Source organism: Littorina saxatilis, linkage group LG4, assembly GCF_037325665.1.
Source record: "Littorina saxatilis isolate snail1 linkage group LG4, US_GU_Lsax_2.0, whole genome shotgun sequence".
Classification (NCBI taxonomy): domain Eukaryota; kingdom Metazoa; phylum Mollusca; class Gastropoda; order Littorinimorpha; family Littorinidae; genus Littorina; species Littorina saxatilis.
The window spans coordinates 13,005,894-13,150,072 of NC_090248.1; the positions used below are offsets into that span (position 1 = coordinate 13,005,894).

The 144,179-nt window shown below is 42.1% G+C and overlaps 5 protein-coding genes across 12 annotated transcripts in view; 3 read left to right on the plus strand and 2 right to left on the minus strand.

Annotated features, from left to right (window-relative positions):
• Window positions 1-2,285: 2,285 nt before the first annotated feature.
• LOC138963989 (uncharacterized) lies at window positions 2,286-13,535 on the minus strand. The gene is made up of 9 exons (XM_070335851.1): window positions 13,379-13,535; window positions 12,661-12,868; window positions 12,231-12,363; window positions 9,543-11,080; window positions 9,045-9,151; window positions 8,468-8,567; window positions 7,976-8,015; window positions 5,301-5,435; window positions 2,286-5,144 (listed from the first exon to the last, which is right to left on the minus strand). Exons 4-9 carry the CDS (start codon window positions 11,039-11,041, stop codon window positions 2,559-2,561), a joined length of 4,467 nt encoding a protein of 1,488 aa, XP_070191952.1. The 5' UTR covers window positions 11,042-11,080; window positions 12,231-12,363; window positions 12,661-12,868; window positions 13,379-13,535; the 3' UTR covers window positions 2,286-2,558.
• A 2,207-nt stretch (window positions 13,536-15,742) lies between these two features.
• LOC138963994 (ATP-binding cassette sub-family D member 1-like) lies at window positions 15,743-35,979 on the plus strand. The gene is made up of 10 exons (XM_070335867.1): window positions 15,743-16,775; window positions 19,188-19,368; window positions 23,245-23,369; window positions 25,482-25,632; window positions 26,640-26,734; window positions 27,148-27,293; window positions 27,964-28,109; window positions 28,656-28,740; window positions 32,408-32,533; window positions 33,945-35,979. Exons 1-10 carry the CDS (start codon window positions 15,834-15,836, stop codon window positions 34,183-34,185), a joined length of 2,238 nt encoding a protein of 745 aa, XP_070191968.1. The 5' UTR covers window positions 15,743-15,833; the 3' UTR covers window positions 34,186-35,979.
• A 16,560-nt stretch (window positions 35,980-52,539) lies between these two features.
• LOC138963995 (neuroepithelial cell-transforming gene 1 protein-like) lies at window positions 52,540-84,669 on the minus strand. Its single transcript, XM_070335869.1, has 15 exons — window positions 84,297-84,669; window positions 83,886-83,967; window positions 82,247-82,345; window positions 68,252-68,326; window positions 67,679-67,867; window positions 67,202-67,264; window positions 66,592-66,688; window positions 65,603-65,679; window positions 64,360-64,516; window positions 63,661-63,719; window positions 63,258-63,299; window positions 62,659-62,760; window positions 62,255-62,323; window positions 60,198-60,369; window positions 52,540-59,895 (listed from the first exon to the last, which is right to left on the minus strand). Exons 1-15 carry the CDS (start codon window positions 84,482-84,484, stop codon window positions 59,735-59,737), a joined length of 1,632 nt encoding a protein of 543 aa, XP_070191970.1. The 5' UTR covers window positions 84,485-84,669; the 3' UTR covers window positions 52,540-59,734.
• Window positions 84,670-97,176: 12,507 nt separating this feature from the next.
• Window positions 97,177-123,345, plus strand: LOC138963992 (uncharacterized). Of its 2 annotated transcripts, XM_070335857.1 has the most exons (10): window positions 97,177-97,489; window positions 105,359-105,413; window positions 107,721-107,897; window positions 108,913-109,064; window positions 111,460-111,589; window positions 113,922-114,070; window positions 114,239-114,295; window positions 115,464-115,596; window positions 115,933-116,049; window positions 116,781-123,345. In XM_070335857.1, the coding sequence occupies exons 1-10, from the start codon at window positions 97,310-97,312 to the stop codon at window positions 118,922-118,924; spliced, it is 3,294 nt and encodes a 1,097-aa protein (XP_070191958.1). In that variant the 5' UTR covers window positions 97,177-97,309; the 3' UTR covers window positions 118,925-123,345. The 2 variants fall into 2 exon arrangements, with proteins under 2 accessions (XP_070191958.1, XP_070191960.1); XM_070335859.1 differs by lacking the exon at window positions 114,239-114,295.
• Window positions 123,346-126,960: 3,615 nt separating this feature from the next.
• LOC138963993 (uncharacterized) overlaps window positions 126,961-144,179 on the plus strand; it is a 47,664-nt gene continuing 30,445 nt past the window's right edge. For 5 of the 7 annotated variants that reach the window (XM_070335861.1, XM_070335862.1, XM_070335863.1 and 2 more), the window contains exons 1-9: window positions 126,961-127,786; window positions 128,092-128,158; window positions 128,685-128,861; window positions 130,043-130,191; window positions 131,758-131,890; window positions 132,683-132,822; window positions 135,013-135,072; window positions 135,629-135,749; window positions 136,705-136,818. In XM_070335861.1, coding sequence (XP_070191962.1) covers window positions 127,604-127,786; window positions 128,092-128,158; window positions 128,685-128,861; window positions 130,043-130,191; window positions 131,758-131,890; window positions 132,683-132,822; window positions 135,013-135,072; window positions 135,629-135,749; window positions 136,705-136,818 — 1,144 coding nt within the window. In that variant the 5' untranslated portion in view covers window positions 126,961-127,603. Of the gene's footprint in view, window positions 127,787-128,091; window positions 128,159-128,684; window positions 128,862-130,042; window positions 130,192-131,757; window positions 131,891-132,682; window positions 132,823-135,012; window positions 135,073-135,628; window positions 135,750-136,704; window positions 136,819-139,100 lie in introns of all 7 variants that reach the window. The other 2 variants (XM_070335860.1, XM_070335865.1) reach the window with 2 other exon arrangements.

A 144,179-nucleotide genomic window follows, 5' to 3' on the forward strand; every position in this document is an offset into this window, starting at 1 on the left:
ACACACACACACACACACACACACACACACACACACAGAGTAAGCATAGGTGAAACTGTGCAAGAAAGCGAGACCCTGGATCTGCCAAGTAGTCTCGGCCCGCTCACAATAACAATGACCGAGACTTTCAGTAATTCCTTTGCGTGACGTCTAACCCTCTTACGTCATAATGTGACGTCTTCAAATAGTTTCTATCACACACGTCGAACACTTTTGACCGAGACTGACGTAATCCATAGACTCGGAAATGTTAAAGTTTCTATCACACACACACACACGCACGCACAGACAGACAAAGTTTATCATCGCATAGGCTACACTTACGTGAGCCAACAAGTCGCGTGAAGCGATATAAATACATTTAGTCAAGCTGTCGGCATTAAAGTAACAGAAAACACAATAAACAGTCATCGCCGAGACTATATTTAAGATAGTCTCGACTAACCACACCCAAAAACAGACGGGTCACGCTCCTCTCCGGGTAGTGTGCAAACGCAGTACAAGTTTTACTTAACCTATTTTCTGTCATTCTGATCACATTTTTAGAGGAAACATTACATATGTTTCATATTTTTGAATTCAGAAGAAATTGAGGAATACGATGCAATCATTTTTAAATCTTAAATTTTAAAATTCGATTTTAATGACAACTTTAATGACCAAACTAATTAATTCGTTTTTAAGCCTCCAAGCTGAAATGCAATACCATAGTCTGGGCTTTGTCGAAGATTACTTCACCAAAATTTCAACCAATTTGGTTCAAAAATGAGGGCGTGACAGTGCTGCCTCAACTTTCACAAAAAGCCGGATATGACGTCATCAAGGACATTAATCGAAAAAAATGGAGAAAAAAGTCTGAGGATATTATACCCACGAACTCTCATGTTAAATTTCATGAAGATTGGTCCAGTAGTTTTCTCTGAATCGCTCTACACACACACACACACACACATCATACACACAAGTGACATACACCACCACCCTCGTCTCGATTCCCCCCGTCTTGACTAAATGTAAAAAAGAATGATGTAATAATGGAACGTTCACGCCCCGATTTTTCACCTTTTAGTAGTTACTTGCATTCTCAGTGTTTTGGTTGATTGTCCGTCCTTCTGTCCGTCCGCCCGTCCGCCTCAGCATTATAACTTCAGAAATATTCCACCTTTTCTACTAAAGTGCGGTATGGTGATACGTCATCACACGATGAAATTTCTTGCAAGAAGCGGGAAGCTCACATAACAATGCTTTCGATTGGTGTCCATCGTCCGCGATGTCTTACCATCTCCGCAGTCTGCGGATGAATGCTTTTACAGAGATGTTCTTGTGTGTAAGATTATTGTCATGATGAACTCCTCCCACCACCGGCCTGTGTGTGTGTGTTGTGTGTGTGTGTGTTGTGTATGTGTGGGTGTTGCTGTGTATGTTTATGGGTGTGTGTTTGTTGGTGTGTGTGTGTGTGTGTGTGTGTGTGTATGTATGTGTGTGTGTGTGTGTGTACGTCAGTGTGTCTGTGGGTGGGTCGATATTCGAGTGTCATGTACATGCGCGCAAGCGCGTGCATCTGAGTCTGCTACCATATGCATGCCAAACTAGAAGTTACTGCATCAGCTGTCAAATATATATGGCAGTGGCTAAAACAAAAAAGTCAGTCAGTGTTTAGTTGTCTAGTCTACAAAACAAACTATCCTTCGTCGCCTGCACTAATTTTTTTGTATTTCATGTATGTATTACACGTGTCACCAAATGCCTGCCGCTCTTTGTTATTTCACTCTGGTTAGCTTGTGTAGATATGAATGTCTGTCAGCCAGACGAATTATTTTGGTTTTCGGGTACTGTCAGGTGTAACAGATGTGAACTGGAGCTGGAAAACGGGCAGCAAGCAAATGATGGGATGGTGTTTGGGGGTTGGAATGGGGTTGTATTTTTTCAGGGGAGGGGGGGGGGGGGGCGTTTACGAGGTTGTCGGTGGGCCTAGGGAGCGGGCGGGGAATGTGTGGTCGAAAGTACATGTACATGTCAACAGCGAGAAAGCAAAACCTGCTTTCAATAGGTCTTGTCTGCCACCACACATGTGTTTTTGCAACAGTCTCCCTCTCTCTCTCTCTCTCTTACAAAAATAACTACTTCACACACAAACCACTGATGCCCGTACTGACAACGGCACACACACACACACACACTCACACATCCCCCGACACCCAAACGTATGCAGACAAAATGCTCAAACAGTAAACAGTCGTTCAAGCGTCGTATATTTACCGCTGAATGAGTTCAAACACAAGGCAGCCGATTAACGAATATAACTTTATTTCATCAAGATTAATACATTCAACACCGCATACCTTGTGAAATATTATAAACTGAACAAGAATTAGAAACAAATTACAACACTATAATGTTTACTATTCAATATATCCAGACATAACGTACAGCGTGTGTCATTCTGTGTGTGTGTGTGTGTGTGTGTGTATGTGTGTCCGCCTCATTCCGTGTGTGTTTACGGTTGGAGCGGGAGGGGGAGAGGGAGCGAGAGATGGTGAAAAAAGACGTTCAGATTCCTACACTGTGGCGTTTTCCTTAGCTTTTGTAGACACCTTTTCGCCAACAGCACCGCAGTCCGAGGAACTGTAGCCTGAAGGTGGAGTGAGGAAGTCCTCCACCTCCGTATCAGAACTTTGCCCATCATGATTCTCATGCAGCCGAGCTTTCACATGGGTCACTGCGCCTTTCCTCTTGACATTTCTACACGCGTCGTCTTCAAATTGTTGAGGATGCTGGTCTTTGGCACATTTTCCATCACTTTCTCTGTGGCGATTTTTGTCTGCTGTCTGTGCACGCGTTACTCGAAGTGGCTGTTCTTCGGCGGGCTTGTCTTCGTCACCTTCGAATACTTTGGCACATTTTGCATCATTTTCTGCGTGGATATTTGTGTCTGCCGTCAGAGCACGAGTTACTTGAGGTGGCTGTTCTTTAACGGGCTTGTCTTCGTCACCTTCGAAAGCATTTCCAACGTCTTGCTTGTGGCTCTGTGGCGATTGTTTTGCAGTACTTTGCTTCCCGTCTTGGGCCTCAATCGATGGGTCCTGATTAATATGCAGTGGCCGTTTAAGGTCTTCCAGAGTGCTTGCGTTTGTACCAAACTCTTGACGACAGTGTTGTAGCGTTTGTTCCGTGACCGGCTGCTTGTTAAGTGTGTCCGCTTTATCAACATCTACATCACAGCTCTGTGACTGGTGCTCTGAGATAGAGTGAAAGTCACAGTGTTGAGCCTGATGACGACCACTGGTAACATCGACCTCCGTTTTTACATTGGTGTTACACTCTAAAGCCGGAGCCTTCCCTGTGACCTGGTCTGGTTCAGCTGATTTCCTTTCCCAACATACCCTGGGCATGGGATCTTCAGCGTCCGTATTCGCGCGATGATATGCAGGTATAACACCTAAGGTTGTTTGCTCATACTCCAGCGATGGCAAGACTGGTTTTCTATCAGCTCCTGGGACACGGCAAGAGACGCTGTCTTTCACTGCCAGTAGTGGCTTTTCGGCTTCTGACGGATGTATAGGCGGCTTTGTGGCTTTGGTTTCTGGTGTTGGTTGCGTTTTTGTGTCATTATTGTCATTCGGTGTACTGTGACAGGTGGTGCGACTCAGGACCTCTTCCAGCGTTTCGAAGGGTTTGAGAGGGGTCTGGCTTTGAAAGCGTGACATCCATGCTTGCAGGTGGACCTTTACACTGGCCAACACAGCCGTGTCGCTTTGCGATTTCAACAGCTTAGTGTCGCGAACAAGCGGTGGGGATTCTGAAACCGCCTTCTCTTTTGTGGATATGTCACAGCCCGTGTTAAATGGTTGTGATGGAGAAAAAGTTGACGTTACCCTATCGCGCTGAATCGGTGCCGATTTGTGCTTTGTTGGGTCGATTCGTTTTGACGACACCCGCCTTGACGTTGTCAACTCGTTCTGCTTGGAAGTGGAAGTATCTGGTGTTGCTCCGTCTTGCTGGTGCGATAAAAGGCTCGTCGTTGTTTCAAGTTCTGTGCACGAGGGTGAACTTGACATCACATTGCGTAGCGGAGAGACCTTTTTTGAAATACCCTTTCCTGTCGCAGACAAGTTTGAGCCGACCATTTCTTCCATGGACAACTCCAGTTTTGGTGTTTTGACCTTTGGGGATACCTCTACGCCTTGCTGAGACGACAACAGCTCTGCTGTCACCCCATGCTGCAATGATAAGAACTTTGCCCAAGCCATGGCTGGCTGCTGGTGCGAGGTTGGACTTGATGCTGGCGTGTGCGGTTGTGAAGACCGTGGTGTTTCCCACTGAACCGCTTTATCTACCATCTCCTTTCTGTCCATCCAGTACATGGGTACATGCACATGTACAAGGCTCAAGTCCGTTTGAATCGACACTGACGCTGATTTCGGCTCTAACTCATGCACTGATTTCGGCTCTGCCTCACAGTCTCTTGATCTTTCTATCGATACTTTATTTTCTTTATAACTCTCTAGCTTGTTTTCTGCTACAGAAGCCGACTTCAAGTCCGGCTCATCTACAGCGTTGTTCTTTACTAGCTCGGCTTGCATGAGACTTTTGGATTTGTGTTGTGGTGCTTGCCATGGGAACCTATCATGGTGAACGGCGCTACCGTCCTCGCCTTTCCCTTCCAGAGTCCCCACCTTTGTCTGCAAGGCCTGTCGAGAAACAGCGTCGTCACCTTTGCGAAGAATACCGCCCTCCTCCTTGTCTGGTGTGGGTTTCTGCAACCACGCAGTCCTGTTTTGTGCCATGACGACTCTATGCACGAGGTCCTGAAGAACATCTCGAACGCTGCCGTCAGTGTCTTCTTCGACATCAGGAGAGTCTGGCAAGAGAACATCATCAACGTAGCCTTGGCGTCCTTCGATGTGTTCTTCGTCTTCGGCTTGGATGCCGGGAGAGTCTTCCGAGGTCATTGCATCCACTTTATACATGTGGCTATGCTGTGCTGAACTGGATTGAGGTTTGCTTCGTAGGCCGTTTGCAGTTGGAGAACGACCGTGGCTGTGTGACTCTTTATCAAAGGGTTGCTCGTGTGGCATGTCGGCATTGATGCGGTCCAGTCGTCCAGCGGTATCTGACATCCTCGAGGCCCTGTCTTGGTGGTCCTGGTGAAAGAATTGAACTGAATTTTAAGATATTTTGCTCCTTGTACCACAACTACAAACTCCCAATTGATCAAAATGAAACAATTCTGCTCAAATAAGCAACACTCGTACGTACCACACACACGCTACAGAGAACTTTATTGTATGAGTTCTCACCGTCTCAGGTGGACAAATAGTACGCAGGGTCGCAGAGCTTGGCCGAGGCAAGGTCCTATCACCGTTTCCGCTATCCATGTCCTGTGACCAAGTGCTTCTTACTTCTGCGTCCGTTTGGGATTCCAGTTGTTCCAGCTAATTCACAAACGCAAAAAAGGGCACTCTTACATCGGGATTAAGAGCTAATTTTCGACGACTGTAACAGCTATACTATTATAAACAGTAAAATCCTAACGACAATACCGAAAGCCAATAGCGTTTGCTTTTCATGTCCGTTTATTTTAACTCGTTCATGCTACCATCATCTTTTTTCCTAGACATGCTGCTTGTTACATTTAGTCAAGTTTTGACTAAATGTTTTAACGTTGACCGGGAATAGAGATGAGGGTCTGGTGTATGTATGTATGTGTGTGTGTATTTTGTTTGTTTGTTTGCTTAACGCCCAGTCCACCACGAAGGGTGATATCAGGGCGGTGCTGCTTTGACATTTAACGTGCGCCACACACAAGACAGAAGTCGCAGCGCAGGCTTCATGTCTCACCCAGTCACATTATTCTGACACCAGACCAACCAGTCCTAGCACTAACCCCATAATGCCAGACGCCAGGCGGAGCAGCAACTAGATTGCCAATCTTAGGTATGACCCGGCCGGGGTTCGAACACACGACCTCCCGCTCACTGGGCGGACGCCTTACGTGTGTGTGTATGTGTACAGCGATTCAGAGAAAAGTACTGGACTGACCTTCATGAAATTTCACATGACAGTTTCTGGGTATAATATCCCCACCCGTTTTTACATTTAGTCAAGTTTTGACTAAATGTTTTAACGTAGAGGGGGGAATCGAGACGAGGGTCGTGGTGTATGTGTGTGTGTCCGTGTGTGTGTGTAGAGCGATTCAGAGAAAACTACTGGACCGATCTTGATGAAACTTGACATGAGAGATGGTATCTCCAGACGTTTTTTTCATTTTTTTTTTATAAATGTCTTTGATGACGTCATATCCGGCTTTTTGTGAAAGTTGAGGCAGCACTGTCACGCTCGATTTTTTTTTTTAACCAAATTGGTTGAAATTTTGGTCAAGTAATCTTCGACGAAGCCCGGACTTTGGTATTGCATTCAGCTTGCAGGCTTAAAATTTAATTAATGAGTTTGCTCATTAAAGTTGTCATTAAAATCGATTTTTCGCAAACAGATTTAAAATTGATTGCATCGAATTCTTCATCACATGCTAAATCTAAAAATATATACATATGTTATGTTTACTCTTAAAATGTGATCACAATTAACCAAAATAGATTAGTTAGTCTTACGATTAAAATTAAGAAATCGATCCAAAAATGATTTCATCTTATTCTTTATCATTTCCTGATTCCAAAAACATATAGATATGATAGGTTGTATTCAAATCAAGCTCAGAAAGTTAACAAGAATACAGAAAAGCGCGCTTTCCTGCTTAGCACAATACGCTACCGCGCTATTCTGGCGTGTCAATTTCACTGCGTTTTGCACGTGGGAGGTGAGCGATTTCCTTCTCGTGGGGATTGACGAAGCTGTACTGTCTTGGTGAAAAAATACAGTGCGTTCATTATCATTCCGTGAGTTCGACAGCTTGACTAAATGTAGTAATTTCGCCTTACGCGACTTGTTTTTCATTTTTTCGATAAATACCTTTGATGACTTCATATCCGGACTTTTGTGAAAGTTGAGGCGGCACTGTCACGCTCTCACTTTTCAACCAAATTCGTCGACATTTTAGTCAAGTAATTTTCTACAAAACCCGGACTTTGGTATTACATTTCGGCTTGGAGACTTAAAGATTAATTAATGAGTTTGCTCATTAAAGTTGTCATTAAAATCGATTTTTTGTTAACAGATTTAAAATTGATTGCATCGTATTTATTCATCAAATTATCAATCTAAAAATATATACACATGTCATGTTTACCGGTACTCTTAAAATGAGATCACAATTAACGAAAATAGGTTAATTAGTAATACGATTAAAATTTAAGAAATCAATCTGATTTCATCTTATTTATTATCATTTCCTGATTCCAAAAACATAAAGGTACGATATGTTGTATTCAAAACAAGCTCAGAAAGTTAACAAGAATACAGAAAAGCGCGCTTTCCTGCTTAGCGCAATACGCTACCGGGCTATTCTGGCTAGTGAATTTCACTGCGTCTTGGGCGTGAAAAATTAGCCATTTCCTTCTCGCGGGGAGTGATGAAACTGTATTGTCTTGGTGTAAAAATGCAGTGCGTTCACCGGTTTCATTCCGTGAGTTCGACAGCTTGACTAAATGTAGTAGTTTCGCCTTTCGCGACTTGTTTGGTATACAGTGAATCAAAACATGAATGACTTGAACATTTTAAAATAAATGCAGTGTGGATGAATGAGTTTTCTTTTATTAGCCGTTCAGTGACCTGCCATACTGCACTGAAGCAGTGGCCGAAGTGAAATACAGTCGAATCTGCCATTGCGACCACCTCTCAAAAGCAACCACCTGCCAACAACGACCACTCCAAAGAATCCCAGACGAGCTTTTTTCCCGGAAGAATTCACCTTTCCATAGAGATCACCTGTCGTAGACGATCACTTTTTTCGATCCTTTGGGTGGTCGCTATAGACAGGTTCGACTATATAAACTAATATACTGCAGACATATCTCACCTCTTGAAGAACCTCTTCTACCTGACTCTGTTTCTTCGGCCTAGAACACAAAGCAAGATTGATGAAAATCAGAGGTTAGAAAATGAAATCAGGGTGGAAATTAAAGAGATAAATGAATGATGCAGCGACAAATTGCATACCGGCAACGACTGTAAACATAATATACCGCCGTCGCGCGCGCGTCATGTTTGTGTTTGTGTGTGTGTGTGTGTGTGTTGCAGCAGACTTTAGTATAACGTGTTTTCTCAAGTGAACTGAATGATCAAACTCGGAATTCCCTCATTTCCGAAAAGCCCTGAGTTCTGCTGGTTAGCAGACTACTTCCGAGTCAGCTGTTGCGCTGCTTCATGGCCTGTATAGTTATTCGTAACATGACTCAAACCTTTAAGCTGCTGTTTAATTGTATTTTCTGTTATTGTTGTTGTTGTTGTTGTTGTTGTTGCTGTTAATTGTGCGGTGCATTGTCAGCGGTGTAAGAAGTGGGTTGCTTACCAGAGTTGCGGTGTCGGTGGTTTGGGTGATTGTTGTCTGGCTAGACTGCTGTTCAGTGTGCAAAGCCCGATGCACGGGATCGTGGAAACCGCCGGCAGCTCTGAGACAGAGAAACAAAACGACGGGTACTAACGCTGGTAGTATCCAATTAAACGTTCTGTCCATCAATCCATTCATCCTTTAAAGCGCTCTGGCCTTGACTTTATTTCAAGAATGATCACATACCATTGTGCTCTCTCTCTCTCTCTCTCTCTGGCGAGGGCTGGATGAGAAAAGATCTTTAGTTTATCTACTCCATTACCCTCGAAAAATAAAGTTGGTTCGTTGGTTGGTTCGTTGGTTCGTTCTCTCTCTCTCTCTCTCTCTCTCTCTCTCTCTCTCTCTCTCTCTCTCTCTCTCTCTCTCTCTCTCTCTCACACGCTCGCTCTCTCTCTCTCACTCTCTCTCTCTCTCTCTCTCTCTCTCTCTCTCTCTCTCTCTCTCTCTCTCTCTCTCTCTCTCTCTCTCTCTCTCTCTCTCTTCTCTCTCTCTACCCCGAGTTGTGTTTTCAATGAAAAGATGGATTGATTATATCTACCTCTATCCTGCTTCTTGAAATGGAAGTTCCTGCTGGGACTTTGTGAACGGTTGCGCTCGGGTGCAATGTCCTGGTGTATCCAGTCACTCCTCGAATTCCCGCAGTTTCTGCCCAACAGGACAAGACTATAATCGGAAGTACACAGTTTGATAGGCCTAACAAATTATGTTGCAGTCGTTATACTGAAATCATCTGGAGACTGAATGAAATTGTGTGTTAAGGCCTATATGTTTATCTTGTAAATTGCTGATCAAGATGTGTTCAACACTCGAAATGTAGATCCAAAGACCCAAAACTCATAAAAGAAGTCACCGATTTTGTAAACACCGCCTCTAGAAGCTTTATTTGATCATTGTGTGCGTACGCACTCATATTCATAACATACATGTGCACATAACAATTACAGAGAGACAGAAGGACGAGCAGAAGAAGAGGTATACAGACAGATAAACAGACTACCCAACCAGTGTGTTCAAGTATATTCAAGGTTAGACTTACTCAGCTTGGTGAGAGAGAACAGGCCGTGCTGCGTTGAAAGGCTGAAGTAGGGACAACCCTCTCATTTCGCACAACGGTAAAGACTTCTTCTCTCCTTCGTTCGTCTTCACCCTCTGGGAACCCACACACTTCGCCTCCGAGTCCGAACAACTCCTAGGCTTGTGTGAACAGGGAGAGGAGATCTTCCTGTCCAGAACTTTGGACGCTGAGAAGCTTTGTACAGAGGCAGCCTTGTTACTGTAGAGGTCTCTCGTCCACAGACTCGGAGATGGGGTTTGAGGGACGTGAAAGTGAAAGCTTGACACTGAAGTTGTTGATGCCCCGTGTTGCACGTCTTCGCTGTCCAGAAAACTTTCCCACTTAGAAGTGCTTGGTCTTTGGAAGCCAGCAGAAAATCTTGACAGGGTCATTGGTGGTTCATCTTCCTCAGCCGTGTCTCTGCAGTTAGAAGACGCTGGGCTTGGTTGAAAATCCTCTGGCAACCACAAGTGTTTGAGGCCTGGATGCACTTCTCCGTGTGCCTTGAAATTCGACAGGTTGTGCTTGTGCATTGAAGGGGAGGGTCGGACAGCAACGAGAGAGTATGAAACAGACGGTCTTGTTCTGGCTGGCTGGCTGCTTTCTGAGGCTGTCTGAAAATCTTCGGCGACTAGCATGTGTTTTACTCCTCGTGACTCGCTGCTGCCGTAAAGGTGAGTGAGAGATGGAGCTGTTAATGGCGTATGTCTCTTCCGCAATGAACGTTCTGTAAAAGCATCAAAGTCAGATTCACGTATGTGTGACGAAGCATCCTTTTGCTGGTAGCTGCCAGATACAGCTAGAGAAAGTCCGGAGGAGGCACGTCTTTTTCGAGACCAAGTGCATGGCTCCTTCGGATATTCTTCTCCTGTCCACAAACTCATCTGAGAGGTCTGTGATCCCGAAAAGTTCTCCACGCTTCGTATGCTCAGTGGCTTTTGGGGTGATGGGGATACCAGTTTCCTAGTGCTGAGTCTGTTCGATTGTTCCTCCTCCTCCTCATCTCGTATCCAAATATTCTTTGGGCGTCGTTGAGCCACGGGCAGGCTTTCTGAGCGTTGCGGCTGAGCACGTGCAAACAGTGTATCAAACTCAGAATGTGCACCCCTGCTTCTTTGTTGCAGGCTGGGCGTGTGTGCGGGACGTGTGAACGATGTGACACATTCAGAATGTGAATGAGCAGCGTGTTGCTGTAGTCCACGTTGCTTTTCCAGTGATTCGTGATGAGTTTTGTGCTTTCCTTTGCTAACCGTGGCGTCCCTGAGCTGAGAATGCCGAAATTCACCCGGTGACTGAGGCTTCCGGAGTCTGCTTTCGGTTTCCTGGATGCAAGGAGAACCTCTCCAATCTTGCAACCATAAGTCCCGCTTTGCCTCCAAACCTGAATGTTGGTTTGCTGCAGTAGGTGTGTTCAGCGGCCGTCCTTGGGATGAGAATACTGACCACTGTGGATGTTCCTGTTCATCTCGTCGCGTGTCCATTCCCTTTAGTGAGATAGTAGAGGGCGATGGTTGAGATGACTGCACAATAGAAAGGCATCTATAGTCATGATTCCAGTGCCGTCTGTCTGGTTTGTTAGCTGGCAGGCCGTATCTTTCCCACAGTATGGCAGAATGTATTCTGAAGATGCGTATGCTACGCGGTTAGCGTTTAGCTTGCCCACTTTAAAGAGAAAATGGAAGCACCAGCTCCTGGATGAGAAAGCTAGCTCCTCAAGCCAAAGATGAGAAAGCCATTGCTTTCAGTGTCAGTGTGTGTCCTCAACAAAGAAAGAAGAAATAAAAACAAGAAGGGCAAAGCCCATACGACTCACATGCTTGACCTTGACCTTTACATGACCTTAACTAAACCTAGCAATGACATCATACACTAAGAACTGCTTTACACATTTTCTACCAAAATACCCAAGGTCAAGGTCATCCAAGGTCATACAACACAAAGCTGTTAATTCAAGACATAGGAAGTACAATGGTGCTTATTGGCTCTTTCTACCATGAGATATGGTCACTTTTAGTGGTTCACTACCTTATTTTGGTCACATTTCATAAGGGTCAAAGTGACCTTGACCTTGATCATATGTGACCAAATGTGTCTCATAATGAAAGCATAACATGTGCCCCACATAATTTTTAAGTTTGAAACAGTTATCTTCCATAGTTCAGGGTCAAGGTCACTTCAAAATATGTATACAATCCAACTTTAAAGGACCCTTGCGACCTTGACCTTGAAGCAAGGTCAACCAAACTGGTGTCCAAAGATAGGGCTTACATTGCCCTGTATAGCATACATAGCTAAGGTTGCCATTCTCGATAACTTCAGAAAAAAATGCGAAAATGTGAAAAATGGTCGTTTTTAAGACAACAATTACGGCCCCTGTGACCTTGAACTTGAAGTGAGGTCAAGTTGCCGCACATGTTTTTTGAGATCTTGTAACCATACACCATCAGGCCACATCAGGTGTTGATAGACTTAATAGTGTCCAAGAAATATCCAACGTTAAAGTTTTCCGGACGGACGCCGGGACGGACGGACGGACGACTCGGGTGAGTACATAGACTCACTTTTGCTTCGCATGTGAGTCAACAAGAACAGAAAGACACTAACAAAATCCTGCAGCTAAAACGGAACCTTCACTGTGTAGGACAAAAGTTTCACATTTGTACAGTTTACCGAAAGATAGCCGTGGTCGAGCCTTCTCGAGCTCGCTGTACCGCTGTGACGTATGAATGAAGTGATGTTATCGTCAGTACCTCGCTTTTCTCGGCCGGTGGTTGTAGACTTCGATGACCTAGCCTTTGAAACACTGCACACACACCCACACACACACACCGGCACGAATTATATGAAAAAAATGACAATAAACAAAGGACTGGGTTGGGGTTGGGGTTGGGTTGGGATGTGGTGAAATATTTATCACAAAATCTAAGTCAGCAGTACATTTTCTCTGCTAACTTCACTTTCAGTTTATACAATTGTGTTCTTGGGAAAGGGTGAAGTTCGTGCTGTACAATTTAATGCTCGTCGTTGAAATACGAAGCTTTTTCCACAGTACAAAAACAGTGTGAATCTGGTATGTTTTAGCACGTACACATACACGCACCTAATCTCACTCGGTGTCTGTGATTCTATCAGGTGAAGTCTGGAAGGATGGTGGTCTGGAGAGAAGGGTAGTTCCACCCGTTCTGGTATTCTGGGTGGACATGTTCCTAGCCCGGCTCCTCGCACACCTGTGTCCAATCTACCTGCACCCAGCCGTCTGTGGTCAAGGTCTACGTGTCGTACGTTCGCTGCTTTTGGATTTCCTACTGCTGCACATGCAAAAGGCATTACACAATGGGGTATTCAATGAATACTATTAACGTTCACTGTTTTGTTGATTAGATGAACTCATCAGTTGAATGATTAGACTTCACAAACGGAGAGATAGACACAAAGACATACAGGCAGGCCGGCGAGCGCGCGCGCACACCGCACACACACACACACACACACACATGCACGCACATTGAGTGGGATAAATGGATTATCTGTCTTCTCAAGTTGTGTTTGAAGCAGTACTTGGTTTGTTTGGTTTGTGTATGTGTGCATGTGTTTTTTGTCTTGCTGTTGCTGTCGTTTTGTTTAGTTTTGTTTGTTTATTCGGCAACCATGTTTCAGACTATTTTGTCAAATGCCCAGTGCAATGTCATGCGGCACTGCAGATGTGCTCCAGACACCTAAGTCCCTCGTCGAGTCAATAAACTCAAAGGGCATTTTTATGCTATTTACTGCACAGTGAACTTGAAAAAAATAAAGAAAAAGTTGGGTCACTAGGTCACCTTTCAAACTGGCGTTGCATACGGTTTGCAGCGCGACAAGGTCTTGGCTTAATTTGTTCTTCCGTTTGGAATGGCACAGCGATGAGTTTTGAAGCTGAGCGCACTTCAGATCAAGCTTCTTCCTTTCAAAAAATTCCTGGAACACACACACACACACACACACACACGCGTGAACACATCGAGTAGACATCCAAAATTAAAGTCGCGTTGAGTGATATCAAAACATTTAGTCGGTCTGAAACTAAAAGATAGACACTCATGTGAAAATGTAAGATTAGTCATCAGCGAAACCACTGTAAGTATTGGCTAGCCGGCGAAACCCGAAGACGGGCCTGGCGCGCTGGTCTCAGCGAAGCACACGAACATAATTTGCATTAACCGATTTTCGTTAACAATTTAGATGATATTTTTTAGAATTTTAATTAATAACATACTCATAAAATGAGCTAACCACAATGCCGCTAATGTGCGGCCTCAACTTTAAAATCAAAACTTGACTAAATGTAAACAAGTCGCGTAAGGCGAAAATACAACATTTAGTCAAGTAGCTGTCGAACTCACAGAATGAAACTGAACGCAATGCCATTTTTCAGCAAGACCGTATACTCGTAGCATCGTCAGTCCACCGCTCATGGCAAAGGCAGTGAAATTGACAAGAAGAGCGGGGTAGTAGTTGCGCTAAGAAGGATAGCACGCTTTTCTGTACCTCTCTTTGTTTTAACTTTCTGAGCGTGTTTTTAATCTAAACATATCATATCTATATGTTTTTGGAATCAAGAACTGACAAGGAATAAGATGAAAGTGTTTTTAAATTGATTTGGACAATTTAATTTTGATAATAATTTTTATATATTTAATTTTCAGAGCTTGTTTTTAATCCAAATATAACATATTTATATGTTTTGGGAATCAGAAAACGATGGAGAATAAGATGAACGTAAATTTGGATCGTTTTATACATTTTTATTTTCTTTTACAATTTTCCGATTTTTAATGACCAAAGTCATTAATTAATTTTTAAGCCACCAAGCTGAAATGCAATACCGAAGTCCGGGCTTTGTCGAAGATTACTTGACCAAAATTTCAACCAATTTGGTTGAAAAATGAGGGCGTGACAGTGCCGCCTCAACTTTCACGAAAAGCCGGATATGACGTCATCAAAGACATTTATCAAAAAAATGAAAAAAACGTTCGGGGATTTCATACCCAGGAACTCTCATGTCAAATTTCATAAAGATCGGTCCAGTAGTTTAGTCTGAATCGCTCTACACACACACACACACACACACACACACACACACACACACACACACACACACACACACACACACACACACACACAGACAGACACACACACGCACATACACCACGACCCTCGTCTCGATTCCCCCCTCTACGTTAAAACATTTAGTCAAAACTTGACTAAATGTAAAAAATGAAGCCGGATATAACGTCATCAAAATGCATTTATCAAAAAATGAGAAACTGAAAAAAAGTCTGGGGGTATTATCTGGAAGAACTCACATGCACAGTTTCAGAAACATCTGTCGGGTACTTATCTTAGAAGTCGCTGCACACACACACACACTGACACACACTCAGTTTGCACAGAAAGCCACTACACCTCAGTCGAGACAGGTCACACACAAAGCCACCTCGACTGACTGAGAAAGGTGGCGTTGGTGTGCAAAATGACACACCCTGACCTCGTCTCGATTCCCAGTCTAACTGAAAACATTTAGTCACAAGTTGATTGACGAAAATGTAAAAAGTCAGTTTCCTTAGCTTTTACTATGAGATTGAGAGTTCTTTGATTCTCGACATAGTTTCATACTCGAAATCACTGATTGAAACAACGCACAACTCAGTGAAAGTTAATTTATGGTTAAACTTTCATGTTATTATTTGTTAATTCGTCCAGTTCAAAGACCATTATATAGCTATGTCAATTCACTCGTGAATTTTTCGTCTTGTGTATGATTAAACGTTTAATAACGAACCTTTCTTGTTTTTTGATTCTCACTAAAATGCTTCATTTTTAGTATTGAAAACCCGGATCATTCACAAACTTCTAAACGTATTTTATGCAATAAGATGAAACTAACCTTTTGCCGTCGTCTATTTCCTTGGAATTTTACTCTGCTTCTTGCACCACCAACCCAGTTCATAATCGGTTTATAAGTGTTGCTTTCTCCATGCGTTGAACAATCTGGATTTTAGCAGCAGACGATAATTTTGCTTCAAGCTTTCGTACTTGCTCGGAAACCATCGGCTGTTTCCGCCCGTGAGCCACAAGATTTCATTGGGCGATTTTGATCCTTGACCCGACCAAAGTCTATTGTCGAGTTCACATGGTCGAAATGTATTATGGCGGTGGACGATGCAATGCGGAGATGAGACGTAAATCGTTCTTTTGACAACAGGAGGGAATAGGTTTGGGATTGAGTGGTCAATCATGTCGAAACTTCTAGATATGGCCGCCAAGGCCAAGATAAACCGTCAAAAAGTGGCGGCCGGAGCCGCAATTTGCCTTTTAGCAGCCTATGGCGTCCGTCGTTACTGCCCGAACGTTGCAAGTGTTTTGATGAAAAAGAAGACAGAAGACGGGGCAAGGTTACAACAAAATAGTGAACCAACCAAAAAGACAACGACAAAAGCAGATGAGGGGAGTGCTAGTCAAAAATCCTCGCCTAACGTGAACAAAGTTTTCTACAGACAGCTTCGACGTTTGATAAAAATCATCATCCCAGGAGTATGGACCAAAGAGTTTGGTGCTCTCACATTTCATACAGCTACACTGGTCGCAAGGACGTTTTTATCAGTGTATGTGGCCAAGCTGGACGGAAGTATTGTGAAAACGATTGTTCAGCGTGATATGACCAAGTTTTCGATACAGCTGGCGAAATGGCTATTAATTGCAGTGCCAGCTACCTTCATCAACAGCCTCATCCGATTCTTAGAAAGTCAACTAGCCCTCATCTTTAGAACACGCCTAGTCAAACATGCCTACAATATGTACTTCGACAAGCAGACTTACTACAGAGTCAGCAACCTGGACAGTCGCTTGGCCAACGCTGACCAGTGCCTCACAGAGGACATCGCCATGTTCACGCAGCAGTTAGCACACCTGTATTCCCATCTGACTAAACCCTTACTTGATGTTTCCTTGATCGCCTTCACGCTCTATAGTCTTGCTAGCAGTCGTGGCGCCAGCTCTAGAGTCCCTTCTGTGTTAGCCGCAGTCGTGATCTCCATCACTGCCAGCACGCTAAGAGCAGTCTCGCCCAGGTTTGGCAAACTTGTCTCCGAAGAAGCCAGACGCAAGGGTGACCTGAGGTTCATGCACTCCAGGATAATCGCGAACGCTGAAGAAATTGCATTTTATGGTGGACACAAGGTTAGTGCACAGTGTGTAATTCAAAACCTGTGCCTGAAGCCTGTCCTTATATTTATAACTGGGCAAAGTCGACTACACAAAGTATACTTCGTGAAGTTGGCCGCATGACGCTTTCGCACTGAGTTTTCTGTAAAAGACTTTGTGAAGTCGACTTCGGGCTTAATTAAGGACCACCTTAAACTAAAAATCAAGGGGCAAAGTCATAGTTGTGTCATACGATCATGCCCTTATGGCTTTTTTTATGCATAATATTAATTAAGTAGATGTGCAACGCCAAGGCACTGCATACCCCAGCGAAAGACAAACCTCTCTCTCTCTCTCTCTCTCTCTCTCTCTCTCTCTCTCTCTCTCTCTCTCTCTCTCTCTCTCTCTCTCTCTCTCTCTCTCTCTCTCAAACACACACACACACGAACACACACACACACACACACACACACACACACACACACCCAAGTTACACACGTACACACGTAGTACACACATACACACTCACTCACACGCACGCACTCACTCACTCTCTCACACACACTTCACTGTACACACAAAACACACCCCCATACGCACATATAGACAGACGGACATACACACCTTTACAAACAAACACATAAACACACACATACACTTACGCACACGCACAAACACAAACCAACCCACCCACTCTCTCTCTCTCTCTCTCTCTCTCTTTCTCTCTCTCTTTATCTCTTATACAAACAGACACAAACACACACACACACACACACACACACACACACACACACACACACACACACACATGTACATACGCATGCATGTACGCTCGCACACACCCACAGACACACACACACATACACACACACACACACACACACACACACACACATTGACTCACACAAATCTCATACACACAATACACACACTCATACGCACATACACGGTTGGCCTAGTGGTAAGGCGTCCGCCCCGTGATCGGGTGGTCGTGGGTTAGAACCCAGGCCGGGTCATACCTAAGACTTTAAAATTGGCAATCTAGTGGGTGCTCCGCCTGGCGTCTGGCATTATGGGGTTAGTGCTAGGACTGGTTGGTCCGGTGTCAGAATAATGTGACTGGGAGAGACATGAAGCCTGTGCTGCGACTTCTGCCTTTTGTGTGGCGCACGCTATATCTCAAAGCAGCACCGCCCTGATAATTATGGAAACAAACAAACAAATACGCACATAGACAGACGGACACACACACACACCTTTAGAAACAAACGCATATACACACTCATACACACACAAACATACACACAAACTCATGCTCACACACACACACACACTCTCTCTCTCTCAAACACACACACACACACACACACACACACACACACACACACACACACACACACACACTCACTCACACGCACTCACTCACTCTCTAACAAAAAACTTCATACACACAAAACACACACCCATACGCACATATGGACAGACGGACATGCACACCTTTACAAACAAACACACATACACGCACACACATACACTTATGCCCACACACACACTTACACACACACGAGTACAGACTCATGCACGCGTGCGCACGCACACACACACACACACACACCCACACACACACACACACAGACACACACACACACACACACACACACCCACACACACACACAAATACACCCACACCACACACATACGAGTACAGATTCATGCACGCGTGCGCGCGCGCACACACACACACACACACACACACACACACACACACACACACACACAGTAACACTAACAAATGTGCACAAAATGAACACAAACACACACACTGCGCGAGAGAGAAAGACTACAGGGAGGCATGACGTCATGATGCATTAATTGACGTCAAAGACTTTCGACCGTGACATATTCTTCTTACGCGAGCTTTATCCATAGACTTGGAAACTACGGAATTTCTACCCGTCCAAAGCGGCCTGGGGTGGCGTTTGCTGAAAAAATGGGGGCGCCTATTTTACCCACCGTATTTTTGTTAGTATGGTCCCAATTTTTGGTGAACTTCCATCTCCAACTGTAGCACGTAGCCGGGCACAACGAATCCTTCTTTATCATGTATTATTCGGTGTGCACATTTCTCAAATCGATTACAGTATAGCGTTCACGGGATACCTCCAGCTTCGCTGGGATAATATTAATAATGATATAATATATGTACAATAGATTTGAATAACACAGGTTTAAATGCAGCTATATGTTTTAAGGTCACCTAGCATGATATGACTGAAAACTATTCTTGTGAAACTGACACATGTTATTGCTTTGTTTGTTGCATTTTCGGGTTAGTTTGAACTTTAAAAATATTAAGTCCTGCAGGCAAGTTGCTTTGTCTATGTTGGGCAGCAACAATTACCAGGACAGTGGGCACACCATCTTTAAACTTATACCTGCTTGTTTCAGATAGAGAAATCACACCTTGCGAGAAGCTTCAAGAGTCTGACAGAGCAATCCAACTTGATCTACCTGAAGCGCCTGTGGTACATCATGCTGGAGCAGTTCCTGATGAAGTACGTCTGGAGCTGTAGCGGTCTCATCATGGTCGCTGTCCCCATCCTCACAGCCACAGGAGTGCGCTATGATGGTCAGTGTGTAACTCTTTTAGATCTTCTTCTGCGTTCGTGGGCTGGAACTCGCACGTACACTCGTGTTTTTTGCACGAGTGGAATTTTACGTGTATGACCGTTTTTTACCCCGCCATTTAGGCAGCCATACGCCGTTTTCGGAGGAAATTCTTTTAGATGATTGTTAAGTTCACAATCTCCAGTGCTAGCTACTGTAGTGCCTCGGCCTTCCATGTCCAGATGGAAGGTCTGTGGTTTGAATCCTGCTGGCATTCCGTGGTTGGTGAAGGATGGATTTGGATTTTCTGACTCCCCGGGTCAACATATACAGGGGTGTTGCTAGACATTTTCATGTTGGGACATTTGGCCGAAACTGTCAGAAAGCTTTAGGACATCTTGGACAATTTTCGGCTATTATTTTGGCTCATGAGTTGTTCTTCAGTACTGGTGACAGAAAGGGGGAAAAGTGGTCAAAATTCAAATCTCTAGTTTTGTTTTTGAAATATTGCTTTTCATAAAGCAGAAATACTGTAGTATCTGTTGTACATAAGAAAAAATCACTGGTTCACATGGTTCCTACATAATCTAACTTTTAAAGCTGGTTCTTGTGTGTCTGTGTGTATGTTTGTATGATGACGATAGGACCCGAAACGGCTGCACGGACTGAGACAGGAATTGCAGAGAATGTTCTTTAATTAATGTTCTTTTTTTAAGGTACTTTTGGAATAGCAAATTTGAAAGGATTCTTCAAAAAACGGCGGAAAACATTATATACCCTGTGAGCTATCGAGGATCCTCCCCGTCTGGGCTGTCGAAACATGGTCTTGTTAAAAGACGTTTTCAAATGCGGTTAACGGGGAGATACACTCGAAGCACATTTAGCGAAGTTATGTTGCCAAATCATCAAAGATCAACATTTCACTACACGGATCGATGCACACAGTCGAAATAGATGTGACTTTCACACGACCGAAGACTACTTACTAGCAGACTAGCAGACGACAAGATCTAAATATTTAGATCAGTGTAAGAGCAATCCGTTGAAGAACAGTTACTCCGCTTATTCGTCTTCAGTTAAGCTTATTTCCCCTGCCATAAGTTTCCTTGCAGATCTGCAGTCGCGTAGTGAAATGAACTAGTGTCATCGGAAGATTCTTCTCAGTCAATGATCAAAGCACAGTAAGTTCTATGCTGACAAAAGTCACTTTCGGACAACACGACGATTGACTTAATTTATGAGCCCAAAGGTAACAATATCGACAAGAATGTACGCATTTGACATTAAATGAAACATTCATAGACAGTTTCCAACTCACCAGATCTGCCAAAGAGCCGTCATTCGTGAAAAAACGATGATTTTAATCAGACAGGTATCGGAAACAAGCCTTGGTCACCTGCGTTATTCCTTCCAAGGCGACGTGACGGCGCCACATTTGTTTGTTTATGGCTGTTTATCGCGAAACAACACAGTTGAAATTTGTGTGTAAAATACCACAAATTTGTGGTGAATCAGTTCGTCATCTGCGTTTCGATTGTAATAAAGTCAGATTGGAGTTACTTTGAATCGAAGGCGAGGGTAACCTGCGTTATTTGTGGGACATCGTGAACAAATTTGATTGCAATATTTTATACAGAAAGTAAATTTCAATGATTCTGGCTCAGACTTGTAGATCTGTTATGCAGTGTGTTGGTAGTGTATCTGCTTTTCTGCTATGAAGCTCATTTGGAGTGATACGCTGATCGAAGTGGGGTACCCTATGTGGGACATCAGCCGTATGCAGATTACGCCTCAGAACACTCTCGCATTTCACAAAGACAACAATAATTTGCAACATTTCAAGAACTGCATCAGTTTTATTAGATACTATTTCAACAACAACAGCACAAACACGACTATTATCAACAACACAGAACGGGAGGTAAGTCTTCAAAGACGCACCAAGTGTGCGTTCCCGTTTTTGGACGCCATTTTTGCTGGCATTTTCACAGTAAATCTTAATATTTCCATATATATTGAATGATTTTGGTATTTTCTTTGATTGTGCCGATTCTCCTATCTCTCTGGCATGTACTGGGTGCTTTGTGACCAGTTTCTCCCCTGGACTGTATTGAAAAATGCATCCGTGTGAGCTGACCCCCACTTGTGACCAGTAGCAAAGAACAACTCTCATACAAAGTCACCGCAACATTGAAGCACAAGACTCAAGAGGGGAACACCAATACATACAATCATTGTCTTTGGAACACAGATTACAGGGGCAGAGCAGTTAAGCCAGAGGGGAGGGGGGTACAACTTGGGGTCCAGGGTCCTGTTGGGGGGTCTGGGGGGGCAAAGCCCCCCTGAACCTGAAGAATTTTAGCTATTTTATAAACAATTTGTGGCTTATCCTTGATTTTAAACATGATCAACTGGTGTCAGCAGCCACTCATTTCTTTTAACATTAGTATTAAATAATGGCAATTTATCTTCACTGATATCTGCTCCCGACATCATATAGTATGGCAAGAAGGAAGACATGTCGCATACTGTGACAATTAAACTATTAACTCTTCCCCCCGGCTTTACAGACAGAAAAAAAATATATATTCACAGACAGAATTTTTTTTGGGGGGGGGCAGAACCCCCCCTCCCCTCCCCCCCCCCCCCCCCAATCCGCCCCTAGATTATATGTTGCTTACTGCAACTGAAACAATCAGCTTTGCTGATTTAACTACATCAGACTCCAGTTCTCTGAAACTTTTTCAAACCTTTAACTTTAATTTCTTGAAAGTAAAACTCTTCCAACCTTGTGCTAATCTTGACAAGCCTTGGGAAACATGACTGGTAAAATATCCAATAAAAAAAACGTGTAGGGTGAGCCAGTTTGCTTGGAAACCACGATTTGGAGGATGCTTTTCATTCTTTGGCTCAGCAGATTTCGATTCGCGGTGACTATCGTCTGCTATGTCGTCTGCTTCGATCGACTCGACAACACTACTACCACTCACACACACCGTCCACATTCGCGGTGTTCCTGTTATTTTGTCCGGAATCACTTACCTTGGCGAAGGGTAGCAAACCTTGGCCAATTTAGTTTTTTTCTTTTTTGGTTGCGACATGATGTTCAAATCCAAATCGAAAGCACTGATTGACTGATAAACTATCGCGAACCGGTGAACGCAAACGCTGAGAGTGTATTTTTTGGCAATGGCTTCCGTTCAAAACATTGATGTTTCGTTTTTGGTATTCGCGAAGGAAATAAACGTCAGTCAGTTGACTAAGTACATCGGCAGCAGTTTTAGCAATCAACGCCTGACCAATACAAAAAAGTGGACAAACTTTGGCCGATTTAGGCGAATACTCTTCCGACATTTGGCCGATAGGGACATGAAAGTTTCGGCCAAAGTAAAAAAAATTTGACGATTGGCCGAAGGGCCGACCCAAACGACACCCCTGATATAAGCAGACCTGCAGATACCTCTGTCTGGTGTATGTGCATGTGCACGCATGTGATCTAAAAAGCATGCTCCGGGTCCTTTGATCCGTGTCAGAGTTTAGTGGGTCATGTAAGCATGTAAAGACCCAGCATGTGTCAGTCCTAAAAACGGAGTAGGGTTGCCTTTGTTAGACTTTTAGAGGGGTAGAAAAACAGTCATGCAGGTAAAAAAATCTTTTCATAAGAAATTCAGGTGTGTGGCTTGACCACCCAAAGTAGCATTCAGTTGATGGTTGGTCTGATTACATGCAGAATGACTTATGCTTTGAAATTTCTAATGCACAAGCGACCAAGCAATGAATCACACCTAGTCTGAACCATGATACTGGAACAAATATTGCACTTTCATGCAGCTGACATATAAAATTTATGAAGTACTAAGAATTTACGTCATGATGACTTAGTGTTGTTTCTCTACAGGGACGTACGTGGATGACGACCCGGACGGAGGGGTCAGCGAGAGAACAAGAGCGTTCACCACGGCACGCAACCTTCTGATTCAGTCTGCTGATGCCATTGAGAGGATGATGTCCTCATACAAAGAGGTAGGCACCTTAATAGATGATGTCCGGCAATAACTCTGTCGGGTTTGTATGGGTTGTGGAAGAGTGAAGAGTGAATGACAGCATAGGCCAGTCACAGCATAGGCCAGTCACAGCATAGGCCAGTCACAGCATAGGCCAGTCACAGCAGGGCCTAGCATTGTAAGCCGTTCGGCGTACTTTACGCCCACATAACATCTCCAGTACGCGGAACTCGATTTGGTGTACGCCGAAATGCAAAAACCTGTTATTCCCAAACGGTAAATCCAAACAGTCCCAGCTTTCGTTTTGTGCGCCGTTCGGTTCAATTCTCAATCAGTTTGACAGTTTGCTTGAGCACGCACTTCCTCTGGCATCGCGCGAGCATGCTTTGTGCCGGTGTTTTGTGGCTCTAGACTTGAAATAATGTCTCGAAGCGACATTGTTGAACGTGGTCAGCCATTCAGTGACAAAGATCATTATCATGATCGTGGGCATCATTGGAAAGAAGAAGAAGGTATTCCTGGAAGTGGGAATGGCTGGATTTCGTTCCGAAGGCGGAAGGCAAGTCAGAAGAAGTAATGTGCCGATACGGACTATGGACCATGGACTATGGCATAATTTAGTTGCTCAATCTTCTTTTGGGGGGGGGGGGGGGGGCCATTTTAGGTAAAAAAATCTCCAAAAAAATCTTCAAATTCGGGGGGCTCCTGCGGCCCCCAGACCCCCGCCTTTGTAAGCTGAACTCACTTTTTCCAATGCTAGGCCCTGCACAGGCAAGAGATGTGTATGAAACACACGTGGACAAGGAGCATGTGTGGAAAGCTTGCCTCACTAAAAGCAAGAGTACTCACTCTTTCTCAACCCATACAAGCCTGACAGAGTTGTTTCTGGAGTGTGTCTATTCTTATTGTGTTTTTGGAACTGGATTGGGGGAAAGAGCTCAGCCTGGGCCTCCCACAGACCCCTTTCATTCAGCTCTACACCGGCACGGTTGGCCTAGTGCCAGTGGTAAGGTGTCCGCCCCGTGATCGGGAGGTCGTGGGTTCGAACCCCGGCCGGGTCATACCTAAGACTTTAAAATTGGCAATCTAGTGGCTGCTTCGCCTGGCGTCTGGCATTATGGGGTTAGTGCTAGGACTGGTTGGTCCGGTGTCAGAATAATGTGACTGGGTGAGACACGAAGCCTGTGCTGCGACTTCTGTCTTGTGTGTGGCGCACGTTATATGTCAAAGCAGCACCGCCCTGATATGGCCCTTCGTGGTCGGCTGGGCGTTAAGCAAACAAACAAAAATTCAGCTCTACTCAAACCCCACGTCCAAAACGCAGACAGTTCATGGATTAGAAGGAGAAGAAGAATGGAAGGATGGTTTTATTAGTCCTGTACTTTGAGACTCAACCTTGACGGGCGCTGTGGCGTGGTGGTAAGACGTCGGCCTCCAAAGCGGAAGGTCGAGGGTTCGAATCCCGGCCGCGGCCGCCTGGTGGGTTAAGTGTGGAGATTTTTCTGATCTCCCAGGTCAACTTATGTGCAGACCTGCTAGTGGCTTATCCCCCTTCGTGTGTATACGCAAGCACAAGACCAAGTGCGCACGAAAAAGATCCTGTAATCCATGTCAGAGTTCGGTGGGTTATAGAAACACGAAAATACCCAGCATGCTTCCTCCGAAAGCGGCGTATGGCTGCCTAAATGGCGGGGTAAAAACGGTCATACACGTAAAATTCCACTCGTGCAAAAACATGAGTGTACGTGGGAGTTTCAGCCCACGAACGCAGAAGAAGAAGAAGAAGAGACTCAACCTTGAGACTGTCCATAGATTGTTATTGTAAAAGGTTTTTATTGTCATATGTTCATGTGCTTAACATTTCTTGGGGTGTATGTTTGTGGTTCTAATCACTGATCACCAGGCCTGGTAGGTTTTCACTGAGATAATGGTGTTTTGCTGTGTTTGTGATTGTGGCACTCTTAAATTAACCCTGTTTCATGGGCAGCGGCCAGCCACATATCCCCCTTGGAAGTTATTTCGCACCTGTGTTGCGAGGAGCTGAGGAGGGTAACTAAGTGAAGCAACCATCACCTTTTCCACCGTTGCTGCAGAAAATCAAATTGGTAATTATCTGTTTCATTTGCTGCAGGTAACAGAGCTGGCTGGGTACACATCGCGTGTGTCTGAGCTGTTTGAAGTGTTTGAAGACATGAAAAATGGCAGGTATCAACGCAACACGGTCACCCATTCCAAATCCAAAGTCGCACATGACCGCATTAATGGTCCACTTACCCAGAAAGGTTTGTTCCATATTTGTTTGACTGTTCATTTTCTTGGTTGTGTTTGACTCATGAATTTTGCATTCACTTGTGTATATATATATATTCATATTATTTAGAGCTTACAGTGAAGAAATTTGGGTGGAATAAATGTGATCTAGTTTGACAATCATTAAAACCATATATTTTCAGGTTTGATTCTCAGAGTTTATGCCATTTAAGGCATTTTTGAGTCACTTGAGAAAAAGTGACTCTATGTAATCGGTCAGTGTTAGTCTGTCCGGCCGGCCGTAGACACCACCTTAACGTTGGACTTTTCTCGGAAACTATCAAAGCGATCGGGCTCATATTTTGTTTAGTCGTGACCTCCAATGACCTCTACACTTTAACGATGGTTTCGTTGACCTTTGACCTTTTTCAAGGTCACAGGTCAGCGTCAAAGGAAAAATTAGACATTTTATATCTTTGACAAAGTTCATCGGATGTGATTGAAACTTTGTAGGATTATTCTTTACATCAAAGTATTTACATCTGTAGCCTTTTACGAACGTTATCAGAAAAACAAAGGAGATAACTAGCCTTTTCTGTTCGGCAACACACAACTTAACGTTGGGCTTTTCTCGGAAACTATAAAAGTGACCGGGCTCAAATTTTATGTGAACGTGACTCATTGTGTTGTGAATAGCAATTTCTTCCTGTCCATCTGATGCCTCATATAATATTCAGAACTGCGAAAGTGACTCGATCGAGCGTTTGCTCTTCTTGTCTTTACTGTTATCGATGAAAAGCATAGGCTGGTTTTTATTCAGCATGAAATATAAGTACAGTACAGCCAGGCATTAGCAAACGTGCTTAAAAGTTGTCTGAAGCCTCCAAGCAGCGTGTGAATATTGGATCCACATGGTTACTGCATTTGTGCGCGCACAATTTGAATAAGGAACGCTTCTCTTGAAAGTCACTCAGCTGAGTTGTGAACCCAGGATAAACGACAATAAACACGATTTACAAGAAGATGCTGTTTTATACAGGTCAAGTTGTGGAGACGGAATCCACCATTGACATAGAAAACCTGCCCATCATCACACCCAATGGAGACATCATCGTTGCCAGCCTCACTCTCCAGGTAAGTCTGCATTGTAGATTTTTACTGCGATCATAACAGGCTGTGAAAGACCCATTTAGCACGGCCTGCCTCACCAGCTTGGATGAAGTTTTTCACATAGAGACTCAAGCCATTGACTAGATTGTATCGTAGTCTACAAGAAGAGTACCGGTAGTCTGATGATTACAGAACTCAGTGGACATTAGAAAAAGTTTTATTTACAAGTACCGGAGCTGCATGTTAACTAGTGTTCATATCAGCTGGAAATGTCCGGTATTTTACTGTATTTGTGTGTGTGTGAAAATACTGGAAAAGAAATCGCCAACTGGTCAGTTCTACTGTCATTTCGCTGATTTGGTATGTGTCAGAAAATTATTATGACTTCATTCCTACCTTTTGATGAGTGAATTGACACTGTTGTTTTGCATAATCAGATTGAGAAAGGCACCCACCTGCTGATCACGGGCCCCAATGGTTGCGGCAAATCCTCACTCTTCAGAATCCTCAGTGGCCTCTGGCCTGTCTATGGCGGTCGCCTGTGTAGGCCTCCACCTTCTTCCATGTTCTACATCCCACAGAGGTGAGATCCACCAAAATGTCAGCTTGCACTGTCCTTCTTTTGTTTATGATCCTTATCTGTTTAGTAATAGTTAGACTTCATTGTTGCAGTTCTGAACTTTCTTTCGGGGATGCCAGCTTGCTCATGTATGATTTTTGTGTGTGTTGGCTAGCTTGCTGCTTGACCAAATCTTAAAGCGTTGATTGCTAGGTTGGTTGTTGATGTTTCTTGTCTCAAGAACCGAGGAGGTCATCCAAGACCGATTCAGCATCGATCATATTCTCTGATTTGTTCTCGATCAACTCTTAAAAAGAGCATAAGTGTTGGTGTTTTGTACCCTTCGTGTCAGTGGTAAGGTTATCAAGTTAGTTGTCAGTTTGATTGAGTGGTGCTTGGGCTCTTCTTGAGGGATGTTGGGCAAAATTTGACCTGACTTTTTTAAATGGCCAAAAATCTGGAAAACCCCATTGCAAATCAAATCTTTTTATTAACAAATGTATATATGGCTGTAAAGCCTGATATTGATAAAGCGAGGTTGACTTGGCAAAGTCTACTTCACGAAGCTCACTGCACTGAATTTTCAATAAACGGACTTTGCGAAGTCAACTTCGGACTCGATTAATGTAGGCTTGAATTAATTTTGTATGCTGCATTCTGTTTGGTTGACAAGTGAATTGTTTTCTTGTACCAGACCATACATGTCTATTGGCACGCTGAGGGACCAGGTGATCTATCCAGACTCTAAGGACGATATGCGAGGGAAAGGCTTGAAGGATTCTGACCTGGAGCAGATCCTGAACACAGTCAACCTGCAGCATATAGTTCATCGTGAAGGCGGTCAGTGGCTTAGACTGTGTCTTGGAAAATTGCTACGGTTTTGCGAGTACTTTTAGTGTTTAAGAAATGAAAGAACAACACCCAAGTGTTACGTTGCACTTTGACCTAATTAACTCTTTGATGTGCGGTCTGTTTTATTGGCATATAATTATATGTCATTTGTTCCAGAGTTTTAGAGTTAGTGAAGTAAATGTATGAACTGAATGTACAACCAAACATTTTGAACAACACAAAAAGCATAACCACAAATGAATGCCTATACGCAGTATGCAGATAAACACCAAACGTGCAAGTGTGTAATGATGACTGAAGACCAAGTATATTTGCTAGAGTCGGGTGTGGAAAGGCTGGTATTGATTTTTTCCATGTTGCTGAAACAAACCTGTCCTGATGATGAAAAGCAAATATTATGCCTTGAGAGGAAAGAAAAAAGCTATGATTTTCTTGGGGACGGGGGGCATATACTGAACATATTTCTGAAACAAATGGATTACAATTGACGGGATCCATTGGTGCAGGGTTAAATAACTATAGTGTTTGTTACAGGTTGGGACTCTGTCAGTGACTGGAAGGATGTGCTGTCGGGAGGAGAGAAGCAGAGAATGGGAATGGCTCGAACCTTTTACCACAGGTCAGTGTTCTTGCTTTTGCTGAGGATAGTGCCAGATACAACAGTCACAAATGGTATGTAGAGAGAGAGAGAGTTAATTTAAATGTGAAATTCTGATTGTCATTCTTGTGCTCTGACAAACATGAGTCTGCCTTACTAAGGCCAAGCCAAAAATATTGAATGTTTCCAATTACCCAAACAACCCTATTTTTTCCTCCCGACCCTAGAACTTTATTTGACCTTTCAAAAAAAGAAAAAGGAAAAAAAACATACAAAACTAAATTTTGCAGACTTTACAAGGAAAGTTACTCTTTTCTGACATCCAGGGGACCCAGCTCACATGATTTCCGGCCAATACAAAGTTACAATCGCCTGTGCAATAAAAACCAACTTCAATTAAAAAAACAAAAAACATTTACAGATTATTCTTTTTTTTGCCCTTGTCATCGGAAACATTTATTTTATGGCCTAACTGTTATTGGCCCTGCAGGCTAAGAACAAGGTGAAGCATATCGTCTTATTTAGTATCTGAGTTGACATTTTTAAGGTAACTGTGTAAGTGTGTCGGTCTCTGAGTTAACATTTTTAAGTGTGTCAGTGGTCTGAAACAGAACAGCAGGTGTTAGTATAGAGGTGACCCATTTCTGTGTTGACTGATATGCTGAGCAGGGTGTTGTTTTTTCTTCAATATTGTGTAATCTATAGGTCAACACGTTTGACTGTAACGTGACCACCGATTGCACTTGTGAATGACTGTATCAGTACAGTGGAACCCTCCTTTTAAGACCTAAAATATTCTGAGAAAATCAGGTCTAAAATATTCTGAAAAAAAAAAGGAGGGAGTTTTAAAATTGGGGTCAATTTACGGACATTATGAACAGGAAAATGTAGGGTCTTGAAAGAGAGGAGGTCTTGAAAAGGGGGTCTTAGAATGGGGTCTTAAAAAGGGGTCTTAGAATGGGGTCTTGAAAAGGGGGTCTTAGAATGGGGTCTTGAAAAGGGGGTCTTAGAATGGGGTCTTGAAAAGGGGGTCTTAGAAGGGGGTCTTAGAATGGGGTCTTGAAAAGGGGGTCTTAGAATGGGGTCTTGAAAAGGGGGTCTTAGAATGGGGTCTTGAAAAGGGGGTCTTAGAATGGGGTCTTGAAAAAGGGGTCTTAGAATGGGGTCTTGAAAAGGGGGTCTTAGAATGGGGTCTTGAAAAGGGGGTCTTAGAATGGGGTCTTGAAAGAGAGGTCTTGAAAAGGGGGTCTTGAAAAGGGGGTCTTGAAAAGGGGTCTTAAAAAGGGGTCTTAGAATGGGCTTTTGTTATCTATGGATGTGAAGGGCAAGATATATCTTTTTTTTCTCTCCTGTTTGTGGTGTTAAATGAGATCACCTGCGCTGTATTGATAAATATGGTATGCCACGTATTTAATGTTCTGAGGGTGTACGTGATTTACTGTTTCGGGCCAAAGTTTGCACTTCTCGATAAAGCATAATCTGTCAGTTTTGTGAAGACACGTTCTTGTGTTTTGGGTCTCAGTTTGCAGTACTGACTGAGTGCATCAGCACTGTACTAGGTACATTGTTTGGCTTGGGCAGTCCGTGACATGCCTAACAAATTACAAATGGTGGAAAACTTTGTCATTCTTTGGGCAGAGTCTGCTGAACTCTTTTTTTGTGAGTCAGCAGTCAGGTTTATATAAGCTTTGTATTGGTCTGGTTTCAAAGATGAAAACTTAATTAATTCAGCCGCAGATGGAGACTGCACTTATCCTTACTAAATCTAACTTAACTCATTGTCTCCCAGGCCAGGTACGGATATATTCGTACCCCCTCATATGGCGCTATCTGATCAGGTACGGATATATCGGCTCAGACTGTTAGCTTCAGTCGCTTCCTGTAACGTCCATCTAACGCCTGCATTCCAGGGTATTGATACACAGTTACTACAATCCTGAGTGACCTGCTGCAGCACAGCTGGTCTCAGCTAACAAAAAACTTGGTCAACATAGGTGGGGTAGAAAGTGTTAAGTAACCTAGGTGAAATACCTCATGTGACACACTAATTACAACCATTACTTTAAACCACAACAAATAATGGGTTAATTGCTTCCTTCAGGTGTATGAGTTTGATCCATGTGGGTCTAGTAAGCGTTTGAACGGCATCAACCTAAATTGACAAGCCACCTGTGAAACAAGAGAGCAAAAGCTGAATTTGGGACCCCTAGAACTTTTGTTTGCAAGGACTTATGTGGTAGGCAGAAAACTTATAATTATGCGCTTCCACTAAATGTTCTCCAGACTTTCGGAAACACTGAGGGGTTTGCGCAATTCCAAGTTTTTATTTCCTCGTTGGGCTTGTTTGATCGTAGTGTTCACGAGAGGATGATGTCATGACAAACAAATCAAATGTAGTTTCAAAATGAAACTGTCTTTATTTCTTTAATGCATGCATTCTTGTGAAGAATGAATGTTAAAATGGTTTAAGGTATCTAATATATATTTGTCATTTTGTCCGTCTGTCTGTCACTTCTATTTGCGCTATTTGTCCATTTCTGAACAAATCCTCCCAAACTTTGTGTGTGTGTTCCTGCCAGTCATGGTCAGGTTAAAGCATCATTAGGTTGATCAAGAAAGTTTTCAATCGAAGCTCAATCATTGGTGAGAGATTCATGCATGAGGTTTTATTTTTTCCTTTCGATGTCCCTCTTTACATCAACCATCTTTGTGGCTCAATGGGATTTTGGGCGTTCTAGAGCGGTGGGTCCGGGGCTCAAAACCCTGGTCGGGGTGTCGGTGAACTTCTTTTCTTTTCTTTTTTCAAATGTCTCGGATGTTTCTTTTGCCACTACAAGTTATATCTGAGTTGGATATTTGTTTGTAATTTAATTTTTTTTTAAATTTAATAGTGTTTTTTTGTAGTTTTTTAATTTTCATCTTACACCGTTGTTTGTAAGTGTATTGTTTGCACCTGAGCGGGAGATGTTTTTTCCTCTTATATTTGTGTGTGTTAATGGGCACGGGTATGTATTTGCTTGTATCTCAGTGTGAGCCTGGCTATTGAATTGTATTTTAGGGGGAAGTGGGACACGAAGGACTACTTGTCAAAATACTGTGGAAATTGCCACAGAAACTTTTAGAGCCATTTCAGCAAATTTGATGCAGAAAAAAACAAAAACATCTCTGCTATGCTGATTGATACGAGGGACTTCCCTTTTTAAGACTGCCAAACATCTGAGAAATTTAGGTCTGAAAACAGGAGTCTAAAAATGGAGGTCAATTTACAGAGGTTATCAACAGAAAATGAAAAAAATCAAGGTCTTAAATTGGGGGTATTCACTGTATGCCGTATTCCAGCATTCTTCAATTTTCTGGACCGGCACGGTTGGCCTAGTGGTAAGTTGTTCGCCCCGTGATCGGGAGGTCGTGGGTTTGAACCCCGCCCGGGTCATACCTAAGACTTTAAAATTGGCAATGTAGTGGCTGCTCCGCCTGGCGTCTGGCATTATGGGGTTAGTGCTAGGACTGGTTGGTCCGGTGTCAGAATAATGTGACTGGGTGAGATATGAAGCCTGTGCTGCGACTTCTGTCTTGTGTGTGGCGCACGTTATATGTCAAAGCTGCACCGCCCTGATATGGCCCTTCGTGGTCGGCTGGGCGTTAAGCAAACAAACAAACAAAAATGTCATATTGCATTTTTTTTCAGACCTCTGTTTGCACTGCTGGATGAGTGCACCAGTGCTGTCTCCATTGATGTGGAGAGCAAGATCTACCAGAGCCTGAAGGACTGCGGAATCACCCTGATGACAATCACGCACAGACCAACCTTATGGTCAGTTGACTTTCTTCTAGCTTTTTCTGTTCTGTTTGTCCTTTGGGTTGGAAAGTTTTATGTTAAAGTTCTTGCAAAGCATGGTTAACAGTGCAAGGAAAAAGGGAGGAAAATCATAGTTAAAGATGTCAAATTGTACCTTTGAAGATATGTTTGTCACAACCAGCATGTTTGGGTACAAGTCCATGGACAGTGATGACAGTTCTCGACAGGAAAAAGACAGTGGCCGTTGTGCAATTTTGAGTGAAGAATATGGTGATACGCAGAAATATCTAGATATGCAAAAATATGAAGATATTCGGACAATTTTTGTTTGGTTTTGCTTTTGCTGAATGAAACCTAAGCTAATGAACAGTACTCTCCCATACATCTAAGTCATGGCTGCCACCTTTTCAAGATACAAACTAGGTATATTTGAAACTCCTCGAAATAACTGTTCTGGATGTTGAGAAATAGACAGATACTAGGTGCTGTCTAGACTGTCCCACAACCAGACCTGTGCACATCTACGATTTTTCCGTAATTGCTCCGATTTTATATGCAGAATACGGACGTACGGATTTTCGATTAAAATTCCGAAATTCCGGTGTTTTTACTAAAAACAATTTTTTTAACTTTTTTTTCTGTTTTAAGATGTTTTGAACCTTCCCGTTACGTTTTCTGATTTACCGGAAGTGTGCGTTTTCTCAAAAGTCGTTGACGCTTCGGCTTGTCAGTTTAGTACCGTTCCTTGCGGCAGGCAATTGTGAAACTTTCAACATGGGAAAGAAAAAAAGAGTGGGAGATTCAGATAGTGGACAGGGGCCACCAAAGAAGAAAAAAACGGCTCAACAGTGCTGAGGAAACACGAGGCTGCTGTGAAAAAAGCTGCTGCCGAAAAAGCTGCTGGCAAATAGTCCAGTGATGAGCTCGAGTGAATGACAGTTCAAGACATCATTCTGCTCACAAAGCACAAAAACTGAAACGATGCAGTAGAATGGGAATTACTATTTAATAACAAGCCAAGGTGAAACATCAACACCACAGTGAGTCTCATGCTATTGTCTTTGGTCCCATTCTACTGCGTCGTTTCAGTTGTGCTTTGTGAGCAGAATGATGTCTTGAACTGTCGTTACGGCTTACTACTGAAACAGTTTTAAAACTAATGAAATTTGGTTGGTTTACTACTGATGAGCATTTTGAGTGTGCACAGGTCTGCACAAAGCATGTTTTCAGTCCTGTAAGGAGATCAGTCCATAATCTCTAATAAACTCTTTTTATGTGCCAACTTGAACTGCATACTGAATGCTTTTAGACTCCAAGAGGTGTAACATATTTGTGTGTGTTTAGCAAGAAATTGTTTTTTGAAAAATGGAAAAGTAGAGATATCTTTTTTTCAAACACAGCACATTTTCACCTGGCGTTGTTACAGGAAGTTCCACACTCACCTGCTGCAGTTTGACGGGGAGGGGGGCTGGAGGATGGAGGTGCTTGACACCACCACCCGTCTCTCCCTCAACGACGAGAAGCAGCGTCTGGAAGCACAGCTGGCCGGCATGCCTCGCATGAATGAACGTCTGAAAGAACTCTGCTCCGTCCTTGGAGAGGACTCCGTGCTCCTGCACTCCCAAGAGAGTTTTGTTGAGCTGGAGACATCCCAAGAATCAGAGTGAAGACTCTTCTACACTCCCAAGAGAGTTTTGTTGAGCTGGAGACACTCCAAGACTCTTCGGAGTCCACATGAAGGCACTCCAGAACTTCTCCTGAGAATACGTAGATGTACTTCGGCCTGCAACCTTTTTTCTTTCTTAGATAGAACACTCCAAGGTTCCTCCTTAGAACAGGCATGCCTGCACTAGGAAACACTCTGTTTTTCCGCAATCTTGGGAGAGTTTCACATAGAAATGTAAAAAGACTTAGTCAGGGTAGATGACTGCATTTCTTGACTCTTTGCAGTGTTTGAAATCTGGATGCGCTCTAAGACTGTTTTTGAGAGTAGATGATGTCAGACAAGCGATTCAGAAGATGTGGAATCTCTGCAGTTGTTTGAAGAAGACGCAGCAATGGTGCAGTTCTGGGGACCTTTTCATGGCACCTTACATTTAGAGCTGACAATACAGCAACATTGTAGGTCCTGGATTTGTCAATCTTTGAGCACTTCATGACACCTCAGGATGTCTTGTTCTTGAATTTATTTCTTCAGTGAGCTTTCCATACTGCTACTGGTGTGAACTTTGTACTATTTTTTTCTTCAGGACTACACATCAATTTCTGGTTACAAAGTTCTCATTTTGACTGTGCAATCATGTTGATATTTGGCCTCGATTACTTTTTCCCTGGACTAACGTTGGGATGTTGTAGTGTTCTGTACTTTTTAAATTTGAAAACCCTTGAATTTGCAATTGGGCAATTACTGAGAAAAAATTTTATAAGCATTCTTGGGGCTCTGAGTAATTTATTGTGTTTTGCTAGCTTAGAAAATTTGACAATCAGCCAGTCAGTCAATTCGTTTTGGAAATGGGTAAGCGGGAAAGATACATAAGTGTGGTCATGTATAGGCTGTGCAGTGCTTAAGGAAGCAGAAATAGGATGTAGCAAGATTATAGGATTCTCACTGCTTCAGCTCATACAACGCCAGGAAGTTTTCACATGTGAAGGTGGCAGTGGATGAGAGTTCTGTGAAATAAATCTCCCAGCACCTTAACGAGAATAGTGCAATCCTCTGTTTTAGAGTCCCTACATTAAAAGACGCCCTTAACAATAACACCTCCTTTTCTCAGATGATTTTCTTCATTGTCACTAAATCTACCTCCATTTTAAGACCCACGTTTTTCAGACTTAAAACAGAGGTACCACTGTTACATATTAGATGGAACAAATGCTGACTCCTATCATCTCATCTGTGTTAATTGACCTTGAACTTTGCAATATTCTGGTATATTTTGCTTGTGAACCTATTTGTGTATGGGGCTTACAGCAACTCAGGACTTTCCTGAAAGAATGTTTTGTTACATTGAATCTTCAAAATAAGGTAACTACGTTCTTTAAGGTTTATAGCCTAAGAGGGCTTCTGGATTTCTTCTTGTTATGGTGCAGTTATAGTTCTTGAGCTTCACTGACCTTAGAAGTACCACAAATTAGCGTTAGCTTAGCCACCCTGTTACCTATGCTATTCAGAGTGTTGAACCTTACATTAATTGTACAGTAAAACCTGCATCCAGCGGACCCTTAATTCGGCGGACACCTTTGCATAACGGACACTTCAAGTGAGGACGGATGTATTTTACACTCAAAAACACCTTAAAAGAGCGGACACCTCAAAGGCGCGGACGCGGACACTCTTTTTTGGTCCCGATTTGGTTCGTTACCTGTCAACAACGGTCCGCCATCTTGGTTCTGCAAATTCTCGCTGGCGATGTGAACGCGCGAGAAGCTTATTTTGTAAGCCAACGACAGCACTTGAAAGATTGATTAAATTACATATTCTTACTCCGAGTCACATATTAGCATTGACGCAGTCGAGATGCTAGGTTGACTGAAAAACGCTATCCCGTCTATAGTATAAGGGAAGCAACCCAAGCAAAAAAGTAGCAAGCTTGCTACCCTGGGTTGCCTCCCGTAGCGTGCATCACGCCACAGATCTCGTACCCGATACGAGACACCCTCATTCGACATCTTTCAGCCAGAGAGACAGGTCGTGCTTGATTTCGCTCCTAGACCGGTTTTGCTGTCTGCTTGACACCTACCGGCCTCGGCTCCCCGTCTGCTCATAGCTGTTTCTAGCGGTGAGATTGTTCCTTTTTGTTGTTGTTTGCATTGTCATTCTGCTGAGAATTTTTCCGTCCGCGGACTTACGAATTTTGCTCAGTAGTTTGTTGCTGTGGCCGCCATTTTGGTCGCCATTTTTCGCTTACACGTGGTGTTTTTGCTGGTTAGTTTGGGTCCGTGCTACGGACTTTGAGCGTTTACCAGTAGCATTGGTAGCTGCTTGTAGCTGGTACGTTAGTGCTAGTTTATTCTGCTGAAGTTTTACGTCCTAGAGACTTGTGTATTTTCAGTAGTTTGTTTTTCTCGTGTGACAGCATGTCTGATAGTGAGAAAAGCGAGCGGCTAAGGCCGAGGTTAGGGGCAAAGGCCCTGTTAAACCTAAGTCCTCGGCTTCCACCTCTTCTGCTAGGAACCCCACGGTTCACGTTTCTGACCCGAAGACTAACTTCGTTTTTCCTGTGCCTATTTAGGCTCCGGAGGAAACTTCGTCTGGCTCGCGGGCGGCGGGGGTGGCCGCTGCCACGGCCGTTTCTACCCCTGTACCTGCGCCGGAGGCTGGCGCTCTTGTTGCTAGCCTTTTGTCTTCTTTGATTCCAGAAATTCGGACGCTCGTTCGTACAGAAATGTCGCGGACGGACCCTGTTTCCAGCTCTGCCTCCCTCCCGGGGGTGTGCGACCCTCGGTCGTTGGCTTCCTTTGTTCCTGATCACCTGTCCAGCCTGCTGGCTTCTGTGATGGCTCTGGAGTCCGTGCACAGGGAGGCGTTTCTCTTCTCGGCCGGCGCTCGGTGGCTTCCGCTTGCGGGAGTGCACCTGAGCAGGTCCCTTTGGGGGATACGGTCGACACAAGGTATGTGCTCGCAGCAGCCGTCCGCGGCAGCTGCACTTCCGGTTCCCGGAAGTAGTGGTTCACTGGTTGCGGACAGACCATGGTCCCCTCCGGTTCGAGCTGCGCTTTACGTAAGCAGTCGTTCGCGGCAGCTTCCTTCCGGCTCCGGCCGGAAGTGGTGGTTCACTGGTTGCGGACAGACCATGGTCCCCTCCGGTTCGAGCTGCTCTTTACGTAAGCAGTCGTTCGCGGCAGCTTCCTTCCGGCTCCGGCCGGAAGTGGTGGTTCACTGGTTGCGGACAGACCATGGTCCCATCCGGTTCGAGCTGCGCTTTACGTAAGCAGCCGTTCGCGGCAGCTTCGCTTCCGGCTCCGGCTGGAAGTGTTGGTTCACTGGTTTGCGGACAGCCCATGGTCCCTTCCGGTTCGAGCCTTGCCCTGCTACAGCAGCCGTTTCCGGCAGCTGCTCTTCCTGCCTGGGCAGGAAATGTAGGTCAAACGGGTCGTGCACAGTCATCTGTCACTTCCGGTTCCGGCCTAGGGCTTGCGGCAGCTTCGCTTCCGGCTCCGGCCGGAAGTGTTGGTTCACTGGTTTGCGGACAGCCCATGGTCCCTTCCGGTTCGAGCCTTGCCCTGCTACAGCAGCCGTTTCCGGCAGCTGCTCTTCCTGCCTGGGCAGGAAATGTAGGTCAAATGGGTCGTGCACAGTCATCTGTCACTTCTGGTTCCGGCCTAGGGCTTCCGGGTTGTGGCTTGCAGACTCCTCAGCACCAGCTATGGCATAGTTCTGCTGTTGCGTCTGCACTCCCTGCTCCTCCCGGCTTTTCCGGTTCGGTTCCCGCTGCTTCCGTTGTGTCGCCGGTGAATTTCGAATACGGTGGTTCTCCTGGGCATACAGGCTTTTTGCCTCTGTTGGGACAGCAGCAGCCACCCACTTCGGTGGTGGCCGCTAGCTCCTCTCTTCAGCTGCCTTCGGTTGTTGGTGACTCTCATCTTCCTCTTAGTCAGGGGTGCGAGTTTCATCGATGGCCAACAGGATGGGCGTTCGGCTTACGGCCTTCCCTCGCAGCGTCATTTGTCGGGTTCTTTTGGCTATGAGCCGTCCCCTTCAGGTGGCGTTTCGGACTTCGGGTCCGTGTGCGAGGAGCAGCTGCCTTCGGCGGCTCTGGCCAGCTTCCGAATTTACGTCAGCAGTCGTTCGCGGCAGCCGCTTCCAGCTCCGGCCGGAAGTAGAGGTTCACTTGCTAGTGCACAGACTACTGTCACGTCTGGTTCGAGCCTTGTCCTATGACAGCGGTCGCCCGCGACAGCTGTTCTTCCGGTTCCGACCGGAAGTGTAGGTTCACTGGTTAGTGCACAGGCTACTGTCACGTCCGGTTCGAGCCTTGCCTTACGTCGGCAGTCGTACGCGACAGCGGCACTTCCGGTTCACGGAAGTAGTGCCTCGTTGGAAGGTGGACAAATAATGATCCCATCCTGCTTGAGCTGCGCTATACGTTAGCAGTCGTTCGCGACAGCTTCTCTTCCGGCTCCGGCTGGAAATGTTAGTTCATCGGTGTGTGGGCAGCCCATGGCCCTTTCCGGTTTGAGCTTTGCCCCTTGCACGGCAGCCATTTCCGGCAGCTTCGCTTCCGGCCTTGGCAGGAGGGTAGGTCAAGCGGGTAGTGCACAGGTTACTGTCACTTCCGGTTCTGGCCTACGGCCTACCTTTGGGTTCCGAGCTTCAGCTCGTAGGTGGCTCAGCACCAGCTTTGGCATAGCGCTGCTGTTGCTGCCGCACTTCCGGCTCCTCCCGGATTTTCCGGTTCAGTTCCCGCTGCTTCCGTTTGGTCGCCGGTGAATTTCGAACAAGGCTTGCCCTATGGGCATACAGGCTTCTTGCCTCTGTTGGGACAGCAGCATCCACACACTCCGGTGGTGGCTGCTAGCTCCTCTCTCCCACTTTCCTTGGTTTTTGATTCCTCTCATCCTCCCCTCAGTTAGGGAATGAGCACAATCGATTGCCAACAGGAAGGACTTCGGTTGGCAAAGAGGAAGCAGCTACTTCTGGTTTGAAGAATCGCCCTTTGTAGCTTTTCGCCTTTTTGCCTTTTCGCCGAGCCCCCCTCTTCGACAGGGGGTGGCCTCCGGCGTCGGTTTCGTTGCTGGTTCCTCAGGGTTCAGCTTCGGAGCCGGCATCGGAATGCCTTGCCGCTCCTGCGCAGGCTTCCTCCTTCGTGCCCTTAGCGGACCAGAGGAAGTTGCCTTGGCCAGGGTCGTCTCCTAGCCGCCTGTTGGCCTTTCCCCGTCCGCGTGCACCGTTTCCGGTCACGCCGGATCTTCTTTCGCTTCTTACGAAGCCGTTGAGGAAGGATTCGGTTCTGCCGCTCTATGGGCAGAATCTCCTATTCTCTGAGGAAGGGGGCTGACAACTTTTGGAACTCAGTTCCATTTCCGAGACTCTCCTGCGGGCGCTTTCTCGCGCTCTGGCAGATTCCTTGGCGCCCTTTCCCCTTAGTAAAGGGCAGGACGCGGAGGAAGTGTCTCACTCCTCTCCACACTTACAAGGGTGAACGAGGCACAGATGAGGCTGTCCTCTCTGCACTATTTCCATGCGGTCTCGTGCGGAAGGGACTTGTTTCTTGCCCACTCCCGGTTTTCTGAGGAGTCGACAAGGAACATTCTCAGTTCGTCATCCTTGGTGGACGGTCTCTCTCCGGCAGCCTGGCCTCTCATGCCAGAAGCAGGGGATTGAGACCAACAGAGAACAGCGGTTCCCTTCTTTTGAGCTTCAATTTGAAAGCAGCAAAAGCAGGCCGCTCCTAAGCAGGCTATACCTAAGCGGACTCAGCCTAAGCGGCCTACGTCCTCAGCTCAGGTGAGATTGTTTCTTTCACAGCCGTCATAGGTACGCTGGGTTTTTGAAACAACAGCCGGCCTTAGGGCTTCGGGGTTTTAGCCTCGGCGGGAGCAACAGCCATTTCATCCGTTGGAGGTGGTGGTTGTTGCTTTCCTTGTGCTTGTGGCTTCGGGCTTCAACATTCTTTCTCTTTCCCAGCGTATGGGTGCTGAGAGGTCGATTTCCGTTTAAAAGGGGGTTTCTGCCTTTGGGCTTCCCCGTTTTCTCTTGCCACGAGCTTCTGGACTCGGTCCAGGTTTGTCTTTCGCCGAGTCTGACTTTGTCTTTCTCTAGCGATCAGACGCGTTCTGGTGTTTCGTCCAAACTTAAGGTTCACTTGAGTTGGCCTCGGAAGTAACATTCAGATTTTCCTGAGGGTGCATTGTCTGGGCATTGCATGTTTGAGAAGTCATTCTTGGCTTGTCACTTTTTCTCAGGTTTTTTGGCTACTCCTCCCCTTTTTGGGCAGAGGTCTAGCTAATGTTCCAGTTTTCTCGGTGCTGGCCTCTAGGCCAGCATCTTTTTCGGCGGCCGAAACTTTTGGTTTCTTACTGTGCCTGTGTACTTTGAGTACTTTGGTGCAATGGCCGGCCTACGGGCAGCAAGGCTCTCGGCCTTAGCCTGTGTTATAGTCTCCTGCCTGTCGTGTTGCGACTTTGGCAATTGGTTCTTGTGACTGCGGATTTCGTCTCTTCCTCTTCTCCATCATGCTTGCATGATGTGAGTTGGGACGATTTCTGCTGGGTTGGGCTTCCGGCCTGGTCACCCCTTTTTCACTTGCAACTATGACTATTACTGAGAACTCTGGTCTCGGGAGGCTGACGGCTGGTTCGCTTCACGGTTTTCCGTCTTTCTTACCGGCTTCGTCCTTTCTGTTTCGGGTTTTTTGATTCATTTTCAATTACCTACAAGCAGTCTGCTCTGCGATCACGCTGGCTTTTGTCATTTTGTTTCCGGTCTCCGGTCACATTAGGATTTGGCCACTGCGGGTCCGCATTTGCGGTGCTTATGCACTACCTTAGGTCGCTTCGTCCCCTTTTTTACCCCTCTCTCTGCTTTCGCAGGGATGGGCAGGGGACGACCGGTGACCGTCTCCCTTGAGTTTTGCTCATTGAGTTGGACCCTGGTACTTGATACTCAGGCGTCTCTCTCTTTCCGGTTTGGAGTTTGGTCACTCTTCCGGAGCTGACTGTTCTCTCAACGGCCTTTTGGGCCTCACTCCATCCCAAAGTTTTCTTACTTTGGCATGGTTGCCTTATGGTCTCCGTGAGGGTCGGTCCTTTTCAGGGCTTAGCCGGCAACCTTACGCACGGATCTTTTCCAGGCCATTAGCATTTCCTTCCATTTAAGGGGGGGGGGGGGCAGCTTGTCCTTCCCTCTACTTGGTCGGGTTTATCCAAGACTGGGGTCCTTTTCCGGACTGTTTTACGGTTCAGAAGATTGGAAGAAGTGCTGGGCACAGCTTACTGGCTCTCTGAGGTCGTCTTTCGCATTTCTTGCCTGAGAGACATCTCGGCTGTCAATCAGGGTGGTTCTCGGTCCGTTTCTGTCCTTTGGCAGTGGGCCAGTTCCTGGCAAGGGTTTAGAGTGAGTCAGTGGTTGCTTTCTCACGGGATCCTTTCCTGACTTTTGGCAGTGGGCCAGTTTCTTGGCAAGGGATTTTCTTGCCCTCCGCCTTGTCATAGCTTATGCTATCTTTCCCTCGGCTCGGCCCGAGCTCATTTCCAGGGCCTGGGCCTCCTCCTTGGCCTTTTTGGCCTATGGGGTTTGGATGATGTCCTGCGCACAGCTTCTGGCGCTAGGATTTTGTCTTATCAGGTTCTGCAGACATTGCTGCCCTCTGTCAGGATGGGTCTCGGCCTATTCCTTCCTTGGCGGCAGCTGGCTTTTGTCTCTCCAGAACTTTAGAGTGAGTTTGAACTTTTTGATCTTACCCACCACCTTGTTGGAGTTATCTGCTAATATGTGACTCGGAGTAAGAATATGTAATTTAATCGAAAATTTTTAATTAAATTTTCATTTGATTAATATACTTACCCGAGTCACATAGGTAATTCCCTCCCACCTTCCCCGCTTTTAGTTTCTTTGTATTCTAGAAGTCGAATGAGGGTGTCTCGTATCGGGTACGAGATCTGTGGCGTGATGCACGCTACGGGAGGCAACCCAGGGTAGCAAGCTTGCTACTTTTTTGCTTGGGTTGCTTCCCTTATACTATAGACGGGATAGCGTTTTTCAGTCAACCTAGCATCTCGACTGCGTCAATGCTAATATGTGACTCGGGTAAGTATATTAATCAAATGAAAATTTAATTAAAAATTTTCGATTTTTTGTATGGTGCACGCTCATTGGTCGATGCCGTGAATTAAACTGAACTCACAAACAAAAACAAGTTAGGGTTTCTACTTTCTGTACTGTGATGCATCTTCGTCTCATCCTTCGTCGATCGCGGTCTCATCATGTCAAAACGGAAATTTCTGACTTTAGAAGAAAGAGTCGATGTGATAAAGAAATTGAACGGCGAACTCTTCGAGTGGTTTTCGAGAGCTCGATCAAAGAATATTCCCGTGAATGGCCCATTGCTTCAGATAAGAAACCGATTGCACCTCTTTCTCTCTCTCGCTCGTTCTCTCTCTCGCTCGTCCTCTCTCTCTCTCGCTCAGTCGTTCTCTCTCTCTCTCTCTCGCTTAGTCGTTCTCTCTCTCTCTCTCTCTTGCTCGTTCTCGCTATCGCTCGTTCTCTGTTCTCTCTCTCTCTCTCTCTCTCTCTCTCGCTCAGTCGTTCTCTCTCTCTCTCTCTCTCTCTCTCTCTCTCTCTCTCTCTCTCTCTCTCTCTCTCTCTCTCTCTCTCTCTCTCTCCCTCTCGCTCGTTCTCTCTCTCGCTCGTTCTCTCTCTCGCTCGTTCTCCGTTCACCCTGAAATGCTGACAGCTGTCATGAACTTGAGTAGCATTCTGAAGATGTGCGTCTGAACCAAGCCAGACTGATTCTGGTTTTGTACATACATGTTGCATGTTGAACTTGTTTTCTTTGTCACTTTCTGTATGACTACATGTAATGCACAGTTTAGAATAAAACTATTTGGCTGTTTTTTTTCTTCCCAAAAAATGTCTGCGCATTCATATTCAAAAGAAAGGACACCTTTGTACAAAGGACAGTGGCAAGGTTCCCCAAGGGTGTCCTTTGCTCGCAGGTTTTACTGTAGCAGCTGATAATTGAAAGTGCCTGGGTACTCAGAAAGCAGTTGAGTTTTCTTGAAATGTTCAGGGAAATAATTATTTGAAGGAGACAGTGTTATTGCTGTTGCCTTGACATTGTAATTACCCTTGACCCCTGATGAATCAGCTACTGTAAGTGCATGTGATAGAGCCCTGGAGTTTCCGGTGATGATTTGGGATCAATGTAAATGTAGCACTACATGACAGTCTTGCCGACTTTACAGGAGAATTATTGCTCTGCTTGAAGTGAGAGCAGTAGAGGTTTCTGTAATATTCCTGTACTTTTTTTGACCTGCGAAAAGTAAACCTTAGAAATGTTCTCTGGTGATATAAAAGGTCAGGAAGGTTCCCCTTTTCTTTCCACCAAAGCACCCTCTCCCTTCCCCCCCCCCCCCCCCCCCCCCCCAAATCATGTGTGTGTGTATATGAAAGATTAATGTTACTTGATATCATGCTGCATAAGAATGATGCTGAGTTGATTTGTTTCAAACAATTTGTTATGGATGTGCAGAAAAAAGCCCTGTTCTGGATTACATCACAGAATGTAAAACAAGTGTTGAAAATGCGAAATTCTGAATTCCGAAACCTCTGTGAGTGTGAGACGTACATGTCTTGATTTTGAGGTCAGTTTTCTATTTTAACTTCATCACACATAACAGCTTGGACTGGATTTTTGAGGTATATTTGGTATAGATTCTTGAAATGCTCCTCAATTGAAAGATTCTCTCAAGGAAACGAATAATTATTTTTGCATAGTTTAAAATATTTGGGAAACATCAGTGGTTAAAGTAATTCAGGCAAAGTACAATATGTCTGTATGTTTATGTGTGTGAAAGTATTAGCAGTGTGTGTCTTTGGTAAGTACAATTTAGTATGTACGATGTATTGAAGCCGAAATTCATGATGTGTTTTGATTTGATGGTGAGCACATTTTTCACTTTCATCGCTTGTGCCACGGGCATATCCTGAAGTTCGGGGTTTTTTGTGTTGAGTGTTTCAACGTTGGTGGTTTGACTCAAAATTGTGCAATATTTTATGTATGTATGTATGTATGGGGCGATTTATATAGCGCTTGACGTTCTCTAAGTGCTTTACATATTGATTTCTGCCGTGTGAGATGGAATTTTTTACTCAATATATCACGCATTCACATCGACCAGTAAATCTCAAGCCAATTAAGGCTAATATTTACTTTTCACGGCCTATTATTCCAAGTCACACGGGTATTTGGTGGACATTTGTATCTATGCCTATACAATTTTGCCAGGAAAGACCCTTTTGTCAATCGTGGGATCTTTAACGTGCACACCCCAATGTAGTGTACACGAAGGGACCTCGGTTTTTTGTCTCATCCGAAAGACTAGCACTTGAACCCACCACCTAGGTTAGGAAAGGGGGGAGAAAATTGCTAACGCCCTGACCCAGGGTCGAACTCGCAACCTCTCGCTTCCGAGGCAAGTGCGTTTACCACTCGGCCACCCAGTCACTGTTGTTGGCTACACAAATGTTTGAAAAAAGGTTTGCATCACTTACGAAGAATCATTTTTAAAATCAAATACATTTGTATGATTTTCAATTTTTATTCACTTTTCTCTTCGTCTTTTTTGTGGTCATTGATACCTTGATAATGCATGTGCACACATTCATTGGTTCATGCACTCAAAAAATTCCTTTGTTGCTTTCTTTTTTTTTTTTTTTTTTTTTTTTTTTTTTTTTTTTTTTTGCTTTCTTTTCCCGCAGTGGGGCACTGCGGTTATGAAATTAAAGGCCCCTCCTGTTTTTGGAACCGCAGGAGCTTTCTAGTTTGCTGTTAGGTAGATTTTTGGTTCCTCTTTCCTGTCATGCTCTCTTTTTCTTCATGAATTCTTTTCTTTTTTCTGCCTTCTTGCTCATTCACCTGTATTTTTTCCAAAAATCTCTTCTCTTGCCGCTTGTCTCGCGATTCATGTATAGTTTAATCTGTTAGTGTTCTGATGTAAGTCCAGCAGTAGATAGGTTAAGCCTATTTTAACATACTGGAAACTGGTAATCTTCCAGTAGGTATTAATTTAGTTTTACTAAAGCCTGCTGGGACACAAGTAATGGGTTAGTGCATTTGTAAACAGGAATCGCTTGACAAGTGGCCCCCTTCATCCCCCCCTTCCTCGTCCTGATATGGCTCTGCGTAGTCGGCTGGACGTTAAGCAACAAATAAACAAACAAATTTTGTGTGTGTGTGTACCCCCCGCGGGTTAGGGGGAAGAATTTACCTGATGCTCCCCAGCATGTCGTAAGAGGCGACTAACGGATTCTGTTTCTCCTTTTACCCTTGTTAAGTGTTTCTTGTATAGAATATAGTCAATGTTTGTAAATATTTTAGTCAAGCAGTATGTAAGAAATGTTAAGTCCTTTGTACTGGAAACTTGCATTCTCCCAGTAAGGTAATATATTGTACTACGTTGCAAGCCCCTGGAGCAAATTTTTGATTAGTGCTTTTGTGAACAAGAAACAATTGACAAGTGGCTCTATCCCATCTTCCCCCTTTCCCCGTCGCGATATAACCCTTCGTGGTTGAAAATGACGTTAAACACCAAATAAAGAAAGAAAGAAGAAACATTTGTATGATTTTCAATTTTTATTCACTTTTCTCTTGTCTTGTCATTGATACCTTGATAATGCATGTGCACACATTCATTGGTTCATGCACTCAAAAAATTCCTTTGTTGCTTTCTTTTTTTTTGCTTTCTTTCCTTTGAGCTAATTTTGTTGTTGGTTTGTGTGTGTGTGTGTTTTGGTACAGTTGTACCTTCCTTTTCAGACCTCCAGAAAATGTGAGAAAATCATGTCTTGGAAGAGAGATTCCAATTTGTACAAAATGTGACACTTTGTGTGGATAAGTGAAACATTGCGTGTGTTTCTTACATTTTATCATCACAAATTTATCATGGTAACATTGTGATTTTTATCCTTGCACATTTTCAAACTGAAGACATCAATTAAGGAATAACTAGTGCAACGAACATTGTGGGAAGAACATTTTAGTTTGAAAAGGATAGTCAAGGCACATGTCTTTGTATGAGCATATGAAAAGTATTTGAAATGTTTGAAATCCATTTCTGTGTTTTTCTTTTGGCGAGTTAAACCGTTAAAACTTGTTGATTTCGAGAGCTCGGTAAATGGTTATTGTTTTGGTTATGGAAAGAATGAAAGCAGAATAGCTGCACACAAGCTGTCTATTGAACTATGCAACAACTCGATTTTTGTGAAACCTAGCTGTCGTTGAAACAAAAATGTGTGGGCATTATGTGTTGAACCTAGTGTATTAAAAGTGCCATTTTGTAGTTTTGAGATTATCGCACAGTATTTGACAAGGAATCCTTGGCTCTTACTTTAAGAATGTGAAGTTTGAAAGTTTCCAACCCCTCTCCATTACAGCAATTGCGGTTCAATGCAGAAGAGTGAAATGCTTAATGTAACTGATGTCAGGAACGCTGATTCATCCTAAGCTTTAAGTTGAGCCTGTAAAATTGATCGCTGTCATGATTTTGCCTTTTCAGTTCTCCTCCCAAACCGGGCGCATAGTTAAGCTTTCTCTGTGTAACTTTTACTATGGGATGCCAAGTTTGGGAGAAGAACTGTTTTGCTACAGTTGACCAAAACTGTCTCTGTATATTATGCATGTAATAAAGTTACATGTTCTGCAAGTTGATTTTAAAGTCTGTTTCAATAATGAGATGCAATCCATTTCGTTGGTTTTGATCATCATGAGTACTGTAATATGAGTTTTGAAGCCTTGAAGATCCCATTACGTTGGAATAGTAGAGAATGACAGTATGGTGTGCACAGTGGTGGTACCTGTGATGAAAGAACGCCTTTTGGGACTTTGTACTGGAAACTTGCGTTTTCCCAGTGAGGTCATATATTGTACTACGTTGCAAGCCCCTGGAGCAATTTTTTGATTAGTGCTTTTGTGAACAAGAAACAATTAACAAGTGGCTCTGTCCCATCCCCCCCCCCCCCCCCCCCCCCCCCCCCCCTTCCCCCGTCGCGATATAACCTTGAACGGTTGAAAACGACGTTAAACACCAAATAAAGAAAGAAAGAAAGCCTTTTGGGACCAGTCAGAGGTGACCCTACATTGCGGGTGGTCACTCACGACAAAAACATTTTGGTCTAGATAATAGGCAAAGGGACACAAAATGTGTCTTATTGGGAGGTGTCCTTTCATTGGAGGGCCTTCACATCACAGGTATCACTGTGGCACACACATTTGTTTCATTTATGATTGTTTTTAGCTTCAGTTACTTCCCGAACATATTTTCCCCTGTACCTATCTGTCTACAGTGGATGAGTTTCAGTGACTTTTGTTCTTCTTATGTGATTGTGATTTTTGTGCAGTGTTCACTTATGTGTTGTTCCCTCCTATTTATGTATAATTTAAGGTACTAAATATAATTAATCATGGTAATTTATGTGCAGTGTTCTCTTTGTATCTGTCACATTAATGCTCATGGCCGTCAGTGAGAAAGATGAGAACAACTTTCTTTCTTCTTTATTTTATTTGCTTTCATTTATTACTATTTTAACCCTTTTCAGCTGGTAGTATTTGTTACTGTACAAATCATGGAGCATAGTCTTTCTTGTGTCCAGTTTCTGTGCGGAACATTTTTTAAATTTGTGACGAAGCACAAGTTAATGATAGTGCTCTTGCCTAGCTTCTACATTCCTAGATTTATTGCTGTAGATAATTTGCCCTTGAACATAAACAGCAGTACGGGTCATGCCATTGTCAATTGTGTTTTACTTTTTGACTACTTGATGTTTCTGTGTAAATCCACATGTAGTTATGACAGTTTTGGATGCTTGAAGTTTATAAGGATGAAAGTCGTTAGTTCATTTCATCGTTCTCTCAACCCCCCGCGGGTTAGGGGGAAGAATTTACCCGATGCTCCCCAGCATGTCGTAAGAGGCGACTAACGGATTCTGTTTCTCCTTTTACCCTTGTTAAGTGTTTCTTGTATAGAATATAGTCAATGTTTGTAAAGATTTTAGTCAAGCAGTATGTAAGAAATGTTAAGTCCTTTGTACTGGAAACTTGCATTCTCCCAGTAAGGTAATATATTGTACTACGTTGCAAGCCCCTGGAGCAAATTTTTGATTAGTGCTTTTGTGAACAAGAAACATTTGACAAGTGGCTCTATCCCATCTCCCCCCTTCCCTCCGTCGCGATATAACCTTGAATGGTTGAAAACGACGTTAAACACCAAATAAATAAATAAAGAAAGTATTGATTTCTGCTTGTCTCGAAGCTCATGGTCACAGTTTCTTGAAGCAAGGTAATCTCTTCAGAATTTCTTCTTGGAAAGAACAAGGTCATATAACAATGAAAACAACTTCTTTTCTTCTATATATATATACGACTAGTGTCTGTGTGTCTGTGTGTCTGTGTGTCTGTGTATCTGTCTGTGTATCTGTCTGTGCGCGATGCACGGCCAAAGTTCTCGATGGATCTGCTTCAAATTTGGTGGGCATATTCAGGTAGACCCGGGACACGACACAACCTGGTCGATATTTCAACACGTGCTCTCAGCGCGCAGCGCGGAACCGATTTTGGTTCCACCTCAGCTATTTTGGTTCCACCTCAGCTACCCGGGCCCCCATACCGACACACCATAGCCGCTACACCACATCACAACGCCAAAGTTCTCGGTGGATCTTTTTCAAATTTGGACACCGTATTCAGCTACACCCCGGACACAATATCATCGATGAGATATTTCAACACGTGCTCTCAGCGCGCAGCGCTGAACTCATTTTCGTTTTTGTGTTCATTTCACCATTATAAGTAACTCTTCCTTATCTTCTCCAGTGTTTGGCGTTTATCTCCCTTCCTTCGTGTGGCTTTCCCGTTCAGTTCTAAGTTACTATTACTATTTTTAGAATGTCACTGCGCTGTCCACTGCGCTGTCCACAACGCTTCCCTTGCACCCGTAAGTTGTTCTTACTGTCAAAGTGAAAAGGTCGAATCAATTTATAGCCACGCGAAAAATACACTCTCACCTATCTCTATATATTTATAGATACAGATATGCATATATATATACGGCTTCTCTGTGTGTGTGGGTGTTTGTGTGTGTGTGTGGGCAAAAACCTGTGTATTGTAGAGTTCTGTTTGTGATGTGGTCTAGCGGCTTTTGTCTGTCTGTATGTTCTGGCATGTGAGAAGCCACAGCAGATAATATAGGGCCAAGAAATAAGCTCTAAAATTCTCAATCCCGTTTGACAGGACTTCGCCTTCAAAGGTGATTGTGGTGAACCGCCACGCTGTCTGTCTCTGTCTCGCGCCGTTCACCCCAAATTCCCGTTTCTGAGTAACTATTTTTAGAATGTCACTGCGCTGTCCAGAACGCTTCCCTTGCACCCGTAAGTTGTTCTTACTGTCAAAGTGAAAAGGTCGAATCAATTTATAGCCACGCGAAAAATACACTCTCACCTATCTCTATATATTTATAGATATAGATATACATATATATATATATACGGCTTCTGTGTGTGTGTGTTTGTGTGTGTGTGTGGGCAAAAACCTGTGGATTGTAGAGTTCTGTTTGTGATGGGGTCTAGCGGCTTTTGTCTGTCTGTATGTTCTGGCATTTGAGAAGCCACAACAGATAATATAGGGCTAAGAAATAAGCTCTAAAATTCTCAATCCCGTTTGACAGGACTTCGCCTGCAGAGGTGATTGTGATGAACCGCCACGCTGTCTGTCTCTGTCTCGCGATTCACCCCGGCGAAGCCGGGTATTCCTCTAGTTTTTAATATACAGCATAACTGTTGGTTTTTGAAGAATCCAATTATTTATGTGAACAGTTTAGCTCTACACTAATGTCACTTCTGTATGGAACAAAGGTTGCAATTAGCAGATTACCCCCCGCGGGTTAGGGGGAAGAATTTACCCGACGTTAAACACGAAAGAAAAAAAGAATTAGCAGATTGTAAAGTAACAAAATGATAAGGGTTAAAATAGCTATTCATGTGAGATTTCATTGGCATGTTGCCTTGAAGCTACGTTCCAGAAACAGAATTATTTGTATCTCTTACAATTATTACTCCCAATCACAAATTCTATGCACTGGTTTGTGTTTTATCCTATCATCTCATGATTTTTTTTCCTTTAGTGTGTGCGTTTGTGTAATTATTGCTCTCTTTTGATGTCTTTAAAATGCTGTGTGTGCTTATAGAATGACCGTTTTCTTTGGTAATTTTGCATTATGTGGTCTAAGTGAGGGACGATTTGAAAAAGTTGATTGATTATAATGACTGTTCTGTTAAGAGGTCAGATGTGTGGGAGAGAGTTAATTTCAATTTAATCTCAATTTCTCTCTATTCAAGTTCATGTATTTTTCACATGTTTATCAAAAAATATTTGTAGTTTTTTTTCCCTCCCTTTTCCTGTTATTCATTAGTTCAGGATGTACAGCTGAGGAGCTTCAAAGCCATTTTGAAATCTGCATTGTTGTATGGCGTATGTACTGCAGTAGTAAGTGTTGTGAATATAAAATCACCATCATGGTAGCAGGGCAAAAGAGAATAGGCGAAAAGGCGATAGGTCAGTCGTTAGGACGCTGGCTTTTAACCTAGTTCATTGCTATTAGGATGGGTTTAATTCCAGATTGTGCAAGCTCAGGGATTTATTATCTAGTCAAAATAATTAGTTATGTGTCTTTTATACACCCGTGTGTGCCCATATGCACACAAGGAATATCAGTAACACCCGTGTGTGCCCATATGCACACACAGAATATCAGTAACACCCGTGTGTGCCCATATGCACACAAAGAATATCGGTAACACCCGTGTGTGCCCATATGCACACACAGAATATCAGTAACACCCGTGTGTGCCCATATGCACACACAGAATATCGGTAACACCCGTGTGTGCCCATATGCACACACAGAATATCAGTAACACCCGAGTGGGCCCATGCATGCTCACATTGTAGATCTCAGTTTCTCAGCCAAAGTCTCAGGGCTTAGAAAACAGGAACAAACACATGCAGAAATTGAACAAATCCCGCAGTGGGGCACTGCGGTTATGAAATTAAAAGCCCCTCCTGTTTTTGGAACCGCAGGAGCTTTCTAGTTTGCTGTTAGGTAGATTTTTGGTTCCTCTTTCCTGTCATGCTCTCTTTTTCTTAATGAATTCTTTTCTTTTTTCTGCCTTCTTGCTCATTCACCTGTATTTTTTCCAAAAATCTCTTCTCTTGCCGCTTGTCTCGCGATTCATGTATAGTTTAATCTGTTAGTGTTCTGATGTAAGTCCAGCAGTAGATAGGTTAAGCCTATTTTAACATACTGGAAACTGGTAATCTTCCAGTAGGTATTAATTTAGTTTTACTAAAGCCTGCTGGGACACAAGTAATGGGTTAGTGCATTTGTAAACAGGAATCGCTTGACAAGTGGCCCCCTTCATCCCCCCCCCTTCCTCGTCCTGATATGGCTCTGCGTAGTCGGCTGGACGTTAAGCAACAAATAAACAAACAAACAAACAAATTGAACAAAAGTTAGTTTTGCAACTTATTTCCTTGCATAAGGGAGAAAGCAGCCCAACTTTCCATGAGAAGAGAACCCTCATAGGACTATGATTATTAAATTAAATTAAATTACCTGTAGAAGATGAACTAATTTTTTCTCACATTATATTGAAAATGAAAGGCTAGATACGAGTGTGTTACACAAGATGAATGGTTTGATTGGGATCGCAACTTCTCATGACAATCTACTGCTTGTTGCTTAATTTTGCATTGCCTGAAATTTGCCGTACTGTTGTGATTTGTTTAAATTATTATTAATCAGTTTTGTGTTATGACTGTTTGATTGATGAATTGAATGAGTGATTGTTGATACACATGTACCTTTTTCTTATTGTAAATTCTGTGTGTTGTGATTATTTTTATTTTTATGGATATGGATAGAGTATAATTTTGATTATCTGAATCATGGTTGATTCCAGAATGAAATGTGATTGTTAACAGTTCCTTTTCCCCCAAACCTCAGAAAAGGTTAGATGGTTAACTGTTTTACTGTTTATGAAGCAATTGTTCATAATTTTATTGTATTTATTACATTTATATTTTTCAGTAAATTTTTATTTTTGTAAAATAATGTGTTTTTAGAGTACCTTGTACTTCTCTTTGGTGTGTGTGCCTGTTGAGCAGATGATGTAACTTGTGAAATCATGCATTTAATTGTTCATTAAAAATTCTGCACCTTTGCTTGGATGTTCAAGTGTATAACAGTAGTAAAGACACACAGGCACATGGAAGAACACACACACAGACAGATAATCAATTCAACCAGAATTACATTTGTATTTGTTTTATTTGGCAGTATTCAAAAACATGACTGTTTATGTCATGATTTTATCAAGCATGAATATACATTTCTCTATTATGCTGTGTACAAAGTCTTCTGTTTAGCAATGTCTATATATAGGTATGCATGGGTGCTCTGAAATATCTTCTTCACAGAAATATCTTCATTCTAATGTTATCCCTCCTCCCCTTCAAGTTATCTCAAAAGACAGAAGAGCAAAAGGGGAAAACAAACAAATTTCTGTTCACATAAGTCTTAGTTACGACAGCTTTTCCTGGTCTTCTTTGGCGAGGAATATCAAAAAATGTTCGACTTAAAAGTATGAGTTTTATTTAAATCGCTAACTTTAAGCATGATAAAAGAAAATCTTTTAAAAAAAAAATCACAATCACTGAAAATGTTATTGCTTCCTTCTTTTGAAGAAATTTGTCAACTGAATCAGCAAACATGTACATGTACTAATAATGCGTAAACAAATTACTTTTTCCATGAGGACTACAGTATTAACTTTTGCCAATATGTTGAGAAAGGTAGAATGTATGTAAACCTAGCTAATTGTTAATAAGCTTTCCATTCTTTTTCTGTAATGATTACATGCAATTTGTTCATGATTTTATGGGTACCTCAATACACATTTGTGCACATTTTTCTTCCTTCCAAACAAAGTTGATATTCAACACCACTTTTCCACATGAAATGAAACACCGGCCAGGATTTTTTTCTTTACCAAACATAAAACATTGTACTTAAGAAAATCTCCATAACGTCTCTGTTCAGTTTCCCAAAAACACTTTAAAACCAGAGGCTAAATTAAATGCTTGCTCTGCAAGGTGAATTCAACAACAAAAAACAGTAAATGTACAATGACAAGAGACAATAAAGTGAACAATTTGCCATTCGCAGAGAGTACCCCTCACTTATGGTTTTCCCTCTATGCATAACTTATCTGTGCACACACACAAAATTGTGACAATAAACAAACAGACAAAAACATACTGATGATATTGATTTTATCGCTGTGTTTGCAAATGTGGATATCTGTACCTGGCATTCTATGATTCACCAAAGGATAAAATGACAAATAATCATAAATGCTCTATGTTACAATCAGTATAGCACCAAAACTTCATTACCTGTACTGGTGCTTTCTTTCTTTCTTTCTTTCTTTATTTGGTGTTTAACGTCGTTTTCAACCACGAAGGTTATATCGCGACGGTTACTGGTGCTAAACAATGGGATAGTGATGAAGTGGCGCCACCAATAAAACAATTTATATTTGCAAAACAGTGGAACCCCTCACAAGGACCCCCCTCTCTAACGACTACCCCGGCACAACGACCCTTTTTTTTTCAACCGATGTGTTTCCTTATATAGTTGTCACCAGTGTAGCGCCCCGCTCTAACATCTAAGGACCGACCTAACAGCTTGTGTAACGACTTTGTCAGACAAAGCCAAGACTCTCAGTCAGCCTAACGCATCACTGACAAACCGGTTATCGTCTCGCGTAAGCAAAGGCACTAAACCGCTGAGAGGTGTGATGGTTGGGTGGGCTGAGTAAACATCACAAACCAATCATCGAGAAAACAAACTCACGTGACCAACATACACCGTTCAACTCAGTCAGAATAGACAGTCTTTGGACAGAAGAGCAGTGGAGATCGACATGGCGTCTACAAATAAAATAAAATATTTAACTCTCGAAAATCGAGTGAATGTTGCGAACAGACACAAAAAGGGAGAAACTGCCATCGCGATTGCAAAAAATCTTGATGTTGGAAAATCGCAAATTCAAAGAATTATCTAAGACAAAGAAAACATTCTGAAAAGGTGGGAAAGTGGTGACAATGCCGATCGAATGCGATCAAAGCGGCAGAAGACAACATTACTCTGACGTAAATGAAAAGGTTTGGGATTGGTTCCTGGCTGCCAGAAAAAAAAGAATTTTCCGATCTGCGTGTGAGGCAGGTCCAGGTCGTCAGCAACTCAAACTTCTCTGTTTTCTTTTTTTTAAAGAAAATCTGACTTTCTTTGTGGCCCCCTGACCCCGCCCCCTCCCTCTGTAAGGACCTCCCTCCATAAGGACCTATTTTTGTCAACATTTTCAAGGTCGCTAGAGAGGGGTTCCACTGTAACATGGCCAGGAAGTAAACAGTCAATTCTGAAGTTGCCTGATCAGAATTGTTGAAACAAAAATCAAAATATGGCAGAAAATGTAAATTAAATACTGTACACGACAGTTGGCTGAAGTTATTACAACTTCATCAATTCCCTTGACATCATATAATGCCAAAGCCAGTGACTTTGAACAAAGCAATCTTCTTACTGCAGAGTTTTAGTGGTTTAGCTTAGCTTTCACAATAAATTCAAATCTACTTGTTAGTTTTCTGAAAAATCTGAAACATGATGAATATTGATTGGAAAAACTTAAGCGTAGCATAGCGGTCCTTATCCTGTGAGACAAATTCTCATTGTCAAGGTGTTTTACTTTGGCACATAAATCAGCAAGATAGATTGACACAAAGAATTGAGCGTGACATTTTAATTATCGGTTTAAATGAGAGACAATGGCACCAAACCTTTTTAAGTCAAATATTTTAGCAACTTCCGTGATAAAAAAAAAGAACAAATGATAGTACGTCAAACAAGTGGACAATTGACTTCTGTTAGTATTTTTCTTTGGTCTGTGTTTAACACTGGGAATGTATTTTTTCTAGCTTGTCAAAAAATATCAATACTTACTAACTAGCAGATTCTGGGAGGTTAAAGGGAAACACAAGGAAGGGTGTGTGGTGTTAAACTTCAGAAAATGTTAACTGATAATTTCATTCTGAACTTCCAGGGAAATGATTACATGTACTGTGTGAACACCGGGTTGTGCACATGTATTCCCACAGGTTGATAACCTTACCAGTTACATCGCACTAGAGTTTGGCATGCTGATAAAGGATGGTAGGATAAGATTATCTAAGTATAGCTACTAGTTATGTGTTTCATGCTGGTTAGATAGATATAATGCAGGCTGGAGAAAAGCTGAGGGGACAAATCTCTAAAAGCGTAGGCCCAAGTGGGGTCCAGGAGCAAAGCCCTGGTGGAGGGTCAAGAAACAAAATTTAGCAATTTTAAAGGCAATTTGATGGCCTCTTGTGCCAGTTGGAAGGAGGATAAGGATAAGATTTTATATAGTCCATGAGGGTAACCTCACAGAAATTCGGGCTGCTTTCTCCCTGGGGAAAGCGAGCTGCCATACAGTATACGGCGCTACCCATTTTTTTTTTTCCTGCATGCGTGTATTCATGTTTCCAAGCCCTGAGAATATAACACACAGAGAATATAATTAGAACACAAAAAAAGGATTGCTCGTAGATTATTTCTATCGATTTTTTTCTGGGGAAGATGGTCCCTTTCCTCAGAAAAATAGCAGATCTGACTAGTGTTCTCCAGCCTGATAATGTATCATTAAATTATATCCTAAATACAGGACAGATACAGATAGGATGACAATTTTCATTATTAGTCTCTTTGCTGTCATATGGAATGAAGCTTACACGAGAACACATGTGTTACTTTGAAGAAACCTATGATTACATGAGTACGGCACAGATACACACGTACAGTTTACTGGGTGCAAGGAAGATGTGTACATTCTTAGTGATGATCAATGAATGATGGTTTGGAATTTTATTTGTAGGACAGAGACATTAAAAAAGACGTGTTACGTACTTGGATTAAAACAACAAAAACATTGAACCGGAATGATTCCACCATGTGCACATTTCAAAAAGTCAGTAATGACAATTTCAGGAATGATTTTTATCGTTTCAATGTGCTGTAGCTTTTAAATGAGAACTAGCGGGTGAACTTTGAACATGATCTCTGTAAAAAAAAAAATTAGCGTTAAATCTGGTCATTTAAAAACATAACAAAAGAAGATTCATTTATGGTACAAAGTAGTTTTATGTAATAATGAAGTGTCATGTTCTGAACATAAACATGCCTCACCTCTGCATTCTCCGTTTTTCTTTTTAAAAAAACTCTTGATTTACTGCATTTTTTCAAAATGTAATCTGACACCAAGGAATATTTGATGATTTTGCTGATTAAAACAATTAAGAAGTTATTTATGTGATCAGTACACATAAAAAAAGAACGGAAAAATGCTTGAGCTTATCAAAACGAATACTTCAAGTTGTAAAACCAAATACCACTTCCACCAAATAGTTTTCAAACAAAGCTCATTTTATTGGCACAACAATGTTCACAAAACAAAATTCTGTAGTTACTGTTTAGGTGAGCAAACCTATAATTTGCTTCTGCCGCTTTCATTAGAGTTGAGCACATCACACTTGACTTTTTGATGACTAAAAATATAACAAACAAGAAGTTCAATTGTATCATTATTCGATAATGTTATTTGCCAGAATTGCTGAGCTTTTGTGTGTTAGAGTAAAATTGACACCAAGAACTGCCTAAAACTTCCAAAGAACTTTTATAGCCATTTCGGCAAATGAGCTCATCAGTAAATCCTTATTCCTCCCACTTTTGATTACTTTACAACATTTTTGTTGATTAACATTAAACAACAAATAATATCACACACGTCTTACATCATCTACCGCATTTCACACAGCTTTAACCATTGTTGCCAGCTTAGGCTACATCTTTGGTTCCGTAGGATCGGTGAATGAATGAATCAAAGAAATGAGTATTAAGTGCATAGGTACTCTGTTTATATTGCATCAGGAAAAAAATATATTTACAATTACAGAGAGATTTTTTCCCCTCATGTGTGCACATGATTACTTTAAATACGCATTCACATACTTTTATGTACAAAGACAGCATTTAATATCTTTAAAGAATCAAACAGATCTCTATTCTCTGTTTTGTAAATGTAAGTGTATCAACACAAAATGTTTACAATTGCTTCAAAATTCACAGAAAAAACCCCCTCTTCAAACCTATTTCAGAAAACTATTCTGATGGGTAACATTTTTCAGGTAGGTAGAAGTAGTAGTAGTAGGAGCGGATGGAGGAGCGCCACAAACAAATATGAGAGTAGTATTATGCAGAATACTGAAGGAAAAGACGAGGAAAGGAAAACAAAGTGCAAACAGTGTGTTCAGATAATACTACGCAGGACAGGTTTTAGTAAGTCCTGGTTATCAGGATCATGTAACCATCACATTTCCAGGATCAGAATGGGGCATAACAGCAAGAAAGAAGCAGTGAAAAAATACAAGAGTGAGTGTATTGACACTGACAGCGAGGATGACTGGGACGTGAATGGAAATGTTATTTGGCTTGCTAGCAACACTTGAAAAGGTGAAAGGGACGAGAAACAGGATGTAAGTTCAGCTCAAAACAAGATGCAAGTGTAAATCATGTGCAATGAATAACACTTTATGAGTGCATTGGCACGATTAAAAAAGCAAACAGATATTTCAATGGAAAGGTAAACAAATAGACAAAACCCAAGTCATACATTCCTCCTTGCCTTAAACCCAATTGCACAAGAAACATGAATTAAATGTTCTCTCTGCACATTTACCTCTCAGCTGGTAGGTATACACTCCTTCATGAAGTGACAATCAGACCAGCCAATCACAATCACAGCCTTTCAAGGACATTCTCACCCAACGCCCATAATATAATTTATACAATTTACTGACCCCTCGCCCTTCAGAAGATGTACAATGTACTTCCTTAACTCAATTCTATCCATTCAAAACCACAGTGAAGGCAGAAAAACTAGACTGAAAACAGGATGCAATTTCTTCACCTCTGTGCATGTCTCTTCAGTCAGGTACACAAATGTTTGCTTTGTACTCAAAGTGGTATGCACTGGTATAAAGCTGTGTATTTGCTATACATGTACATGCAGCACAGAGGATATAGCAGAAGGTTCAACTCCAGTAGGAAGCAGAGGTGGGGGAGGCAGTGTCTGATAAAAGCATGCATTGGTTAGAGTTTTGTTTAGTTATAGAAATGCAACAAACAATAAATATCTTCATCTTCTATTCACACAACAAAGGGAGACAAAGCAGCAGTAAGGAGTAAGAATCTAGCAGATTGAAAGAAGGAGGTCTGAATTCAAGATATATTTGTCTCAACGACAAATCTGTACAGAAAGGAACAAAGCAGCTGGGGGACAGGGCGACGTGTGGGGGGTAATCACAAGGTTGAGGGCATGCTGCTATGCCAGGGTGCCATAGGAGTATTCATGACACAGTACTATACAATCTTTAAGAATGTAACATAAGATGTGCCCAAACCATGGACTTGATTAAATGAAATCCAACTCCACATTAAAGAATGTGCCACCATACCCTTCTCTAGCAGGGCGTACAAAAACAGTTCTGAAGCACAGGAAAAGCCAGTAAAACTGAGTGCAAGATACCGTAAAAGCAGCTGCTACGTTGGTTTTTGCTGCAGAGAGTAGTACTGGTGATATGTTATTGCAAGCAGGACTCCCTTGCCTTTGGGAACATTCTAGACCGATCAAATACACTTGAATCAGTAAGCATTTGTTATGTGCAGATGCATATAGGACCAGCCCACTATGTTCAGATCTTCAGGCAGTAATAGTTAACTCCAGATCTGCAAGTCTAGACGAGGCCAACTCCATCTACATATCAAGCTACAAACGAAAAGTACATCAGCTCTTTAGATATGTTCTACCTCAGAATATCTGTCTCCAAGCGTAATGGTGTCTTATTCATATTTGTTGCATAAGGGCGATACACATGATGCTCATTTGTTGCATAAAATGCTGGCCGAGTACATCTAGCCTTGACCACAAGTTACCATTCTGTCAGGAAAACCAGATGAAACCTTTCCTGTCTTTTTGACATCCGTGTATGGAACTCAGTTAATGAGATATCCGTTCCCTGCTATTCAAATGTCAGTGATGCAAAGAGTACAGCATTGCATTGTTTGTATCACTGCAGTCTTTGTGAGAATGTCTCGGAAGTCAATGTCTTGATGGGACAAAAAGGAGAATGAATTGTCCGCCCAATACCTGAAGTCTACTTGTACCGTAGTTGTCTGAAGCAAGAATCCGGCTGGTTCCTTCTTTAGTGATCACATCCATCGGTAGCTGCAACGGTAGCTGGGTAGAAATATCTAAGCTTTTAAATTAAAGCTTCACTTTTTCTGAGTAGAAATGTCAAAGTACTTAAAGCGTCACTTTTTATCACCGTTGCCTGCTCCGACACGAATGATGTGTGATGTGACGGAGTGAAAGCTGCGCATCCACTGTTGTTTGTTGTGCTCGTCGTTTGCCATCAGGGTGTGGGACTGGCCCAGGGATGGGTCAGTGAAGGAAATGCGGAACACGTTCCTGCCTGAAACACAGTAACATGTACACTGTACAAATTTATAGCTTTGGTTTGCGATGTTTGGAGGTACACAAGTTTGACTGTTCTGGGATTTTTGAAAATCAAGTTAGGGAAATGCACCTGACGTTTATGGGCATTAAAATGCTATCCCCAGTTTACATGGCTGAGCTTTTCAGACGCTTCACAGAAAAAAAAGGTTTGAAATAGCTTCTCCTTGAAACAGCTAGTACTTGTAGTTGCAAACTCAAGGAATGAAATAACCTTGCAATACTGAATTTTAGCCAACAATACAAAACGTCATGACTTACTTGTCTGCCCCTGTCCGAAGGCTGATCGGAACGACCCCATCCTGACCTCCCCGTCAGGCAGGTCCTCCACCACCAGCAGGGACACAGGGATGGGCTGACGGTAGATGTTCTGTCCATGACTGGTGTTTCGTGTCACCACCGCCACCTTGTCGAACAGGTACAGCTGCAGTTTCTGTGGAGGGAAAAATGGTATAACAATAAGTTTGCTTGTCGGAGGGTGTTACACTTGGTGATTCCGCGGTCAGCCTATCACATCAGACACAGTACAGTGGAACCCCCTTTAAAACAAGAAGAGCAAACGCTCGATCGAGTCACTTTCGCAGTTCTGAATATTATATGAGACAGAAAGAAATTGCTATTCACAACACAATGAGTCACGTTCACATAAAATTTGAGCCCGGTCACTTTTAGTTTCCGAGAAAAGCCCAACGTTAAGTTGTGTGTTGCCGAACAGAAAAGGCTAGTTATCTCCCTTGTTTTTCTGATAACGTTCGTAAAAGGCTACAGATGTAAATACTTTGATGTAAAGAATAATCCTACAAAGTTTCAATCACATCCGATGAACTTTGTCAAAGATATAAAATGTCTAATTTTTCCTTTGACGCTGACCTGTGACCTTGAAAAAGGTCAAAGGTCAACGAAACCATCGTTAAAGTGTAGAGGTCATTGGAGGTCACGACTAAACAAAATATGAGCCCGATCGCTTTGATAGTTTCCGAGAAAAGTCCAACGTTAAGGTGGTGTCTACGGACGGCCGGCCGGATGGCCGGCCGGCCGGACAGACTAACACTGACCGATTACATAGAGTCACTTTTTCTCAAGTGACTCAAAAAACCAACCCTGGTTCAATGCTATTTATCTATACCTTAGCTGACCACAGGACCCTGTACAGAGAAAGTTGGGGGAGAAGAGGGGCGAGGGTGGGGGAGGGAGTGCAAAGATTCGGTCGTCTTTTTTTTTTTACATTTAGTCAAGTTTTGACTAAATGTTTTAACATAGAGGGGGAATCGAGACGAGGGTCGTGGTGTGTGTGTGTGTGTGTGTGTGTGTGTGTGTGTGTGTGTGTGTGTGTGTGTGTGTGTGTGTGTGTCTGTCTGTGCGTGTGTGTGTGTAGAGTGATTCAGACCAAACTACTGGACCGATCTTTATGAAATTTGACATGAGAGTTCCTGGGAATGATATCCCCGGACGTTTTTTTCTTTTTTTCGATAAATACTTTTGATGACGTCATATCCGGCTATTTGTAAAAGTTGAGGTGGCACTGTCACACCCTCATTTTTGAATCAAATTGATTGAAATTTTTGCAAAGCAATCTTCGACGAAGGCCGGACTTCGGTATTGCATTTCAGCTTGGTGGCTTAAAAATTAATTAATGACTTTGGTCATTAAAAATCTGAAAATTGTAATAATAATTTTTTTTTTACATATAAAACGATCCAAATTTACGTTCATCTTATTCTACATCATTCCCTAATTCCAAAAACATATAAATATGTTATATTTGGATTAAAAACAAGCTCTGAAAATAAAAAATATAAAAATTATGATCAAAATTAAATTCCCGAAATGGATTTAACATTAATTTCATCTTATTCCTTGTCGGTTCCTGATTCCAAACACATATCGATATGATATGTTTGGATTAAAAACACGCTCAGAAAGTTAAAACGAAGAGAGGTACAGAAAAGCGTGCTATGCAGCACAGCGAAACCACTACCGCGCTGAACAGGCTCGCTGAACAGGCTCGTCAATTTCACTCCGTTATGTACAAGCGGCGCACTACGGTCATTGTGAAAAAATGCAGTGCGTTCAGTTTCATTTTGTGAGTTCCACAGCTTGACTAAATGTAGTAATTTCACCTTACGCGACTTGTTTTTTTTTTACAGGGAATGTATCAGAAGGTGAACTTCACAGTGTTGCTCAAATCAAGTTGCAATTGTGATCACAGATGTCGGAGCAACAGGATTAATTACAGTATCGTTGCTTGGCAACTGACAAGAAAATGATCCTGTGAAACAAAGATATGTAGGAAAGGGGGTAGAGAGATTGATACTTACTGTGCCCTTGTTGTTCTTGAGAGTGCCTTGACAAATCAGTACTGTGGACTGCTCAATCTCTGGGATGTTCTGGAGAGTAAACAAGAAATATTGCATGTTATTTCAACCTGGGAGGAGAAAACGGTTAATAACAAATGCAATGGAAACTTTCGGTTACAGGTCTGCCGTATAGGTGTACAGGTTCCATTTCTTTACATTGTAAGGGTCGGAGTCACACTTTTTCAAGTTTATGATTTTGTTTTTATCTGTGTGCTTATTCAAATAAAAAAGTTAGAACAAAAATAATCAGGTAATCCTTTACATTTACTCTGAAATAAGTATCTCCGGATCTTTGCTGAGACAGTGAGAGCCCAGTCTAGTTTTGACTAGAATAATATCTTGAGGAATAGTGTGATGTGACATACCTGCTCATCGTAGAGGGACACAAGCTGGGACTTGTAGAAGCGACACTCGGACTGTCCCGTCAAGTTGTCAGCCTGCTTGATTATGTCATCTAGCTGTGTCATCTGAAACAAGGCAGACGTCGTATCATATCACTATCTGCAAGCTCCGTTTCAAGGAAGCCATGTGGGATGCTTCTCTTACCACGACAAGTTAATGATACTGTATACGATACCAATACTTGCACAGCCTAGTTGTGACCTTACAAGTCATTTTATTCTGCTGATTAATATGACAAAGTCAGCGAGACAAACTTTGTTCTCGAAAGTCTTGGTTAGTTTCTCCGAGACATGCAAAAGAAGCGACAGGATGCTTATGTGACACCATTATTCGCATTATGACATCTTCTCAAACTTTGTTTTGCTTTTAACGTCAGAGGATTTACTTTGGAAGAGAGGGCTAAGAAGACTTTTCTTTGTGTATTCAGTGTCGTTTGTCTTTAAGGCCACTGTCTTGAAATGGCAGTAACTTACAGATCTTATGAACAGAAAATCTGAAAAAGCAGGGTTTTAAAAAGAGGGAGTCTGAAATCTGTCAAATGTGGGGTGCAAATTGTACTTACTGCTGCATGCAGGAGGGCCACATCTTCATGATCCACAGGTGTCTGAAATGAGAAACACAAATCTGGTCAGTACCTGACAACCTGTTGTTTTCATTCTCTTCATTACAAAACATCATCTCCAGTTTGATATTGCAAAGAACTAATTTTCAAGATAACAGATTTTTTTTTTTTTTTAAAGCAGTTGAGAAATCTGTTGCAGGGAAAATATCAATGAATGCTCTTTTTTTTATGCAACATTAATAATACTCTAGTTGAAAAAAAAAATTCCCCTGGTTCATGTTATTTCAGATTTCAGACATAATAAACATTAAAGTAGGTATGAAAAAAATGTATAAAACACTTCAATGCTGAAAACTTGTCAGCTGTGATATTCCAAGTATTAAGCAATATTTATTGCACTTACCTCTTTCAGAATGGCCTTGATCAGAAGTGGGTACTTCACAAATCTCCCTCTTGCACCGTCTGTAACAATGCAACAATTAACATCAAATTAGCATGGTCAGCAGAAACAAACCGGCACCAAAAAATCAAAGGCCATTTGCTAGTTTGTATGCGCAATTTTAGTGTCTTTGAGGTCTTTTCCTCCTTTTGACACAGGTAGCCACATGCTGTCTTCAAAGGCTTGCGCATGCATAGCTTTCATCAATTCATGAGTATCCCTACTATCTCAGATCTGCATCTGGTACAAGTTTATGTTGCTGTCAGTAAGTGAGTATGGGATCTTTCATGAACTACAATATCTTAAAGGGAGCATGCTGTGCAAATGAAGCGTCCACATGTAAAGTCAGCTCAGAGAAACGTTATAATGCTGTGTTCCTGCAATGACCAAGGCCTGAACGTTTCCTGCTTGTATTATGGTAAAAATCACCACTGCTACTCCGCATCAGAGTGTACTTATACTTCAACTAGTCCCAGCTTGTGTCCCTCTACAATGAAAGGGCCACGTCTTCCTTGTGTAGCCTTCTTGTTGTGCCTATTAACCACATGCCTTAACCACAAGGATCAGTCTCAGATGGAAGGCTTAGAATCTCCCCTCTATCCCCATCTTCTGGTCCCTGTGGGCGATTACGAGACCATTATTAATCACAAAAAGAAGCCTTACCCAGCAGTGCCCAGAGGTCCAGTTTGCGACTGAAGGGAGACTCCTGACACCGTAACAGGAAATCCTCAAAGGCTGGTTGATTTCTCTTGCTGTTCAGCATGGCTTTGCCGAATGGCTGGTTGGCACAAAATGAGACGTACACTCTCAGTCGTGGAACCTGAAAGGTAAAAAGTCATTCTGTACTGAAACTGTTGCTAATACTGAGTATTAGACAGGGTTTTGCTTAGATTATATTCAGCCATTTTTTGGATAAGAATGGCATAGCTCACTGTTGTAGCTTTGAATCATTTATTGCTTTTTTTGAAGCTATATCTAGTTTTGGAAAAAGCAAAGTCATAAGACTTAAGTGAATTAACTTTTACTTGACCTTCTCCCAATATGAGTGTCTGTACAAAAACACCCCCCAAACAAGCATGATTTGAGGACCTTCTTCGGGGCTCTAAAATGTCATGATCAGCATCCACATGATCAAATAAATAGTTACAATTGTATGCCTTTGCAGGGCCTAGCATTGGAAAAAGTGAGTTCAGCTTACGAAGGCGGGGGTCTGGGGATGACCTGAAATGACCTCCCCCAAAGAAGATTGAGCAACTAAATTATGCCATAGTCCAACGGTCCATAGTCCGTATCGGCACATTACTTCTTCTGACTTGCCTTCCGCCTTCGGAACGAAATCCAGCCATTCCCATTGAATGGCTGACCACATTCAACAATGTCGCTTCGAGACATTATTTCAAGTCTAGAGCCACAAAACACCGGCACAAAGCATGCTCGCGCGATGCCAGAGGAAGTGCGTGCTCAAGCAAACTGTCAAACCGATTGAAAATTGAACCGAACGGCGCACAAAACGAAAGCTGGGACTGTTTGGGTTTACCGTTTGGCCAAAGCAGACCTGGAAAAGATCAATTGAAAGTGAGGCAAAGGCAGCTGGCACGACATGGCCCCGACTGAAAGGAGCTGCCCAGAACCGGGTGCGTTGGCGAGGAGTTGTTGCGGCCCTATGCTCCACAGGGAGTCTACAGGAATAAGTCAAGTAAGTCAAGTTTTTGTATTTCGGCGTACACCAAATCGAGTTCCGCGTACTGGAGATGTTATTTTGGCGTAAAGTACGCCGAACGGCTTACAATGCTAGGCCCTGGCCTTTGGGATAATTAACCATGACTAGGCCTTTGCCTCGATCGGTGGATTATAAGTGGGTTCTCTGGTGGGGAAAAGAGGGTCACAGGCGGAGAGGGTGACTTACCCAGTCCAAGATCTGTTGCCCCACTCCATGTGTAGTTCCATCCCTCAGCCTCTGCTGCTCTAACCGCTTGGCCAGATCTGTCAGGTCAACACACAGAACACACTGAAGTGCCACAATTAACTAAACATACAATAAAGCCACATTCCTTAAGCCATAGCCGCTCACACAAAGAAACAAATCTAAACAGCCCCCTTGTAAAACCAGGACACTCATTCAAGTTCAAACAAACATGTGATGCTAAACAGGACCTTTGATGGTTCTGAAGGCTTAATATGTAAATTATCAGTACTGTAGCACCCCTGAATTGACACAGTAAGCTAATGCAGAAACAAGAAGAGCAAACGCTCGATCGAGTCACTTTCGCAGTTCTGAATATTATATGAGGCATCAGATGGACAGGAAGAAATTGCTATTCACAACACAATGAGTCACGTTCACATAAAATTTGAGCCCGGTCACTTTTATAGTTTCCGAGAAAAGCCCAACGTTAAGTTGTGTGTTGCCGAACAGAAAAGGCTAGTTATCTCCCTTGTTTTTCTGATAACGTTCGTAAAAGGCTACAGATGTAAATACTTTGATGTAAAGAATAATCCTACAAAGTTTCAATCACATCCGATGAACTTTGTCAAAGATATAAAATGTCTAATTTTTCCTTTGACGCTGACCTGTGACCTTGAAAAAGGTCAAAGGTCAACGAAACCATCGTTAAAGTGTAGAGGTCATTGGAGGTCACGACTAAACAAAATATGAGCCCGATCGCTTTGATAGTTTCCGAGAAAAGTCCAACGTTAAGGTGGTGTCTACGGACGGCCGGCCGGACGGCCGGCCGGCCGGACAGACTAACACTGACCGATTACATAGAGTCACTTTTTCTCAAGTGACTCAAAAAAAGTCAACACAATTTTTGATGAATTATCTTTTAATTGTAGCTAGAGAAAGCCTTCATTATGCAAACAATGCCTAATTTCAAGCATAAAGTGAAGTGTTACCTTGGTGGACGGGGATAAGCTGGTCAAGAGGACCGAAGATCTGGTACGCCTCATCGGATGTGCACAGCTCCAGTGTCATCATGCTGTCTCTGTACATCTGAAAGCACAACATCAATACTCATCAGCTACTTTTTCGCCCAAAATGGATAGGGTTTGAGTTAATGTTCTGTAAAAAAAATTCTGATAGCACAAGATCAATACTGATCAGCTACTTTCTGAACAAAAATGTTCTGTTAACAAAAATTCTTCTTGTTATTTTAACTCGGAAATAATATCGGGCCATGTGCAAATAACCACACATTGTAATATCTTTTCCTGGTTTACCTTTCCATTTTTCTAGTGAGCACTGGGCTTAGGAGTAGAGCTGATGAGAAGTGTTTTTTGTTACATGCAGACATTGTTGATGTTTTTATACATAACAGTTTTTTTTTAAACTGACCTCAAAAATCAAATCCAGCGTAAATTCAGGGTGCTTGTAAAAATGCAGTCTTCAGGTTAGCAAAAATATAATTGCGGTTTGAGTAATATTAACAGATGAATTATTAGGAATAATAACGCACAGTGTGAACGTTTGGTTCACTACAGGAGGAAATCCTCTAAAACAACTTACCTTTCTCACGTTGATGAGGTCCTCAGAGATGTCCTTCTCGCCCTGGTACAGCTCATAGATTGCCTGTCCACACACAAGTTCATTTTCTGCTTAGTATTCCTTGCAAATAGCACAGAGCTGGTTTTGTCCAGACATTTAAACAACAATTTTGCTTTTAGTTTTACCTGCTGTATTTTTTTGTAAACATGAAAAATTAAAAGTGTACAAATGTGAACAAGAATCAAAAACAAAGCAGACTTCTTTTTTCATACTCATTTTATTTTAAACCTGACAACAGCAAAAAGTTGTGTAAACCTTGTACAGCTACTCTCAAACACTTTCAAGACAATTAAAAAGAAAGAAAACTGCATCAGCTGTTCATGTTTTGTTGTTGTTGTTTGCTGACATTCAAAGTGAACCTACAAGTGTCACCTTGAGCTTTCATTACTGCTAACCCCCACCATACTTGCCACACAAAAGATCCCTCCCGCAACTTACCTCCTGTCGTTTGACGACCTGTCGCGACATGGCATGCACGTGTTTGTCACCAGCCATACTGTCCGTCCACGTCCGGCTGACCCTTCGCTTGGCCGGTGAAGGGGTTGGGGGTCGGTATGGTGACGGTGACAACGCGGGTTTACATGGTGTCACGGAAGGTACCTTGAAGCTACCAGAACTGCGAGGAGTCTGCAAAATAAACACAAGATTAATGGAGATATTTTGAAAGTCTTGTGTGCAGAGGTGTGTTTAACTGGGCAATTATCACTACCTTGAAAAACAATTGTTTCAGGCCCCCCAAAAGATTAGCATTCATCAACATTTTTCTCTGAGACATTGGCTTTTTATTGCTCTTTATTTATAAATATATTTTTTCTTTGATGCAAATAATAAATAAAGACTACTATACTAATTAAGAGTCAGTGACAAAACTAACTTCAGGTGCTCTAGTGTCAACATTAATGGGGGGGGGGGGGGGGGCCTACAGAATGAGTGATCAAATAAACACTCATAGTCATATAAATACATTGGCTTCATCCAAAGTGCAAAATGAAAATATACTGCCTCACTTACATTTTTTGATTTGTTGGGGGACAGTATGTTGATCAAGGAATAAGCACGCAGAATGGACCGTCGCTTTGGTTTGCTCTGCACATACAAAAGAATCAAATAAGTACAAAGTCAGTAAAATTATAACCACAAACTCTGACAACTTTTCAGGGCATGTGTTCAGTTCTGAGTATCCATATATTTGTTAAGTATTGGACCCTATACATTTTGCTGAGTATGGGATGGGGGTGGGGGGCACAACAGCACCAAAGGACGTACATATACACTTTTTTCCCTTTTCTTTCTTACTTTTTTTCTGAATGCAATTGATATGTTATTTGTATTTGTGATTTTGATTTTGTCTATATATTTATTTTCTTGTTTGTTGTTTCAATCATTCCCGTCACCTGTTGCTCATGCATCCAGCCCTGTTGCAAACAAGCTTACTTCCATGAACGGTCAACTAAGGATTGTTATTGTCTCAGAGAGAGAGAGAGAGAGAGAGAGAGAGAGAGAGAGAGAGAGAGAGAGAGAGAGAGAGAGAGAGAGAGAGAGAGAGAGAGAGAGAGAGAGAATGGGGAGACAGAGAGAGAAGGAGGGAGGTAGGGAGGGGTGGGATTAGGGAGAGTCATTCTCAGGAGACAAGGAGTGTGGTGGGTTGAGGGAGAGTTGACAATCACCGAACAGTTACAGATTGTGGGGAAATTGTATTATCCCCCTTGGGTCCGTACGTCATCTATTATTAACAGAAAACACCTTTACTGCAAAGCATTAGCAGGTCTCCCCTGGAGACAGGAGATGACTGGACCAGAATAGAGAACAAAAGCGTCAATGTCAGATTGGGAAGCTGCTTCATTTTTTTTCTTCTTTTCTGTGTGTGTGTGTGTGTGACGGTGTGTGTGACGGTGTGTGTGGAGGGGGGGGGGAGGGGGCAGACGCAAGGAAGCAAAAGAGCTGACAGAAATAGAAACTGAACACTTGTAGGAAGGGGAAGAGGGAGACAGGTTGGAGGAGGGGTAAGGGGACTAATATCGAAGAGGAATGTATAGTTCCAGACATAAAGGAAACACTTCCCGAGGGCGTGAGTAGGACAGAGAATTGAAAAGGTGTGAGAAGAGAGACTTCACCCTGAAAATATGGAGCCTATCCTATTCACAGAACAATGATCGAAATCCAACTAAAAATGATCGAAGTCAGAGCCAAAAATGATGAAAGCTAAATCAGAACTGCAAATGATCGAAGTCAGAACCGAAAATGGGCAAAGTCTGACCTGAAAATGGGCAAACTCTGCACTGAAAATGGGCAAAGTCTGTACTGAAAATGGGCAAAGTCTGTACTGAAAATGGGCAAAGTCTGAACTGAAAATGGGCAAAGTCTGAACTGAAAATGGGCAAAGTCTGAACTGAAAATTGCCGAAGTCTGAACTGAAAATGATTATAGTTAGAACTATAAACGATTACAATCAAACTGAAAAAGACCAAAGTGGGAACAGGCAACGTCGGAATGTATCCCGTTGCATTTACCTCGCATTCCAAAGAAAAGCAATGCTGCGGCAAAAAGACAGTGGACGCTGGCCAGTTGAGACGGACACACGGACACAGGGACTGTGACCTGCAGACGGTCAACCTCTCTCTATCCTCTCTCTCACCAAGACGATCAAACGTATCCACACTTGTTTCACCGTCACAGAAACTTAGTCCTTCAACCACAATCTCCGTCGATAAACGTCGATTGACAGAACCGTCTGACAAAGTCGTTTTCTCTCTTTTAACTCTACAACTCTGAGTTCTAGATGTTCGAGTTCTGGGCGTTTCTAACCACTGCATGTTGTCACACGTACACATGCTTAAAACCTTCCACAATCCCGAACAAGACTTGGAGAACCAGCTCTTCTTTGTCGTAGCCGCCGTTGGGAAGAACTCCAATCCCGTTCAAAGTTCTCCTCTCAAATGAATCCCAGTAACGGTTTTCCAAACGATCTCCCCTCCCTCCTTCTGCTAATGGTCCACCGACACAGACACACACAAGAATGGCAATGCAGTTCTGGGCAAACCAGCCCAAACCGATCCCAGGCAGCAGTAAACGCCTCCCAGCCAAATCTTCTTTGCACGCAAGCACGCCTCAAGTACCAGATCAATGCTGCGGCCACAAAATACAACAGAAGTAGACGCGATCCCGATATAGGCAATTCCAGTGTCGCTCTCAGTCTCATTGAATACGCACGAACCCGATAATTATAGGCACCTCCAGTGCCGCTCTCAATAGAACGTATGAGATGCAACTGAGGGCTCCACTCTGTGTGTGAGAGTAAAAGCCACAGAGAGACAAGAGTGCTGGTTATGGGAGGGCCTTCTGAATGACACAAAGGGAAAGCTTAGGCGGCACAAGAGTGAGAGATGACTGATTGCACGTACAGCTAGTGTCCCTCTGACGTCACCAATGGCAGCAAAGCTGGGCACTTTGTGCACGTTTCTCCCACCCCCTTTCTAGCCAATTCTGAGTACGCCCCCTCTGAGCCTCTCTCCTACCCAACTCTGTTACAACTGAAATGATAAGGCACCAATACCAAGGGGATATTGGAATTCTAAGCTTATGGAGGGAGGGGGTGAGAGTTCATGCACGCGGAGCTTTTGGAGGTTGTTGTTTGTGGATCAGGACATCAAAGAAATTGGGGAGGAGGGGAGATAGAGAAAGGAGGACATCGATGTAGAACGGTTTCTTTTCAAGCGTGTCCGTTGGTAAACAATGCGTGCTTCGTCTGAGCAATTTCTAGTTCTACTAACGTGAAAAAATACCACTGTATCGAGCTCATAAGAAGTCTAATTGTAGGCCAAAATCTGACGATTCACACGTACGTACTAGTATTTGTGTGGGGGACAGAAGTGTGCCTCTTTTGCCCCTGGTTATGAGGGGAGAAGGAAGAGGAAGCGATGGGACTAGAACGAACGAACGAACGAACGAACGAACGAACTTTATTACTCAAGGATGGAGATTTTAGGCAGACGCCCAGTCTTACAATCTGTCCCTGCTAAACTAAGACATAAAAATAGAGACAATAAAAGGACAATCATCAACCACAATCAAACAGTATTACAAACTACAACTAGAGAGAGACAGAGAGAGGAGGGGGGGGGGGGTTGTGGGTGAAGGAGTGTCCTTAAAATCAGTAAGCAAATGTTTGTGGGTGAAGGCTACGGAATGATGCAGACTGTTGAAAGTAGCTGTGGGTGGACAAGGAAAGTACAGTGGAACTCCCTTTGAGACCCCCCGATTTAAGATCTCTCCTTTCCAAGACCTTGCCTTTTCACATTTTTTTTTCAAAGCCTTTGTAAATTAATCTCCATTGTAAGACTCCCACTTCCTTTTTACATTTAGTCAAAACTTGACTAAATGTTTTAACATAGAGGGGGAATCGAGACGAGGGTCTTGGTGTATGTGTGTGTGTCTGTCTGTCGGTCCGTGTGTGTGTGTATAGAGCGATTCAGACCAAACTACTGGACCGATCTTTATGAAATTTGACATGAGAGTTCCTGGGAATGATATCCCCGGAAGTTTTTTTCTTTTTTTCGATAAATACTTTTGATGACGTCATATCCGGCTTTTTGTAAAAGTTGAGGCGGCACTGTCACACCCTCATTTTTCAATCAAATTGATTGAATTTTTTTGTAAAGCAATCTTCGACGAAGGCCGGAATTCGGTATTGCATTTCAGCTTGGTGGCTTAAAAATTAATTAATGACTTTGGTCATTAAAAATCTGAAAATTGTAATTAAAATATTTTTTTTATAAAACGATCCAAATTTTATTCTTTATCATTTTCTGATTACAAAAACATATAAATATGTTATATTTGGATTAAAAACAAGCTCTTAAAATTAAAAATATAAAAATTATGATCAAAATTAAATTTCCGAAATCGAATTAAAAACAATTTCATCTTATTCCTTGTCGGTTGCTGATTACAAAAACATATAGATATGATATGTTTGGATTAAAAACACGCTCAGAAAGTTAAAACGAAGAGAGGTACAGAAAAGCGTGCTATGCAGCACAGCGAAACCACTACCGCGCTGAACAGGCTCGTCAGTTTCACTCCGTTTTGCACAAGCGGCGGACGACGGTCATTGTGAAAAAATGCAGTGCGTTCAGTTTCATTCTGTGAGTTCCACAGCTTGACTAAATGTAGTAATTTCGCCTTACGCGACTTGTTAATACCTGATTTTGTGTGTGCACATTTTGAAGGTCTTAACCGCGGGTCCACTGTATCCACAACGTCAACAGACGTGGGCGTGAGATCTCTGTAACTACTGTAGAGTTGATTTTGAGTGGGTCTTCTGACTTGGAAATTCCCGCGGTCAATACCGATTACGCTGCCAGACAAGCAATATTGCCTATTGAACATCCCACACCCGCGCATCCTGAGGGGCCAGTCTGACTCAATGGCGCTTCGACATCAGCCGCTTGGTCGCCGCTAAGTAGTATTGCTGGCCTGTCCCACCGCGTTTGTGTGGGTTATGATCACAAACACACACACTGACACACACACACACACTCACACACATTTATTTATTTATTTATTTATTTGTTGCTTAACGTCCAGCCGACTACGCAGAGCCATATCAGGACGAGGAAGGGGGGGATGAAGGGGGCCACTTGTCAAGCGATTCCTGTTTACAAATGCACTAACCCATTACTTGTGTCCCAGCAGGCTTTAGTAAAACTAAATTAATACCTACTGGAAGATTACCAGTTTCCAGTATGTTGAAATAGGCTTAAAGCCATATGTACTCGATGACTATACACGCTAATTGCTTTACCAACAGCTGGAGACATGCTAAATTAAGTTCCCTGCAAAATATTGTGGTCTAGGACCCCTTCAATGTTGAGATATGTTAATTTTCATTTTGATCTGGATCGTCCTATTTATAGATTTGCCAACAGAGGTAGCGTTGACGCAAGGGAAATAACTCCGCGTCTTTGTTTACATCCAAAGTTTTTGAGACTCTAAAACAAGCTGTAATGCATGTATATGGTCCGCGCATGGCGACATATCGTCATTACATGGTCTTATGGTGCGTTTGACATCGATTATGGGCAAACTACACTTTGTAAACACGGGAGCGCGTACATATGCCTTTAACCTATCTACTGCTGGACTTACATCAGAACACTAACAGATTAAACTATACATGAATCGCGAGACAAGCGGCAAGAGAAGAGATTTTTGGAAAAAATACAGGTGAATGAGCAAGAAGGCAGAAAAAAGAAAAGAATTCATGAAGAAAAAGAGAGCATGACAGAAAAGAGGAACCAAAAATCTACCTAACAGCAAACTAGAAAGCTCCTGCGGTTCCAAAAACAGGAGGGGCCTTTAATTTCATAACCGCAGTGCCCCACTGCGGGACTCACACACATAACAATTCACCAACTCCCTCTGCGTCCTCTCTCTCTCTCTCTCTCACACATAAACGCATCAGGTTATTGAAACCCTACACTCCCTAAAGGACACGACAGAATCAAAAGCGGATGTGCAATGATCCGCCAGTAAATTTCCACTAAGTAGTAATGATGACCCTTCCAGCCTTTTGCGTCAGTAATGTGATTGCACACACACACACATATCCATACACACACACGCGCGCGCGCGCGCGTGAACTCCAGACTAGAAGTAGAACGCTCTCTTTAGTCCCCGCAGCATTAAACGTGCTCCCTCACGCCAACAAAATTACTCTACATGTAACATAAAGGCTAAATTGAGTTATCCTGAAATGACGCAAACAGAAATAGTGTCAAGCAATTCATTTGAGGGGTCAATTTCACGTGCACGCCTTGTCATTCTTGCGTCACGTGACTCGTTGCTAGACCCGCTTCTGTTGCATGCTCTCATTTTTCAGTTCTTCCAAGTTATTTTGTAATGGCACAAACGGAACTAGCGTCAAGCAATGATATTCTAAAGTTGACGAGACTGTTGCACGTGCAAGCCTAGTCTCTACTGTGTCACGTGACACGTGCTTGACCTTCTTCATGGCTAGCTACTGTTGCACAAATGTTCCAGGTCATCTAAGTTCATTCAAGAAAAGACCCTAAATTTGCATGCAGAGAAGATGCGGTAAAGGTGAAGGAATGGTTAATGGAGAGCAAATGCACATCTTGTTTCTCAGGATCAAAACCGACTTTCACGTGCTTGACCTTCTCCACGGCCGCTTAATGTTGCTCAAATTAACAATGCCTTCTCAGGTTCGGTCAGAAAATAGCTTCACTTTGCACGCTGAATAGATGAGGAAAACGAACAAAAAGTGATAAGTGACTGCCCAGATAGCAAAATGAACGTCTTGCTTCTCAGGGTCACGTCTTAAAGGTTAACCTTCTCCCAGGCCAGCTAATGTTGCCGCTCCAATTGTCCATGTCTTCTCAAGTTTGGCCAGAAAATAGCTTCACACTGCATGCAGAATAGATGAGGAAAACGACGGGGAAAAAAAAGGAGAGGTGACTAACCAGAGAGCAAATAATGGACGTCTTGCATCTCCTAGGTCACGAGACTCGCAAGTTCTTGTTCTTCTCCCAGGCCAGCTGATGTTGCCCGAAATGTCTTGTGAAGTTCGGCGAGAAAATAACTTCACTTTGGAAACATACTAGACGAGGAAAAGAAGAGGTAACTGGGGAGCAAATGACATGACATCACATGTGTCTACGTCACTCCTCCTGCGTGAATTCTCTGGAAATTAGACATCCTCCGCCCAAGTCTTCCTAGCTGGCAGAAGCCCGTCTGGGCCAGCGCATCCAACTTTGGTCCTTTAAAGTCATTAAATCGGAAACTGTGCGAGTAACGCTTGTCGTATTGTTAACCTCAAAGGTCGGTAGCTGCAAGAACAAGACCAAGTCATTCTTTCTTTATTTGGTGTTTAACGTCGTTTTCAACCACGAAGGTTATATCGCGACGGAAACCAAGTCATACAAACCCGCGTAAGAGCAAGGCAGGCCAGAGGAAAGAACTGCAGGGTCGGGGGGAGGTAAAGGCGGAAGGGACTGTTGGGCTGTCAAAGAGGTTATTTTTGTCAACTACTCCGTCAATGTACACAGTTTTGGCCTCAGCAGGATACCAAAAAAAGCCTAAACCCCCTCCCCCCCCAATTTAAACAAGAAGAGCAAACGCTCGATCGAGTCACTTTCGCAGTTCTGAATATTATATGAGGCATCAGATGGACAGGAAGAAATTGCTATTCACAACACAATACAGATGTAAATAATTTGATGTAAAGAATAATCCTATAAAGTTTGAATCAAATCCGATGAATAGTTTCAGAGATATGATATTTCAATTTTTTTCCTTCAAGACATACCTGTGACCTTGAAAAAGGTCAAAGGTCACCAAAGCAGACGTCAAAGTGTAGAGGTCACTGGGAGTCACGTTCACATAAAATTTGAGCCCGGTCACTTTTATAGTTTCCGAGAAAAGCCCAACGTTAAGTTGTGTGTTGCCGAACAGAAAAGGCTAGTTATCTCCCTTGTTTTTCTGATAACGTTCGTAAAAGGCTACAGATGTAAATACTTTGATGTAAAGAATAATCCTACAAAGTTTCAATCACATCCGATGAACTTTGTCAAAGATATAAAATGTCTAATTTTTCCTTTGACGCTGACCTGTGACCTTGAAAAAGGTCAAAGGTCAACGAAACCATCGTTAAAGTGTAGAGGTCATTGGAGGTCACGACTAAACAAAATATGAGCCGGATCGCTTTGATAGTTTCCGAGAAAAGTCCAACGTTAAGGTGGTGTCTACGGACGGCCGGCCGGACGGCCGGCCGGACGGCCGGCCGGCCGGCCGGACAGACTAACACTGACCGATTACATAGAGTCACTTTTTCTCAAGTGACTCAATAAAAAAAAAAAAGGTGTAAAATCATGCACTCTGGGGGTCTCCTGGAGTTTCAAAAACTGCAGAAAATCTCAAGCCTGTTGATTGAGTAGGCGTGGAGTAATTTAAGGATTTTGACGACTGTGCGTGCGCGTGTTTGTCTCCTGGGGACAAGCGATTGGCACGTGGTTGACTTTCTTAAATTACAAATTAGCTGCGAGTCCGTGTCTTCCCTTGCCTCTTACCGGAAGCCCATTCAATTGCCAAGCATAGGGGAATGGGGAACGGGTGGTGCGCTTGGTGGATAAGGATGGGTAATGGAAATCGACAGCTTGCCTTAACATCAGGGGAACGGTGTGACTGCAGCGTCATGATACATAACAGACATATCATATGCCCACATCGATCTGCGTCGTTGAGACAGTTAAAAAAAATGTGTTTTATCTCACTATGAGTCATCTGTACATATTTTTCTTCTTCTGCGTTCATAGGCTGAAACTCCCACGTACACTCGCGTTTTGTGCACGAGTAAATTTGTACGTGTATGGCATTTTTATCCCGCCATTTAGGCAGCCAAACGCCGATTTTGATGGATGCATGCTATTTTCCTGTTTTTCAACCCACCGACCTCTGACATGGATTACAGAATTTTTGTGCGCACTGCGTCTTGAGCGTGTGTGTACACACGAAGGGAATAAGGCACAAGCAAGTCTGCGCATAAGTTGAGCTGGGAGATCAAAAAAATCCCCCCCCCCCCCCCTCCCTTGATCCATCAGGAGCGACCGGGATACGAACACTCAACCTTCCGCATAGGAGGCCGGTGTAACACGAGAAAATTACTCCCACGAGATTTTTACTCCGGAGTAAACATTTCGTACGAAAAAGTTACTCCCTTTACGAAAAAAGCACTCCCCCATTGCACGAGAAAATTACTCCCCAAGACAGGTGAGTTCTGAGTAAACATTTTGTACAAAAATGTTACTCCCCTGACGAATAAATAACGAATAAATTACTTCACCTCAACACGAGCAATTTAACTTCCCATGCCAGGTGTACGATATTTTTACTCCCTTGTCCCCTGTTAGTTCTTGGTGGTGGAAGGGGTGGAAGGAGGGTAGCGCGACATTCGTGTGCGCGAGATCACTTTTTGGCATTATCCCTTCGCCCGCATCCCATTTTTGCGTACGAGATTTTTACTGGAAGTAAAAAAAATGGGGAGTAAAAATTTCGTGGAGGGAGTAATTTTTTCGTGCCTTGGGGAGTTCTTTTCTCGTACGAAAATTGTACTCGGAGTAAGAATTTCGTACGAAATATTTACTCCGGAGTAAATTTTTCGTGGAGTAAAAATTTCGTGTTACACCGGCGTCTTATGCACTAGGCCATCGCGCCTTTCATATGTACGCTGGACCAGTGAATGACCGCTACGATGGCTCAAGATTAGCCTGGTCAACATAGCAACGGTTTCTATTTTTGTTTTGACTTTTTATTCTTTTCCTTTTACTTGAAAAAACGGGGGGGATGCAACATGTACAATTTACACACAGCAAAATTAATGCTGATGCAGTGAGCCAAGAATTGCAGCAGACAGGTAGTGAGTGAGGTACAGTTATGAAGAATATCCTGGTCCACAAGGCCACGGGTTTTCTGTTTTTTCGAATTTGTATGGACTATTATTTCCCTTTTTCTTATAAAAACAGCCATGGACGTTACGCGGATTGTGTGCAACATCTACAGAACAGCAAACCGACGTCGTCATTAAATGTTGGCGTAACTCATTTCAGACAGCTTTTCAGGAGAAGGCCAACATATATTATTTATAACGTTTATATTTGTGTCTGGCTTGGAAACAAAGATAAAAGAATGTCAAAATCATGCAGTGCCCATGGCATTTAAGAGAATATTTCTGATAAAGAATCATGTACTTTGTCCAAAGCACAAAAACATCAAAATCGCCAAGAGTTACGCCAAAATTCAACGACGACATCGAAACGCTGATTCAGAGAGCCAGGAATTGCAGCAGACGGGTACAGTTATCAAGATTCTGGTCAACGTGGCCGCATTTGTTGGCTTGTTTTCCTTTCTATTTTCCCGTCCTTTTTTTCTTGTAAGGCAAAAAAAAAAAAAAATTGTCTGTTTAGGGTAACATGACCAAAAAAAGTAGGGTCGGTAGGTAGGTAAAATTTTTTTTGTTTTTTTTGTGTGTGTGTAAATGCTATGTTGGCTGAACATTCACTTCTTATATTTGATGAATACATGTTTCAAAACTAACGTATAAATAAAACAGAGAGAAAGGGAGAGAAAGAAACGCCAAATGTCTCTTTTTAGCATTTTTACCTCTTTTTTTTCTTTCTTTTTTTTTGAAATCAAAAAAAAGTTTTTGGGTCGGCGCCAAATCGATAGGGTCGGTCGGGTTACCCTAAACAGACAATTTTTTTTGTTGGCCTAACCGAAGAAATTGTGTGGGGGAGTGGAAACCGCTCCGTTTGGCACAACATTGATTGCATTTACGACTCCAGAACCGACTGCACTTGCTGCTGATAATCAAGGGCAGGGAATCGCCACGACTCGCTGGTCGATAAAACCAATTTTGGAAATGGCGATTTTCTTGTTGGGCTCTGGAGAAATAGGAGCGGAAGTGAATGAGAAAAAGAAATAATTTTTTTTTTTTAAAGGACGAAGGAGAATAAGACCGGAAGTGCAATGAGGGGGGGGGGGGGTGGGGGGTGGGGGGATACAGATTATAGAGAGGCTGGTGAAAGTGAACGCCTACAACAACAACAGCAGTGAGGAATAATCGAATGGAAGGCCGAACGAAATTTACATGCAGAGTATGTCTGGGTATAGGTAAGAAGGGGAAACCGATGATCGTATTTGGGTTCGATCAAGTCGAGGGCTAGGTAAAATAACATCAGAGTCTTTTGCGTGGGCGGCGGCCAGTTTGTGTGAGGTTGCGTGGGGAAATCGATGCATGGACCTAATATCGGGGGCTACAGAAAAATGTTCCAGATAAAATTATCAGTCGGATCATTCATGAGCGGGCGTCCGTACGAGTGTGTGTGTAAGAGAGAGAGAGAGAGAGAGAGAGAGAGAGAGAGAGAGAGAGAGAGAGAGAGAGAGAGAGAGAGAGAGAGAGAGAGAGAGAGAGAGAGAGAGAGAGAGAGAGAGAGAGAGAGAGAGAGATTTCAGTGTATGACAAGAAACTGCAAATTGTCTACGTTTCACTGATAATAACGTTCCTTTCGTCTTACTTTTGTTCCTTGAATTAACCTAAGCTTGATATCGCATGTTTTCAGTCTCCCCTCTCCACCATCACCGACACTCCCATCTCCCCTGTCTAGCCTTTGCCAATAAAACATCTATCCAGAACTGTCCGGAGTTCCACACAACCCACCCTGTAATTGGATTGACATTACTAACACAGATCAATAAAGTTGTTCCCAGGGAAGGGGCCAAATTTAAAAGGAACGGCGGCGGAATAAAAAAAAAAAGTAAAAATTTAGATTTTTTTGACAGACACACCTCCCACCGCCAAAAACTCTGGAAATCCCCACCCTCGGTAGAGTTGTATACACGTATACATATTACATGCCCTTCGTCACGCTCAATTACCGGTACTGGCAAACAAGGTTGGGGAACAATCACTCCGTTCTTCCTTTGGGAATCGAACCAGCCTCAAAAACGGCTGTGTGTTCCATTGCAGCTCAGTAGTTCTAGGCCAAACCGTAGGCGGATGTGGTACTACGCGTGCTCTTCATTAAGCTCTCTAGTAGTAGTACTGGTAGGTTCGGACGATTCCGATAAACATCAGCGCAGCTACCTTCGTTTGTGAGGAAACAGGGTCAGGAAACAATCATGCCTTTCTTCCTCTGGAAATCAAACCAGCCTTGGCTCTTAACTTCAGCCGTAAAACTGAGATGTTACAATGTGAAAGGCGGATGTAGTATTATTCATGTTCTTCATGACGCCCAGATAATGATGCCGGTCGCCTCGCTCGTTCAAAGACGGTAAACATCGGCGCTTCCTGCGTTGTATGCCGGGAAACAAGGCCGCCGGGACACACTAGTTTCGTCCTTCCTCTGAGAATCGAACCCCTGGCTTGGCGCTGAACTACAGGCGAATGTAGTATGCATATGTGTGCTCTTCATTACGCTCAAACAGAGACATGGCTCAAATAACAATGCCAGCAGGGGCACATTGTTCGAAGACGGGCTACACGTCAGCGCTTCCTGCGTCGAAGGAGAAAAGGACCGGGAGATCCTAATTCCGCGCTTCCTCTGGGAATCGAACCAGCCTTCCGCTCTGAACTCGAGTGTAACTCAGTAGTTCTAGGGACACCCGCAGGCGTATGTAGTATTGATGCATCCAAATAACAGGGCATGTAGGTCAGTTCGTTCAAAGCATATATAAGACATCAGCGCTTTCTTCGTTTGTGGAGAAACAGGATTGGAAAACAATCACTCTGCTCTTTCTCTGGGAATCAAACCAGCCATGGCTCTACTCACTAGCTCCGAGGCAAGCCGTTCCTTTTGAATCTGGCCCGCAAGTCTGATGGTTGCAATGCCATATATATATCTCCTCCCGTATCGTTTGTTGTTTCTGTCTTTCGTTAAATGTAGTTTTAGTTAAATATACAATAAATCCACCTTTCCTCTGGGAATCCAAACAGCGTTAGCTCTGAAGATTGGCCATTACGTCATTGCTTTAGTTATAGTGCAAGTATAATTATACATGTTATGATGTAGGCAAACCCTTTATTAAGCTCCAGTGCTGGTACGTTCGCTGCCCTACATGCCAAACGGCATAATGAGCAGTAAGTAAGTTAGTAAGCTGGTACGTTCAAGGACGATTAAGCTTAAGACATCAGCAAGACTGGGAAACACCAATTCCGCCCTAACTCTCAGAGTCGAACCTGAACTTCATTGCAAGTCACTAGTTCTGGGCAAACAGTAGAGGGATGTAGTAATGCATGCATAGATAATTATAGATAATTTCATTCAAAGCCGACAAGACATCAGCGTTTCCTTCGATGTGAGGAATCAAGACTCGTCAACAATAAATCCACCTTTCCTCTGGGAATCCAAACAGCGTTAGCTCTGAAGATTGGCCATTACGTCATTGCTTTAGTTATAGTGCAAGTCAGTTCTTCCAGGAAAATCCGTAGGCGACCTGCCAATCTTCAATGACATTTGCGGTGGCAATTTTATTACTATCGTCGCGAGCGTAAAGAATCCATTATTCAAAGAAAACTCGTAGGCTGGGGCTCCTGTACAAACTGAGAATTGCCCGAGCCGTCAATCGTTAATGTCACCCTAGGGCAAAGAAGGGGAGGCGAGACAAAAATTACGGGAACAGAAAGCAAGGGAGGTAATTTGAGAGCGGAGAGTTAGCTGCTCGTTCACCAGTCGGATTGGTCACCTCAGGGCAGTAGCAAGAGAAAGAGAAAGAGAGAGAGAGAGAGAGAGAGAAAAAGAGAAAGAGGGAGAGAGAGAGAGAGACCTCAGGCAGAAAGACAAGGAGAAGAGCTGTTCTGAAAATACGGGGAGGTAGGTAATACGGAGAATTTTAGTGACACACGAGTTAAAAGTACAGTAACCGCTGGATGTCGCTTGGGGCCAAGATGACTGACGATGTTGATGGGACTGGGAGAGGAAGGGGACTTGAGATGGCAAGCCAGACAGTAATCACTCCCCGATCAATTGTCTAAAGATGTCAGCCAAAGAGAGAGGGATGTGAGAGAGAGAGAGCCAGAGGTTGACGTCAACATAATTGTAGAGATGACAAAGCTATGAAGCTGCTGCCTGCCCCTTAATCGTTTTCAAGGGTCTTAGAGATGTCCGTATGAGAGAGAAAGAGAGAGAGAGAGAGAGAGAGAGAGAGAGAGAGAGAGAGAGAGAGAGAGAGAGAGAGAGAGAGAGAGAGATGGGGGGGGGGGGGGGTGGCAAAAACACACAAAAGATTTAGATCTCGATCCGATATGTCCCTGGCCACTCCTCAAGGGGTACTCCACATGAATCAGAGAGAGAGAGAGAGAGAGAGAGAGAGAGAGAGAGAGAGAGAGAGAGAGAGAGAGAGAGAGAGAGAGAGAGAGAGAGAGAGAGAGAGTCTACGAACAATACAGTGGCAAACAATGGATAAGTTATGAGTGAAAGCAATATCGTGACTGACCTTGCCCGAGCAGCTGGTATCGAGGCTCTCAATGCTGTCGATGCTGTCGATGCTGGTGATGCTAATGGTATCCTCATCCTGCTTACGCTTGCGTTTTCTCTGAAAAGGGATTTTGCATACTGGTCATTTCATGTTCTACGATCAATGTCTGATGGTTGCAATGCCATATATATATCTCCTCCCGTATCGTTTGTTGTTTCTGTCTTTCGTTAAATGTAGTTTTAGTTAAATATATTTTCAAATACTTGTGCGTACGTGCAATTTCCTTTTCACTTTCTTTCTTTCTTTATTTGGTGTTTAACGTCGTTTTCAACCACGAAGGTTATATCGCGACGGTCCTTTTCACTGATAAACTAACACTCGTGACTAGATCAGTAGATGGACTTGAACAAAGCATTTCACAGTTCATTTTCATCATCACCGATCTGTATACAGCCATGCACTTGAGTAAACAGAAGCAAAAATTGACTTTACTGTATGAAGTCACTTATTAACTCCTCCTCCTCCTTTAGTTCGTACGTTTCTGTTCATTTTCCCCAAACAGTGATTAGATCAAACAAAAGTTACCCATTGTTCAAGTCGTTATTCGGTCATGGCAATTTCATTGTTATGACCTTTTGTATCGTTGAAAGGTGTGAAAGACTGCGCATTGTTCGATCACGAACATTTCACATCCGCTTTACGTTTGCGTAAAAAAAACCCAAAGGATCGCGCATTGTTCACTCACAATCTTTCAACTACTCTTTGTCCCACCCCCTCCCCCCCCAGTAAACACAAACGTGATGAAGGCTCCTCGTTAAACTTTTGCCGAGTCTCTAATCTCCAGCGCGTTATCCGTTACGTCCGTTTAGCTCGATAAGACCCACAACGACGGAGGTTTGTGCTCGGAAACTTATCACCTGCCTGCTTATCATGCTTGGGTAATTCTAATTAGAGGCGAGTGGAGTATTTTTGACCCAGATAAAAGGGCCTTATTAAGTTATTATCAGAAGATTTCATCTGTTATTAATATTAGTGCGAAGAGTCAAGCCCCCATGTCCTACATATTTACAAAGACTTACCATTTTTCTTTAATCAAAGACTGTACATCTCAGGAACTGAATAATGATAATAATGAACACTTATAATTTATATAGCGCGAACCACAGAATACGTTTGTGCTCTCTGCGCTTCACAATATCAAACTACGAGTTACAATACACTTAATAAACACATAATAACAGCTTCTATGGACATGACTGGGAATCAGTAAAATTAAATAACAACAACACAACCTCCAAGTCCAAGTATAGGTATACAATACACATAATAGTGATTTGCATAAATCACATGTAAAACACGACCTATATATATATATATATATATGGAAAAACATGTGAAACATTCCTGAGAACAATAGATAAATGTACAGTCCTCATTGACAAATCTATTCACACACACACACGGTCTGCTGCCACCAGCTTCAAACACACTGTATTACACATTCGCCAAACAAACACGCAGTGTAACACGCATGCCTACAAGATCGACTAGTGTCAAGCTCCTTTCATCATCGTTCATGCCTTGACTTATTGGTGGTGGGGAATGGGGAGGATGAGAGAGCAGGAGGATCACAATTCACATCACACAGACTACTCACCTTCATGAAGTTCAAAGGCAGGTCTATGGACTGGAGGGACAGACGACGGGAGGATCGGCTCTTGCAGCATCCCTCGGGAATCCTGTCAAACCAATAACTAGACAACTCACATCAATGCACACATTCATGGCAAACAAAATTAATCAACGCTCTTGCATAGGAGTACATACTAGTTTCTACATAGTGAGAGGAGAAAACTAATTCCAACAGATCACCGTCTAAATATTAGTCTTGGCCGAACAGAAAAGGACTAAAACAAAACGTACATCAGGACCAAACTGAGTATGGAAGTGATGCTTGCCTGAACCAGAAAAGATGAAAATCGAAAAAGCCTAATGAGGAGGATTTGTCTACATCTCGCGAAATGTAGACAGGCGAGTAACCAAGTTTGTGGTTTGGGGCAAGACTTACAGAATTTTCTTTCCCGACGATATGCCTCCTGAACCCGCTGGAGAAGGTTGCATGTTTTCCTTTGGAGGAGTCGACAGCGAACAGTCGAAGTCATCTCCACTTTCGCCGTCCCTTGGAGGCTCTTCGGGAAGAATGTTATTGAAAACAAAGTCTTCAAATGGTAAAGGCTCCATTGTAATCGGCTCCATTGCAATCGAATCTTTGTTCACAGTCGCACAATCTCCACAGCAAGCCGGTGAATAATTCAAACAGGAAAATAAAATCACAGAAAGAAAGTAGGAAAACAAGCAGAATGATGGTTCGGCCACAGCAAAACCAAAGTTGAACTTTTGCGAAAGACGTTCACATCACATCACAGTGAAACTGGGCTGCAGTGAAATGACGCAGGAAAGTTCAATATGACGTCACACCTGGATACGCACAAAAAAGGGTCTTCTACAAATAGAAGAACTCAAAATATCAAAGCTAATCCAGAACTCAGAAAAAAAGGTAGCACTCTATTTCAAAATGTAGGAAAGTCGTCGCAGCACACTGTACTGGTCACTGCGTTCAAGATCATGGACAAAGCTTAGACTGACGGACGCCTGCCCCTACTGCAACTATAACCCTTGTCCGTTCCCACAACAACGAAACGCTCTCCACCAATGAGCGTGCAGCAACACTAAATCCCAAGAGCACACAGCCAACACAACAGAGGCGCCTTGTGCAACTTTACAACCACTGGTCAAACAAGACCGCCTGTACGGACCCCATCAGGGTTCCCCCTTTTCCCCCCCTCCCCCAGTAGCCATAACACCCTCCCCCGGGTACACTACCCGGGTATCAAGGGGTGAGTGTGTCAAGTAGGCTTAAAAAAAGCCGAGCGGTCTGCACCCCTCAAGGGCTCCGACACAGCAGCAGGTTGATGGAGAACATTATCATGACCATGTCAAGATGTCGACTAAATTGGAGTCTGTTTCACGGAGTCAAGAAACCGTTTGTTGAGCAAAAAGTTGAACAATGAGTCCGTTGACCGGTCGGCTTTTGCAGGAGGAGGGGGCAACTATTTCACCAGCAATGTCAGATCTTGGTTTTCAAAGGAGAGTAAACCCCGACGCTGTAGCAAATATGTGCTAAAAAGTAAGCCATGAAAGTAAAAATGTCCTTGAAACTTCGTGATGGCGTAAAGCACCTGAAGCGGTGTTTTGAAAAACCTCCCCAAGGCCGTATCCCTTTCCCTCTCCTCGGACAGTTAGCTCTGAAGTACGCCGGACTATTGAAACAAAATGTTTGTAGAACCGGGAAACGAACAGATTCTGCTTTGTTTTCCTTCAATTTTAGCCCAAGAGGGCACAGTGCCCGCTGTTTGTGTGTAAGCGAGCTCATTTATAGTCTCATAATCAGTTCCTTCAATAGACTTCTGATCGCGCACATGTTCTCTCTTATTTCATGCTAGCAGCGAGTAGCGAATGCGTTGCAGTTTTAAGGTTACACCCCACTCTCCAATACACTTTGTTTTGTATACGAAAACTGTTAGAGTAAACACAAACAAAAACAAGTCGCGTAAGGCGAAATTACAACATTTAGTCAAGCTGTCGAACTCAAACAAGACCGCCTGTACGGACCCCATCAGGGTTCCCCCTTTCCCCCCCCTTCCCCAGTAGCCATAACAGTTAACACCCTCCCCCGGGTACACTACCCGGGTACGGGTATCAAGGGGTGAGTGTGTCAAGTAGGCTTAAAAAAAGCCGAGCGGTCTGCACCCCTCAAGGGCTCCGACACAGCAGCAGGTTGATGGAGAACATTATCATGACCATGTCAAGATGTCGACTAAATTGGAGTCTGTTTCACGGAGTCAAGAAACCGTTTGTTGAGCGAAAAGTTGAACAATGAGTCCGTTGACCGGTTGGCTTTTGCAGGAGGAGGGGGCAACTATTTCACCAGCAATGTCAGATCTTGGTTTTCAAAGGAGAGTAAACCCCGACGCTGTAGCAAATATGTGCTAAAAAGTAAGCCATGAAAGTAAAAATGTCCTTGAAACTTCGTGATGGCGTAAAGCACCTGAAGCGGTGTTTGACAAACCTCCCCAAGGCCGTATCCCTTTCCCTCTCCTCGGACAGTTAGCTCTGAAGTACGGCAGAAAATTGAAACAAAATGTTTGTAGAACCGGGAAACGAACAGATTCTGCTTTGTTTTCCTTCAATTTTAGCCCAAGAGGGCACAGTGCCCGCTGTTTGTGTGTAAGCGAGCTCATTTATAGTCTCATAATCAGTTCCTTCAATAGACTTCTGATCGCGCACGTTCTCTCTTATTTCATGCTAGCAGCGAGTAGCGAATGCGTTGCAGTTTTAAGGTTACACCCCACTCTCCAATACACTTTGTTTTGTATGCGAAAACTGTTAGATTAAACACAAACAAAAACTAACTAATAAAAGTCCGGGTTGAAGGTCATGCAGCCTGTGCAAGATGTTCACAAGCGATCGCTAGAGTTGATAGAGCCGGCCGGTAATTTCGCTTCGTGTACATTTTACAAGAAAATGCACAATGAAAAATTGGAAAATTAATTCAGGCTGAAAACATAATTCAAACCGCCGAAAATGTTGTCGTCATTTCGGCAGAATTGACAAACTGTTTACAAATTTGGAAAGTCGATGTCCAGGAAACCCTAAAAACTGTAGAGAATTACCGAAATGTTTATGATCAATTGGCGAATTTGCCGGGAAAACCCCCAAATCCTAGCAACATTCCTTGGATAGGATAGGAGATAAACACCAAAAGAAAATTCTTCAGTTTGGTTTTAGCAATATAAATGCAAGCAATATAAATTCTCAGGTGGGGCGGTAGATGCTGGTGTTGTCGCTCTGATGCACGGGGTCAGTGTTCTGTATTGTTTCAGTATTGTTGATTTTGTTTTGCATTCTACTCTCTTAGACAATATGTGATAACCGGCAAGGTGCTGACTTTCTTTTGTGCATTGTTGATGGTGAATGCATGTTAATTTATTTTTAATATACTTTCTTATGTGATAACCAATGTACTATATTTTCTCAGGACAAAGAACAAATGTTTATTTTGAATGTTTTATGTATGTTATTATTACGGACACAAACGCTCAGCAATGTAATTTCTCTTTTTAGAGATTAATAAAGTTATTGTATTGTATTGTATTGTATTGTATTCTTCATCTTATAGGCGCTGACAAACTTATTCAATGTTCCAACGAATTTGTCATGTAACTCATTGTAATACATGACTGAAATGAACTTGACTTGTTTGTGTGAGTGTGGTTGGTTTTTTTTCGGGCGTGGGAACGCATGGCCATGCACGCACTGTTGCTTTCTCAAGTCTTGTTCAGAAAATGAAGCAGCCTTGTTCGGTCTGAGGCAGCCCACTGTGACAGAGAGATCGATCATCCAATGTCAGTGTTCTACTCACAGCAGTCTATCAGTATCAGTCAGCGATAGTGGATGGTGGTGATCTGGTTGACCAAAGCCGTACAATTACCCCCTCCCAGTCCCCACCCCTATCAATCAAAATCCAATTACAGGGGTTTGACTGAGCTATCGGGTCCATTGACCACAACAATCAGCCCGCCGTTTGACTTTTACTGTCTCCTCCCTTGGGGCATGCCCATCACGGCCAAATCGGAGGCCGGGGCGCCGAGATAACTTACGTTCTCCCGCCTTTTATTCACTCAAGAAGGGGAATACCCCAGAAGTAAGAATATCATTATTATCAGTATAGCGAAGATTAGACAGGAGGATTTGGTTTGGGAACAGCTGTAACATGTTTAGTTCTCCATGTGTAAAAAAAAAGTTCAAGACTTTGTATGAGACAAAAACAGAATTCTCATTGTGGCATGCTTCTGTTTCTTTGTTTTTAATTTGGGAGGGTAGGTTACTCTATGCCATAAATAAATACATTTCTAATAACTCCATCAAACAAAGTAAAGCAAAAAAAAAAGCTATAGGCGGTTTGATTACCTCTCCTGGTAGGTACTGAGCTAATAGAAGAAGTCGGGCCACAAGTGGATGTGGAAGTTGCTTGTTGTATTTTTGAGAAAAATGTTTTCCTCATGCCTAATTTTTCCCAAGAAGACAGTCACTTTCCTCAGAAAAACGCGGATCCAAGAACATAAACCCACTGAAAACTTGCTGGAATGTATGGGCCACCTGGGCCCCAGTGCAACCACCTTCCGTTGGAAAGTTGGAAACGGAATGAAGCAACCTGGTGGTCTCTCCTGGCACTGGCAGCTACAACACATGGATGTGGAACTGAACCCAGAAAGAATTGTTTTCGCAGGTCCCTTTCTCTTTCTTTCTTGGAAAGACAGTCATATTTCTCCGAACATCGCATGCAAGATCTGCAGCCTGAATGTATACAATGGTTCTTTTATGACGAACGAGAGACAAGCCTGGGACCGTCAGACAGACAAGTGCTGGTGTTTTACGGAATGTGATGTCAAATGATATTGGGCAAGCACTGAAGCAGGGTGTGACGTGTCACAGAAGTTAACCAGGGATTAAGTGCTGTTCACATGACTGACTTCTTCTTCTTCTTCTTCTTGGCGTTCGCAGAGGTTACACGATCAGTCCAGCACTGGTGATAAATGTTGTCGTTTTCTCCAACTCCTGTCGACTGCCATATATAGTTTGGTCTGCAAGGGAGTTGGTGACGGCCACACTTCTTTTCGTTCCTCATCTAGTAAGGGACATCGCTGTAAGATGTGTTCCGCTGTTTGGTCTTCTTGACCGCAGGCACAGGTTGGTGATGGCGCCAGCTTGAATTTTTGGTTCATGTGAGCATTGAGCCTGTTGTGGCCAGCAGCCTGATGAGGTTGACTTGCTGCTCTCTGGACAATGTGTGGTAGTCATCTCTGTTTGTCCTTGGCCTCATCAATGCCTTGATGATTGTCTTCTGCTCACTAAAGCTGACACTGTTTTCAGGTTGGTCTTCCACGGCTCCTTCTTTCGCCAGCTCATCTGCCCTTTCATTTCCTGGTATCCCACAGTGTGCTGGTATCCACTGGAGGACAACTCTTCTGGTTTGTCTGACCATCTGTAATGCTTTGGCCAGCTGTGGGAGTTTGTCGTTCTCTAGGGCCTGAAGGACTGAAAGGGCGTCCGAGAGGAAGACAACTTGGTAGCAAGGGTCTGCGGAGTCCTGAACCAAGGAGGCGGCCTGCATGAGAGCTTCTGCTTCTGCTTTATAGTTTGACATGACTGACAATCTGACAACTGTTGACTAGTTGCTTAGAAGTTGCAAAGGCGTAATCATCAAGAAAACGGTCATGGGAACAGTTCCAGCGATTTATCATATTCATACCGGCCCAATTTTGCTGCAACTAAAAATTCAGCCGAACGCGGTTCCACTTTGGGGCAAAGTATAATAATAATAATAAGGGGTATTTATATAGCGCCTTATCCAAAGTTCAAAGCGCGTATGCCGTGTGAGATGGAATTTTTTACACAATATATCACGCATTCACAGCCAAAGTAGCGACAACTTATTCGACTATAGTCTATGGTTGGAGTCGGAGGCTATATTTAGCTGTCTGCATGCATGCACCATTGGTTAGCTTTGTTAAAGGCACAGTAAACCTCCCGTAAACCATCACAGATATTGTCAGACTTTTACACACAATACAAACACCCTTCCATTTGAACGCTCACCGAACGGGAACATCCTAGGTGCCCTACGTAAAGAGCGAGCAATTTTCAAAGAATTAATTTTGCGGATTGTCTCCTCACACAATCGGACCGTGGTGCGTTTTGGCGCTAGACCTAACTTTTAAAATATAAATAATAAATTGACAGCTTGTTACACAAACATTCTTAAATCATAAAAGAATTCTTTTTTCATCAAGACAAGATCAGTACAATTCGAAGTTTTGAAAGTTTGAAAAAAGAAAAGCCCGGAAGCAGGGTCACGCAAGGTCGTAGTTCTCGTAGCAGATGACGGTTTATGCCTATCGCCAGTTCCTCTGAACAGTCAAAAGCCATCCCTAGAGTTCTTGTGAACCTGCATGGTCAGAGGTACATAACGTGCTATTGCAGATAAGCTCACAGCGAATTACAAACTGACAACAACATTGTGAAAAAGGGAAACTGGATCACACGGGTTCACGATGGCTCAGGGGTAAGATAAACCACGCAAAAATAAATTCTTTGAAAATTGCTCGCTCTTTATGGAGGGCACCTAGGATGTTCTTAAGCGGTGAGTGTTTAAATGAAAGGGTGTTTGTACTGTGTGTAAAAGCCTGACAGTCTCTGTGATGGTTTACGGGAGGCTTACTGTGCCTTTAATGTTGTAATGCCTCTCACGCCTAGATTGGACAAATCTTTTGGCAGCGTCAATTAATGGCTTAAATTGTAAAAGTTCACAAGTGTTTGCACTGTTTATATATATAACCAGTTGTGTCGTGACAAAAATTGCGCTGAATTTGGTTAAAGTTGGTTGTTAATCAGCCATATATTATAATATATAATATGAACTACTCATTTAAGTGACATAAATTATAATTCTTACAACTGTTGCACTTACCAGATACTATGCAGAATCAGTTCCTCATTAGTCATTATATAAATTTGGAAATACATACAATTACAAATTAATACAAGTAGCAAGATTTGGTCACTTGAAATGAAAATGTTAATACAGTCTACTAATTTAGTTATACTTTAGAACACAGTGCAATTAGGATGTGTTTCTTTGCAAAAATATCAAGCATCTTAGCCTCTTTCTCTGTGACTCACATTCACAGTCACATGATTTTGTTTGAGTGCCAGTGCCAAGGCTAAATGAAATCTAGAAACTAAACATCATGAAGGAAATCCTTGTGTTGGGTTTTATAAATATACATGTAAACTTTATTTTTAATACTCATAACTTGAAAGTTGAATGTTCAAAACTGACATTGTGAAAAGGGTAGCTCAAGGTCTGCTTTCTGGGACCAGCGTTAGGACTAGCAGTGTGAGTCTGTGACTGTGAGTGAATAAAAAAACATCAAAAACAAGCACTAAATGAAAATCAAAATATATATATTTGTATTGCAGCCAGTTCATTTTTACTAATTCAAGTCATTTAGCAATAGCAGACAAGTCGCGTAAGGCGAAAATTCAACATTTAGTCAAGTAGCTGTCGAACTTACAGAATGAAACTGAACGCAATGCAACGCAGCAAGACCACATACTCGTAGCATCGTCAGTCACCCGCTCACGGCAAAGACAGTGAAATTGACAAGAAGAGCGGGGTAGCAGTTGCGCTCAGAAGGATAGCACGCTTTTCTGTACCTCTCTTTGTTTTAACTTTCTGAGCGTGTTTTTAATCCAAACATATCATATCTATATGTTTTTGGAATCAGGAACCGACAAGGAATAAGATGAAAGTGTTTTTAAATTGATTTAGAAAATTTAATTTTCATATTAATTTTGATATATTTAATTTCCAGAGCGTGTTTTTAATCCAAATATAACATATATTTATATGTTTTTGGAATCAGCAAATGATGGAGAATAAGATAAATGTAAATTTGGATCGTTTTTAAAAAATTTTTTTTTTTTACAATTTTCAGATTTTTAATGACCAAAGTCATTAACTAATTTTTAAGCCACCAAGCTGAAATGCAATACCGAAGTCCGGGCTTCGTCGAACATTACTTGACAAAAATTTCAACCAATTTGGTTGAAAAATGAGGGCGTGACAGTGCCGCCTCAACTTTCACGAAAAGCCGGATATGACGTCATCAAAGACATTTATCAAAAAAATGAAAAAAAACGTATGGGGATATCATACCCAGAAACTCTCATGTCAAATTTCATAAAGATCGGTCCAGTAGTTTAGTCTGAATCGCTCTACACACACACACAGACAGACACACAGACACACACACACACACACACACACGCACATACACCACGACCCTCGTCTCGATTCCCCCCTCTACGTTAAAACATTTAGTCAAAACTTGACTAAATGTAAAAAAGGGGTAAGGTGAAAAATGAAATGGAGTGACAATCTGAATCTCTTGTCTGGGGACGGACACACACAGTGTAATTCAAACATCCACCCTGTCCATTAAGTGATTCACTTGCTCTCAATAAATTTCCCAGTCAACATCTTCAAGTTTCAAATCAAATCTTCATCTGCTGTTGGCATTCCGCTGTCTTAAGATAATCCTGTGATGAGACTAGTGAGAGACTCAGGATAATTAAGAACTCAATATAAGTGCCAAAAGGTGCTCACAGAACAGAAGACGACTTTGTTTTACAATACAAATGTTTCTAAAAACGTGTGTCTGCTGAAAATTGGTGTGTGTGTGGATGAATGTGCGAAGAGATAGTGGACATAATTTCGTGTGTCTGACTTGAACGGTTTTGAAGTTATCTTTGTTTAAAGTCAAAAATAACGCCAAAACCGGCCATCTGAAAACGGACATCGTGATACCTCGTGTTTTGAATATATGCCACAGAAAAATAACAAGAAGCACAAATGAATTGCATTTAGTTTGATTGAATGCCTGAAACATCGCTTTACAGACGAGACCAAACGTCAAATCTAAATCTCGAGAGAATCTTTTTTTTTCGATAACCGAATTTTAAGGTGTCGCACGCAAGATGTGTCGTCATCACGGCATACATTTTTCAATCGCAGATATTTACTAAATTCCTTTTTTAAAAATTCTGGAATTGATGTCGACACGTCAAGCGATAACGGTGTATCAAACTGCTGTCTTTCAAGTAATCCAGCAAAGACTGCAGAACTTTTGAACAGCATTTTTGAAAACGATTTGAAAATTTCGTCATATCTTGCGTGCGACAAAATGTTCGGTAATTAACGGTTATTTTCTTTTAAAAACAAAATTTACATACACAAAGATCTACTTCATCTACGGAACCACGTGACACATTCTGTGTTCAAAATTTGTGAAGAAATCACGAACTACGAATGCGCTATCAAGTGTTGAAATTATGTCGTCAACATCTTTTCAGATCTTGCGTGCGACACCATCTTGCGTTCAACATAAAATGTCACTACCTTATCGAGTTTAATGGGTAAAACTAACTATTTGTTGTCTTAGTTTAATCTTCTTAATTAAAAGCGTAATAAAACCGAACTTCCAAGATGAATTTTAATTGAGATTAGCGAAAGAGCGGGCACGCAAGTCGACCTTAAAGTAAAAGAATGATAACACGAGCGTTTGTCGTGTTGTCTTGCGTGCAACACATTGTCCAACAAGGAAAATGTATATTTTTTTCAGACGTTTTTTAAGTTGAAACCTTGAAACTTCACACACATTTGGGGTTTAATCGCCCCCATGCATGGTAAAAGTCTTGTTGACCCTTGTCAGATTTCAAGGTCACGGCTGGGTCACATGTGGTTCAGAAAACGGATGAAACATATTTTTTCAGAGATTTTTGAAGCTAGAACCTTCAAACTTCAAACAACGCTTTTGCTTAATGATTGTTCAACATGGAGAATTCAAGGTTGATCCTTGAGAAATGTGAAGGTCATAGCAGGGTCTCGTGTGGGTAAAAATGAGATTGTTCGGACACTGCATCAGTGCATGTAGCATGGAACGACAAAACATAAGTCATGTCATATTTCAGATATCAGTACATTTACAAATGGACAACACCAGCAAACATGAACCAAGTCTGGTCGACCTTAGTCAAATGTCAAGGTCAAAGTGGCGTTATGGTTTGGGTAAAAAAAAAAGGAAATTGTATTGAACTTCAATTTATATAAAACCAAAGTCTGGTTGATCTGTTTTAAGATTTAAGGTCAAATCTGTTATTTAAGGTCAAATCAAATAGAAATTTGTTGATGCTTAAATCTTTGAAACTTCCAACAGGTTTGAGGTTTGACAACTTCTGGACTTTGAAATCTGGTATGGTTGATCCTGGTAATATTAATTGGTCAAAACATCAAGATCAACAATTATAAAATAAGCACTTTCACCAATGTCAAGTGAGCAATAGCAGCAAACGTGAGTCTTATAAAGATTATCACTTTTTGTGTGACCTCAACTTGACCCCTCTGAATGCTCTCAATCATGGAAATTGACCACACTTTGATTATAACCAAACAACATCAAAACTTTGGAATGTGTGAAGTTTCAAAGGTGTTGCTTAAAAGGCGTTCGTGAAAATGACAATTGTATGTGTCTGACTTCAATGCGACCCCGCTGCGACCTTGACGTTTGATTGTATCAACCAGACTTTCATCATGTGTGAATGACTTCAAACACTATAAAACTAGTTGAAGAAATTGACAATTTTTCAAAGTTTAAGCCAGATGGCACTGCTGTGACCTTGAAATTTGACAAACATTAACCAGGCGGTCACCTTTTTTAGAAAATATCTTTAAAGCCATATGTACTCGATGAATATACACGCTAATTGCTATACCAACAGCTGGAGACATGCTAAATTAAGTTCCCTGCAAGATATTGTGGTCTAGGACCCCTTAAATGTTGAGATATTTAAATTTTTATTTTGATCTAGATCGTCCTATTTATAGATTTGCCAACAGAGGGAACGTTGACGCAAGGGAAATAACTCCGCGTCTTTGTTGACATCCTCACTTTTTCAGAGGCTAGAACAAGCTGTAATGCATGTATATGGTCCGCGCATGGCGACATATCGTCATTACATGGTCTTATGGTGCGTTTGACATCGATTATGGGCAAACTACACTTTGTAAACACGGGAGCGCGTACATATGCCTTTAAAGGATCTTTAACCTTACTGTGACCTTGGAATTTGATGAGGTTTAATTTAACTTGCGTAGTGTGCCAAGTTTCAAGGCCCTAGCTTCAAAAACATATGAGAAAACCTCATTGAAAAATGTATATGTTTGACCTCAACGCGACCCTGCTGTGACCTTGACAAGCAGACTTTAATCGTGTGTGAACATTATACACTAGAACTGTGTGTATTTTCAAAGCTCGTGCTATAAACGCGCTGAATAAATTGAAAATATTCCACATTTGGACCAGATGTGACCCCGCTGTGACCTTGAACTTTGACAAAGATTAACCAGCAGGTCACTTTTAATGAGGTTTTATAAAAATGCTGAAAGTATGTGAAGTATGTAAAGTCTAACTGATCTAGTATTAAAACATGTAAGACGTGACAACGACAATTTTCCAGTTTGCAAAGGAAATTTAACCTCGCTGTGACCTTGAAATTCAATGTTGTTTAATGTGATGTGCACCATACCTGGAGGTCATTATACTTTGGTTGTGTGCCAAGTTTCAAAGCCCTAGCTTTAAAAACGTGCGAGATAACCTTAATGCTATGACTCAGTGCCGTTTTGAATGATATAACGAACAAAATTATCGTTATTTGTAAAATCATTTGGGTAAATTTATCTTTTCTTTTCGTAATTGGGTTCCAGCATCTGTTGTCTTAACAAAAATCACAATATCAGTCGTGTGTGTCAACTTTTATTTTTTAGCTCCTTTGTCCGCTTTTCGTGCGCACCTTTTGGCACTTAGTCATATATATATATATGACATCAATCTTGGAGTTATTTACATCTACACCTCTTGCAAATGTATGCAGAACTTTACAATTACATAATTTACAAACAAATTAAAAAAAATACCCCCCCACCCTCCAAACAAAAAAATTCAAAACAAAAATCAGGAAATGTAATTATCCCGACACCATTGATCCAAATGTGGTTGATGGATATTTAGAGATTTAGTTATTTACTAGCTACTATGTCTGTAAACACTTTTTGACACAAAGTATAGGGGGTAGGCGTTTACTTGATTAAGTTGATACTTGGTGTTTAGAACTTCAAGTTAATTTACCCTTAAAAAAAAGTATAATGTTAACGAATTTTAAATCAGTCTTTTACTTTGTCTGCATCAAGAATCTGAATGGTAGTACATGTATTGGTATCATGATGTTGGCTTAACATAACATAACATAACATAAGCGGCCTGATAGGCCTTTCAGCCTTTTGCCTGCTATGTATTTCAGCTAGTGATTTGAAATATCGTTGTTTATATTTGTGCGCTGCGTACGTCCTAGGACGATCTCAATTGAGTTAAATTTGTAGAGAACATAAATTGTCTCCAGTGCTTGTCAAGTAAGTTTTTGAATGTGTTTAGTGTTCCTGCTGACACAATGTTGGGTGGTAAATTATTCCAGTTATTTACAACACGATTAGTAAAGAAGTTTGCATACAGGTTAGTTTTAACAGTTTGTTGGCTTGATTCCATAGTAAGTATACTGCATAGAATATATGTGTGTGTGTGTGCGTGCGTGTCGATCACTGTGTGTGTGTGTGTGTGTGTATGTGTGTGTGTGCGCGCGCGTGTGTGTGTGTGTGTGTCACTGTGTGGCAGGAACGGTGAGACTGTGTGTGTGTCACTGACACTGTCACTGTGTGTGTCACTGTGTGTGTGTGTACGACAGGAACGGTGACAGACAAAATATGGAAACATGCACACGCATACGGCCCCTCCCAACCACATATGCAACTTTGATTATGCATGCGATCTAAACAAAGAACGTGCACCAAAGTCTAATGTAATAGTTGTTGAGTGCGTTGGAAATGCACCGAACTTGACACAGTTTTCAAGACTTTCGAAACGATCGCTGTTTTCACTCACTTGAACAGAGCCTCGTCGTCCATCGCCGTGTTTTTGGGAGCTACGTTTACTCCAGTGACTTGGCGAAAAAATAATCCCTTGATCGGCTTCTCGCCCTCGGGAACTTCACAGGTGATTGCGAGCCGTGAGAAAGTACTTCACATTCCTATTTTGAATATGGCGGCTTCCGGCAAAAGTCACTATTTTTAGATTAGTGTCAAAACTACAAGGGGACGCGACTCTCATTCTTGTGACTGTGAGCAGAGTTTCGGGCCTTGTCATTCTGGGGAACCCGGAGCTCTGTTCATACCGAGAACAAGCCGCGAGAAACTTGTCAATATTGAGGAGGAACGCAGTTCTTGTGTACGGGAGGAATGAGGTTTCAAAATGTGGTAATGACTGCCAGAGAGCACGTTCAATTGATGCAATGGGGTGTCATCACGCTTGTGCCTTTCTAGCGCTGCTGCTGATTTTTGGAGACACACACAACTTTCTCTTTGCTGAGGACACTCTCAAAATAGTGCAATGTGTTGATTCCGGTCAAACTGTAGGAGGCACTACAGTGATGTATCCCGCAGACGCTACGCCCACAAATTGCACAGCGAGCGTAAGTTCGCCGGTTAATTGATGATTTTACAGTTTGGTGAACGCTTTATTTTGTTGCCATTTCTGTCATACTTTCCGTTGTCATGTTTCTGTCAATACTAAGTGTCATCCTTTCGATTGTCATGTCTCCCCCCCCCCCCCCCCCCCTCCCCAAAAGCACTTCTTCTTCTGAGTCATGCATGAACTGGGTCCTATAGGACGTTTTAAGTTCAGCGTGTTTGTCGTCAATCACAGTGATGAAAGAATTTGTTGCAGATTTTCTTGTTGTTTTTGTTTCCCTAGAATCACTCTGTTTCATGAAACCAAAACTTCAAGTTCTGATGAAGCATTTAATTGTTGTGTGTGAAATTAAGCCATATATTCTTGTCTACATTTTCCAATAATATCAGTGATGTACATTTTTCTAGCAGCCTTTAGGACAATTGTCCTGAAGACTGAAAATCAATAGGACACAGTGTCCTGAGATTGCAATTTCAATTGGACAAAAACACGATGCGTAAAACCGCATTTAAAAAGATTTTTCAGTTTAAATTCTTCCACCTTCCGCGACTGTCATGACTAGATACTCAAAGGATTGAATCACATTTCAAAGTTATTTGAACAGTTGTCGGTTTTTTTTTTCACTGTCCATCTGTCGACAATGTTTTTCAGGTAGGCATCTGACGGTTTTCTTTTTTTCTTCTTGGTCCAACTTGAGGATAAATTAATTCAAAGAATCAGATCCCATTTGGTGCCTCGTTCACTCAACAAACTGGTCACACGCAGTGCATAGGCTACTTTCGCTTGGCAAAACCGAAACCAGCTTTCCTCACGCAGTGTTTACTTTCGCTTGGCAAAATCGAAACAAGCTTTCCTCTTGAACATTGAACAGTCCGCATGTCCGCTTCATTGTCAAAAACGATCGGACCCTTGACCACTTCTTCTGTAGGTTAATCGGACCTGTGTCCTGCTGGGGTTAAAGCTATAGGTCCTGGGGAAATTGGATCGGTCAGAGACCGGAGACCGACTAAAATGTACATCACTGAATATGATTTAGTTTTCTCTTTTTTTGAATTTATTTCCCAAGTGAATACATACATGCTGCATGGTTGAAGAAAACTTACTTGTATGCTTATGCCACCCCTTGTTAATGAAGATTTATCTGGTCTCATCTTATCTCTCTGTCTGTAAGAAAAAGAGACTTTGAATATAATATAATATAATTTTATTGGGAAAAATTGATTTTCACTTGTATTTCATTTGCAAAGGTATAGGTGGCTGATGTGGTGTAAGGCAACAGTTCAGATTAGTAGCACAACAGTATAAGAATAACCCAATTCATACTCATAGTCGTATTAAAACTATATATATGCATTTTGGTGTACAAATTCTCTTTAGTTTGCTCTTCTGAAAACTGAAATGTTATAGAAAAAATTCCCTCAAGCTGAAAGTGCTTGTGCTTGCTCTGTCTCAGCCTACTAGATGATCAGGCTGTTATTGCTGCAACCTCTTTGGCTTGGCAACAGGTGGAGAGATAACTATGCAACCACTGCTACTGTAGCCAGGAGGGATAAAATCTCATTGCCTCTAACAAAGGCAGATTATTAATTTTGTAGTGAGCTCTTGGTAGTGGTACAGCAGTACCTGTGAAACGTGTTGTTCTTCAAACCCTTTTGCATTTTTTTAAAATTTAAATTTTTTTTTTTTATCGGATGCATTATTCTGACCTCTTGCCGGTGGACTCTTTGATAGTTGTGACATGTATGTCTATTACAGTATTAGTACTCTTAGCCAGGACATTTGCGCCCATGGATAATTTAAATCTAGTTCCTACTGACTTAGTGTTCTCTGAGTCTGGCTCTGGGAACATCAGTTGTGAGCCCATGAATACTCCCCTCATCAAGACAGACCAGCAACAAACACACCTCCTCCCCTCCAAGAAAAGACACCTGCTGAGGTTTTGTCTATCATCTAGATCAAAATATACCTGTCATCACAGGCCACCTGTTTTATACAGATGCTTTTTTTTGCTGGTTCCAAGAGTGTTCTTTCGTGGCGGGTATAATCACTGTACACAGGAACACCACATCATTTCTCTTAGTTCATTTGTGACCCTCCACCACGGAATGAGTCACATGTCACCTTTGCATGATTTTCATATTGTTACATTTTCCTAAAGAGTTTTTCATGGTCTATCCAGTGGTGAAAACTGTTTTAGAAAAGAGCAAAAACTGTTTGAGTTATAACTATAAGCCTGTGACTAAGGTGACCCTCACACAGTTACCAGACACCCCCCCGGACTTATATTAAGCCCAGCGCAGAACCGCGCGAGGTGACATGCGACTCATTTCGTGGTGGAGGGTCACATTTGTGCTGTATTTATGGGATTTAACTCATGTTACGAATGGTGTGTGTTTGTTGCTGGTCTGTCTTGAGGGGAATACTGCATCCTGTTTCCTGAGGTTGAAAGGAAGATTGTGGAAGGGGGTACTTGACTATCATTCAATGACAAGGAAGAAATTGATATGTTCACACTTTAGCATGGCTATAAACTTAGTTTGCTTTAGTCATTGTTTCTCTGTTTTTCATAAACCAAGCCAGTCAAACATTTTGAGTATGTCAACAGAAGAATGTTGATAAAATAAAGAGCCCCGCTAATCCCTTTTAAAACAGATTGGTTGTAAACTAACCAGAAATTGGCATACCCTGAAAAGTGTATTAATTCCCTCTCTACTTTTGTTTTTCAGAGTTTGCAGTGGGTGTGATAAATTGACACAATAAATAGGTATTATGAGTATGGCATAAAATGTGGTTAAAAGTTCCTGCAGTTCTTTTAAAAACTATAGAAAATGTATGTTCAGAGCTAAGTTAGTTCTGTGCAGAAATAGAGCCAGCTCGTTGTTTGTCCTTCAGAGCTACCACCCTTAACTACATGTATAGATCTGCATGCAGTTCACTTAGACGTTCTGGGTCATTTCACTTGGCACAGTTTTATTCCTTTATACCCCTGTCACACTAGGGCTGCGTCCTCACGGAGTTGGCACGGCGTTGGTAATTTCTCAGAGCGCCGTGGGATCACAGGAAAATTCTGCGATTGACTGCGCTCTTACGGAGTGCTTATGCATGGCATGCTAGGAGTTATCACTGCGCGTCCACGACGTGTCGATTAAGCGGAAGTGCATGTATACGACAGGGGAGTGTACTCTGCGTTATGGGGTTTTGCTCACAACGCACTTGCAACTTCCTGCAAACTCTGACAGACACGGTAGAAGCGCAGTGACATCCCCATGGACTCCGTGAGGTCTCCGTGCAAACGCCCTGCAAACGCTGATGGACGCGGTAGAAGTGCTGTGACATCTCCGTGAGGTCTCCGTGCAAGCGCCGCCGACTACCACTCCGCGCCAATGGAGATCTTGTGGCACTGTAGGAGACCTTACTGCGCTGCTACGACGACCCTACGGTGTTCCTACCACACGCACATATAGATATATCAGAACGTCGAGCGACGGCGCGATCTTTGTGCATGCTCAAAGTGCGCGCCGTTGCATGGCGTTCTTGGCGACCCCACCATGTCAAATGGAGATGCCACCGCATTTCCACGGCGCTAAAGGAGACCCTGCTGCGCGCACCGGGTTGGCATTCTTAATTTGTTTTGGACGCCGCAGGAACGCCGTGAGGATGCAGCCCTAGTGTGACAGGGGTTTTACCAGTATGGGTTGTTGTACAAATACTTGTACAAGATGGATTTCAAAATACCGTTCAAGAAAAGTAACCACGCAAGGGTTAGACACATATTTGTAGAGGAATTAAAAACCAGCAGTGCAAACGTTTGACGCTTATAACTAGGTCTCCAGCATTCTGTTACTCCTGTTTACACTTCGTGGCCATTTATTTATTCTTTTGTGTCTTTTTTTTCTGTAAAGATCCTGTTGCTGTGTGTTAAACATGAATAGATAAGTAAATATTTCCCCATCTGCTCTTTTTGTTTTCTTCTTCTTCTTTCTTTCTCTCTTTCTTTTGCTGTTTTTTTCTTTCATGTGTACTTAAAGCCCCACTCCGCCTTCTGTAAACCATCTGTTTCTGATCCCTGATCCTCCCGAGCTTTTACAGACTGTACAAACATACTTCCATTTGAACGCTTACCACTCGGAATCCTGGCTGCTTTCTGTTGAAAATGAGACATTTTCAAACAAATTTATTTTGTGCAGTTATAAAAAGGATGTACATGTACTATAAAACAATTCGGAAGCCTCGTTTTGGCGCTAAAACTAACTTTTAAAATCTAAAACATAAATGGACAAACATTCTTAAATCATAAATTGATTCTTTTTTCATCAAGACAAGATCAGTACAATTAAAAGTTTTGAACGTTTAAAAAAAAGGGAGCTCCCCAGAAGGAGGTCTCATGCAAGGTCGTGTTTGCCCAAGCAGATGAATTTTCTGCATATCGCCTGTTTCTTTGAAAGGTCAACCACCACCGCTCAGTACGTGTCACATGCAGTCGTTTGTTGCATTTTAGATTCAGAGTTACACAATAACGTGCTATTGCAGATACAGTGAGTCGCATTGAAACCACAAACTGACGACTTAATTCATCGCGTATGTGAAAAAGGGAAAGTGGGTCACACGGATCCACAACTCGATTAGGGGTTGAATAAACCACGAGAACTGGTGTGTGGTTTAAGCATGCTAAATCGCCATTCAAACGAACTGTGTCATTTAATGATGTTAAATATGCTAGTGCGAGTATGTTCCATAAGGTTAGAATAGCTTATTTCGTGAAAGATTCCATCGTTCTGTAAACCTCATCTGAGGCAGAGTGAGGCTTTAATCTTCCTTGTTTGCTGTAAGCAAATAGTCTTTACTGAATAACATCATTTGATGGCATGAAATTCACTTCGGGTGTATGTTGAATGAGAACAGAAAGGTTTCAGCATGAACATTTCAGACAGTTTTTGTCCCACTCAGATTTCACTTGGTTTTATTTCTCAGCTGCTATTATAGGAATCATGCATTATGGGCTCCCACGGATAATTTAAAAAAAAAATACCAGTCACTTCAAAAGGAGAGGAAAAAACACACCGCATTCAAAATTTGCCTCGCAAGTGCCAATTGTGCTTGAGCAGTGTGACCCCTCTGATTGTTAGTAGGACTTTTTCCTTATTCTTTAAAGTCACATTCCTTCCAATGTATGCAAAGATTCAACTTATCATCTCAGATCTGGCCAGGAAGTTTTACATGGAATAAGACCATCCCTCTACTTGGACGCACACTCAAAAACAACGAGAATTCATGCTCAGCGTGAGAACCTATGCTGTTTAATTGATTGAATTTGTACACAATATACCACTACATGTGTATGTTGAACAAATAATTCATTCAAATTCCCTCACTGCACAGAAAGCATGCAGGTTGTTGACTTGTGGGTACTTTGTGTGAGTGCAGGGACGGGACGACAATTGTAAAAGCCTGGCTATAAGAATTCTGAGATGGTGAGCTAAACTTTTTTCACTAGAAGGACTGTGCCTTGCTGTCTTTCACTGTTTCAGTTTCAGTTCCTTTCAAGATGTTTGTCCTCATGTGCTGCATTGAGTGTGTTTCTCATCAAACACTTGAGTGCTTCTCATCAAAACATTGACATTTGGATACGAGTTGCATGTGATTAAGTGCATTCAGACTTTGACAGGTCAGACATGATAGGGAAATGTTATGAACGGTTATGTCTGACATTAAGAGTCTTTAGTGAAATTGTATGACCTGAGACTTTATGAACCCAGCTATTAGTGCCGTCTGATCAGCTACATAAACATCAAACATTAAAGTTGTACATGCAGTTATGTTACTTTCATGGATATTGTTGACACTATTTATTAGTAAAGTGTCAATTTGTGACATGGTGGGTTATGTTTTGGTTATTGTGCTAATGTATATATATATATATATATTGACTTTAATTTTTTCAGTATGTAGTATCGCTCAACTGATGTAATGAAAACATTAGTGGACACTTATATATATATATGTGTTAGTTTGCAGTATCTGCAACTTGTATAAACTGAACGGCATGCACAATAATGCAGACAGCAAAGCATTGATTTTTCTTGCAGGAGGGAGCAATATTCTCTGACTCAGTTGTTGAAAAATGTTGCTGAGCGACTCTGATATCTCCGTTAGCCAATGCTTTTTTTTTGTCAACAACTTTCTATAAAGCCTTTTGTGGCTGATCAAAAAAAGAGCCCATGGACCCACAGCTCATGTTTCTTGGTTGAATGTTTGCTTAAAAGAAAAGGCTGAGGTGATACTATTAAGCCTGCACATGTATGTTTACAAAGCCTGAATGAATATATTGTGCAACACAAACCGGATCTTAAATGCGCACCATAAAGCCAGGATTTAAGGTTCAGTACTGCTGTACAAGTCATATTTTGGCACTGGGACAGAAATTCTTCTGTACCTATTTGAAATTGCTTAAGTATTAGCCCTCTTGATTCCTCCCCTTCTCTCATGATCACCACCCCCACCCCCCTTCAATCCAGAGTTTGACTTGCTATCACAAGTTTGTAATGTATTATTTCCTTCTCCCACTCCTCAGGTCTACCACCCACTCCCCTCCCCTACTCCTCCCTGCCCCCTCCTTGCCCCAAGCTGCCCCTTCCTTGCCCCAAGCTGCCCCCTCCTTGCCCCAAACTGCCCTATCTTATCCCTTAATGCCTCTTGTATTTAACACATTTAAAAGACATGAAAGGTACACTTCAACCGAATTCATAGACTGTGACAAGTCCTTTTTTTTCTCTTTGTGCTGCAAGGAATACTTGGCAGCACAGTGGGACTTGTGTTGAAAGGGTATTTTAGGACCAGGCAAAAGTGCCCTTTTATTATTATTATTATAGGTGGCCTTTCTCGATAGGTATATATTTTGGTCAAGATAATAGATAAAGGGACAGCAGAAAGCGTCCTTTCATGGGAGGTGTACTCTCATTTGAGGGGCCTGATATCAAAGGTACCACAGTACAGGTGTTGAGGCTTGCGAAACAGACTATGTGTATTGCTCAAGCTAAGGGTAGGGTGCTGGCAAGATCACACACACTGACACCCTTACACCACCATTATTCCTGCATGTCAGTGTCATAGTTGTCCTTACTGTGCAGCCAATGGAAATAGCAGGAAATATTTAACCCACTTGGTTCTGCTCCCTTTGTTGTCTTTTCAACTCTTGTTGCTGGGTTAAACGATTTGATCGAGTGACTGCCAAGTCTTTGTAATGTGTTTTTTTGTTATAGGGGGGAGGGGGGGGGGGTCAAAGGTTTCTTCCTTGATAAAGCTGTTAGTAATTGATCTCTGCACACACACACACACACACACACACATGGTGACAAACAAAAGCACACACATAAAGTTAGAATTTGTTACAGAGATTAAAAAGATAAAGACCACAAAAAAACACAGAGTGAGGAGGCTAACACATGCACCTGCTTGATTGAATGGACACTTTGTAAGACATTTCTATGAGTACTTTGTACAACTGAACTGAGGTGCTTATTTACACTTCATGTCAACACGTGAAAGTCGATAGTTCCTACTTTAAACTTGAAAGAATGAACCAAAATAGCTCTGCCGATACTAGTAACTAGGAGTAATACAGGCAGAGCTATTTTGGTCTTTTCTTTTGGGCCTTATGCTTCTTATTGAAACCCTGAAAAACATAATTATATATACCGTATATATGTCATTCCAATGTTTTTTTGTAATTTTTGCTTAGTTAATTTTTGTTGATAACACATTTCTATGATTTATATTCTTGGCAAGATTTTTAAGCAATTGAAGATCGATAGCTATACATTGCTTTTGGTATGAATTTATGTAACTTCTGCATATGTTTGTATGTTGTCAGGGCCCCACCAAGGGTTTACAGTGCAGGATTGGCAACTACAAAAAAAACCACCCAGGTATGGGTTAGATACATACAATAAGAGAAAAATGTAGTTATTTCAGGCTTTTTATTCCCCAGAGAAATTAGAGACTTACAATAACAAGCTAGTGTTTCTTCTGTAGCTCCTAGATCTTTGTGCAACACAGATGATACATCAGGAAGTAAGAGTTACGAGTTTGTTTTTGTGCAGCAAGCGAGCATTATTCCTGGTCATGTATTTTTCCTGTTTTGTATCAGTGATATTATTGTAATCTTACATCAACAACAACAAAACCAATAAACAGAGCCTAGCATTGTAAGCCGTTCGGCTTACTTTACGCCGAAATAACATCTCCAGTACGCGGAACTCGATTTGGTGTACGCCGAAATGCAAAAACCTGTTATTCCCAAACGGTAAACCCAAACAGTCCCAGCTTTCGTTTTGTGCGCCGTTCGGTTCAATTCTCAATCGGTTTGACAGTTTGCTTGAGCACGCACTTCCTCTGGCATCGCGCGAGCATGCTTTGTTGTGCCGGTGTTTTGTGGCTCTAAATTTGAAATAATGTCTCGAAGCGACATTGTTGAACGTGGTCAGCCATTCAGTGACAAAGAATCCAGGTATTCCTGGAAGTGGGAATGGCACTTCAAGTTTTGGCCAAATAACACAAGATTGTCAGTTTTCTTGTTTTCTGTCTGTGTTTTGCTTGTTGGTGAAGGCATAATTTAGTTGCTCAATCTTCTTTGGGGGGAGGGTCATTTTAGGTAAAAAATCTCAAAAAAATCTTCAAAGCCCCCCGAACCCCCACCAGGGGCTTTGCCCCTGGACCCCACTGGGGGCCTCCTGCGGCCCCCAGACCCCCGCCTTTGTAAGCTGAACTCACTTTTTCCAATGCTAGGCCCTGAATAAATGTAAAAAAAGAATATTAAAATTCAAATTCGAGGCTTTATAAGAATTAAAGGCACAGTAAGCCTCCCGTAAACCATCACAGATACTGTCAGGCTTTTTACACACAGTACAAACACCCTTCCATTTGAACGCTCATCAAACGGGAACATCCTAGGTGCCCTACATAAAGAGCGAGCAATTTTCAAAGAATTAATTTTGCGGATTGTGTCAGAGACAATCGGACCGTGGTGCGTTTTGGCGCTGGACCTAACTTTTAAAATCTAAATAATAAATTGACAGCTTGTTACACAAACATTCTTAAATCATAAAAGAATTCTTTTTTCATCAAGACAAGATCAGTACAATTCGAAGTTTTGAAAGTTTGAAAAAAGAAAAGCCCGGAAGCAGGGTCATGCAAGGTCGTGGTTCTCATAGCAGACGACGGTTTATGTCTATCGACGCCAGTTCCTCTGAACATTAACAGTCAAAAGCCATCGCTAGAGTTCTTGTGAACCACAGGCACAGCCGTTTGTTTCGTGCATAGTCAGAGGTACTTAATAACGTGCTATTGCAGATAAGCTCACAGGGAGTCGCATTCAAATTACTAACTGACGGCTACATTGTGAAAAAGGGAAACTTGATCACACGGGTTCACAATGGCTCAGGGGTAAGATAAACCACGCAAAAATAAATTCTTTGAAAATTGCTCGCTCTTTACGGAGGGCATCTAGGATGTTCCCGTTTGGTGAGCGTTCAAATGGAAGGGTGTTTGTACTGTGTGTAAAAGCCTGACAGTATCTGTGATGGTTTACGGGAGGCTTACTGTGCCTTTAAACTGCAGCTTCATGAGGACAGGTTGTGTGTGTGTGTTTTTATTTATTCTTGTTGTGTGTTTTTATTTATTCAATTTTTATTGGGAGGGGGGAGGGGAGATTGATTTTGTTTTGATTTGTATGTGGCTAGAATGGTGGGAGTTAAGGCATTCTGGAAGCAGATTGCCAAACTGAAAACAATTTCTTCATTCGCAAGATCTTTCACAGTATTTTTTCAATGTTAATATGTTTCAAGTCAGAGCTCAAAGTGAGGCAGAAAATGTGTAATGCTCTGTTTGCAAGTCATTCAATCTGTTTGCATGTTCTCTGTGTCAAGAGCAATCTTTTGAAGTCTATATGTATGTGTAAAATATATGTACCGGTAACTAGCTCTAAATGCATCCATGTTAAAGAAAAGACATTCGGGGGGACTCCGTTATTGAACAAAAATTAAATTCTCCATCGGAAAAAATAATGAGTAAATACAAGTAGTCACATTTGTGGGTGCAAATGCATGCACACTTTAAAAAAAACAGCTTGATTTGGTTTATTGTCGTGGTTTTTTTGGTGTGTTAGTGTGTGCTGATTTTTGACACTGCAGCAGCTCACACCTAATTAAGTTATAACGATGCTGTCATTTGTCCAGATGCCTGCAAAGATGTGACTGAACGTCTGCAGTCCAGGGCAGTTGCGACACCCCCTCGTCTGGACGAAGTCTGCCAGCCTCAGCTCACGAATCTTAACCTGTACAAGCTCTCTTGTAGGCACCTTGCATCTTCACCACAAGTATCCCTCAACTTTACCTTTGAGTTGCCTCTTTGTGGTAATTTGAATAATCTCCTTTTAATTGTTTGATTTAAAACAAATTGTAATTCAATCAAGTTTGCGTTTTAATGAAACAGATCCTGTGATTGGTCAGAATGCCCCAACTCATTAAAAATTACCGGTCATTAATTGTCGATAACCACTCGCTAAAAAATCCATTAACAACCTGCTGGCGAGGCGCATCGATACAGCCTCAACTAGTCTCGGTTAGCTTTGAGGGTCATTTTACAAGTAGGAAATATGAAAGCCAACGAAATACCGAGACCATAAGGTATGCGAAGTGATGACGTCGAATACGTGACGTAAGTTGATGCATGAATTCTTCCGGACTACGTCAGTCAATTCCAAAGATCGTTTTTGTGGTGTAAAGAATTTGTTTTAGAGTTTGCTGTCTAGAAACCCGTCAAAAAAGAAGGGAAAATGTGTGTGAAAGAAAACAAAACAGGAGCAGAGTGATACGATAGGAATACAGAGACATATTTCTTGGGACTTGACCCTTGCAGGTAGGTGGACTGAAAGTAGTGTGTGAACAGAACAGAACCAATTATGTCTGTTTACAACTGCATGAAAGCAGGAAAGAGATCGTCGTCAGATTGAATTACAATAACATTAACATGCTTCCATTTGAAACTTCTCGGACTTCATCGTGGATTGACGCCCTCCCAAAGTCTAATTGAAGCCCTCCGTCGCTTCGCTCCGTGGGGCTTCAATTAGCTTTTGTCGGGCGTCAATCCCAGATGAAGACCTCGGTTAGGCTGCCGTTTTATTTTTTGAATAAAAGGAAAATGAAAGGGATGTTGAGCAGTTCATGTTAATTGTTGATGTTTTTCACAATTGTATTTAGAACTAGGCAGGTCACTAAATTACTGAAAGCAGTACGAGAATCAGTTTTGTTTTAATGTAGTTCAAGCTGTAAGAAACCGTTTCTGGGCACAGATGACAGTTTGTAGAACTCATTTGACTGATTTTTTCCATCATAGATTCGTTCTAAATGCAGTGTGATTTGTGTGCAGCTGCAGAGTTTGCGAATGCATCGACAGCCGTCAAAGTGGATTTCAACGCCAACAGGGATCACCCGCAGAACTATTTTCAAACCCATCCCATATGCCGACTTTTTAACTACACCGGCAGTGACTTCAGTCACATTTCTGATTTCTCTCAAAAGGTCAGTTCCTGATCGAAAGGGTCAGTATATTTCCTAGACCAAAGTTTCATTTGAACATGATCACTGATGTAAATTTGCTAGTCATGTATAAAGACGTGATCCCGCAGTGGGGCACTGCGGTTATGAAATTAAAGGCCCCTCCTGTTTTTGGAACCGCAGGAGCTTTCTAGTTTGCTGTTAGGTAGATTTTTGGTTCCTCTTTCCTGTCATGCTCTCTTTTTCTTCATGAATTCTTTTCTTTTTTCTGCCTTCTTGCTCATTCATCTGTATTTTTTCCAAAAATCTCTTCTCTTGCCGCTTGTCTCGCGATTCATGTATAGTTTAATCTGTTAGTGTTCTGATGTAAGTCCAGCAGTAGATAGGTTAAGCCTATTTTAACATACTGGAAACTGGTAATCTTCCAGTAGGTATTAATTTAGTTTTACTAAAGCCTGCTGGGACACAAGTAATGGGTTAGTGCATTTGTAAACAGGAATCGCTTGACAAGTGGCCCCCTTCATCCCCCCCTTCCTCGTCCTGATATGGCTCTGCGTAGTCGGCTGGACGTTAAGCAACAAATTAAGTAGATGTGCAACGCCAAGGCACTGCATACCCCAGCGAAAGACAAACCTCTCTCTCTCTCTCTCTCTCTCTCTCTCTCTCTCTCTCTCTCTCTCTCTCTCTCTCTCTCTCTCTCTCTCTCTCTCTCAAACACACACACACACACACACACGCACACACACACACACAAACACACACACACACACACACACCCCAAGTCACACACGCACACATACACACACTCACTCACACGCACTCACTCACTCTCTCACAAAAACTTCATACACACAAAACACACACCCATACGCACATATGGACAGACAGACATACACACCTTTACAAACAAACACACATACACGCACACACATACACGTATGCACACACACACACACCACACACACACTCACACACACACACGAGTACAGACTCATGCACGCGTGCGCGCACACGGCACACACACAAATACACACACACACACCCCACACACACTCACACACACACACGAGTACACTCATGCACGCGTGCACACACACACAAATACACACACACACATACACACACACACACACACACGAGTACAGACTCATGCACGCGTGCGCACACACACACACACACTCACACACACACGAGTACAGACTCATGCACGCGTGCGCACACACAAATACACACACACACACACTCACACACACACACACACACACACACAAATACACACACACACACACACACACACACCACACACACACTCACACACACACGAGTACAGACTCATGCACGCGTGCGCACACACAAATACACACACACACACACACAAACCACACACACACTCACACACACACGAGTACAGACTCATGCACGCGTGCGCACACACACACAAATACACACACACACACACACACACACACAAACAGTAACACTAACACATGTGCACAAAATGAACACAAACACACACACCGCGCGAGAGAGAAAGACTACAGGGAGGCATGACGTCATGATGCATTAATTGACGTCAAAGACTTTCGACCGTGACGTATTCTTCTTAGCGAGCTTTATCCATAGACTTGGAAACTACGGAATTTCTACCCGTCCAAAGCGGCCTTGGGTGGCGTTTGCTCAAAAAATGGGGGCGCCAATTTTACCCACCGTATTTTTGTTAGTATGGTCCCAATTTTTGGTGAACTTCCATCTCCAACTGTGGCCCATTTTCGGGCACAAAGAATCCTTCTTTATCATGTATTATTCGGTATGCACATTTCTCAAATCGATTACAGTATAGCGTTCACGGGATACCTCCAGCTTTGCTGGGATAAACAAACAAATAAAGACGTGAGAAAATTTAACGTTTATGCAGTTTGCCAGAGACAGATTTTGTTGCTGAATGTCTCTTACTGGGCCTCGAGGCAAACACAGCAGTTGTCCTTCTTCTTCTTCTTCAGCGTTCCAGAATTGTCTGGTTACGTGTGAGCTCGTTTGCCCATTTGGGTTCCCCAAACTATACTCTGAGAGCATAGTCAGCTTCACTCCGCTTTCGTTGAGTAGGCATGCTGGGTATTTTCGTGTTTCCATAACCCACTGAACTCTGACATGGATTACAGGATCTTTTCCGTGCGCACTTGGTCTTGTGCTTGCGTGTACACACGAAGGGGGTTAAGTCACTAGCAGGTCTGCACATAAGTTGACCTGGGAGATCGGAAAAATCTCCACTCTTAACCCACCAGGCGGCAGCGACCGGGATTCGAACTCACGACCTCCCGATTAGGAGGCCGACGTCTTACCACCACGCCACTGCGCCCGTCAGCAGTTGTCCAAAAAATGTCAGTCGTAATTGTCAATACGGCAATCCTTCTGCTTTCAGATCACAATGTTTTATGAGTGGATGGCAGTGGGCATACAAGATCGCTCCAGCTACCCAGCGGTTGTCTACTACCTCAGCTTGACGGCAGACCCCTCAGCGGCCCAGCTCAACTACACCGTCGTCTACCTGGGTATGTCATGCTCTTTTGTCAAATCCCTCTCAGACCTGGGAACCCATACGATTTCGCCGTATTTTGTACGCATGATTGTCTAGAATACGATCAGTACGTTCAGTGGGAAAACAAATACGACGAGAAAAAATCCCAAGACCATTTTTCGTCACAAGCGCATCCCGAAGCCGATCCAGTATTTTGACACATGATTACATTTTTTGGGGGGCAGAAATCATTGAAAGAAGCATTTGTTTTTATTGTATTTGTAAACTTAATTGACGGTGCGACGGACGCGTGTGAAGTATGTTTGAATCATGGATGTTCAAATGCGGTGTGGAGTACGCTCACTTTTCTGGAAATACACCAAGTTTGTTTGAGAATACTCCAAGTGCAAAACAGGGGTTCCCAAGTCTGCCCTCTGCTTAGTGCACACTTGCATAGTGGAACCCCTTTTTAAGACGTACCTCAACAAGTCTATCTTAAATATCAGGTCTTAAAAGAGACCATGTGTTAAATCAGAGCTAAATTTGCAGCTGTTATGAGCGCAACATCAGATAAAGTGGGATCCACCAAGAGGGGAGGTCTTAAAAACAGACGGGTGTTTAGAGAGGGTTCCATGCACTGTTTCTGTGATTTTTGTTGTTTTAAATAGTGAACATGTCTTTTGAATGTTTGAAAGTTCGTGAAACAGAGTGTGTTATTACTGCAATGTTAAATTAAGGTAATCAATCACCCCCGCACTGCTGCCTCATTGGTCCAGTTGCATCTCAATAGTTATATAGTAGGGAGTTGAAGCATGGAGAATTGATTTCCCATAAACCTTTATGTTACTCCCAACAACTTTTTAAGGCCAGGTTTGGGTTCTTACAGATCTGAATTTTCAGGGGAATGAAATGAAAAATGAAAGTCAGAGCTACTTTTTACATTTAGTCAAGTTTTGACTAAATGTTTTAACGTAGAGGGGGGAATCAAAACGAGGGTCGTGGTGTATGTGCGTGTGTGTGTCTGTCTGTGTGTGTGTGTGTGTGTGTGTGTGTGTGTAGAGCGATTCAGACTAAACTACTGGACCGATCTTTATGAAATTTGACATGAGAGTTCCTGGGTATGAAATCCCCATACGTTTTTTTCATTTTTTGGATAAATGTCTTTGATGACGTCATATCCGGCTTTTCGTGAAAGTTGAGGCGGCACTGTCACGCTCTCATTTTTCAACCAAATTGGTTGAAATTTTGGTCGGGTAATGTTCGACGAAGCCCGGACTTCGGTATTGCATTTCAGCGTGGTGGCTTAAAAATTAATTAATGACTTTGGTCATTAAAAATCTGAAAATTGTAAAAATAATATTTTTTAAATAAAACGATCCAAATTTACGTTTATCTTATTCTCCATCATTTGCTGATTCCAAAAACATATAAATATGTTATATTCGGATTAAAAACAAGCTCTGAAAATTAAATATATAAAAATTATTATCAAAATTAAATTTTCCAAATCAATTTAAAAACTTTCATCTTATTCCTTGTCGGTTCCTGATTCCAAAAACATATAGATATGATATGTTTGGATTAAAAACACGCTCAGAAAGTTAAAACGAAGAGAGGTACACAAAAGCGTGCTATCCTTCCCAGCGCAACTACTACCCCGCTCTTCTTGTCAATTTCACTGCCTATGCCGTGAGCGGTGGACTGACGATGCTACGAGTATACGGTCTTGCTGCGTTGCATTGCGTTCAGTTTCATTCTGTGAGTTCGACAGCTACTTGACTAAATGTTGTATTTTCGCCTTACGCGACTTGTTTATTGTCATCCCTTCGCACACTTCATTGACCCCACTTTTTTAAGGGACACAACTCTTCCACACCCGATAAAAACTCACGGACTGTCTGGAAGTAGACTTTGTTTGAAAAGAATTATTGAGTTTGTATAGGTTGTGAAAGAGTGACTACTCTTGCTTTTGACTAGCAAGGGGTGTGCCTGAAACACGTGGACAACCAGCATGATTGTGTGGAAAGCTTGCCTCACTAAAAGCAAGAATATTCCCTCTTTCACAACCCATGCAAACCCAACAGAGTTATTTCTAGAATTCGTCTATTGCTTCAGTGATACCGACTCAGTAGGATCTGAGAAATGTGGGTCTTAAAAGTCTTCATTATAACAGAGGTGAATTCTTCTTCTTCTTCTTCTTCTTCTTCGCCTTTACACTTGGAGTCCAGCTCTTGGAAAACAGAGGTACATTTAGTGACTCCATGCTGAAAATGATGTGAAAAGTAAAATAGAGGGCCTCAACAGAGAAGTCCCACTGTATGACCATATACAGTATACGGTGATGCTGCATGTATTTCAACCAACAGATGTGTCCAGTCAGTCCATGCGTCTGGTGGCCGGGGCATGGAGGTCCAATGGCAGAGCCCACTTTATCTTCCTGCCCATCGACCACGTAAACAATTACCGCATTGAAGCCACGAGCGTTGGGCAAGCCAAGTGGGAACATTCTGAAGAGGTATGATTGCAGAAAAACGGATGGATTGATGGGATGGATGGATTGATTGATTCGTTAGTTTGTTGGTTCTGTGCTTTTAGTTTTACACACACACACAAAATAGATTGATAAAGCAAACATTTGAAGACTCGATGTCATTCCCTTGGTTTTGTTTTTCTGCTTCAACAGGTTTCTAGCTCAACATTTGAACTTAAAGACATCCCAAATTATGCAAACATTGTGACGGTGAGTGTTCCAGTTATCATTAAAAGTACAGTCGAACCCACCTGAAACGAACACGCTAGTTACGAATTTTGACTTATAACGTATTAGTTTTAAGTTCCCAAATAAATTCCTCTTTCTTCATGCTTAAAAAAAATGCTTGAAACGAATTCTTTGTAACGAATTTATGCTTATAACGAGCACTTTTTGGATTCCCAAGCATGCATAATGTCTGTAATTTACTCACGCTTATGACGAAATCTTTACACTCGTCCCGAGATCGACATATCATATCATTTGCATAACGAACCCCTCTTTTAACAAACACGTTTTCATCGCCCCAGAGCCGCTTTGTCTCTAAAAGTCACAAGGCTACAAGGATCTGCGTGTGAGGCGAGATCAAAGGCCTTCTTTATAGACACTGACCTTCTTCCCAGGGGTCATTGACCCAGTTTTAGCTATGAGAGGTGGTTCCCCTTTCATATGAGAGAGGAAACTTCCTGCACCCGGGTCAGTGACCGAGTTTAACCTATGGGGAGTTTAACCTATGGGGCGGTCTCTTTGATGTCTTGAGAGGAAACTTGGCCAGGGTAGTACATGCACCAGAACTGGTGGACACCATGAAATCGGAGATTGATCAGAATGTACATGTACATGCTTTTACACGACTTTTTAAATTTTACTTCTAAAATTGTGACAGTAAAAAAATCAATCAATTCTCTTAATGCGAATTTCGGTTAAGACGAACTTATTTCCCGATCCCCAGTGATTCGTCTTAAGCAAGTTCGACTGTACCTTCTTTTCCATGAAGACTGTGTGAATCTTGACAGATCAGGCCAGGCCTTTAATGACCTCAAAGACCAGCAGCTTAACTTCCATTTGGATGCATACTTAAACTCTACAGTCTAGCTGCTTTATGTGTTGTGTGGACATTTTGTTGTGGAATTATTTGTAAATGTACAACTTGCTCATGTATCGATCTGCAAAATGAATTCAGCAGAAGATTTGATGCTTTTCAGTTGTCACTTTCCAGTCTTAAACTTGAGGTGGTTAAATACTGACACGATGAAGTAATTAAGGTTTGAGAAACTTAGGTCCTCATGCAGAGGGAGTCTAAAAATGGAGGGTCTCAAAACTGAAGTTTGGCTGTACTGATCAAACTGTGCAACAAAATTGTCATGGTGTTTTGCAGGTGAAAGTAACTCCCACTGACAGGGATATCTGTGACAGACTGGGTTACCCCTACTGTGCACCAATCACCATCACCCTACTGGACAAGAACACGCTTAATCTGCCCGTAGAACCACTGCATCCAGTTAAACCTGGTGAGTGTTTGAGTGTTGATTTGCTGATGGTTTGGTATTCTTGTCGGTTGGTGCAAATGGGTGAATGTTTGGTGTGTGTTTGTGTTTGTTTGTGTGTGTGTGTGTGTGGGTGTGTGTGTGTGTGTGTGTGTGTGTGTGTGTGTGTGTGTGTGTGTGTGTGGGTGTGTGGGTGTGTGTCACAGTGTGTGTGTGTGTGTTTGTTTGTGTATTTGTGTATGTGGTGTGTGTTTGAGAGGGCACTTATAAGTTTGTGTAAAAACAGTGAAAGTTGTCATTTGTCAAGGAGGAGGTTCAGTAGGGGTTTCACTGTAGCTGTCTGTGGGTTGTGTTTTGCAGGTGTGAAGTGGAGGCACATCCTGGTCATTACTGTGGGGTCGTTGGTCGCTGGCGTCCTGATTGCGGCCACCATTGCTGTGTTAAGGCGTCACCAGGGAAGACCAGCAAAGCCAGAAGGTCTGTATTATGATGAATAGCCTTTAATTTTGAGCCTACATTCTTCAAGCTTACCTGGGAAAGTGGTTAGGATGCTAGACAATTGGTTGAGTTGAACATTCTCAGTCTCTGCAGCCTCAAGTTTGTTAGTTTGTAATCCCTTTAGTGCTTAGATTTGATGTGTTTGGTTGTTTTATTCTCGGCATTGTGGGCTAAGTTTGATGTAAAAGTTTAAAAGTTTGTTGTTTTTAGTGCTTGGATTTGTTGTGTAGGCTAAGCTTGATGTAAAAGAATAAAAGTGCCTAAATTATGCTGTGCATGGGGGAAAAAAACACAGAAAAAAGTAGAAATGATTGAGAAATGTTTTTCTGCCATTTTATTCTTGGCTCTGTGTCTTACCATAAACAATTGGCAGTGACATACAATGTAGACACTTCTTTACATAACTTTTAAGAAAGTCACAGGTTAGACATTTTTGTTTTAAAAGTCACTTTCTTGTCAAATTAAAGAAACAAAGAAGATGCAAACACATGAGGTGATAAAAATTGGTCAAATTGCAGAACCTTGAATCATTCTATGAAGGCTTCTGTGAGGCTGTGTAATTTGCATAATGTGTTTCTTCGTATGTTTGATTTTTGTTCTTAAATATTTAAACGATGAGCTAGACACAAATATTGGCTCATAAACTGCTTGCTATTTTTTTTATTTTGACTTTTGTTTTGTTTTTTAAGATTGTGATTTTTTTGTCTTAGGTTATGAGCCAGCCCCAGAGGCACCAGATGAACAGCGAGAGCCGCGGCAAGTCCTGACCATCACAAGTCTCCCAGAGTCTGTGTATGAGGAAGTTCTGCTTGATCTTCTCACTCACCATGGATTCAAAACAGATCCGCTCAGAGATGCCCAGTGCAAAAGCCGGATGAGAAATAACAAACCCATTCTGCTGATCATTCACCCGCACATGATCAACTACCCAGCGTGGCAGACTTTTGTTGATCTTGTGTTATACATCTCTGAAAACAAACCACTGTGGAGGAGGGTAAGGGTGATTTCCCTTGAAGATCAGGGTGAGGTGTGTCGACTGCAAGATCTATTCCCCGGCTTGGAAGGTATTCGTCCTCGACTGAATGAATTTTGGACAAACCTCAAGGAGAGAACACATGAGCTGCGCACACCTGATGATGGAGAAACTCTGATAGCACAATTAAATGAAGTTTATGCTGGAGAGAGACCAGCTGTCCAGGTTCATAATGAAGAGGAAGAGGAAGCCATCAGTTTGATTTCATCTTCTTCAGATATCTTTGAGCTTGGTCAGAGAAACAGTAGAGACTTTGGCATTAATGCTGAAGAAGAGGAACCAGAGAGAGCCAATCGTAGTCCATGCTGTGAAGTTAAGGTGAATGTGCCTGACAGACATGCACATTATGTTGTGTTCCATCAGGCCGTTCCAGAAAATGAAGGTGAAGGTCATGACCTAAAACCACAGTCAGAAGTTGGAGCATCTGGCGTTAGCACCATTTCTGATCCACAGGAACTGGTGGGACAAATTAACGGACCTGTTTCAGTAGAAATTCACTTCCCCACTCATGAACCATCCCACTTTGCTGCAAGTGATGAAGGCCATCATGTTCCTCAGGGGCCGCATCTCAACCCAAATGATGATAATGAAATATCTGATGGACTTAATGAGTTGCGTTTCAGTGCAGTTCCACCTCAGCGCCTTCCTCCTGATGGCAGCGATGCTTCGCCTCAGCCGCTTCCAACATTGGAAAGGGGTGATGGTCCTGATCCAGATGAAACAACACCTAAAGTTCTGTTTAGCAGAGATCCAGCTTGGGAGCCGGAGCATCTTCGGACTACAGAAGACATGTCGGGTAATGTGCAAATCAATTTGTCTGCACTTCCTAGTCCTGAACCCTTAGGTGGGGCAGAGATTGAGAAGTTCCCGCCTGGAGAGAGTCCAACTGACGTGTTAGTTAATGAGGGCAGAGATGGTTTTGAAAGTTGTCGACATGTGCCTCACTTTTCGCTCTTGCTTCCCAGTAGCGGCAGTGTAGTTTCAAGAGAGGAGACAGAGAACCGAGAGCAAATACAAGATGCTTCAGCAGTCAGAGAAGGAGAAGAGAACAGAGAGCAAGTACAAGATGCTTCAGCAGTCAGAGAAGGAGAAGAGAACAGTTACCACTCTTCCCTGGGACCACCAGCCAGCTCTTTGTCTGGTGTGCGTCAGCCTTGTTACGATGACAGAGCAAGGGGGGACAATGATCATAATTCTGCCAACGGTTATTCGCCCTCAGCACCCTGGGTTTGTGGACCCAATGAGTACATGTCCATGCTTTCACAGAGAAGCCTTGGGCCAGGAGGTAACAGTGTGGCAGGTCCACTGGAAGAGTTCAATGCTGGCATTGGTATTGTTGACACAAGAAATCTCTCGCTTGAAGAAGCAGCAGTGTGGGAATCAGACGACAGTTCATTTTTTCCTCCCAGCGTGAGAAATGGACCAGACAGAGCTGCTGGCTTTAAGGCGGGAGCAGAGCAGGGGAATTTCCATGTCCCTCTTACCCTCAACGATGAAATACTTTTGCTAGAAAGAGGTGGCAGGCAGGGTGAACAACCCATGCCAGATGTTCATCGCTATGATGGATATGTGGATGAACAAGGGGAAAGGGCTTATGAACTCGACTTGAATGGAGATATGTGTGATAATGAACAGCGAGAGAGAAATGTGCGCGGTAATGGAAATGTGGATGATAATGGACAGAGTGTTTTCGTACTACAAGCTCCAGTCGTTCCAGGGAGAGAAGCAGAGGAACATGCTGAAAGCATTGATGAGGACGACGACCCGGATTCTGGGGTAGCGTGGAATCCAGACTCCATAGAGTCACAAGATTCACAATAGACAGTATTTAAAATTAAGTGGTGCAGTCTCTTAGTCTGAGGAGAATTCAGAAATTACGGATTGCATTATGAGAAGGAATACAAGAAAACAATTTACCAACTGAATGCATTTTTCAGATACTGGTAGTGGTACTCTTCTCATCAAAACAAAAGTATAAAGCAGAGGAAGAGAAGCTTTTTCAAATTACTGCTTGCAGTTGCACAGCGGTTTTAAAATGACCAAATACTGCAATGGAGTTTAGATTGGGATTGTTGGTAAAAGTTTTATACGGTTTTGTATTTGTCTCACTGGGAGCTTAATGTACTTAGTCTAGTATTGTATTAATTACGCTTTCTTCTATTTGTCTCTGTGACAATGAAAAAACAGAACACACACATCTTTAAAAATATTGTGACTGGCCAACTGACCAACATTGTTTTGGGCCTCGTCATTGGAAACAAACATTTATTTGTGTTTAGGCCTCATGTATACGTTGAACTGGTAGTTAATGTTCAGGATTCAAAAATCCCAAAACAAGATAGACTGCCAACGTTTCAAAATTCAGAATTAAAAAAAAGTATTTGATTTTGTTCAGGATTTGTTATCTCAAACATTTGTTTACTTCCATTATTTACAATTCTGGTTGCACTTGTATGTTTATAGAAAGAGGCTGTACAGATTGCTGTTTGCTGTACAGATTGTTACAATGATGAAACATCAGAGAGATTAAGTGTACACGTTTTAGTGGTAGTAGTAGTGGTTAACTTAAGGAAAATATATGTATCATTACGCATTCCGCTTACCATAACACCCCCCCCGCGGGTTAGGGGGAAGAATTTACCCGATGCTCCCCAGCATGTTGTAAGAGGCGACTAACGGATTCTGTTTCTCCTTTAACCCTTGTTAAATGTTTCTTGTATAGAATATAGTCAATGTTTGTAAAGATTTTAGTCAAGCAGTATGTAAGAAATGTTAAGTCCTTTGTACTGGAAACTTGCATTCTCCCAGTAAGGTAATATATTGTACTACATCCCATGTCTGGACTCTTCAGTTGGAAAAAGAAGAAAAGTCATACACGGAGCAGACGACACAGCCGAAAACAAGAACAAAAGAAACGATTATTGCAATGTTGTTTGTATTGATACATCTTAATGTTTCTTTGATACATTTTAACAACTCGAGTGTTGAATAGGCGCATGCAGAACGTTCGGCGTGCACAGAATCTTTAGAAAGTGAATGCGCTGGAAGAGAAGTGTTTGCGTGCATCTTTCTCTGTCTGCAGATTCACTCATTCAGATTCATTTCTTTGGCTGAAAATTTAGTGCATCAAACCTGGAATAAGTCACACATGAAACTGACATTTGTAGTATTAAGTTGTTCAGTAACATACTAGTTATAAAGAAATGTATGAATAAACAAGCGTTCGTTGAGTTTTCACATAACATTCAGGGCTCGTTATTTCTGTCGATTTAACCACCGCTCGTTAGCAGATCAAAGGGAGCAAACGTAAACTTTGACCCCTAACCTTTGAACCGCACAAAACGCAGACGTCACCAAATAAAAAAAAGTACCGATCACCACTAACACTAACACAGTACACTTGAGGTACAAAAAAAATTCCACCAGAAATGTGTATTTGCTGTTTACAAAGATGAATGACGTATTTTTAATCTGTATTTATTGTTTTTACTGATTAACACCTTACCAATGTGTTAGTGTTACAGGCATAATGATCAATGTTTTATCATGGTCTCAGATTTATGATGCTATGATAACCTTCATGTACATATATATATATATATACAAACTATATCATTCTTGCTTTTTTGAAAAATATTGAAATGTTGATTTCGACATATCTACACGAATGGCAGCATTTCTTGATAACAAAATGTTATGACATAACACTGGAATGAATGTTGCACAACTGATGAGAACAATGATTCAGATAATCATGTGTTAAAAAGCATAATAACCAACTTTTGGGGTTCCCCCCGCGGGTAAGGGGGAAGAATTTACCCGATGCACCCCAGCATGTCGTAAGAGGCGACTAATCTGTTTCTCCTTTTACCCTTGTTAAGTGTTTCTTGTATAGAATATAGTCAATTTTTGTAAAAAATTTAGTCAAGCAGTATGTAAGAAATGTTAAATCCTTTGTACTGGAAACTTGCATTCTCCCAGTAAGGTAATATATTGTACTACGTTGTAAGCCCCTGGAGCAAATTTTTGATTAGTGCTTTTGTGAACAAGAAACAATTGACAAGAGGCTCTATCCCATCTCCCCCCTTTCCCCGTCGCGATTAAACCTTCGTGGTTGAAAACGACGTTAAACACCAAGTAAAGAAAGAAAGAAAGTGAAGCTAATTTCATTCCATTTTGTCCATTGTTATTTTGAAACGTATTCCAATATTTTATTGAAATTGTTGAGAATTGGGAGGCTGTTTTTTGGCATCCATTTGCTTTACCGGTAATTTGTTTGGGTACCAATTTAATCAGTAACGTCTACAGAGTCTACAGAGAGAGAGGGAGAGAGAGAGGGAGAGGGAGAGAGAGAGAGATTGGTCCATCTTAATTATTATATTTTTGCTCAGTCAGAAACACAATCATGCTTATAGATAAGTTTGTTGAAATATTATACATATATATCTTAAAGCTAGCTCCCAGTTTGTATTATGTGTTACAGACTGACAAGTGCTCTGTCATGAGTTGTTTGTGTATATATGTGTCATGTTGTCATTGTTTCAAGAAATTTATGACCTGCACTTATCTCAGTTTTGAGAAATTACTGTAAAACAGTGTCAGAATACACATTCTAATGTCCTTGTTTTGTTACAAAATGTAAATCAAACTTTTTATTTTTATTTTTATAGATCTAGATCTTTTTCATATGTTGATATGTGTATTACCTGATCATTTGGTGTCTCTGTTGAAGTGACATTTTCTGCTGTTATCCGTTTCAACTGTTGTTTTGCCCCTATAGACATGCATACATATACGAATAGTATGCTGTAATTAACATCAAAATAGCGAAAACAATTAGTTGCTGTTTACATTTTATAATTTCTTATTTTGTTGATTTGTGTTCACACTTACTGTTGATCTGTTACTTGTTTCTACAAATTCTGTAAACAATGCATTTGTTTTTGTTTTTGTGTTTTGTTTTTAATTGGGTGCTGAGAAAGCTCAATCCATTTTTACGACTGTTGTTATGAAGTGGTAGCTTTTGTACAATCAAAATACTGACAATGAAAACTAAACACAAAAACTGGGGGAAAAAAGGAAGTGGTTTAGTTGACGAGACAAGTTAAATGCATGTACATGCTTTTGGATTTAAGCTGGTTATTGTAGAAAAAATATCTAATTAGTTATATTGAGTAGTGTAAATATGATGTGTACATACTAGATGCTATGGAGGTTTATTAACACCACATTTTAACAGTGACACCTAGTTAAGTGACTCCCAGAGATCTGATGCAAATGATGTGTCAACATCTGTGACAATGTAAGTATAATGTAATAAGTGCTTGAGAATCAGTGAACGTTCCTGTGTCTTTCTGTGTCAAAATCAGAAGTTGCAATCGTTTCAGGCAATGCATTTGGTGAGATCTTTTCAGAACCAGTTCATCGCCAGCTATCATTGTGGATTAATCTACCGGTACCCTGATTCCAGCAGGGCTTTATATTCAAAAAGAGAACCTTACCTTACTTTACCTCACCACTTCCCCTCATCTCACCTGACCTTAACATTACCTTTGCCTTGCCTTACCGTACCTTCTCCTTTTTTGTGTGTGTGCCTTATCTGACCTTCCCCGATCTGTGTGTATGCGCGCAGCATTAAACTGCAAAGCTGCTCTTAACCCTCAAAACAAGGCCCAGAATGCACCAGATTGCACAGATTTTAACCGTTTTTCAAACATTTTCCGGGGGAGCATGCCCCCGGACCCCCCTAGTTCGCGCGCCTGCTTTGCAGGCGCGCGCTTGTGGCTTCGCCACTTCGCTGATTTGCCCCCCTAAAAAAGGAGGAACCCCCCCCTTACAACTCATTTGGTCCGGTCCTGTAGGATACTTTGATCGACCAGCGGTTTGATACAAGCTCATGTCCTCTGTGTGTGTGTGTGTGTGTGTGAAGGGCATTTGTACCTGAAATTTACCCAAAACCCAACCTGTCTTTTTTTTAAAAAGAAGAAAGAATTCCATGTGAAAGGAAGAAGAGAACTACTGATCATATTTATGCCTGCAGATACCTCTATTGTCTTCACATTTACACTCTTTGAAATTGCCATTTCAATATATATTTCTACTTTATTTTCAAAAGTAGTGACTACTTTAAGATTTTTCCAACCACTGTGTGAGCTGTTATAATCTATGCGAAGAGTCATGCTGTGATAGATTTGAGTGGTTTTGCTTGAAATTGTTAACAGAAGTAAATACTTCAATTCCAAGTTGTTTCTGAGTGTGTGTGTGTGTGTGTGTGTGTGTGTGTGTGTGTGTGTGTGTTTGTTGGTTTGTTTATGAAAGAGAAAGGTATAGAGAGAGTTTGTGTGTGAGATAGTGTGTGTGTGTGTGTGTGCATGAGAGAGAGAGAGTGTGTGTCTGTACATGTGTCTGTGTGTGCGACCTGAGTGAATGGAAAGATTATCATTGAGAACACATATACCATTACCACTAAACACGACCAATCTATACCTGTTGTGAAAAAGGTATGAACTGCAATATTTGAGCTTGCACACAATTCACAGGGGTGTGCAGTTGTGTGTGTCATTCAGAACACATACCATGACCAATTTATGCCTGTTGTGAAAAAGGTGTGAACTGCAATATTCGAACTTGCACACAACTCACAGGTGTGTGCAGTTGTGTGTGTCATTGAGAAGGCTACCAGTAAGTTCGTCACACGGTAGATTCGTCACCGGTCCCGGTAACTTCGCCACACGTCACTTCGCCACAGTAGTCCGAGCGCGGCTGTTATGTAATGGTAATACAACCTTGCACCTCCCCCCCCTCTCTCTCTCTCTCTTTCTCTCTCTCTCCCTATATTGTTTATTCTGAGTCTCTCTCGCTCTCTCTCTCTTTCTTTCTCTCTCGCTCCCTCTCTCAGACTACAGTCTGTTGAGAACTGCTCAATGAGTAGATCTCGGGTTTTAAAATAACAACGCTCGGACTGTGCCGTGTCAGTGAAAACTGCTCAATTGAGAACTCTCTCTGATCTGTCAGTCTCTCTCCCTCTCTCTCTCAGTCTCTTTCTCTCTCTCTGTGAATCTTGAATCTCTCCCACAAATCAAACATCTGAAAGCATCTCAGTTAGGAAAGTTAATAGTACTGATCAAAAGATCAGATATAGGCCTCGCGGCATTAGACATCTGCAAATTTATCTTATCTTATCTTATAAGCTCTAAGCATAAACAGCCGCCCACCCTGCCGGTAACTTCGTCACCCGTGACGAATCTACCGTGTGACGAACTTACTGGTAGCCATTGAGAACACATACCACTAAACACGACCAATCTATCTATACGGTACCTGTCGTAAAAAGAGTGTGAACTGCAATATTCGAACTGGCACACAACTCACAGGGGTGTGCAATTGTGTGTGAGTTTGTCACAGTGTCCGGAGGAGAATGCATATTTTACATGTAAAAGAGTGCAAAAACAAAACGGCAATTAAATAAAAGCAAGCAATAGCATGCATTATTAGTCCAAAGGACACCAAAGTTGAAGACTCTCGGGAAGAGAGGTTACTCTTAGATGGGTTGACTAATTACTGCGCGACCACGCGCGACTCCAAAAAGAATGTTCATCCAATATTTTTTTTGTTTACATGTATTGTAAATGCTTCAATTTGAGGTCGCTCGTGCTCCAAAAACAAGTCGGACATGGTCGGATGTGACAGAAATCCGGGGCTTTCACTTTCGCTAGCTAGCTCTTCGAAAATGCTTAAAAACTCCTCTTTTTTTCATTTCTATGACTTACAACTTGGTACAATGCGATTATAGGCCTACTATATCAACAAAAACATGACATGTAAATGCTTTAGTTTGAGGTCGCGTGTGTTCTAAAAACATGTCCAAAACTTCAATAAGAAATTAGACTTAGTAATATTAGATGTTTTTTGGGGGAGTTTTTGTGTGTTTTCAGGTGGTTTTTTTGAGTCAAGTCCATGGGTCGGACCACAGGCGGTAGGTATCGTTCGCTGCACCAACACTATCATATTAACAAAAACTATTTACACCCCCGGTATAGGGGTGTGTATAGGATTCGGTCGATGTGTTTGTTTGTTTGTGTGTTTATGTTCGCATATAGATCTCAAGAATGAACGGACCGATCGTCGCCAAACTTGGTGAACAGGTTCTCAGGGGTCACCTTAACTTTTTTTGCTACCGGCCAGGGGGGCCGGTAAGTCAAAAATTGAACCGGCCCCCCAAAATCCCAACCGGCCCCCAACCTGCCGGGATTTCTTACAACCGCCCCAGCGGCTCGTCGCGTGCTAACCACATACACAAAAGACGTACATTCATACTTATAATGCATACATGTGGATTCAGTTTGCACTACTAATAACTACCACAAACACACACAAAACTTGATGACTAAATTCCTATGTTTTAATATAATGATAATTAACCTTGTTTTTACAAAGAATTTAAAATAAAAGCCGCCACAAAGAAACAAGAAATCAAAACCACATTCACACCCTGTCACACAACCACACACTAAACCTCACTAAAAGTTACCCCATTTATGTACCCCCTACCACACAATTTACAAAGTAATTTACTATGGAACTCTACTTACCACATAAACACACACTACAAAAGAGTAAATCAGCATTTTTTTTTAATTTAAATTATGTTTTTTGTTGTGTAAAACCAAGTATAAAAAGCTGACTACAAAAAAAAAAATTCTAAGTTGCTTTCTTGTTTTGTTTCTTTTTCTTTATGTCTGTGTTATTAATATTACTGTTAGATCAAGCAGAAGTATAAAAGTTGCATACCAGCCAAATTAACCACAGCTTAAGTCATAAATAATCAAAAGCATTATATTTCATTTCTATTTCCTAATGAAAACAAACAGATGTTCAGATTTCCTGATCCTAGAATTGTTCACAGGTGATCTTTATGCTTTTGATTCAGCAGAGTTGCATCCCTTGTCCTATTGTTGAAGGTCTGTCTTTTCTTCTTTATCACATATAGTGGATCGGTTTATTTTTATTTTTTACTTCCTTAGTTGAAGGGAAATAATGAACAGCAGTAGTACTGTCACTACTTGTACTAAGTTGGTCAGCAAAGCTGGTGTTAACATATTTTGGAAAATGGTCTCAATGAGTATCCCTGCAGTCAATGACATAATTATACATTTCCCAGAAACTGGATCAGTGGTACACAGCATGCACATCAAAGGAAAAATACAGAGGGCTAGGGGGGATATGTTTGCTCTGGATGGGCGGTCAGATCAAAGGCAGATGCATTGTAAAAGCTGGTTGACCTTGAGACCTGGGTCAATGACCGGTACTTGCAATCTGAACACAGCTGCCTGTCGAGACACTGACCTTCTTACTCGGGGTCAATGACCGAGTTTTTATCTGAGAGGAAACTGTTTTACAACATGTGAAAGTCTCTGAAGGATTGGTGAGCGCAGGATAAGATATAAGAGAGGGGGTGAAGTGAATAGCGCAAAGAGGGGGGACGAAGGGGTGGTTTAACTATTTTGACTGCTGATGCAATCGGCCAGCGGCTCGTGGCACTGGAGGGGTGATGACACGGTCAAGTGAGGCGGAGGGGGGTAGCTGTCTAGCCAATGTGTGGTGGTAGTCCTGAGTCCTTCTGAAAGTGGGGGAAGGGGGGGGGATGAGTGGGCAGTAGAGAAGTGACAGATTTTGAGATCGCCCGCAGAGATATTTGTTCGCCGGCCGTTCCGATTGACTACGTTGCCTAACAACTTTGTGCTTCAGCGAAATTTGAACTCGCCAGGCGGGCGATTTTAGAGGAATTTCGAACCCGCCCGACGCGATTTGAAGTCGCCGGGGGCGAGCGGGCGAGCGCCAAAACTCACCCCTGGGTTCTATACATTCCTGAGACGGTCCTTACAAAAATTGGGACCAGTCAAACACACGGTTAGGGAGTTATTGGTGGATTAAGATTCTACAAGGACTTATAGAGGGACATATTAATGGTCAAAGGGAAATAACCTTCTCAGTTGGTGGCAGTGAGAATGGTAAGGACGGGGGTGTTTTTCCTACCTCGGAGGAATTTCTTGTTTATTATGATAGTGATGGTGCAATAAACGCGATACCTACCGCAGGCTGTGGTCGGACGACGGTGTGACAGAAATCCGGTGCTTTCACTTTTGCTCGCTAGCTCTTCAAAAATGCATCACAACTCCCTAATTTTTCATTTCTTTGGCTGAAAACATGATACAACGTGAGAAAATACTATGAAGATACTAGAACAACAAGAATATTACATGTAAATGTTTTAGTTTGAGGTCGCGCGCGTGGTCGCTCAGTAATTAGTCAGACCCCTCTTCGAGCACTCGCGATGAAGACGTCAAGGAAGTTGACAAAACTTCGTTTCCAAGAAGAACAAGACATTTTCAGTGAAAAGCCATGTCACCTAGCGTCATCGAGCCCTGTTGCTAATTTTTTGTAATAATTTACGTTTGCGTAAAGGTGACACGACATGTCTGCTGTGGTTGCAGGGAGAGAATGAACACGGAACATGGATTGCTCAGTGTTGCTCTTCTAACAGTAACACTCGTGTTTGTTTTGGCCTTCAACTTTCTTTTTGTGTTAGTTGAAAGTTCGGAATGCCTCGATTCGGAGCAAAATCATGGCGACAGTAATGTTTACATTCCAGCCAATTGCCGACCGACTGAGTGTGCAGTCACGGTGAGTTAAAACACACACACACATACGCACGCACGCACACACACACACACACACACACACACACACACACACAACACACAACACACAGAGGAACTCACCACTGCACGCTGTTGACTCTGGCTACATGTTCACCGCTGGTAATTTGAAATGATTAAACATCCGGAGGTAGCTAATGAAAGATTATTTCCACTGTGGTACATACAATTTATGCATCAAGTGATCAACAGGCACATGAAAATGAGTCAGGCTAGTTCTGTGTGAGAAGAATTACCCATTTAATCTTTGTTTAATTCTGTTTGTTTCAGGGTGCCTATAACCATTCAACAAAATACCTGCAGTGCAGCATAAAGAACTATGCGAACCATTTCCCCAGTGAGAAAGACTTTGAAATCTATTTGCCTCTTGATGACTAGCATAGAACTCTGCTTTTCCTCTCTTTACTTATTCATTGTGTAGTTGTTTTGTACCTTCATAGCGGTATGTTTTACTTCTTATGGCATTGCTAATACTAAATGCTAATTGTGAATGAGACTGCAAACGCTTTGCGCTCATTTGCATTTGTTTTTATGCAGCTGAATGAAAATAAAATTCAATTAAAAAAAGTTTGGGATCTTTCCTTTACCTAACGGTTGCCTTAGTTCTTCATATCTTAATGTCTTTGTTGTAAATTTCTTTTCTGTTTTTTTTTAATGTTTTTTTTTTACGTGCATGAAGTTGTTCACCTGTCACATATATGTCAACGCATGGGTATATATTGTGTATACCCAGTTAAACGTGCTTCCTTTACAGTTATTTCCAATGGCTGCTGAAATCCCTTAGAGTAATCCTTATTGTTCAGTTTGCACGGTTAAAACAGTATTCCCGGCAGTTTTTGTACTATTTTTTGTGTAAATTGCAGATGCCTGCGATAAAATCAAAGAAGAGATTTCATCACAATCTCTTGAGCCAGGGGAACACCATGCCTTCCAGGAGGCGTGTCAAGCAACACTGGCCAGCATCAGCCTCTTCATGTTCCACTGTCAACCCCTCACGCCTGAAGTGTCTCTCAACTTCACCTTCCACTTTCCCCTCTGTGGTAAAGACAGTCTTCTTCCATTTGCAAGTACAGCTAGTGGAATCCCCTTTTTAAGACCTCAAAAAATCTGAGAAAATCAAAGGAGTGAGTCTTAAAATGGGGCTACATTTATCAATCAATCAATATGAGGCTTATATCGCGCGTATTCCGTGGGTACAGTTCTAAGCGCAGGGATTTATTTTTATTTTAATTTTTTTATTTTATTTTTATTTTATGCAATTTATATCGCGCACATATTCAAGGCGCAGGGATTTATTTATGCCGTGTGAGATGGAATTTTTTTTACACAATACAACACGCATTCACATCGGTCAGCAGATCGCAGCCATTTCGGCGCATATCCTACTTTTCACGGCCTATTATTCCAAGTCACACGGGTATTTTGGTGGACATTTTTATTTATGCCTATACAATTTTGCCAGGAAAGACCCTTTTGTCAATCGTGGGATCTTTAACGTGCACACCCCAATGTAGTGTACACGAAGGGACCTCGGTTTTTCGTCTCATCCGAAAGACTAGCACTTGAACCCACCACCTAGGTTAGGAAAGGGGGGGAGAAAATTGCTAACGCCCTGACCCAGGGTCGAACTCGCAACCTCTCGCTTCCGAGCGCAAGTGCGTTACCACTCGGCCACCCAGTCCTTATGAACAAAAAGTGCGAAAAGACAAGGATCGAAGTCTTAAATTGGGGGGTTTCAAGGGGAAGTTCCACTGTAACTTCGTTTTTGTTGAATTCAGATTTCATGGGTGCATACAAGTTGTCCCCTCTTTGTGAGCATTCCAAAATTAAACAGTCTACAAGTTTAGTTACCAGCTGTTGCATCAAAAGAGGTGTAGGATTTAACTTTATCCGCTTTAGTTTCAGGCCTCTTTATTACCTGTTTATTACTTTTTTTAACTTGTTTAAGCTTAGCTGAGTTGTTAAACCCCCATATTGAAAAGGTCAGAATTGGCCCCTGTGTGTTATCGATCTATATGTGTGAAACAGCCTAAATTTAGTGTAATCTTTCTCTATCATGTATGACTAATGCACATTCTGTGATTAGTTTTCACTGTTGCAGAGAGAATTTCATCTCTAAAATAATGCAAAACTACCATCTGTTCTGGGCCTTTGAAAAAATGTGTTTTAAAAAAGAATCTAAATTCAACACAAAATTAATGACAGAATTTTGATCTTTGAGGTGAAGACAACACACCGTCTGCATCGGCTGTTATGGTGGAATTCAGTGCGGGGAAAGAGAGCATTGACAACTACTTTGCTCGCAATCACATCTGCAGAGTCTTTGACTTCAGTGGCAGTAGCTTCAGCCAGTTGACACACGACGATCAGGTAGGTTGAATGACATGTCAGTCTGTCAGTCTGTCTGATGGTGTGCTTTCCATCCCAGTGTATATAAATGCAAGGAACACAAAGTGTCCTTTAGAAGCTAGTGTAGACTCATGTTCATGGTGACAGCATGCCCTGGCGACCATTTACGCCACCTGCCCAATACTAGCATGGGGCAAGCTCAAGGGAGATTACGCTCATTGCAGGCAAAAGCTTGTCGAAAATCCGGGATCCAAATAGATTGAATAAATAGGTCATTACCAACCTGAAGAAGTCAGTGACAGGTGGACGAAATATTGATGAAGAATTTACCAAAACAGGTTTCTGTTGTTCAACATTCTTTCGACGCTGACGTCATTCTTTTTTACATACGTCATATAATCATTCATTCGCTTGGGACTTTCCCAACAAGCGGTTGACACATTCGATCAAGCTAAGTTCTCGTTACTCATTGTGTGTCTGTGCACTTTAAAGACGGTTGGGTCGATATATTTGTGAATGTATTGTTTTGTCAATAACAAACGTTCCAACAACCTACCTTTCTTGTTTTTTTATTCTAGTTTCTGTTGTGTTTTCTTTAGGTTCGGATCCCAATAGTGTCTGAACACATGGGTCTGGTGACGGGCAAGTGTGCCGTAGCGATTGCAAGACTGCACACGAAAGCTATCAAAATCAAGTCGAGATATAAAACTGTTGGTGCATCAATAACTTGGTCGTCAGGGAGAAATTCCAGTGAATTCTAGCCAAGAAAACCGTTTTGTTTTAGAAAGATTGCACGACTTAGATATTAACATTTTACATCAATAGATGCTCCATATTTACAAGGAAGAAAAAATTTAGATCTGCCCGTAAACTGCTCCATTTGAGAGGAGAAAAGGACCTTCACCTCCCTCTCGACGAGTACATACGGAGAGTTACGAATGCTTACGGATGATAGACTGTTTCGGATCATGGTTCAATAACCATCAAGCGCTCTCATTTTTTTTAGATTCTCTGTAAGTTGTAAGCGATCAGTGCACATCAAAAACACGATCCTTCATCCTTTTTTTTTGTAAAGAAAATGCTCACATAGAAAAAGAATGTCACAGTACGTCACTTCATAAAAATGACATCATGTGATACTCTAATTCTATTGTCTAGGTCTGCGCCTCATGCACCTGAGTCAAAGGAAGAGAAACTTGACAGAGCATCAACATTTCACTGCTATTCATGATTTTTTTTCTCCAGAAATCTATAGCATGAACCTGTTCATTAATGTGACGAGAAAAGTCTGTCCGATATATATGTACATGTATCAGGATTTTCTTGTAGGTTTACACATGACATGCATCTTGATGTGTCAACCAGATTTTTTATAATTCTTCTATGATTGGCTCAAATTAAATTCATAAACAAAATCCATTATCCACCATTCTTCTTCTTAGAAAAAAAGTGTCATTTTTGTAATCCCACTATGGAAACCTCAATTTTGTTTAAATTGCTACACTTGAGGTTTCACAAGGTAATTGGCAGGTCTGAGCACTGTGGAGGTATAGCTTTCTTGTCATTGGCCTTTTCTTTCTGTCACAGATCCAGCTGTCCTATGACTGCATTGCTATTGGGCTGAGAGACAGTGTCAGTGTCCATCTGGAGTACTACTACTACCTCTCTTTTTCTACGTTTTCTGCAGGTGACATCCTCAACTATACCCTTGTTTATCAAGGTGAGTCTAGCACACTTTCTCTGCGTTTAAAAGCTATGGACATGTCACATTACTACAGGATGACAACTTGCTGGAGTTTGGAACAGTGGTGTATAGTTGAACTTGTACTGTACATGCCTTTCCTGGCTTTTTAGAGATGCTTGGCATATGCATGTATGTGTGGGTGTGTGTGTGGGCGCACTCACCTTGCATACGTTTTTGTCAATTCCGTTTTACAGTGTCTTGGTTGATGGCTGTGTAGTTTTGCCCTGTATGGCTTCTCTAGACACCATCTGTGGCATGTGTTTGTTTACCGCTGAGTTTACCTGTCTTGCTTTGAAGCTAGTAACTACGTGAGCGATTGTAATAGCATAAACTTACAGTCTGCAAACAGAACTGACTGTATGCATGATAACAGACATTCATTGCTTTTTCAAGCTCAGTGCATCTTGGGGGCCCCCTTCATACATTTCTGGTTCTTTTTTTTCCGACTGTTAGTATGTATGGTACAGTGTGGGGAGCCCTGCCCACGGATTATTAAGAATATGACTGTAATATTGACAGGTCTGGCATCCGAACAAAATTCAGATGTGTATGGAGCAATGAATACTGGGACGGGGTGGTGTGAGAGCATACTGACAAGGAACACGAGTCGAGACAGGCAACACAAATAAAAAAAAAATGATTGATCCGGGGTGTGTTTTGTCTCTTTCATTTGTCCTTTTGAGTATTTTGATTTTTCCCCGTTACACCTTGAACGTCCATGGCATCAGAGCATTTATATGTCTTTCTCTTTTTGCTTTAACAATGCAGATGTCAGTTCCTCTTCCATGCAACTTGTGGCAGCAGCTTGGCGTTCCACTTCACGAGTGCATGTTGTCTTCCAACCCATCAGTGGTGTTAACAAATATGCTGTGGCTGCTGGGTGTCTGCAAAGAAATATTTTTGCACAGGTAGGTTTTGTGTATATATAAGAGTTGTTCTTCAGTACTGGTGACAGAAAGGGGGAAAAGTGGTCAAAATTCAAATCTCTAGTTTTGTTTTTGAAATATTGCTTTTCATAAAGCAGAAATACTGTAGTATCTGTTGTACATAAGAAAAAATCACTGGTTCACATGGTTCCTACATAATCTAACTTTTAAAGCTGGTTCTTGTGTGTCTGTGTGTATGTTTGTATGATGACGATAGGACCCGAAACGGCTGCACGGACTGAGACAGGAATTGCAGAGAATGTTCTTTGCCACTCGAGTCGTGTCATAAGGTACTTTTGGAATAGCAAATTTGAAAGGATTCTTCAAAAAACGGCGGAAAACATTATATACCCTGTGAGCTATCGAGGATCCTCCCCGTCGGGGCTGTCGAAACATGGTCTTGTTAAAAGACGTTTTCAAATGCGGTTAACGGAGAGATACACTCGAAGCACATTTAGCGAAGTTATGTTGCCAAATCATCAAAGATCAACATTTCACTACACGGATCGATGTGCACAGTCGAAATAGATGTGACTTTCACACGACCGAAGACTACTTACTAGCAGACTAGCAAACGACAAGATCTAAATATTTAGATCAGTCAGAGCAATCCGTTGAAGAACAGTTACTCCGCTTATTCGTCTTCAGTTAAGCTTATTTCCCCTGCCATAAGTTTCCTTGCAGATCTGCAGTCGCGTAGTGAAATGAACTAGTGTCATCGGAAGATTCTTCTCAGTCAATGATCAAAGCACAGTAAGTTCTATGCTGACAAAAGTCACTTTCGGACAACACGACGATTGACTTAATTTATGAGCCCAAAGGTAACAATATCGACAAGAATGTACGCATTTGACATTAAATGAAACATTCATAGACAGTTTCCAACTCACCAGATCTGCCAAAGAGCCGTCATTCGTGAAAAAACGATGATTTTAATCAGACAGGTATCGGAAACAAGCCTTGGTCACCTGCGTTATTCCTTCCAAGGCGACGTGACGGCGCCACATTTGTTTGTTTATGGATGTTTATCGCGAAACAACACAGTTGAAATTTGTGTGTAAAATACCACAAATTTGTGGTGAATCAGTTCGTCATCTGCGTTTCGATTGTAATTAAGTCAGATTGGAGTTACTTTGAATCGAAGGCGAGGGTAACCTGCGTTATTTGTGGGACATCGTGAACAAATTTGATTGCAATATTTTATACAGAAAGTAAATTTCAATGATTCTGGCTCAGACTTGTAGATCTGTTATGCAGTGTGTTGGTAGTGTATCTGCTTTTCTGCTATGAAGCTCATTTGGAGTGATACGCTGATCGAAGTGGGGTACCCTATGTGGGACATCAGCCGTATGCAGATTACGCCTCAGAACACTCTCGCATTTCACAAAGACAACAATAATTTGCAACATTTCAAGAACTGCATCAGTTTTATTAGATACTATTTCAACAACAACAGCACAAACACGACTATTATCAACAACACAGAACGGGAGGTAAGTCTTCAAAGACGCACCAAGTGTGCGTTCCCGTTTTTGGACGCCATTTTTGCTGGCATTTTCACAGTAAATCTTAATATTTCCATATCTATTGAATTATTTTGGTATTTTCTTTGATTGTGCCGATTCTCCTATCTCTCTGGCATGTACTGGGTGCTTTGTGACCAGTTTCTCCCCTAGACTGTATTGAAAAATGCGTCCGTGTGAGCTGACCCCCACTTGTGACCAGTAGCAAAGAACAACTCATATATATTGTGAAAGAAACAATTGAAAGTCAGCAGAGACCTTCTTCCGAGATTTGTTAAAATCTCTTAGCAGAGAAAGAGAGAGAAATAAGTATCCCTTCACAGACAGCCTATTGGGAGCATCAGACCCTCCTCAAGGGGGACCGAGATTTACAGAGCAAAGTCTGTATATATATATATATATATATGTGTGTGTGTGTGTGTGAGTGTGCGTGCATCATGTGTGAGAGAGGGAGAAAGAGAATGAAAAATAACATTTGGTGTGTGTGTGTGCATGAGGCAAAGAGTGAGATATAGTGTGTCTGTTTGTCTGTGTATCTGTGGGTGAAACAGCTTCGATAATCAGTCTGTCTGTCTTGGACTGTGAATGCACGTCAATGCTGGTATGTCACATGCTGGCTCTTAATTCTTCGTCATGATTTTATTACCAGGTGATCTCATCGCCAACTGTTGAGATCTCAGACATCCCACCAGAGTGCAGCGTTGTTTCAGTAAGTCACTATCATGGAAAATGCCAAACTTGTAGAAATATATTGTTCATTCTTTTACATGGGATGAGACTAGCCCTCCAGGTGGACACTCACCCAAAATCACCATCCTGGGTGCAGAGTGGCAAGTTTTGTAATGAATTGATTGCTAAACAGACACTGGTTGCCATCTGTAAAATTAAGTGATTACAAAATTCCCACTCTACACAAGGAACAAGTGAGGATGTTGATTTTTGGTATGTGACCAAGTGGAGGGTTGTTCTCATTCCATGTAGAAGCCTAGCCAGACCTGATGTGATGAGCCGAATTGTTTTCATTGGAACGATTGTGCCTGTTGATAAACCGTATATTTGGTGAGATACAGGGGAGAAGTAAGATATGAATTCATTCAAAATAATGAGCAGTTCCCTTTGAGCTATACTATCTCAGATGTTTGCGTCTGCATATTCCTTTCTTCTTTTATGTTTAGCTCTTTGCTCATTTACGTTAGATAGCAGTTGTTTCGAATTTGAGGCTCTCTGCCCCTGTGCAGTTGTGTTACATCACATCGTGTTGACAGGTGTCAGTGAAGCCCCACGCACCAGAATGCCAGAAAAAGGGCCTGACCTGTTCGTCAATCAAAGTGACACTTCTCGACAAAACAGGACTCCAGCTCCCTGAGGAGTCCAGGCAAACACAAGGTGATTTATATTTTAATTTTTCTTCAAACTGTCAGTTTGTAAAGACCTCCCCAAATAAAGACTTAGTTCCCCTTTTTTACATTTAGTCAAGTTTTGACTAAATGTTTTAACATTGATGGGGAATCGAGACGAGGGTGGTGGTGACTGTTTGTGTATGTGTAGAGTGATGCAGGGAATACTACTGGACTGGTCTTTATGAAACGTTGTACGAGAGTTCTTGCAAATGATATCCGAGACATTTTTTCATTTTTTTGATAAATGTATTTGATGATGTCATATCCGGCTTTTCTGAAAGTTGAGGCGACACTGTTACAACCCCATTTTTCGATCAAATTGATTGACATTTTGGTCAAGCAATCTTTGACAAAGCCCAGACTATGGGATTGCATTTCAGCTTGAAAGCTTAAAAATTAATTAATGAGTTTGGTCATTAAACATCTGAAAATTCGTATCAAAATTAAAATTGTAGTAATCTTATTCTTGATAATTTCCTGATTCCAAAACCATTAAGATATATGTTATGTTCGGATTAAAAACAAGGTCAGAAAGTCAATGTTTTTTTGAGAAAAGCGCGCTTTCCTGTGACACACTATACTCTACTGCGCTATACTGGCTTATTACTTAAAATGATCTGCAACCTGGCCATATGCTACTGCGCAATACTGGCTTGTCACTTTCTGCACGCTTTTCCTGTGAAAGTAGCAGAGCTTTCTTGGCTCCTGGCCTCAGGGTATCGACAAAGCTATAATTGTCTTGGTAGGAAAAAGTGCATTGCGTTAATTTGATTCTGTGAGTTCGACCGGTTGACTAAATGTAGTAATTTTGCTTCACGCAACTTTTTCAGGCCTTGTTTTTTTAACATCTTCGGTTCTTAATGTCTGCATGTAGATTTACCCCCATTTTAAGACTCCATTTTAAGTCCTGATTTTCTCAGCTTATTTGTTGTTTGTTGCAGAATATGGGTGGCTGTGGTCAGGCAGAATGATTGTGTCGGTGGTGATCGTCAGTCTGATTATAGTTTCCATCCTGGTCGCTGTAGTTCTCTATCGTCACAAGAAAAAACATGCAGGTTGGTTTTTGTTGTTGCTTGTCCCGACGCTTGTTCCTTGTCCCATATGCTCTCCCATCGCCCCGTCCCAGTACTCATTGCTCCATCCACATCTGAATTTCGTTCCACTGCCAGACTTGTCGATTTTACAGACACTCCAGGGAGGGATATCAGGGTTCTTGTTGTTTGTCCTTACTTACTTGCATGCTTGTTCACTCACTTTGTTGTTGGTCCTTACTTACTTGCATGCTTGTTCACTCACTTTGTTGTTAGTCCTTACTTGCATCCTTGTTCACTCACTTTGTTGTTGGTCCTTACTTACTTGCATCCTTGTTCACTCACTTTGTTGTTGGTCCTTACTTACTTGCATCCTTGTTCACTCACTTTGTTGTTGGTCCTTACTTACTTGCATCCTTGTTCACTCACTTTGTTGTTGGTCCTTACTTACTTGCATCCTTGTTCACTCACTTTGTTGTTAGTCCTTACTTACTTGCATCCTTGTTCACTCACTTTGTTGTTGGTCCTTACTTACTTGCATGCTTGTTCACTCACTTTGTTGTTGGTCCTTACTTACTTGCATCCTTGTTCACTCACTTTGTTGTTGGTCCTTACTTACTTGCATCCTTGTTCACTCACTTTGTTGTTTGTCCTTGCTTACTTGCATCCTTGTTCACTCACTTTGTTGTTGGTCCTTACTTACTTGCATCCTTGTTCACTCACTTTGTTGTTGGTCCTTACTTACTTGCATGCTTGTTCACTCACTTTGTTGTTAGTCCTTGCTTACTTGCATGCTTGTTCACTCACTTTGTTGTTTGTCCTTACTTACTTGCATCCTTGTTCACTCACTTTGTTGTTTGTCCTTACTTACTTGCATCCTTGTTCACTCACTTTGTTGTTTGTCCTTACTTACTTGCATACTTGTTCACTCACTTTGTTGTTGGATTCCTCCTTGTTTCATTCTTTGTTTAACTTCTTTTAACTAACCTAAATAATCATGGGAGTTTGTCCAATCAGCAGTGTCTTGTCTGTTGAACAGAAACTTTTAACTTTAAGGGTTTTCGTGGGTGTTTTTGAAGCTAGATCTGACATTTGGTTGGCCCTTGTCAAATTTCAAGGTCATGTTAAGGGCAGATGCAGGTAATGAACAGTTATATTTGTCTTCTTTGTTTATGAAGCCAGACCATTGAAAAAACTTTTTCAACTAGTAGAGTTTTTGCGGGCTACATACTTGACACGTTTTCATTACAGGTCACATGTCAGTATCACATTTTAAATGTGTACACTTTTCTGCTGACCTTGTGCCAGAGCTGCGCGGCAGGTCTACGGCAGCCTCCTTTTGTTGTTATTGACATAAGCACCGTTGCTGGCATAGAATTATTGTAAATCATAGTGGTATAAGGAATGGTATCCAGTTACTCTTTCAAATGCTCGATGACAACATTTTAAAGTGAAAAGAAACCAGACATTATTCAGATGTGTACTCCAGAGGTAGTCAACGCTTGGATATTGAGTTAATATTATGTCATCAATGTCAAAGGAAGAAATGATTGATAAGTGTGGGTATTCAGAATAGAGAATATGATTGCTGCCATCAGCATTGTCATCATGATTATGATCGCTATTGTCATCAACAACATTGACGGGGAATTGAGACGAGGGTGGTGGTGACTGTGTGTGTAGAGTGTATGTGTGGAGTGATTCAGGGAAATTCCTACTGGACTGGTCTTTAGGAAACGTTGTACGAGAGTTCTTGCAAATGATATCCGAGACATTTTTTCATTTTTTTGATAAATGTATTTGATGATGTCATATCCGGCTTTTCTGAAACATTGCTATCATCATAAGCATTGTTTATGGGTTTTCATCAGCATCATGCATTATCAGTCATCATCATTCTCCCTGTTGTTATCATCATCAACATCATCATCGACATTGCCATTGTAGTCATCATCAACATTGATGTTATTATCATCGTCATTGTCATCACTCAGTGACCATTGTGATTAGTATTGCCACCGTCAACATCACCATCATCATTGCCGTGGTCATCATCAACATCGATGTCATTGTTATCATCAACATTGCCATCTTCGTGGCTGTCATCATCATTATCACATCGTCCCTCATCAGCATCCTCGTTGTTAACATCCTCCACCTCATTATCATCACCCAAGTACACTTCTCTATGATTTATTGCATCTCAGGTGATACCTGTGATGAAAAGCTTAAACTTTTGAAACAAACAATAACCTTTTTTTTTGTGAGACCAAAAGCAAGCTTATTTTATTCCTGTTGTTTTCTAGGGGATGGGATTGAAACGGCAGAGCTACCACAGCTTAGAGTGTTGTGCATTGCCAGCCCTTCTGCGCCGTCTCAAAATCTACACACCGTTCTGAAGAAACGAGAGTTTAAAATCACTGATGCTGTCCAAGAAAACATCATGAGCGTCATAGCAATGCGAGACTGCGAGGCTATTTTGATTTCTCTGCATCCATCGTTGCCAGATTCCAATCAATTTACTGCAGTAATGGAGTTGTTGAAGCTCATTTTCACCAATCAACAGCTGTGGAAGAAAGTGAGGGTAGCTTCTTTTTGCCAAGGAAGACAGACGCATTTGAAGCCTTCTGAACTTTTGCACGGTAGGCTCAACAACCTTATGGAAAATAAATTCCTTCAGCTACTGGACCGAAAGACTTTCAACCTGCCAGAAGACAAGGAAAACTTGATTAAAAGTTTGAGTTGTGCCGAGAGCTCATGCAAAAATGGACAAATTAAAGGATCGGGTCATGATTTGGGTCACGTTGAGGTGTTGCACAGAAACGGACATTTGAATGGAAACATTCCAAGAAATGGCAGCAACCCTCATGCTGGCATATGCTCTCCGGTGCATTTTCCAGAAGAACTTGGAAGCTTAATATCGGGTGCTGAAGGGGAAGATGTTTCATTTGTCCATGAACCCTCCTGTCAAGTTGTTTTTCAAACAGAGAACTGCGCAAGCGCAGATCCCAGGCACTTCGGTAATTATCAAAGGGTGTCGTACCATCCGGTTCAGAGAGCAGGTCCGCTAGTTGAAGCTTATGAAGATCACCCTCAGGGAGAATTCTACCATCCTGTTCAGAGAACAGGTCCGCCAGTAGAATCTTATGAAGATCAGCCTCAATTCTACCATCCTGTTCAGAGAACAGGCCCGCCAGTAGAAGCTTATGAAGATCAACCTGAGAGAGAATTCTACCATCCTGTTCAGAGAACAGGTCCGCCAGTAGAAGCTTATGGAAATCAGCCTCAGAGAGAATTCCACCATCCGGTTCAGAGAACAGGTCCGCCAGTAGAAGCTTACGAAGATCACCCTCAGAGAGCATTCTACCAGCCGGTTAAAGAAGCAGAAGGTCCCAGGCATGCCAGGACTTGTCAGAGGGTGTTGTGTCAGCCTGTTCAAAGAGATGATTGGCCAGTAGAAGCTGATGAAGATCACCCTCTGTATCCATGTGATGATAATGGTGGTGAGTCTTCTGATGACTCTCATGAAGATGGTCCTTGGAAACTTGCATGTGAAGGGCCTGTAACTTTACATCCTCAATAAACTGCAGTCCTGGGCCATGTAGAAGTGCATATGCAGTGGAACACCACTTTTAAGACCACCATCCCCCCCCCCCCCCCTCCTGCCCAAATTAAGACTCCCTCGAGTTTTCGGTTCATAGACTGATACAATTCACCTCCATTTAAAGATTCCCTTTTCTTAAAGACCTAGCTGCTTTTGTAATATTTTTTTTAGATCTGAAAATCGGGGTTCCACTGGACATGTCTGAAACAAAACTTGTGTCTTCAGAATTTATTGTTTTGCGGTTCATTTTTCTTTCAGGATCTGGGGGCTCAACTATGTTGTGTGCATGTATTTCTCTGGATTAAATCTAAATCAGCTGCCATGAACATTACAGGTGTCACATTTTTAGACTCTGCCTGATTTAGTTGGATCTGAAAATTCGGATATCGTGCAAAAAAATGAATTGTTGTTTTTGTTGTTGTTGGTTTTTGATTGTGTTCGTTTTTTTAAACAAAACTGTATTTAACTTTGCCCGATTATATTGGGTCTGAGAATGTTCAGGACAGTGTCTCATTAGATCCTTCGCGGAGACAGTGATACCTAGTACCTGCGATGAAAGGCCACCTTTGGGACCTGGCAAGTGTCTCTACATTGCAGGCAGCCTGTCATGACAGGTATGTTTTGGTCATGTAAGTAGACAAAGGGACAACAGAAGGCGTCCTTTCATGGGAGGTGTCCTCTCATCAGAGGGGCCTAACGTGGCAAGTACCACTGTGGCGCACAGTGATCTGGTTGACAGCTAGTCCCTCATGATATCAAGTCCTGATCAGTTTTAGCACAAAACAAATCAGCAAGGTGCTTTGGATGGTTAACTGTCTTCTTCTTCTTCTTCTTCTTCTTCGTTCATGGGCTAAGACTCCCACGTTCACTCATGGTTTTAGCAAGAGTGGATTTTTACGTGTATGACCGTTTTTGCCCCGCCATTCAGGCAGCATACGCCGATTTCGGGGGAGGCATGCTGGGTATTTTCGTGTTTCTATAACCCACCGAACTCTGACATGGATTACAGGATCTTTTCAGTGCGCACTTGGTCTTGTGCTTGCGTGTACACACGAAGGGGGTTAAGTCACTAGCAGGTCTGCACATAAGTTGACCTGGGAGATCGGAAAAATCTCCACTCTTAACCCACCAGGCGGCAGTGACCGGGATTCGAACTCACGACCTCCCGATTAGGAGGCCACCACTGCGCCACTTCGCCTGTCTGGTTAACTGTCTGACTTCTTATATAGCTGATTGAGACGTCACAAGTTTTTGTGGCAGTAAACTTTGGTTTTTCAATTTGTTTTGTATTGTCTCAATAATTCTTACACTGATTTTGGTGAAAAGTTGATTTGAACAATTGATAATCAGAATCATTATCATGATCATGGTGTACAAAGTGCTGTTATCATAAAGGATATTATAACAGTTGACAACATTATATTATTACTCCGACATATTCTCATTTAGTTCTTTTGTGAAGATCGAGATGTCTGCATGGAAACTTTTCCTGGTGATATCACTCACATTCTTAGACCCCCAAATTCATACAGTATTGAAATTCAATCAAGTTTGCGTTTTAATGAAACAGATGTTGTGATTGGTCAGAATGCCCCAACTCCTTAAAAATTACCGGTCATTAATTGTCGATAACCACTCGCTAAAAAATCCACTAACAACCTGCTGGCGAGGCGCATTGATACAGCCTCAACTAGTCTCGGTTAGCTTTGAGGGTCATTTTACAAGTAGGAGATTGTGTGAAAGAAAACAAAACAGGAGCAGAGTGATACGATAGGAATACAGAGACATATTTCTTGGGACTTGACCCTTGCAGGTAGGTGGACTGAAAGTAGTGTGTGAACAGAACAGAACCAATTCTGTCTGTTTACAACCGCATGAAAGCAGGAAAGAGATCGTCGTCAGATTGAATTACAATAACATTAACATGCTTCCATTTGAAACTTCTCGGTCTTCATCGTGGATTGACGCCCTCCCAAAGTCTAATTGAAGCCCTCCGTCGCTTCGCTCCGTGGGGCTTCAATTAGCTTTTGTCGGGCGTCAATCCCTGATGAAGACCTCGAAGTTTCAAATGGAAGCATGTTAATGTGTAATTGAAATGCTTTCAGAATAAAATTATTAGGGCCCAATTGGTGATGTTGTTTTGGATTGGCAGTGTGTGAAATGCTGAAATTTATTTCAAATTTCCAAAATGCTTGAAATGTTGTGTCCATTTTGGAAAATTTGTAGAAGAAAACAAACCCAAGGAAGATCATTGTAGGCACTGCATTCCTATGCTGTCTGAGATTCATATTCATACATCCCCCAGAGGAGCGAACTTTGTCAAGGAACTTTTATTTTCAATAACATGTAGACGAACGTGTTTTTTTAATATTTTTTATATCAGTTCCATTATTACTGTGTGAGATTTTACAGGTTGGAACTGAGTGTTTTTCAGTTTGTATGATAAAAGAATTTTTTTTTGATTCAGTCAAACCTGCCTTAGCGACCACATCTTGATAATAACCACCTGCCCATTACGACCACCCTAAAGAAACTCCAGGCCAAAGAGGTTCTGTGCTATGTAATTCACATTTCCATTAGCGACCATCTGTCTATAAAGATCCTTGGGTGCATGGTTGTTATAGACAGGGTTGACCGTACTATGTATTTACATTGGTCTTCGTTTTGCAGGTACGGGTATACTTGCTGTTGTTGGCTGAGTGTACAGCAACATTTGTTGCATCTTCATTTGTCACATTTAAGTGTATTAATATATTCTCACAGAATTGTCTGTGGGAGTCTTTCTTTTCTTCCCATTTGAGGGTGTGTTCAAAATCTGTGACAGTTATAAATGAATTGCTCAAGATTTTACTCCAGGGATAATATAAGATGTTTGGTGGCTTGTTGACAGACCAGCTTTTTTGTTGGTCCAAGGGGACCATATCGTCTTTTGTTTCATCTTTATCGACCAAGGCCGAAGGCCGCGGTTGATAAATATGAAACAAAAGGCGATATGCTCCCCGAGGACCAACAACAAAGTGCTGGTCTGACAACAAGCTACCAAACATCGTTTTTGTCATCATTTTGGTTGTGCAACAAAATGCACAATAACCCACAGGTAGACGAATTTTTAGAATCCAACTCCGGGCCACAAAGCATCGTCACAGTAGCACGAGATAACACGTCAAACTTTTATGTGACGTCAAACGTAGCTTGTTGATGCTTTTCTTCCAGTCTGAAAATGTGCAGAGCTGGGATCATATACCTGTGAATTCAGTAAGTGTTGAGGATATTTCTTTTCTTTTAAGTGTTTATGACTTTTTGTTGTGGATTTTGCGATTACAGAGATAAGTTGCAAATTGACCATGAGTCGCCGCGGTAATTATCAACATTGATTGGGTCTTTGAGAGTGAATGCTTACAATCGTTGTCCTCGGAAACACAAATCCAAAGCCACGATGGTTCCACACATCAAACAGTCAGCCTGATTGGCTTTGACTTTGACAATCCACGTTTCACATGAAAGCTCAAACCCATTCACAACCTCGAGTTATTGCATGGGGAACATGAGATTTATTTACCAAGTTTTTGTGAATGAAAACTCGTGAAAATGATGACAATTAACTTTATTTTTGACAAACTGTGCCTTTTTATTTTTGTGGAAGATTTTTTAAGTCTGCAGTAATTGTCTCATTTATATACATGTATTGTTATTCACAACAAAATTCTTGGGGTGCATTGTAGCCAGATGAGTGTTTTGTTTGTTATATACTTCCTTCAACAGCTGATTGTTAGTAACATTC

Coding starts and splice junctions, on each gene's coding strand:
- LOC138963989 (XM_070335851.1), bottom strand. CDS start 11,041: ATGGACACGCGACGAGATGAACAGGAACATCCACAGTGGTCAGTATTC. Junction 9,152..9,542: donor GTTCTCTCTCACCAAGCTGA/GTAAGTCTAACC, acceptor CCTGTTGGGCAG/AAACTGCGGGAATTCGAGGA. Junction 8,568..9,044: donor TTTCAAGAAGCAGGATAGAG/GTAGATATAATC, acceptor TCTCTGTCTCAG/AGCTGCCGGCGGTTTCCACG.
- LOC138963994 (XM_070335867.1), top strand. CDS start 15,834: ATGTCGAAACTTCTAGATATGGCCGCCAAGGCCAAGATAAACCGTCAA. Junction 26,735..27,147: donor TTGCCAGCCTCACTCTCCAG/GTAAGTCTGCAT, acceptor TTGCATAATCAG/ATTGAGAAAGGCACCCACCT. Junction 32,534..33,944: donor ACGCACAGACCAACCTTATG/GTCAGTTGACTT, acceptor GCGTTGTTACAG/GAAGTTCCACACTCACCTGC.
- LOC138963995 (XM_070335869.1), bottom strand. CDS start 84,484: ATGGAGCCGATTACAATGGAGCCTTTACCATTTGAAGACTTTGTTTTC. Junction 67,265..67,678: donor AGGTCGTCAAACGACAGGAG/GTAAGTTGCGGG, acceptor GTGTGTGGACAG/GCAATCTATGAGCTGTACCA. Junction 60,370..62,254: donor TCAAGAACAACAAGGGCACA/GTAAGTATCAAT, acceptor TTCCCTCCACAG/AAACTGCAGCTGTACCTGTT.
- LOC138963992 (XM_070335857.1), top strand. CDS start 97,310: ATGGGGTGTCATCACGCTTGTGCCTTTCTAGCGCTGCTGCTGATTTTT. Junction 97,490..105,358: donor CCACAAATTGCACAGCGAGC/GTAAGTTCGCCG, acceptor GTATGTTGTCAG/GGCCCCACCAAGGGTTTACA. Junction 116,050..116,780: donor AAGACCAGCAAAGCCAGAAG/GTCTGTATTATG, acceptor TTTTTGTCTTAG/GTTATGAGCCAGCCCCAGAG.